The sequence below is a fragment of the Cervus elaphus genome, chromosome 27 (genome assembly GCF_910594005.1).
Source record: "Cervus elaphus chromosome 27, mCerEla1.1, whole genome shotgun sequence".
In the NCBI taxonomy this organism is placed as follows: Eukaryota; Metazoa; Chordata; class Mammalia; order Artiodactyla; family Cervidae; genus Cervus; species Cervus elaphus.
This window is the reverse complement of record NC_057841.1, coordinates 58987667-59130017: the sequence shown is the minus strand read 5'-3', so window position 1 is coordinate 59130017 and position 142351 is coordinate 58987667. Positions and strand designations below refer to the sequence as shown.

At 44.9% G+C, this 142351-nt stretch overlaps 3 protein-coding genes and 3 non-coding genes across 11 annotated transcripts in view; 4 read left to right on the top strand and 2 right to left on the bottom strand.

Annotated features, from left to right (window-relative positions):
• The window catches only part of ATP8B1 (ATPase phospholipid transporting 8B1), a 148438-nt gene extending 101890 nt beyond the window's left edge, over positions 1-46548 (top strand). For all 4 annotated transcript variants that reach the window (XM_043888797.1, XM_043888798.1, XM_043888796.1 and 1 more), the window contains 26 exons: positions 73-170; positions 2059-2172; positions 3569-3667; positions 3783-3844; positions 5116-5188; positions 5301-5371; positions 7176-7258; positions 7605-7763; positions 7927-8015; positions 10424-10614; positions 13805-14013; positions 15484-15527; positions 16619-16775; positions 24257-24445; positions 26821-26933; positions 28478-28642; positions 29386-29497; positions 30630-30705; positions 32835-32967; positions 33454-33742; positions 37761-37984; positions 39143-39226; positions 40234-40479; positions 40793-40931; positions 43109-43239; positions 44833-46548. In XM_043888797.1, the coding sequence (XP_043744732.1) occupies positions 73-170; positions 2059-2172; positions 3569-3667; positions 3783-3844; positions 5116-5188; positions 5301-5371; positions 7176-7258; positions 7605-7763; positions 7927-8015; positions 10424-10614; positions 13805-14013; positions 15484-15527; positions 16619-16775; positions 24257-24445; positions 26821-26933; positions 28478-28642; positions 29386-29497; positions 30630-30705; positions 32835-32967; positions 33454-33742; positions 37761-37984; positions 39143-39226; positions 40234-40479; positions 40793-40931; positions 43109-43239; positions 44833-45057 (3575 nt within the window). In that variant the 3' untranslated portion in view covers positions 45058-46548. The remainder of the gene's footprint in view (positions 1-72; positions 171-2058; positions 2173-3568; positions 3668-3782; positions 3845-5115; positions 5189-5300; positions 5372-7175; positions 7259-7604; positions 7764-7926; positions 8016-10423; positions 10615-13804; positions 14014-15483; positions 15528-16618; positions 16776-24256; positions 24446-26820; positions 26934-28477; positions 28643-29385; positions 29498-30629; positions 30706-32834; positions 32968-33453; positions 33743-37760; positions 37985-39142; positions 39227-40233; positions 40480-40792; positions 40932-43108; positions 43240-44832) is intronic.
• TRNAG-UCC lies at positions 9989-10061 on the bottom strand. The gene has a single exon. It is a non-coding gene; the product is annotated as a tRNA-Gly (tRNA).
• An 8714-nt stretch (positions 46549-55262) lies between the features above and the next one.
• On the bottom strand, positions 55263-55334 carry TRNAS-GCU. Its single transcript has one exon. It is a non-coding gene; the product is annotated as a tRNA-Ser (tRNA).
• A 6645-nt stretch (positions 55335-61979) lies between these two features.
• On the top strand, positions 61980-62084 carry LOC122685075. Its single transcript, XR_006338248.1, has one exon. It is a non-coding gene; the product is annotated as a U6 spliceosomal RNA (small nuclear RNA).
• A 1500-nt stretch (positions 62085-63584) lies between these two features.
• Positions 63585-78642, top strand: NARS1 (asparaginyl-tRNA synthetase 1). 2 transcript variants are annotated; one of them, XM_043889228.1, is made up of 15 exons: positions 63585-63791; positions 64912-64991; positions 67128-67193; positions 67293-67385; positions 67467-67556; positions 68433-68511; positions 69363-69433; positions 70791-70877; positions 71256-71477; positions 71591-71790; positions 72214-72349; positions 73975-74088; positions 76117-76248; positions 76586-76717; positions 77467-78642. In XM_043889228.1, exons 1-15 carry the CDS (start codon positions 63749-63751, stop codon positions 77596-77598), a joined length of 1677 nt encoding a protein of 558 aa, XP_043745163.1. In that variant the 5' UTR covers positions 63585-63748; the 3' UTR covers positions 77599-78642. The 2 variants fall into 2 exon arrangements, with proteins under 2 accessions (XP_043745163.1, XP_043745162.1); XM_043889227.1 differs by having other exon boundaries at positions 63586-63791; positions 64909-64991.
• Positions 78643-89922: 11280 nt separating this feature from the next.
• FECH (ferrochelatase) lies at positions 89923-125546 on the top strand. 2 transcript variants are annotated; one of them, XM_043889249.1, is made up of 11 exons: positions 89924-90082; positions 95785-95911; positions 102024-102143; positions 103794-103942; positions 110276-110410; positions 113167-113273; positions 116583-116681; positions 120763-120870; positions 121314-121478; positions 123529-123588; positions 124075-125546. In XM_043889249.1, the coding sequence occupies exons 1-11, from the start codon at positions 90037-90039 to the stop codon at positions 124207-124209; spliced, it is 1251 nt and encodes a 416-aa protein (XP_043745184.1). In that variant the 5' UTR covers positions 89924-90036; the 3' UTR covers positions 124210-125546. The 2 variants fall into 2 exon arrangements, with proteins under 2 accessions (XP_043745185.1, XP_043745184.1); XM_043889250.1 differs by lacking the exon at positions 95785-95911 and having other exon boundaries at positions 89923-90082.
• The last annotated feature ends 16805 nt before the right edge of the window (positions 125547-142351 follow it).

Here is a 142351-nt window from a genome sequence, read left to right as displayed (position 1 = left end):
TTTGATGTGTGAATCTAGGAAAGACATAATTCAACCCATAGCACAGGCTAATTTTCTCTTTCTTTTTTAAAGACTGTACATGGCAAGTCAAAGCCAATGATCGACGCTTCCATGAACAACCTCAGTTTATGAACACAGTATTCTTTTGCATTAAGGAGAGCAAATATGCGGTAAGTTGATTTTAATCAGTTAGCTTTATTAAAAGCCAGTTTTTTCCCCCCCAATAGCCATGCTGCTTACTTGCTTTGTGTGACATCTGCCTTTCAGGTAACCCCTGGCCGGGGGCCACTGACAGTCATTGTTACTTCTCTAGAATGTCATTTTTTAAATTGAAGTATAGTTGATTTACAATGTTGTATCAGGGTCTGCTGTACAACAAAGTCATTCAGTTTATACACATATATATATATATATATATATTCGTTAAAAAATTCTTTTCCATCTGGTTTATCCCAGGACATTGAATAAGACTTCGTTGTTTATCCATCCTATATATAATAGTTTCCATCTGCTAGCTCCACACTCCGAGTCCATTCTCCTTGGCAGTCACAAATCTGTTCTGTATGTCTGTGAGTCTGTTTCTATTTCACAGATAAGGTCATTTGTGTCTTATTTCAGATTTCCTAGAATGTCCTTTTTTCTCATCACAGTAAGATGAACTACCTTAAGGGTGTATGGGGCAATGTGAAACAAAACAAAGTTGATTGAAATTTTCCTTCTGAATATACAAAGCTCTTTTTAAAAAATTTTATAAAAGCACATACAGTAATATCACAGATGCCTTGCTTTTTGACAGTAATAAGAATTTGAAAGGAATCTTGGTAACTTATCTCTCCATCCTTGGCCTGTGATGGATTCAGAGACTTTGAAGATATTTTCGCCCCAAAAATGCTTATTACCATTGAAATATAAAGAACAGGAGCCAAGTCTGGGCTGAAATGTGGTCTGTTAGATTCCTGGGACTATTCCACAGAATACCGCCAACTGGGCGGTGTAAAACAACAGAAGTTTATTCTCTTACAAATTGAAAAGGCCCGAAGTCTAAAATCAAGGTGTCGGTGGGCTGATTCCTTCTGGGGGATCCGCGGGAGAGACTGCTGCAGACTTCTCCTTGGTTTCTGGCTGACAGCCCCAGATGCTCCTTGGCTTCACACCACTCCAGTCTCCGTCTCCCTGTATATTTCTCTGTGCCCAGTTTTCCTCTACGAAGGCCAGCAGGCCTAATCATTGGATTAGGCCTTATCCACCTTAATCCAGCGTGACCTCACTGTAATTGATCACCTCGGCAAAGACCGTCTTTCCTAATATTTGGTCGGCCAAAAAGTTTGTTTGGATTTTTCCGTCCCACCTGATGGGAAAACCCGAACTACCTTTTTGGCCAACCCAGTAAGATGACCGTTGCGGGTCACAGGGTCAGAACTTGAGTGTATCTTTGCGGGGCACACAATTCAACCCACACCTGTGTCTTTTACTCTTACACACCCTCCGTTGCTTTTATAAGAATGTTCCTTTTCCACCCATGTTGACACCTCTCATTTACTGCTCATCTTTGCCCTGTTTTCTAAGAGGCCCTACGAGATCAAGGAACCAACAGCAGGATCTGTTTGCTCACAGTGGGAGTTGCCAAAGAGGCCTCTGAGGTGAAATGTCTGTGCCTTGTGACTTTCTCTGACATAAGCCTCCAAGACGCCATTTCGAGGCCCAGTTAGAAGTAAAAACTTAAAGAAAATCTCAGTATCTTTCAAACAAATTATATCCTTGTGTGCCTGTAGGCCACAGGGCTGATTTTTGTGTCTGGGCTTCCCTGGTAGCTCAGCTGGTAAGGAATCCGCCTGCAATGCAGGAGACCCCGGTTCCATCTCTGGGTTGGGAAGATCCCCTGGAGAAGGGATAGGCTACCCTCTCCAGTATTCTGGCCTGGAGAATTCCATGGACTGTATAGTCCATAGGGTCACAAAGAGTCAGACACAACCGAGTGACTTTCACTTTCACTTCATACATTGTGTATTGTGGTAAGTGTGGGACCGTTTAGAATGATTTTCTCATTTTTTTCAACAGAATAACGCAATTAAAACATACAAGTACAATGCGTTGACCTTTCTACCAATGAATTTGTTTGAGCAGTTTAAGAGAGCGGCCAATTTCTATTTCCTGGTCCTTCTCATCTTACAGGTAATAATACCCTTTGATATCTTAGATCTGTTTTGAATTACGATGACTCAGTAACGTTCAGGTTGTTAGTGTTTAAATATTATATAAAATCTTGAAAGTTTTCTATGTGGTCATCTGGGTTCTGAATGTAAGAGACTAATACCCAGAATCACTTCATGAACAGTGTTACATGAACACTGAACCTGAGCACATGCGAATGTTATTTTACTTCTGTATTTTAAAAAGTTCAGTTTCATACTGATGTCAGAGTTAAAACATACTGATGTCATTGTTAAAACTGGTTTTCCCGAAGTGAGTCAAGTTCAAATGTTCACTTTGTGAAACAGTTGTACCTTAAAATTAAATCTATTTTTTATGCTTGGCTTTTATTTTTTATTTAGTTGCCAAAAGGTCATTGACTTTTATTAGGATTTTGGTCATAATTCTCATAATTATTTTTCTGACCTGGTTTTACACCAGAAAGGCCTATTTTTTTTTCTTCTTTTCCTACTTGGGCAAGAAGTCCACTTAATCTGGAGAGCATTACTTTTATCTGTCTCGGAACTGTTTTATGATCAAAGAAACTATACACCCTCTAGTTGCCACTCGGAGTTTCCACCTTTAGCCTTGATGTGCCGGTTTCAAAGGATGGCATCTCCACTTGGTTTCATCAGATTCTTTATGTCAAGCGTTTGATTTGGAAAATAGTCTCACCTGCTGGGATTCGCCCAGTGTAGTTTAGTGGAACTGTAACCTGTGTGTCTGAGTGGAGATGGCGGATGCACAGGTGGAGGGAAGACACAGGAGGGAGAACTAGACCCTCAGCAGGTTTAGTGGAACCTGAGACCTGCTGGCGTGATCATAAGGTGGTCCTGTCGAGCGGGACCTTAGGGACAGGCTCGTGTAGAGAGAAACACTGCCAAGCTTACAGTCCTGCTGCATGATGAGTGGGCCACTTTCCCTTCCTTCCTTCTAGAAGGAAAAGGGGCGTTCTACCTTATTACAGTCACAGTAACGTGGGACATGAGCTTCCTCCCCCCATCTCCCCACACCTTGGTTATCCTTCCTGAAGGCACAGAGATCCAGGTGAGGGTGCTGGCAACAGCCTTAGCCCTTTGCTCACACTCTTTCTTCACGTAATTCTTATAGTCTGCAGGATTAAGAATTGGGTTGGCCGAAAAGTTCCTGTGGGTTTTTCTGTAACGTCTGTCTCTGCCTCTAGGCTCTGATCCAGGAAGCCAGAAGCTAGAGAGAGAGGCAGGCGAAGGGCTAGCTGGATGCTTCGGCACCGCTCCATGCCTGCGGTGCAGGACGCCAGCTGGATGACGGTGGAGATTAGGCTTAGCGTCAGTGGTCGCCTGTAGCTCTGCTGTGTCTTCCTGGGCACACACGCCTGCCCTTTTTTAATCTCTTTCAGGCAATCCCTCAAATCTCGACCCTGGCATGGTACACCACACTGGTGCCCTTGCTTGTGGTACTGGGCATCACGGCCATCAAAGACCTCGTGGATGACGTGGTAAGGATTCCTCATGCAACCGCCTCCTCACCACAGCAAGCGTGTTTTCTAGTGGCATTCATAACTTGCTGTTTTGAGATGATTAAAATAACCTTTCCCCATCCCTTCTGTCAAGGCGCGCCATAAAATGGACAAGGAAATCAACAATAGGACGTGTGAAGTCATTAAGGATGGCAGGTATGTGCCTTTCTGAATGTGTGACTTTTCACCAAGGAGGTAACGTACAAATGCATCTAGAAGCAACCTTAGAGATAACTAGTTGAACTTGGAAATCTAATGGCACATTAACCTCTTCCTTGTAAAGGCCTCTCGCCACTTCCGAAGACGAGGCTATCCCCAGGTTGCAGTCCAGGCAGTTGCCTGCTGGAGGTCTGTGTCCTCAGCCTGCCTGGGTTTCCTTCAGCCAGGAGTGTGCGACCCCATCTCCGCTCTCCCCCAGCGATTTGCCCGAATGTCCTGAAACCCTTCCTGAATCCCCAGCCGCAGTGGTCTCTCCCTTTGCTGGGCTTTCAGAGCTTTTTGTTTTCATCTTTCTTGTTATGATCTGAGTTTTATTAGAATTAGTTGTATAGGAATCTAAAAAAAAAAAAAAAAAAGAATTGTTGTATAGGAATCTCATCATCTATAGTATCTCTGAGGTCTGCCCATGCTATATTTTAAATTTTTTTAAATGTTCATTTGTTAGACAGTCAAACGGGTATTTCCAGGAGAATTTAATATCAAAGGAAGCAATCTTTTTATTTTATCAATATTCTTATGAGATTTATTAGAAAAGTGATACACTCATTAGAAAGATAAGTTTAAACAATAGAGAGGAGACAAGAACTAGAGTTGGGGACTTCCCTGGCGGTCCCGTGGCTAAGACTCCAGGCTCCCAATGCAGGGGACCCAGGTTCGATCCCTGGTTGGGAAACTGGATCCCACATGCTGCAACTAAGAGTTTGCATCCCACAGCTAAAGATCCTGCATGCTGCAACAAAGATCAAAGATCCCAAGTGCTGCAACTAAGACCCAATGCAGCCAAATGTGTATAAAAACTAAAGCATCATGAGCATTCCAGATGGCTATGTAGGATCCATAATGCTTCCCTCTCCTGGGATCAGCAGGCGATGGATAGCTGAGTGGAAGGAAGCAGAATGACTGGGAACGCAGGACATGAGCAGAAACACAGGGGTGGCGTGGATCTCCTTCCTGCACATTTAAGGAGCCCCCACTGACCCCCGATTATACAATGTAGAATGGAAAGGAACCCACCAAAGTTAGCGCCGCCTTTGTTTCTTCCTCCAGAGGAGAAGATGAGCCTCATGACCCCTTAATCATCAGCTGGCTGACCTTCCCCTGGGATGTGCATGTTTTCCCAGAATTTTTGGCTCCCAGACAGCATCATCCAAATCCCCTGCCAGTAACTTGAAGAGTGCCACTGAACTGTCATTCTTTTCTACATTCAGGTTCAAAGTTGCCAAGTGGAAAGACATTCAAGTCGGAGATGTCATTCGCCTGAAAAAAAATGACTTCATCCCAGTAAGTGGGCTCAAGCTCTGCTGTCTCATTGCCTACCCGTCCCTCTGACCTGGCGTTCGGTTCTGCCGTGGGCGTGGGGGTCTGTGTTACTGGTGTGTTTCGTTTCAAACAGGCTGACATCCTGCTGCTGTCGAGCTCCGAACCCAACAGCCTCTGCTATGTGGAGACGGCCGAGCTGGATGGGTGAGTGGGCCTTAGGCGGGCGGGTTGGGAAGCTTACCTGTGGAAGGCTGACCGTTGTTATATGAAACTTGTGCACTTGGACGGGAAGCCCTGAGGTCTGGCCTTACTTCCACCCCTGGATACCCAGCAGCCTCTCCTTGTAGGAGACCAGCCTCTCTGTCTTTGCCTTTTTCCCTAGTGAGTACCTGGTAGGACAAGCAGGAAGATGGCAGTGGTCTGACTCCCTAGTAGGCCAACTTCTCTGCCTTATTCTGTATTTTCGAGCCTGTCTTTCAGGGAAAGTAAAGCTCTGATGACAGAATGTGCGCCTGAGCCCTTTACCAGCTGCTGAGCAGTGTCAGACACTGACAAATGGCTGCTAGTAAATATTTTGGGGGGAAAAAAATAGATTTTTAACGTCTTTGCCAGTAGACAGTTTTTTCCGTTTGTTGGTTTTTGTTACTATGCTACCACTTGAAAGGATTTTTTTGACCATTTTGACCAGTTTTCAGTACATTTATGGAATACCTACTAGGTTGCAATAGTTTTACATGGTAGGTCATTTAATCCTTTTTTTTTTTAGTTAAGAAAAGCATTATCATTTGGCTGTACTGGGTCTTAGTTACAGCATGAGGGATCTTTAGTTGCAGCACGTAAGATTTAGTTGCCCAACCAGGGACCGAACCCAGGCCCGCTGCATTAAAGACTTGGAGTCTCAGCCACTGGACCACCAGGGAAGTTCCTCATTTAATCTTTTCAGCAACCCAGTGAGATGTGTGTTATCACCTTGATGTAACCCGTGAGGAAACTGAGGCCCTGGAGGTGAGGTCGCCGCCCAAGATCACACAGCGGGTGGCAGAGTTGGGGCGCTGCTCCCCTCTGCTCACTCCCGAGGCCGCTGCCTGTGTTCCTCTCTTGGCGTCAGCCCCTTTCTCACACCCACGATGAGCATAAGCTTCTATGGAGAGCTGAGAGCATCCGAGTAACAGCGAGGTCTGTCTTTGGTCTATAAATCAGTCGATTGATCGTTCAACCTAAACTGTAAAACAGCTCTTATTCCCACAAGTGAGAGATCCTGAAGTTTTGCAAAGGTATAAACTCCTAGCGTGCCTGTCGGAGCAAACAGAATGGAAAGTTGAGAACTGCGGGTCTAGTTCTTAGTAGATGAGAATCCCCAGTCGGTCTTCGTGGGGCTTGAAAACTGACTCACCGCAGGAAGTGTGGCGTGTTCCCCAGAGTGCATGTGCCCAGCCTGGCCCTGGGGGTCCTCTTGCCTGTGTTTTGCCTTCCACTGTGTGCGGGGGGCACATGCTCAGTCCTGGGGGTAAGGTGACCACCTCCTTCCTTAGAGAGAATTCATCTTTCACAGGCATAGGATCCAGTTATGCACTCTGGGAAATATTAAGTTGATAGAGTCTTGACCCTTTCTGTAACAAATATGTATCCTAGAATTATCTTAGTGTGATTAAATGTTAGAAAGAAAGTTTTAAATAGCAGTTTGGTAGTCCGGGCTGGTGGTAAGAATTAAGTTAGGAAGGAGAGAGACAGGAAGCTTCTGGGCGCCTCGGGCCTACCCAGATTGCCTCATAGTAACAAACAGTAAAAGGGGGCCAACGTTTCCTGGGTCAGGAGTTTTTCTCTTGTTCAGGGGATAACTTCATCCAAACCTGAAGTTCCAAGGAGAATAGAGAGTTTGAAAACAGAAAAGGCTGATTATTTAGCTTTCACTTCCTGGTATACCTAATATTACTTCGTACAGTGTTCTTCATATTCCTTTTCCAACTCTGAAATTTGCTCATTTAATTCTTTTTTCCTTTCCCTTTAGAGAAACCAACTTAAAGTTCAAAATGGCACTTGAAGTCACACACCAATATCTCCAAGAAGAAAATTCATTGGCAGCATTTGATGGTTTGTGCAAATATGTCTTTTTGTTGTTGTTTAGTCACTAAGCTGTGTCCGACCCTTTGCAGCCCCACGGACTGTAGCCCGGCAGGCTCCTCTGTCCATGAGATTTCCCAGGCGACAATACTGGAGTGGGTTGCCATTTCCTTCTCCAGGGCATCTTCCCGACCCAGGGATCAAGCCTGCGTCTCCTGCATTGGCAGGGGGATTCTCCACCACTGAGTCCCCAGGAAAACCCTAACTTGTCTTACTTTGTATTAAATTTTCATTGCTTGGTTCAGTCTGTATATTAATTAAAACCAGAAAATCTTTCATATGTGAGTACTTATGTGAATCATATCTCTTTTAAAAGGTTTTATTGAATGTGAGGAACCGAATAACCGACTAGATAAGTTTACAGGAACGCTATTTTGGAAAAACACAAGTTTTCCTTTGGACGCTGATAAAATTTTGTTACGTGGTTGTGTCATCAGGAACACCGATTTCTGCCATGGATTGGTCATTTTTGCAGGTACTTTTGAAGTCTCTTGGGAAATTGATCTGTAGGCTCATTAAAGATGTAAATGAGGAAATTGATTGTCCTTTCTCTATTGAAACCCAAGAGAATTGTTTTATTGACATGCTAGTGGATTGATTTTCCCAATCGTTGATCAGATTGAATTATCCATTTCTAGGTGCTGACTCTAAAATAATGAAGAACAGTGGGAAAACCAGATTTAAAAGAACTAAAATTGATTACTTGATGAACTACATGGTTTATACGGTATTTATTTTCTGTTTCGGTAGATTGCTATCTTTTGCTCTAGTTTTCTTGTATGTTTTTCTAATGCAAAGAAATTTTACCTCTGTGGACCAAGTAGAAAAATTCACAAGGTGGGGGAGAAGAGATTCCCTCACCTTTTTTCAGAAATGCCACATTTCTAACAGGAGAATCTCTCTGGAAATGTGAATCCCAGTTGTAGGGTACCCTGAGTTGATACCTGAGTTCCTCACCCTAGAGAGTCATCAGTTGGGAAACTAGGGAGTCTTAGATAAGTTTGTAGGACTACGCCCCTGAAGTCAATGTAGGATTGATTTTACTGCTGTTAATTTCCCATAGGGATAGTTCTCTTAAAAGCAAACCTTTATCCCCCCAAATATACTGTGTAAGTCCAACTATAAGGCAAGTTTAGGTGTAAGGTGAGTCAAGGGTCTGTCTCCAAGACCACTCCCAGTATTGATGATTCATGAGGAGGACTTGAATTCAGTCTATAATTGTTCTCATAATTAGGACTTACTATGATAAGTATCGCCTATTACAAAGCAAGATAGCAAAGGAAGAAGGTTCATGGGGCAAAGTACAGAGAAAACCAGGGGTGAGCTCCCAAGAGTCCTCTCCCAGTGGAGTCACTCACAACAGACTCACTGAATCCTCCCAGCGACAATCCACATCAGCAAGTATGAAATGCTGGCTCTCCAGGAAAGTTCATTAGAGACTCATTGCCTGGGTTTTATTGGGGTCTGGCCATGTAGGCACTGTCTGCCTGGCGTGTACCAAAATTCCAGACTCCCTAAAGGAATCTGGGTAGTCAGTATAAACCATATTGTTTTACACAAACAGTTGGGCATAATGAGTCATTCTTATCAGAGAATAAGAAATAAGGAACCAGGAAGCCCTTCCAAAATCTGTTTCCTGTTGCCAGCCAATGGCCCACTGTGTAAACAGGCCTCTAAGGATGGCAGTCTTAAACCTGCTGTGTCCGCTCTTCTGCACATAGAGTGGCCCTAAATATTAGACAGTCCTCCAACTCGCCAGTAAGGGTTTTTTTCAAGTGTTTAGTTTTGATGTGTTCACGAGAGGAAGTGATGTCCCTGTCTGTCTACTCCAGCATCTTAACCAATCTGATCCAGTTTAATTTGAACACAAAACATTTTAGGGACTTATAATACTTCCAGTACTTTTATATGGTCAAAAGCATGTAATAGCAATGTGTTAATTTAAGAAAAATTTCTTTTTTCCCTGCTCTCACATTTCATGAAATCTTCATTGGAGCTTTTCTGGTGCATCTTCCATGTCACTGTCTTGGTTATGGCTGGGCCCTCACAGGGAGTTTGTCATCTCTCCTCTGTGCCAAGTTCTTTTGAAATACAGCGCTTTTGTAATCTGTGCCCAGAAATTTAAATTTGCCTTGGAAATTTTCTTCCTCCTCACAGATACCCAGTGTTTGCAGTTACCTTAAATACCCAAATAGCCCTCGGGCTGTTGACTTTTTTTATTCATTCCTTAGGTATATACTCAGTTTCCACAACAGAATACTTATTGTATTGCTTCTTAAAGGATCTTAAATGTTAAGTGATCGTTAAACCTTCAGGAATAATTACCCAAATTTGTGTAAAATTTCCTTGCCTTCTTTTTTTTTTTTTTTTTTAAATCATTTCCATCAAACATTTTCTGTAAGTGTCCCAATTTAGCCTTCTTTGAAATTGTGCATGCTAAAGTAAGGTTATCTTCCCCAAACATTATGTTATTGCTCAAAGGAAAAGTTGTTGAGATAATGTTCCATATTATGAGAATGTTTAAGGATTTGAATATAAAATACCACCTTCTCTTCTGAAAGATAATTTTAGGAATAAAACCTTACCTTGTATATGGTAGGTAGGATAAATTAATCAACCACAGAAATAAATAGGCTTTCAAAGCATTCTTTCTATTTATCTACCTTTTGGCCTTGCCACATGGGGCATAAGGGAGCTTAGTTCCCTGAGCAGGGGTCGAACCTGCGCCCCCTGCAGTGGAAGCACAGAGTCTTAACCACTGGACCATCAGAAAAGTCCCCTCAAGGTGTTGTTATGGCAGTGTTTCTATTTTAAGCGTGTTTGTTGTTGTTGTTCAGTCACTAAGTTGTGTCCAGCTCTTTGTGACCCCATGGACTCTGTCCTCCCCTGTCTCCCAGAGTTTGCTCATGTTCATGTCCATTGAGTCAGTGGTACTATCTAACCATCTCATTCTCTGCCATCCCTGTCTCCTCTTGCTTTCAGTTTTCCAGCATCAGCATCTTTCGTGTTGCTTTTACAGAGTACTAAATGATCATACACATATAAAGTATAGAGTAAAGTAAATCAGCGTCTATACAATGCGTGGGATTGGGAATGTGTCCTTAGAGTTAAACCTAACCATTGTGTGTCTTTCAGATCTTTGTTGTTCTCATCTTGCTTTCTGCGGGTCTTGCCATCGGCCATGCTTACTGGGAAGCTCAAGTTGGCAATTTTTCCTGGTACCTCTATGATGGAGAAGACTCTGCGCCCTCCTACCGTGGATTCCTAAATTTCTGGGGCTACATCATTGTTCTCAACACCCTGGTGCCCATCTCTCTCTATGTCAGGTAAGACTGTCTTCTCTTTGGCCTTCTGCTTTAAGAGAACTTGGTACACCTTGCCAATTCAGCACCTTCAATTTTAGCAATACTTGTTTTAAAGGTCATAAGGAACAAATAAGAAAAGAGCTTTCACTTCAGAATTGAGGGTGATCCGGGCAAAGGGAATTGATACTGCATGTCTGCCCTGTGCTAGGCACAGCATCTTGTATCTTGACCTCTTGGCAGATAAAGCTACTGGAGTTCAGAGGTCAGACTCTCCTCCTGCAGTCACTTTCTTGGCAGGACTCCTTCTGACTGGCTTCCAAAGCACGAGCTCAAGCATCAGAAAGAGCTGGATGAAGATTTAGAATGTCATGGGATAACTTAGTTGTTTTCCATTTCAGGGGCCGTCCTAACCTCTTTTCTGAGTCTTCTGTATTACCACCTGGTGTACCTCCAGCTTGTAAAACTCACTGGGCTTCCTGAATGCTGCCTTCCCTATTTAAGCCTCTCAAAGTGTTCTCTTTCTCATCTCATCCCCAACTGTGATAAAAGAGTAATAAAAGAGGGTCATATATCTGACAGATGGTCATCACCTTGTTTTCTGATACTTCTTCCTTTTTTTACTTTTTAAATATCAAGTTTCACTGTCTCTGGTCAGTTGAACTTTAGACCACTGGGAGAGAAATTGTGCCTTAAAATATACCCAGCAGCCAGAGTCAGCTCTTGGTTCCAATAAGTAATAGCCCAGAGGCATATAGGACTACATGCAAACCTGTAATTAGAAGCATTTGTTTTATTTCAATTTTATTACATGTGCATTTGTTTTATTTTTAATTTTATTAGCTGTAGTTACTATTGCTCTTTTCACACGAAGTAAAGCCCTGGGGAGCCATGTGTTTGCAGTTACTCTGGAAAAAAAAAACAAAACTGAGATGACTTACCTTTGTTAGGGGAACTATTACACAGACTGTTTTGTCTGTATCTGTACATATGTATTAGGGTTTCTCTGGTGGCTCAGATGGTGAAGAATCTGCCTGCAGTACTGGAGACCCGGGTTCAATCCCTGAGTCGAGAAGATCCCCTGAAGAAGGAAATGGCAACCCACTGTATTGTTCTTGAATGTAGAAGTGTTAGCTGCTCAGTCCTGTATGCCTCTGTGACCCGTGGACTGTATCCCACCAGCTCCTCCGTCCATGACATTCTCCAGACAAGAACACTGGAGCGGGTTGCCATTCCCTTCTCCAGGGGATCTTCCCGATCCAGGGATTGAACGTGAGTCTCCTGCATTGCAGGCGGATTCTTTACCGTCTGAGCCACCAGGGAAGCCCCCAGTGTTCTTGCCTGGAGAAGTCCATGGGCAGAGGAGCCTGGCGGGCTACAGTCCATGGGGCCACAAACAGTTGGACATGGCTGAGCGACTGACACTTTCACACATGTATATTATCCATAAACCATATATGGAGTTTTAGGTTTTAAAAAGTCATGTCATGTGCTTAATATGATTTTTGTTGTTGGTTTGTTTCCCTTGGAAGCGAAGGTCCTTTTGAAGCTTAAGTCAGTCAGGTCATTTCAGATAGTATCTCTGTTCTGCTTTTAGCCCCACAGTAGCTTTCTGTCTCACTCAGAATAGACCCACCAAGGTCACACTGTGCTCACAAGGCCCATGGGACCCACCGCACCGCCCTGCATGCCCCGTCTTGACCTCCTGCGCCTCCACCCACTCCCCAGGCTCCCCCGCCTTGAGCCTCCTTGAATGTCTCGGCGGTATCAGCACCTGCCCCAGGGCCTTTGCACTTGCTCTGACCTCTGCCTGGAATATCTTTTCCCCTCCGTATCTACATGGTTGCTCTTTCATTTCCTTGAGATCTCTGCTCAAAGCTCACCTTATACCACTGGCTATTCCTGGCCCTCTCTGCCCTAAATATCACTTCCTCTGCCTGTCGGTCTCTGCCTGTCTTCACGGTGCTTTGATTTTCTGCAGACGATTGTCACCATCTAATATAGTATATGTTTACTTGAGGGCAGGGATTTTCGTCTCTTTTGTTTATTGATGTATCCCCCTAGGATGATGTCTGGTAATACTAGGCACTCACGAAGCATATAAGGGAGCAGAGAAGAAGGGAGTTATTTTTCCATCTGTTTAGTTCCATCCTTTGCCCACTGAACAGTGGCTGGATGTGTAAGCACCTTCCTTAAAACTGAGATAGATTTAATCAGTTGTAGTTTTCAAGTAGGAATGATCCTTTTAGAGTACTGTATCTTGGACATTCTATAATCTTATAAGAATTTAAGACTGTATACAAAATAGACTTCTCTGGTGGTTCAGATGGTAAAGAATCTGCCTGCAGTTCAGGAGATGGAGGTTTGAGCCCTGGGTTGGGGAGGGAAGGAAATGGCAACCCACTCCAGTATTCTGGCCTGGAGAATTAGAGGACCTGGTGGGCTTCAGTCCGTGGGGTCCCACAGGGTCGGACACGACTAAGCGACTAACACTTTGACTCACAAAATGGATAAATGACAAGGACCAACTGTTTAGCACAGGAAAATATATTCCATATCTTGTAATAACCTCTAATGGAAAAGAATCTGAAAAATAAATATATATATATATGTACACGTTCTTCAAAAAATGTGTATTGCTGAATCACTTTGCTATATACTGGGAACTAACACAACACTGTAAATTAACTGTACTTCAATTAAAAAATGTTTAAAAAAAGAATTTATTTTTTAACGGTGTGAAATGACAACTTATGGGTTATTTGCCAAAAGTCCTTTGTGCTACTGGAGAGCACACAGGGGTGCATAATCTAGTGACTGTCACTCCTTTTGCCTCCAATTGAGGGCAGAGTTGAACACACCTTTCCATCGTCCCTGGGTGCGATGGGGACTGAGAGAAGAGGGTAGAAATAATGTCCAATGGCGGGGTACCCCCTGCAGGGTTAGCTACCTTGTCACCCGCATGGGTTGTATGTTCTGAGCAGAGGCTTCCGTGGCTGGATGTGCTCAGGAGTTTGTAGGAAATCACCTCAAGAGGACACTTTGACCTTGAAGCAGGAGAAAGATGTGTTTGGTCAGGAGAACCTGGAGGCTGGGCACAGGGATCCCTGCAGGGCTGGTCTCCCTGTAGATAAGTAGCTTGCTCCTATCACAAATCTACTGCCTGCTGCTCATATCTGAGAGCTCCATCGAAAGTAATCTTTTATCTTGCTAGTGTGGAGGTGATTCGTCTTGGCCAGAGTTACTTCATCAACTGGGACCTGCAGATGTACTATCCTGAGAAGGACACGCCCGCAAAGGCGAGAACCACCACGCTGAATGAGCAGCTCGGGCAGATCCATTACATCTTCTCGGACAAGACGGGGACCCTCACGCAGAACGTCATGACCTTTAAGAAGTGCTGCATCAACGGGCAAATTTACGGTGAGAAGAATCTACTACTCTGTCTCTGGACGTGTGTGACCAGAGGCTGCCTCCCTGGAGTGGTCCTCTGCCAGCGCAAAGCTCTGGTGGTTATTCTTGATGTTTCTCAAGCAGCATCACCGGTGCCCTGAGGCCACACATGTGAGGAGGTCAGGAGTCAGAATTAGGTATATTTTCCTCAGAAAGTTAGCTTGCCATGTGACCCAGGAAGTTTGCTCCTGGTTACACACCCAAAAGAACCAAAAGCAGGGACTCGAACAGGTGTAGGTACATCCATGTCCGTAGTAGCATTATTCAAAATAGGGAAGGTGTAGTAGTAACTTGGAGTGTCCATCAGTGGATGAATGGTTAAGGGAAATGTGATGTATACACACAATGGAATGTTATACAGTCTTGAAAAGGAAGGAGAATGTGACACATTATGACATGGATGAACTTTGAGGATATTATGCTATGTGAAATAAGCCAGACACAAAAGGAAACATTTGGATGATTCCATTTCTTTGAAGTATCTGGAGAAGTCAAATTCAGAGAGCTAGAGAGTAGAACGGTAATTGCCAGGGTTTAAGGGAAGAAGGGAATGAGGAATTAGTGTTTAGTGAAAATAGCATTTCGTTTTCGCGGATGAAGGAACCCTCCAGATGGATGGTGATGAAGGCTGCATAGCAGTGTGATTGCATTTGGTGTCACTGAAGTGTTCATTTAAAAACAGTTGGGATCAAATTCCCTGGTGGTCCAGTGATTAGGACTCCGTACTTCCACTGCTGGGGGCCTGGATTCCATCCCTTATCGGGGAACTAAGATCCCACAAGCCTCGAGGCACGGCCAGAAAACAAACAACGAAATAGTTGAGATGGTAAACTTTGTTTTTCATCACAATTATATTTAAAAAATTGATTCCCATTCTAACATTTTGAAATGTGCTATATACTTGTCAAAATAACAAGGCTAGTGCTGCATTCAAAGTGGATGCCCCTAACATTTAAATATTTAAAAACAGTATAATTATTTTAAAAGCTATGAGAACATCATGAACTTCCCTCTTGGAGGAAATGTTTTGCTGTGAGCTGCACGTTCACAGAATGTCAGTGAGGAAGGCGGGATGCTGAGGGCTTGAGGAAGGGGCTCTGCCGTACGTGGTGGTTTCTTCTGAGCTGGGGGAGGACGGGGGTAAAGCCCTTCACAGGACGTGGTCCTGGCCCCAGAGGAGATCACAACGCAGGGGGACATGCACGTCAGTATGTGAACCTCTAGACCAGCGGCCAGAAAACTTTGTTGGTTAAGGGCCAGATAGGAAATATTTAAGCCTTTTCAGGCCACATATGGTCTGTATCAAATAGTCTCCTTTGTTATGCTTTGTTTGTTTGTTGACAACTCTTGAAAAATGTGAGAACCATTCTTAACTCAAGGGCTGCCCAGACGGGCTATGAGACCCGTTGATTCAATTTGTTTTGTCCTGTTTGTTCCCAGGAGACCATCGAGATGCTTCTCAGAACAGTCACAGCAAAATAGAGGTGAGTCCTTTCACTGACGAAGTCGTTTGGGGGTGTGTATGACTTTCCTGGGCTGTGACAAGCTCCCATAGAATAGGTGTCTTACAGTAATAGGAATGTGTTCCACACAGCTCTGGAGCCCGGAAGTTTGAATGGAGGAGTCAGCAGGCCCACCCTCCCTCTGGAATCTCTGGGGCAGAATCCGTCCTCACCTCTTCCTAGGCTCTGGTGCTTGCCTGCAGTCCTGGGCCCTTGGCTGGCACACACATTACTCAGAAGCCTGCCTCTGTCATCACATGGCCTTCCTTCTCCCTGTGTGTTTGTGTCCAGATCCCCTTCCTTTCATAAAGATACACTCAGTGGACTGTGTGTGTGTGTGTGCTGTGTGTGTGCTCAGGCATGTCTGACTCTTGCGACCCCATGGACTGTAGCCCACCAGGCTCCTCTGTCCATGGGATTCTCCAGGCAAGAAGACTGGACTGGGTTGCCATGCCCTCTCCCAGGAGATCTTCCTGACCCAGAGATCAAACCCACATTTCTTGCATTTCCTGCATTGCAGGTGGACTCTTTACCATTGAGCCACTGGACCAGCCCCTAGTCACTAGATTAGGGTCTCTCTAATCCATTTAACCTCATTTTTTTTTTTACTTTGGGGTATAGTTGATTAATAATGTTGTGTTAGTTTCAGGTGTACTAGAGTCATTCAGTTTTATATATATATATATATATTCATGTATCTATTCTTTTTCAAAATCTTTTCCCATTTAGGTTATTACAGAGTATTTAGTATAGTTCCTTGTGCTCAGTATAAACTTCCTCTTGATTACATCTACCAAGGCCTTATTTCCAAAGAAGGTCCTATTCCCAGGTACCAGGGGTTAGGACTGCAACATATCTTTTTTGGGGGGGACACAATTTGACTCACATCAGGCTATGTTAAAACAGATATGAAAAAAAAAGAAATGGATATGAGCCTCTTGACACCTCAGAACATATTAAAATCCTCAAGTGATGTTTGCATGAAGACACAGCTTCCGAGAACAGGTCCTATCACTTGTGAAGCCCGAGTCGTCTGTTTTAAATGACCGTTTTTCCTTCTCGGTTTCCTTCAGCCCGTGGATTTTAGCTGGAATACGTTCGCCGATGGGAAGCTTGCATTTTACGACCATTATCTCATTGAGCAAATCCAGTCGGGGAAGGAGCCCGAGGTGCAGCAGTTCTTCTTCCTGCTGGCAGTCTGTCACACGGTCATGGCGGACAGGCTCGATGGTGAGTGTGGCCGTCGCGGCTCGGACACCGGAGACCGGTTTTTCTTTTTTTAGTTGACAGGGAACTGGTGCTTGGGACTCGAATGCACATGAAGAGTTGTGTGAGCTAGAGGTGTTTGAGTTAGGTTTCAATTCCTGACACGTCTTCATCTTATACCCCAGAGAAGTACCTGGCTTACGTGGCCTCCTCCAGGGAGACTTGCCTTCTAGATCCTGGATTCTATTTCCTACAGGCAGGTCTTTGCCGTAGATATCCTGCAAAAGGCTTTTCGGATGTAAGGCTTCTTCTTCCTAGCAAATGTCATTGGTCTGTTTACCCAGAAGGCTAGTGGACAAAACAATTAGACCAGGTCACCGACTCCTTTCTCCCTGCACCTGGAGAAAAGGATTGAATGGATAGCAGTCCAACTGTCGTGAAGTCCTTCACAGAACCCAAACACCCCCAAATTAAATGACTTCTGAAAATTCCCGTCTCAACCTGGTGAGATTTAAACTTTAGAATCGTAGGGTCATGTGAATTATGAGGTGCATCAAGTAAGATTTCAAATGATTGCAGTCTGAATCCACATATCATATTGCATGATCGCTAAATCAATTCAAAAATACAAATATAATAAGGCATGTGTATATTTCCTGTAACAATAACAATTACTGTCCAAAGGAAGAATAAAAATAGAGTTGTGTGCATGACAAGTTTGTCAAATCTCCACCCAAGTGATGACTCTCTGTGGGCCCCTTGCTCTGTGTGGTATAGGAGACAGCAGACCATGAAACAGGCTCCTGGCCTTTGGAAATATTCGTCTCCTTCGTAATTCTAGCTCCAGATGTGTGTATCATTTTGGAAATTTTTATCAGCAAAAATTTGTTTTTTTTTTTTTTACTGTGACTGATTCTTGCATTATAACAGAAGAATCAAAATCTTTTCACTATCTGAGGACTTCATATTTATGGAGAGTGAAGAGTCAAACCTTATCTGGATCGTAAGTGGACTTTAAACTTGGACAGTCTTTTACTACAAAATAATTTTAGAGAGAATTGTTTTCTAGATTCAGATATGTTTGGCATTTGAAATAATAGCCACCAAACCTAGGCCTCCTGAAGGTACCTTTTTGATCTGAAGGCGTGTAATTCATATGCTTTTGCATGGGAAGTTGACTTGTAGGTTCCTCTGCAGAATTCTTTTTTTTGTTGTTGTTAACTTTTAAAGAAAATTAAAGTATAGTTGGTTGATAATGTTGTGTTAATTTCTGCTGTATAGCAAAGTGATACACGTGTATATACATTTTTATGTTTCATAGTGTTTTCCATTAAGGTTTATCATAGGCTATTGAATACAGTTCCTGGTGCTATGCAGTCAGACCTGGTTGTTTATCCATCCCATAGAGCGGTTTGTACCTGCGGACCCCACTCCCAATGCATTCCGCCCCCACACTCCCTCCGCCTCAGCAACCACAGCCCGTTCTCTCGGTGGGTCTGTTCCTGCCTCCTGGATACGTTCGTGTTGTGTTTTAGATTCCACATGTACGTGATACCACATTTGTTTGTCCTTCTTCCGACTGACTTCACTTGGTATGATAACCTCTGGGTCCATCCATGTTCCTGCAAATGGCATGATTTCATTCTTTTTTGTGGCTGAGTAGTATTCTGGCGTGTGTGTGTGTGTACACGCCACATCTTCTTTATCCATTCATCTGTCAACGGGCATTTATGTTGTTTCCATGTCTGCAGAATTCTTAAGTGCAGCTTGTGCCAGCTTTGTCACAGCAAGATGGTCCAGTATCAATGAAAGCTAGGTATCTTATCACCTATTCACACAATGGTACATTACACAGATACATATGTGTCTTCTGGAAAGAGCCAAAAGTGCCCCTTTGTTATGTGCATTCTCCACTTTTGGGCTTCCCTGGTGGCTCAGATGGTAAAAAGCTGCCTGCAATGAAGGAGACCAGGATTGGACCCTTGAGTCAGGAAGATCCCATGGTGAAGAGAATGGCAACCCCCTCCAGTATTCTTCCCTGGAGAATCCCATGGACAGAGGAGCCTGGTGGGCTACAGTCCATGAGGTCACAAAGAGTGGGACCTGTCTGAGTGACTGTCACTTACTTATTCTCCACTTTAATCAGCCCAGCGTATGAACAAATGTCCTTTCCTGTTTTCTGATTCTGAGGTTTCATATGTAGAGGATGAAATCTTCAGAGGAGAAATAGACATAAAAAACTGAATGTATAGAAGCTATGTGTATATCTTGCAGCAAATTTCAAAGACACTCATTCTCCAAGGATGAATTTAATTGTGCAATAAAGCTGAGATAACAGCAGAATTCTGGTTGGGGTAGATACATGGAAGGGGCTATTAACAGGCCAAACCAGGGAGATAGAAAAGGATAAGATCAGGTCACAAATAACTGAAGCAGAGGTCAAAATCTGTTTGACTAGCTAAGCACATTTTACTCGTATGATAAAAATCAAGTATGATATTTTTAAGCAACTGGGTTCTCTTAGTTTTTGGCTCGTTTGTAAATTTATTCTACTTTTTTTTTTTTTGGAGTGTGTGGTGGTATTATTTTGAAAGCTAACCTGCCAACTTAAGCAAATGTGTATACATCTACGGTCTCCATTTCCTTCTCTCTCCACTGGGATCTCATGGGAAGAGTCCTGAGTTCTATGCTGGAGGTAGGCCGTCCCCATCTGGGTTCTTGCCATAACACACAGGACAGACCAGCATTTTCTGCTGGGCAGCGGCTTCCTGCGTATCACGGGAGGAGGGCTGGAGTTCAAAGTCCTTTCCAGCCTGATATGGTGCAGCTCTTTGTCCCACTGTCCTCCTCGGCAGAATTGTACACCTTGAGGCATCCTCCCCAACGCAGCACATCACAGGCAAATGGCTGTGGACGCTGAAAGCGGAGGCGAGTTGGATTTTGAAGCACAGGAAGGAGAGGCTGATTTTGGCTCTAACTGATAAAAGCACCTTGGAAGGGTCCATGGGAAGGGACCTTGGGGATAACTCCTCCCCATGTTACAGCTGAGGAAATTCAGCTCCAGAAAGCACCCAATACCTCCCTGAGCTTGGACGACGGGTTAAAACTCATTTTAGCCGAGTCCTCTTGCTCTGTCAGGCTGGCGCGCCTTTGCTTTTCCACTCTCATTTTCCCGCTTTTATAACAGTGGAGATTGGCTCTTCGGTCATTATGCATGATGTGAGCAACGAGGGGACAGAATTCTTTCAGGCACGCTCAGGAGACAGTGGGCGTGGCCCACGTGTTGAGTATGTGTAGGAGGGCACGTGGAGGCTGAGTGTGGAGCAGCTGTGTTGGTTTTCTATGGTTCTACGCTAGATCCCCACAACGCAGTGGCTTGAATCATCCATTCCTTCGCTCACAGCTCTTTAGATGGGATGTCTGCACAGGGCATGACAGGGTTCTCTGTCAAGGACCTCCCTAAAATCAGGTCCAGCCACTCTGTCATCCAGAGATCAGCAACCTCTTCCAAGCTGAGAGCAGGATCCAGTGCTCTGGGGCCACAGGACTGAGGTCTCCGTTTCCTTGCTGGCTGTCAGCTGGGGCTGCTCTCTGCTCCCACAGGCCTCTCTCTCTTTCCTTGCCTCGTGGTTCCCCCTGTCATCAAAACCAGCAACTGAGAATCTCCCTCCCATCAACCCCTTTCATGCTTCAATCTCTCTGTCCCTGGGAAGAAGCCAGTCCCTTTTAAGGACTAAGGCTTCCCTGGTGGCTCAGCTGGTAAAGAATCTGCCTGCAGTGTGGGAGACCTGGGTTCGATCCCTGGGTTGGGAAGATGCCCTGGAGAAGGGAAAGGCTACCCACTCTAGTATTCTGGCCTAGAGAATGGGGTCTCCATGGACCATGGTTCATGGGGTCTCAAAGAGTCGGACATGACTGAGCGACTTTCACTTCACTTTAAAATAAAAAAACACTTGGCTCCTTGAAAGAAAAGCTATGACCAACCTAGACAACATATGAAAAAGCAGATACGTTACTTTGCCAACAAAGATCCATCTAGTCAAAGCTATGGTTTTTCCTGTAGTCCTGTATGGATGTGAGAGTTGGACTATAAAGAAAGCTGAGCACAGAAGAATTGATGCTTTTTGACTGTGGTGTTGGAGAAGACTCTTGAGAGTCCCTTGGACTGCAAGGAGATCCAATCAGTCCATCCTAAAGGAAATCAGTCCTGAATATTCATTGGAAGGACTGATGTTGAAGCTGAAACTTCAATACTTTGGCCATGTGATGTGAAGAGTTGACTCATTGGAAAAGACCCTGATGCTGGGAAAGATAGAAGACAGGAGGAAAAGGGGATGGACAGAGGAGGAGATGGTTGGATGGCATCACCCACTCAATGGACATGAGTGTGAGCAAGCTCTGGGAGTTGGTGATGGACAGGGAAGCCCAGAGTGCTGCAGTCCATGGGGTCGCAAAGAGTCGGACACGACTGACTGACTGAATGGAACTGAACTGACTGAACTTGAGACTAACCCAATTAGTTTAGGAACACTCAGATAATCTCCTTATCTTACAGTCAACAGGTTTGAACCTTAATTATATCTGTAAAATCCCTTCCCAGCAGTACCGTGATTAGAGTTTGCTTGAATAACTGGGAGAAAGTGTGTGTGTACACAGGGGCAGGGTGCAGGCCATCATAGACTCCTGACCTTGCAGAGGCTGAGAACAGAGTTTGAAAAGAAAGAACAAAGAAAGAAAGTGATGTCGCTCAGTAGTGTCTGACTCTTTGTGACCCCATGGACTATAGCCTGCCAGGCTCCTCCGCCCATGGGATCTTCCAGGCAAGAATACTGGAGTGAGTTGCCATCTCCAGCGTTTGAAAGGCTTGGAGATACTGTCTTCTCCTGAAGACCTGAAGTATGGATGCACCATGAGGGCTGAGTTTTAGAAGTTTGGAGCCAGGACACATCAAATCAGTAAGGAAACTTAGGACCTGGATTAGTAGGAGTCTTTAGGAAGGACGAGCAAGTTACAAATGAGGGAGATATTCAGTCTGAGAGTTAATTTGCTTTAAGACTGGTGACTAGAATTATCAGCCAGAGAAAACTATGCAATCAGGATAATAAGTGGTGGGGTTTGTTTGAGCATCTTTTTTATTTGAATCAGTTCCGTGATCCACAAATTAGCTTGTACAAGAAAAGAAAGTCTTTTTGGTTGTGTCTCGGTGTGGGATAAATAGTGAGTTTTCTTACAGGAAAGGTTTCAGGGGGTTAATTTTTAGTCTGGATTTCCTCCTGCAAACATCAAGTTGGAGTTTGGACCAGATCTCTGAAGTTCCTCCCATCTCTGTCAGTCAGCAATTCTGTGAGTCCATTACTAGAGCAAAAATGGAAGGGTTTTCTTTTCATGATAAAAATATCAGTGTTTGCTCCAGATAGGATTGTCTTTACTCATGGGAACTTTACCACCTTTTATCATTTTGTTCCTTTTTTTCTGTTGGCGTAAGTTTGCCTTCAGTCTGATGTAATATATCCCCGCCGGTGAAACCTGCCGAAGGGAGGGGACTGTGTTCTCACTGCTGCTTGGTCAGCTCTGGTTAAACATTTTACCCTCTGGCATGTATGTGTGTTTGTAGAACGACTGGATTTAGCAAGTACATTTGTAACTTCTGGTGTGTGTCTTTCTGGGTGAACAAGCAGATACCAGCCTCGTCTTTAATTAGTATTTGGGAGTGATGAATATTGGCTTAGAGCGAACCATCTGAGTATGTCTGTCCAGGGAGGAGAGTGTAGGGATGGGGCATTTAGCCAGCTTCCTTGGTGGCTCAGATGGTAAAGAATCTGCCTGCAATGAAGAAGACCTGGGTTCGATCCCTGGGCTGGGAAGAGCCTCTGGAGAAGGGAATGGCAGCCCACTCCAGTGGAGAATGCCTGGAGAATCCCCATGGGGATCCCAGGGCAGAGGAGCCTGGCGGGCTACAGTCCACGGGGTCGCCAAGAGTCAGACATGACTGAGTGATTAAGCACACAGCCCTTCACCCTGGAGCATCTGCCCTCCCCTGTGGACAGATGGTGTAAAGATCTGCCGGTCTGTGGGCTGCAGCCTGGTCAAACCGTGGTGGAAAATGAAATGCCTTTTCCTGTGAAAATTCGTCTGACCATAGACATATTTTTCATTCTACTTGGAGGTGGAAGAATGAAGAGTCGAAAAACACAAACTCTTGGATAGGCAGAGCTTTTTTAAAAAAATGTGTGTGTGTTTGTTTTTTTTTTAACTGACGTACAAAGATAAGCATATAGCTCAGTAGATTTTCACCAGCTGAATACTCCCTTATCATGAACGCCTGGATTTTTACAAATGCAACATCATACATCCCCTAGATGCCCTTTCCTGTTCCCTCTCTGTCATTGCCCCTCCAGAAGTGACTGCTGCCCTGACTTGGAATAGTGTGGGTTAGCTTTGTCTGCTCGGGTGTTCGTATAAATGGAATTACGTGGCTATGTACTTGTCGTGTCTGGCTTCTTCCCTCAGCATTGAGAGGTTTGCTTCTGTTGTGAAGCAAGTTGTGACATCAATGTGGTTTCCCATTATTTAACTTTCAAAATCAAGATATTGAACAGATTGATACATTTTGAGATTTTTTTTTTTAAATTAGGAGAATATAACTACAGTGAAGAAGGTTCTAGAGGAAAGATAACCTGATATAACCCTTGTAGAAAACAAGTGTGTAATACATGTGACAGCGGGCTTAAAAATTATCAGTGTTGTTAACCTCAGTGCTTTCATTACTAGGAAGCTATCCTTAGAAAATAGGAAAACCTTTATACACGTATAGAATACTTATTACAGTGTTATTTTGGGGAGTAAAAATATTATGGAAAGGCACTTGGGGCCTGTAATAGGAAAGCAGTCACACATTACATTCACAGATTACATTTCTTTAAAATAATGCATAGAAAGAATTTTTAAAGCTGTGATAACATGCTCAAAATACAGTGTTAAAATAATCAGGATATAAATGTATATTTAGCATGCTAGAAACTATTAGAGAAACAGGCATTTCCAAAGGACAGAAGGAAATTATAAAAAGCTATGAATAGTGTTGTTCTTCCTCTGGATGGTGGGGTTATGAGGGTTTTTTTTGTTTTTTCCCTATTCTTGGCCAGTTTTTTTTTTTCCACTTCTAGTTTATATTGTTTATAATTAGAAATAAAAGTTTAAAAACTCTGAACGTTGGCACACTCCTTAAGAATCAGTGATGTGTTTTCTTGGGGATGTTTTGGGCTTTGCAACAGAGTTGGCCCTCTGTGTCCATGATACAGGGTGCCAACTGTATCTACTATAGTCTGCCACATCCTAGAAGGGACCAGAGCATCCATGGCATTTGTTATCTGCGGACATTCCTGGAACCAATCCCCCATAGATCTCAAGGGATAACTGGACATCCTCACCCCCCATGTGAACCACCCTGGTGAACACTTGCTGGCCAGCTCAGCTCTGGTTTTCTCTTTTGCCTCTTCTTTTAGGTCAACTCAACTACCAGGCGGCCTCTCCTGATGAGGGTGCTCTTGTAAGCGCCGCCAGGAACTTCGGCTTTGTCTTCCTCGCCAGGACCCAGAACACGATCACCATCAGTGAGCTGGGCACAGAGAGGACCTACCATGTTCTCGCCCTTTTAGACTTCAACAGTGACCGGAAGCGGATGTCTATAATTGGTAGGTCTCCCTCAGAGTATGTCTGGCAATCTTTCACTGAGATGCTGCCTCTTGCACATTTTATTTAGCAACACCAGGATAAAACAGGCAATGAATGAGCCCCTTGGCTCGTAGAGGACTTCCGCAGACTTGTTGAAACTAGTATTTCCTTGCTTCATTCTACACGATGTCCATCACTCAAAGGGACAAACCGCAGTAGATCTGAACCTTGCATCACGTCTTGAACGATGTGGGCTGTCAGCTGTGAAATCTGCGTGGCAGCTCCGTGGCTGGTAGACCCACAGCATGAGCTTTTCTACCATAAGCTGCTCCACGCATTTCTGCTGGGGCCTTGCGGGATGTCAGGGAAGGGAAAAGAGTAGCAGGAGAGGAGCTCTGAGAACAGCCAGGCCGTGCTTATGAATGAAACTCCTCCCTCCAGCTCAGGCACAACGTAACAGGAACCCAAGTAGAAACAATGGTCACTTCCTGATATTGAAATGTTTTAAATTCATAGTTTGAAATCATTGCAAACTTACAGAAAACTTGCAAGAATGCTTTAAGGAATCCTGTAGTTTCTTCCATGTCCAGTTGTCAGCACTGGTCACAAGTTCTTTGTCATTGTCATTTATGGGTTCTTGTTTTCTGAATCATTTGAGAGTTGATTAAGGGCATTGAGGTCTAATGTCCCTTTCCCCCAAATCCTTAAGTAGGTGTTTCTTAAGATCAAGAAACTTCACTTACTGTTATGTCCAGAATGTTGATCAGAATCAGAAAACTCAGCATTACAGTGTTATTATCTAATCTACAGAGTGCTTTCAAATTTCACCAGGGATTTTCTTTCTGATTCAGGACTCCGCCCAGGATGCCACATTTCATTCAGTGATCATTACTGTGGTCTCCTTTATTCTGTGAGAGTTCCACAACCTGTTTTTGATCTTTTGCACGTTGACATTTTTGAAAAGCACAGGGCTATTACCTTGCGGAGAGTCCCTCAGTTTGGGCCTGTCTGATGTTCCCTCATGACTAGGTGCAGATGGTGCCCTGCCGGCAGAAACGATCCCTAGATTGGTGCCGTGACCTTCCCAGAACAGCATATCAGAAGGGACGTGATTGCAGGTCACATCAGCTTGGATCACTTGGTGAAGTGACATCTATAAGATTTTCCACCATGAGACTGACTTTTTAAATTTTATTTTTTAATTGGCGTATAAGCGGTTTACAACGTGGCGTTAGCTTCTGCTGTACAACCGTGTGATTCAGCTACACGCATACACACGTCCCCTCCCTCTCGGCCTCCCTCCCACCCTGCCGTCCCCGCGCCGAGGTCAGCGCAGAGCTGAGGCCCCCGTGCTGTGCAGCAGGTTCCCGCGGGCTGTTCATTGTACCCGTGGTAGGGCGTGCATGTCAGCGCTGCTCCCAGTCCATCCCACCCTCTCCTCCCCTCCTCCACCACGTCCACAGGCCCGTTCCATCTGCAGGGCAGGAATTGAGATTGACTTTTTAACCAGTGTATAGGTTTAACTGCTTCCTGATTTAGTCATTTTTTTACTGATACTATTACTGAGTTAAATGATTAGTCTCATTTTACTGAGTGCTTCCTGTGGGCCTAACACTGATCTGGGCTGATGATCATGCCTGGCGACTACCTTAGAGAACTTAAAATCTAGTTAGTGGTGAGACACGTGATGCAATTAAAGTACTTCGGAGATCAAAAAAGCCAAGAAAATGGTCATAAGGAGTCGTGTTAATGACCTGAGAATTAAAGGCAGTGAGTGTTGTGGATTTATAGATAAGAAGGATTTCTGTTGGCTGGCAGGGACAAAGTAGTCTATATGGAGAAAACCAACATGCAGTACTGCTGCTGCTGCTAAGTCGCTTCAGTCGCGTCCGACTCTGTGTGACCCCATGGACGGCAGCCCACCAGGCTCCCCCGTCCCTGGGATTCTCCAGGCAAGAACACTGGAGTGGGTTGCCATTTCCTTCTCCAGTGCATGAAAGTGAAAAGTGAAAGTGAAGTTGCTCAGTCGTGTCCGACTCTCCGCGACCCCATGGACTGCAGCCTACCGGGCTCTTCCGTCCATGGGATTCTCCAGACAAGAGTACTGGAGTGGGTGCCGTTGCCTTCTCCAACACACAGTAGGGAGCCAACAAATATTTGCTGAAAGAATAAGCAAGCGTATGGAAAACTGAGCTGACTAAAGGAATCTTTTCATATTTCACTACTACATTCTATGTAGGCTTACCAGTGTTGAGGGCAACATTTTTCTAGGTCCGTTGCTTATTTTAAACTAATTAGGAATGATTAGCACTGTAACCCTTCAGAAGATTAACTGTATAGTTTTAAGAAATCAAACATTAACTTGATTATTGGCTTTTCCTTCTCCTGCTACTAGTAAGAACCCCGGAAGGCAATATCAGGCTTTACTGTAAGGGTGCCGACATTGTGATTTATGAACGGTTACATCGAACGAATCCTACGAAACAGGAAACGCAGGATGCCCTGGATGTAAGTCTCACTTCCACTCTTTTTTATGCCATGGATTCCAGACTTATTTTCTGGTACTATCTCTGAAGCTGGAGTGAAAGCTCTGTGCTACCTGTCGACCCTTCTGTTGTCTAGGTGTGGTTGAGTGGAAAGAGCACCCAAGTAGGAATACGGCAGGTTGGTTCTGATCCTGCCACAGAGGCTGACTTCCTAGGAAGCGAGCTCGGTGCATCTAGGTCGGCAGGACCTGCAGGACTGACCCAGGAGAAAGGCTGGTCTTTCTTCCAGGGACCTTCAGCGAGTGACATAACCATCCTGTGTTCTAGTCTCAGCATCTGTGTGGCCTCCAAGAATTCCAGTGTCCTACGTACAGTGAAGTCAAGAGAACATTCCTATAGGATGGGGCATGAGAAAGCAGTGCACAGGATAATCGATGTCTTTGTTAGAGAATCAGTTTGGTCTTCGTTACTTCAGACTTGCTATTTTAGGGGATGATGTGGTCGCAAGAGTCAGACGGGGTGAGCAACTAAGCATGCACACATGTGCTAGGTTCAGTGATATTGTGGTTTTTCAGAATGCTTCTGGAAATCTGAGAAGTGTATACCCACCCTCATATTGTTTTGTTTTTATATCATGGTGGCAGTGAAGCCTGGAGGATGAATCTTTAATTGCCTGCATGAACTATCCCCGAATGGGGATAGTTGCACAGTGCCCAGCACTTAGTCGGCGCTCAATAAAGAGGTCTTTTTTCCCTCCACTTGAAGCATCTGAGTTTGCAGGCCAAAGCTCCTTCAGAAAAAGTCTGATGAATATGTTGTTTACTAAGTGGGGTCACATTTTAAGGTTATATATGTGTTGCTGAAGCAGTTACAGTGGATAACTCCGCATTAGAATTTGAACAAGGGCAGTCTAATCAAATACATGCAGAACTTGCCAAAGAGTCTTTGAAAGCAAACCCTCACTTGGGTGAACCAGTTCTGCTATTTTGACTAGACAAGATGTGATTGTGAAGTAATGAAACATTTTTACTGGTTCACATTTAAGCTATTTAAAATGGCTTTAAATCTATTCGCCATGATTAAAATTTACAGACTGTTTTTCATGAAAATGTTTTATCTCAGCTTTAATAGTGGCTCGTGTCTTTCAGAATTGGTTTGAGGGAATAATGCTTGGTTGAGAGTTCATAGTCTTTGAACGTTTATGGGAACAAATTGTAAAGTTGTCAGGTCTGGTTTACAAAACCTTTATACCACAAGGCACCATCCTTGGTCTCTTATTTTCTTAGTTGTTAAGGGTATTTTGTTCATTCTCATGATTTGATTTAGAAGAAAGTTATACTTTTGCCCTTAATTAGGGAACTACAAATAAACAGTCCTAAGATTTTGAGAATACTTAGGAAAACAAAGTATTAATATTTGTTTACTCTCCTCTATGGAATGTATGTGTACAGAATCATTTCACAGTCTCTTTTTAAATTATCTTATTGTATTACTGCAAAATGAGATTTCAAACTTACATAAAAATAACTGTTCTTTGGGTGGTTGGATTGTCTTTTAAATTAACAGATCTTTGCAAGTGAGACGCTTAGAACACTGTGCCTTTGCTATAAGGAAATTGAAGAAAAAGAATTTGAAGAATGGAATAAAAAGTTTATGGCTGCCAGTGTAGCCTCAACCAACCGGGACGAAGCTCTGGATAAAGTATATGAGGAGATTGAAAAAGATTTAATTGTGAGTTTTAACCTTTGTAAATTTTCCCTTGATATTCTGAACAGAATTGGAAATCTTACTAAGTTTTATTACATTTTTGATCTCACTCTTGAAATACAATTCAAACTGTAGTATTTGAAACTGGTACAGTGGAACTCTGTCATTTGAATTTTTTTCAGCAAGCAAAATAGCAGTGGCCATTATGAGAAACCAAAAGACAGAAAACACTATGAGATTCTGATTCTATTATTTTTACATCACTTATTACAATTCATTTTATACAATAATAAGCCAGCATATACTTATTATACTCTGAGAATTACTGAGATGATTTTTTTGTGCAAAATCTTGAAATAAGAAAAATACACCACTCATAGAGACTTTCCAAAGTTTAATACTTATTGTTTGTAGAGTTTTGATGGAAAGGAAATGTTCAACAGATAGTGAGCGTTGACTTTTAGCAAAAGAAACTGGTTTGTATCCATGTAAAGTAGTATACACACAACAAAATTATATATTTTTAATGTCCTTGATTGGTACTTCCATTTTTGCCTTGGTGAATTACTGTATGGAAAAAGACTTTGGCCGCTTGGTTTTGGTGCATGTGGGACACGGCAGCCTTCCCAGTTAACGCTGGCCGCTGGCCCCTGTGGTGCAGCGGCTGGGGTTTACTTAGCCCATCTGCTTTTTACAGCTTGGCAGACTGCAAATACAGAACATTTTTGGCTGATTTGCTAATTCCTTTCTGTGAATGTACATTCCAGCTATTAGGAGCAACAGCTATTGAAGACAAGCTACAAGATGGAGTCCCAGAGACCATTTCAAAACTTTCAAAAGCTGACATTAAGATCTGGGTGCTCACTGGAGACAAAAAGGGTAAGTCAGTTTACAGGGAAGCGTTATCTGTTAATTCACAAATAGCCACAGCTCCTGTCTCCCCTGCCCAAGGTGACCTTCTCAGACTTCCCATCCTGCACAGGCACTGTCTATTTCTCTGGGGCAGAGATGCTTTCCCTGAGAAATCCTGTGTTACTCCAGCCCACCCTGACTGCCTCCTTCCCGAAACTCCCTTGGTGGCAGAATTTACTCCTTGTAACTGAGCTCCTATTTATGTCCTACTGGCTGTGTTCAGTCTTATCTCTCTGTCCAACGTGGGCTCCTGTCCTAAAGGGCCAGCCCTCTGGTCCCTTCTGTCTTCCCCAGCACTTTACCATCTGTTGGGCAGAGAGCAGACGAGCATAACATACTGAATAGCAGCTTTGGTTTTCTTACCTCTTTTATTGCTTGAAAATTGTCATTTTATCCCCACGGGAAGATTCTAATGTTTAAATTCAGAGCTCAACAAGGAGTTGAATGTTGTGTTATGTTTCTGTTGCTTTTTTACTCCAGAAGCCTTCCATGGGAAACTAGATCATTTGTTTTACCCTGACATTGTTGATGGATTACACACTCAGATAAGCTAAGGAATTAAGTCCCGACCTCAAACAAGTGGTGGGGGTGGTGAAAAAGGGGAGAAAATGTCCAGGAGCCACGTGTGAGGGTTTGTGGAAATGGTTATCCTTCCCACCTTGTGTGTGTATCACTCACTCAGTCATGTTCGACTCTGCGACCCCATGGACTGTAGCCCACCAGACTCCTCTTTCCATGGAATTCCCCAGGCGAGAATACTGGAGTGGGTTGCCATTCCTTTCTCGACCCAGATTAAACATGAATTAGATGTGTTCAGTATTTCAATGAACATTGATTTTATTAAATAACCAGCTTACACATTTGATATTATAGCATATTTCATTATTAAAAACTATGACCAGACTATGACTTATTAGACCTATTACAGAGAAAAGGATTTTTTTCCTTTAGTGATGTCTAGACATTGCTACCAAAAAAATCAAAAAGTGTATTTGATTGAATCTGGTTGTCCTATTAATTGAAAAAATCGTTATTAGATGAAGGCCATTATTAAATTCATCAGTAGGAATGACATTTGACTTTTTTTTTTCTATTGTAGAAACTGCTGAAAATATAGGATTTGCCTGTGAACTTCTTACTGAAGATACCACTATCTGCTACGGGGAAGATATCAGGTGAGTAAAGGGCCTGCAGTGTGAGAATATGCAACATCTCATTTTTATAAAAACAAGACTGGACAGTAGACACAGACAGAGAGATGGAGCTAGAACGTGTCACCTGCGACAGTCTCCTCAAGTCTAAGTGAAACAGGAGACAGCAGGCAGCTCCAAGTCACCACACTTCAACCTGTTGTAGAGAAACTTGAGGCCTGCCTTGCCCCTTCAGGGGCTGTTTTTCTGTATCCCTTGGAAGCCCTCAGAGCTTGCCTGCTGAAAAAGGAAGTGGGCTTGAGACATCACTGACTAATTATGAATTAGATTTCATATTTTGTCTCTCCCAGCCTTTAGTGATTTGTCTTGATTACTCCTTATTTTCAACTTGAAAATGAGAAGTTAATGTGGAAAAAGAACAATAGCTACCGCATCTCCGCGTGCAGTGGTTCTCAAGCAGGGTGGGGGAGGCGGGGCCTCTGCCTTCTGGGGAACATCTGGCAATGTCTGAAGACGTCTTTGGTTGTCGAAGTGGGGAAGTTGGGGTGCTCCTGGCTTCTAGTGGGTAGTGGCCAGGGGTGCTGCAAAACAGCCTACAGTACCTATAACTGCCACATATAACAAAGAATCAGTACCGCCAAGGTTGAGAAACCCATCCTTGAAGGTGAAGACTAAAGGCTCTATGTGTGTAAGATGGAAAATCCTGGCTGAGAGTTAGGAGACCTGAGTCCTCATTGCGTTTTCCCCATCAGCTTGTTGCAGGCAAATCACATTATCTGTCTCGGACTTAATTTCCTTGTTTGTTAACATGAAGAGATTGGGTATTTACGGTCCTTTTTACTGCAGAATTCCATGACTCATTTTTATATCACATGAGTGAGCTGTACGTGGTCTTCTCAATAATTTGTTAATATAAAGCATGCAGAATAACTCAAGGGCAGACATAACTTTATGTGGAAATAAGTTGGTTTTTTTTTTCTGCCCAACAGTGGTCACTAATGTTTATAGCACACTAGGGTTCACCCCAATATACTATAATTCTGATTAAGGTTGCCTTCCTTCTGTTGCTTGTGAACACATTTTCAACTGTATCTTATTTTAGCCACCTTTGGCAAATAATAAAGTACCCAGAACATGGTGCCTCCATGGTAGAGGACATCAAGGCTTAGTAACATGTCACTTGATTTAAAAAATGGGCAAAAGACTTGAATAGATATTTCTCCAAAGAGACATATAAGTGGCCAATAAGCATATGAAATAATGCTCAACATCACTAATCACTAAAGAAATGCAAATTAAAACCACAGTTTCACCTAATATTGATTTAGGATGACTACTATTTTAAAAACACAGAAAATAGTGTTTGTACAAGTATATGGAAAATTGGAACCTTTGTGCACTGCTGGTGAATATAAAATGGTGCAGTCACTATGGAAAGCAGTATGATTCCTCAAACATTGTAAAATAGAATTATCATGATCCAGCAGTCCCACTTCTATATATATACCCCAATGGATGAAAAGCAGGAACTTGAACAGATAGCTGCACACCCATGTTCACAGTGTCATTAATCACAATAGCCAAGAGGTAGAAGCAACTCAAGGGTTCACTGACAGATGAATGGACAAACAAATGTGGTATATCCATACAGTGAATATTGGGGATTCCTTCGTGGCTCAGACAGTAAAGGATCTGCCTACAATGCAGGATATTGTTCAGCTTTAAAAAGGAAGCAAGTTTTGACATATGCTACAACATGAATGAACCTTGAGAACAGTGAAATGAGCCACTATTAAGTGAAATAAGCCAATTACGAAAAGGCATGTACTGTATGATTCCATTATGTGAGTTATCTGGGGCAGTCACATTCATAGAAACAGAAAGTGAAGTGGTGGTTACCAGGAGCTGGGGGAAGGGGAAATGGGGAGTTGTTATTTAATGAGTATGGAGTTTCATTTTGAAAAATGAAAAAGTTCTGGAGATTAGCAATGTGAATATACATAATACTATTGAACTGTATACTCATATAGTTAAAGATGAAAACTTTTATGCTACTGTGTTTTTTATTGTTATTTTAAAAAGATTATATGTCAAAATTATCTCCCAGTCAAGGGTGTGTTCATGGTCTTATACACACTTAAATTTTCCCCCAGCGCTCTTCTTCATACAAGGATGGAAAACCAGAGGAATAGAGGGGGAGTCTATGCAAAATTCGTACCCCAAGTGTATGAACCTTTCTTTCCATCTGGTGGAAATCGTGCCTTAATAATCACTGGTTCTTGGTTGGTACGTATCATTAGCTTCTCTCCCTTTGGCTCGAACTAAAGCAGGTCATTCTGAACCAATTTTAGACAGTTTCATATTAATTACCAATGTTAAAATCTGTTAGCCTACAAATGAGAGGACGATTTCCTAAGCCTGAGAGTTAATATTATATGATACATAAAGTAAGTGATACATATAATAATATATGATATACATAATATTGTGATATGTATATGCTACATATAATATGATCATAATATATGTAATATTATATGATATAAACTGGTAGCAGTGGTTACTACTAGTTTGTCAACAGAAAATTTTAATCTTCTTCACTGTACATTTAAAAGCTTTCTATAATTTTATAGTAAATATTTTATAATCAGAACAATATCATCAGTGACACAGCCCCCAAATTATCCCTCAGATGGTTAAAATCTTGGGACTGGCACTCTTGATATGAAACCTCAAACAGACTGTAATCCTTTCCCCTCCTTAATTTCACAGAATGAAATCCTTCTCGAGAAGAAGTCCAAGAGAAGCAAGATTCTGAAGCTGAAGTTCCCCCGGACGGAGGAGGAGAGGCGCCTACGGACTCAGAGCATGCGGAGGCTGGAGGTGAAGAAGGAGCAGCAGCAGCAGAACTTCGTGGACCTGGCCTGCGAGTGCAGCGCGGTCATCTGCTGCCGCGTCACCCCCAAGCAGAAGGCCATGGTGGTGGACCTGGTGAAGCGCTACAAGAAGGCCATCACGCTGGCCATCGGGGACGGCGCCAACGACGTCAACATGATCAAAAGTGAGTCTCGCCCACAGGCCAGGGCCGCCAGCTGCCAGAGGGGAAACGGCGGGACCCTTTTGGGGGTAGTCCTTCACTGCTTGGGCTCTCATGAAGCAGACCTTGGGCAAAGGCACTTGCCTGTGATGACGACACCCGTGACCCTGCCCTCAGGAAGCTTCCAGTCCTTCTAGGAGGAGGGTGCAGCAGGCATGACTATGCCACGCATGGTGCCAAGTTTCAGGTTGGCCAAACGGGCCAAAAATCTTGATCAGATTTTTCCATAACGTCTAATGGAAAAACCCACACAAACTTTTTAGCTGACCCAGTAGGAGATGAGTCTCATGTGGATGACCTTATCCTTGTTTCCTTCTATTGCACATGTTTGGATTTGGCTTTTTATTTTCTCTTGCTGCTTCTCCTCCTGTATTTCTTTAGGGTTTATTGAAAACCCTACCATATAATAAGTTTTGCAAAAATCTATGCTGAGCTTGGCATAAACTGTTGAATTGTTATTTGTTTGGGGAATATTACTCTCCCACACCTAAGCATTGTTTTCTGGGGCTTTCTTCCTGCTGTTGGTAAATTGTTGCACTTCACCATTGGGTGACCTCGTGTGAGCTCAGAGTAGCACACTTGGCATTGAAGCAAAGTTCCAATGTGGCCACAACATTCTCCTGACCTCCCAAGGTCTTTTTGCTTGTTGGAGGACCCTAGGTACCCACAAATGAAAGGATTGGGTCCTATCTTGTAGAAATACAGTTTTGCTGGTATTAAAGCATTCGGAACCAAATCTGTATCAGTATGTCTGAATCCTGGTCCTTTTGTTTCCCTGTAGAACTTGTAAAGGGTATCTTGTAATGAAAATGCCTGAACTAATGAGATCTGAACACTTGCCTTCATCCTAATACCAACATGCTGTGTCACCCTGGGCTCATGCTCAGGCGTCAGCCTTCTCATTTGAGAACAAGAAAATTGTCTCTGATGTCATCTCTGGCTTTGTGATATTATTCTTAAGATGAACAATCCATGGCACGTATGCACATGTCCTGTAGGTGCTGGGTAGCTTAGACGGATTATGTATATAACTAGACTTTGAATTCAACCTATTTTCTAACTCATGTGTCTCTTTCTTTCCTTAGAGTTTCTTCCTCCTCCTCCTTGATATATACTAAGAATATTCCAACTTTATCTTCCTCAACAGGACTCGGCTCTGTAATGTACGTCTTCTTGCTTCTTTACCCCGTGTATGTCTGTGGCCTCTACCGGTTTAATTTCTCCGCAGTTTTGCACACGCTCATCCTGCCATGCGAATGGCATTTCTTGCTCTGAATCAGATGTTTCTTTCCTCTGCAGCCAGTTCTAGTTTATTTTCCATTATGTACCTTAACATAAATGCCTCTGCCAAAAAAGCAAGTAACTCAAACATGATTTTTCTTCAGTTATAACGAAGACTTCTAGATACTGGAGAAAGGGGGGTTCCCTTACAGACTTACCATCTGACTATGTGAAAGACTTGAAGACTCTTATTGCTCTGGGCTCACTAGTTGATAGCAAAAGGGATCACAGAGTCAGCATACATGAATCTCCTAGAGACTGTTTTTTCTTAAGTGGTTTTAAGCATTTTATTAAGCTGTGTTATATGGTAGATGCTTTTATATATAATGTAGGAGGCATCCTTTTGGGATGAAAATCAGAGAATCTCAGGTCTCCTTGGAAGCACGTAGCTTAATCCAAGTATTGTTAAGCACCTTTTGAACTTTGTGAAAACTGTTGTTTTACCTGCATCAGGAACAATACACAGAAATCGTTGTTTGTGAAGTACAGTGGGATCTGTGTCTAAAAAATCTGACCATTTCCTAACTTGTTTCATGGTTAGTGGTGTAGTCAGTAGAAGTGGAAGGAATTGCAGTCCACCAGTTTGCCCCTAGTAAGGACCCAGCGACCCTGAGAGGCTGCCCTCGTCCTCCTTTGTGCCTGAAGATGGCTGGTAGGTGGAGTTTTACTTGGCTGAAACCCTGAGAATGAACAAGAGGCATTAAAGTGGCAGGAAGAAACTATCAGTTTGTTAGGGAATTATGAAGCAGTCTACTTGGAAGGCATTTAAAACCACATCTGAAACTTCAGGAAAATCTACGTGTCTATATTTAGGTTTCAGGAAAACACAAGCAGTGTGGTCTTATAAAGTCCATCTGTTTAGTTGCCTTGAGTCACCCTGTGAACTGGGGCAATGTTCACTTCACATACTGTCCTTGGTCTGCACCGCAGAGGCTGGCCTGGATGTCATGGCCTAGCACAGGGGCTCAGGGGCTCCTCGACCTTGGCTCTGAAAGAATCGCAACATTTCCGTTACTTGCTCAGGAAAGAAGGCCACTGTTTGGTAGGAAAGAGCAGTCTGGCAACCATGACTGGTCATTAAGAACTATTTATGTGTTTAGAAAGAGGTCATAAATATTGATTGAGATGCAGTTTATTCTATTTTTTTTTTTTTTAGAGTTGCAGAGTGTTATTTAAAAACAGGTTTCCGACAAGTCACTGTGTTAACGTCTTGAATTTGTCAGACCTTATATTCTGCAACTGGGGCAGGGGTTTTGGAGTTTTTAGTTGGAAACTCTGCTGAACTGGCAGACACTTCTCAGGGTCTGAGCAACCGTAGACTGTGTTCTCCGACACATGTTCTCAAAATGATCTCACTATTGGTCTTCCATGACTTTTAAGACCTAGATTAAACTCATAATTCTCTAAGTGGAACATATAATTTAATGACTATTGGAAAGATGGATAAAATTGGAACTATTATTTTTATCCATTCTGGAAACCTTCCTCCCCTTAAAACAACTGCCCCCCCCCTCAGGTCTCAGTGGGCCAAGAATAAGCCTTTGAAAGTTTAATCGTATCTAAGTTAAAACACTTTTGATCGCAAGTCTTGGAGAACAATTAAAGTTAGCATACAAGAAAAAGAAACCTAATTTAAAAAGCTACAAATATGTGCTGCTCAAGGAGCCAGGCCTCTGGATAATGCTAGAACCAAGAAGCAGTACCAAGAACCCAGAGTCTGTCTCTCTCATCCTTTCTCTAGATTACTCTATTTCTCAGTGCCTCAGAAAGAAGTATATCCATCCCACAACTCAAGAATTTACATGCCAACATTCCAGACCAACACACCCAAATCCTAATTCCAAAACACCAAGAGAGAGACTGAAGGAAACAAATCCCTATGGGTACTCTAAGTGGGAAGTGATTAATACAGGGGGTCAGGTGCTCATAGAAATCCTGGATGGACCGAGGAAGGTTGGTTCTGGGTGGTTTCTCCAAGTCCGGGTCACTTGCCAGAGGAGTTTTTAGAGTTGAGGCTCCTCTGAAGAGCTGTCCAGTCGAAAAGCCCTTGCAGTTGTTTATCAGCATCCAGGCAGCTGGAGAATGGATATACAGAGTCTGCTGCAGGAATGCCAAACAGGAAAGGGATGCTGGGCTCCCATCTACTTCTGCTTCCAAGTCACAAGTGAGTCCAAACAAGTGGAACCTAATTCACGAAGAGGACCTAGCTGCAAGAGAGTCTGAGCAATGTAGGGGTTTTATTTGCTTTCCCACCTCTCTAATTAGAGTAAAATTTTAGAATGAAGGATGAGAGCCAATTCATAGTAACTACCACAGATTACATATCTGCCCACAGCTGACTCAGCTGTGGCCAGGGAGGCAGGGAGATATGGTATATAAATGGGTGCTTAGGGCTTGCCCTGTGGCTGGGAAGGATGGCTTATGAGCTGGGCAGATAATCCAAATGGAGTTCATCACCCATTGAGATCCTTACACAAATATTTATGGAGGCCCAACCGTGTGCTCCGTATAGCAACCTGTACCTGTGACTTTGAGTTCAGAAGCTGGGGTAGAGGATTGTGAGCAATAGCTTTCACATTTATTGGTTCATAAATGTCAGGTTTTTTTTTTTTTTGTATTGCCATAGAAACATTTTTATCATCTCAATGTTTTGGTTTAAAATAAGCGTACGATTCACAGTGTCTGCTTCCTCACCCCATAGCTGCCCACATCGGTGTTGGGATAAGTGGACAAGAAGGCATGCAAGCTGTCATGTCCAGTGACTACTCCTTTGCACAGTTCAGACACCTGCAGAGACTGCTCCTGGTGCATGGCCGGTGGTCTTACATAAGGATGTGCAAGTTCCTGCGATACTTCTTTTATAAAAACTTTGCATTTACTTTGGTTCATTTCTGGTACTCCTTCTTCAATGGGTACTCTGCACAGGTAATATACCACCACCGTCATTATTAGTAAATGAGTAATGCTCTTCTCTTACATGAATAAAACTACTTCTGAAAAAAAAAATTTCTATTTTTCCCTTCCGTGTTCACAGTTTTGATGCTGTGTCTCTTAGTAACTGAGACATAGATCAATTAAGTTTATGAATTTTCTAAAATGTTTCTGGTGCTTTGAACTTACTTTGCCTTTAAAAAAGGCGGGATTTGTTCCTGGCCTGTTGACTTCGTGTGTCTTTGCCTTCACCTTAGGTTTTTTTTTTTCCCAAGTCATCTTACCTTTAAGAAATTGTTCAGCTTTTGAACAAACTCTTCAGATTTAAGTATAAAATTATATTGTGACTAAAGGGATTATATAAATTTCAGGTGATCATAGACCCATTATGTCTCCATTGCTGTTGGTTTTTAAATTTTTATCTTTTGCTGAAATAGGAGTAGGAACATATCTAACATGTCAAATTGGCGATATGGCAGAAAAATGCCATTAGTAAAATATGAACCTAAGCCAATGCCCGTGCTTGTCCAAACCTCTTTGATGCTATGCCACAGACAACTGGCACAAGAGGAGGGCCGATGTAGAAACTGGGCCAGGAGGTCTTGAGCAAGACTGGATCCTTCTTCCTGCTTCTGTGCAGGACTGTGCATCAATGCTGGTGCCAAGTCAGCCCGTTTCCTCAACCCATCCTGATCCTCCCCCCACCCCCCGAGGACTCGTGTGTGCACAGTCTTGCTTATCCCTTTCAGAAGCCTCTTTCTTATATTCAAAATGTTTTAGATAATGTTTAACTGGAAATGCTGGACCAGCAAGATAAAAGCAAATCTGAATGGTACATATGTACTTTTGAGCCAGCTGGATGTAATCTCATTCATTAATAAAAGAGGATGAACATGGATATGTTTTCCAGCATTTTTCAAATAGACCAGATTCTCTTCCCCGCTTATTTGAGGAGGGAGAGGACTGTGAGAAGCCCTTTGATTCTGCCCACTCTATAAAAACAAACTCATGCCTACTGCGGGCATAGCTGATGGGGGAGGCGGGCGTCCTCTCCCTGGGGATGTCCTTGCTTTGAGAGGGCAGGTGCATGTGTGTTGACTAGCCTGGCAATGTTTCTTGGTTGGTGACACAGACCCTGTCATCTCCTCACAGACCGCGTACGAGGACTGGTTCATCACCCTCTACAACGTGCTCTACTCCAGCCTGCCCGTGCTCCTCATGGGGCTGCTCGACCAGGTAGGACCCCGGTGTGGACAGGGGTGCTCTGCACAGGCTGAGCACCTGTATCAAAGCACATATTTCAGTGTCTTCTCTTGGTTTTCACTTGTTTCTGAGTGAGCCCTATTAAATTTCTGCTGTCAGGCAACAACTGTTGTGCTTCTGGTTTTATAGTAAGAAAAGAAGATTTCTGTGCCTGGGTTGAATCCATCAATAAGAGAGTTTGTTATCCTCATTTTGGATGCTGAGGTTTTCTTGTTAGATACCTAACAATATAGTATGTCTCTATGATAATGACTTATACATTTTTAAAGTTACATTACTTGTAACTTTACATGTAATGCAAGTTACATTACATTTTTAGTTACATTAAATTATTTTAATACCTCCCCAAACTTCTTGGTTTAATTAAATCTACATTCTATCTAGTTGCAATTTTTATAGAAGCTGCTTTAAAGAATAAAAAGAATAATCTGGAATTAGCTCATCATGAATGTGAAAATGCTTTCTCAAAGAATGAGAAACAATAATCTCTCAGGAGGTAAAAATAGGCTTCCTATACTTTTTTTAAACATTACTAATTTGCTTTCTGTAAGTAGAAAATAGTAGTTTACCTAGTCTCTCAAAATTAAATATCAAGTAGTGGTGGGCTACTTCCCTAGTGGCTCAGATGGTAAAGAATCTGCCTGCAACGTGGGAGACCTGGAATCAATTCCTGGGTCGGGAAGATCCCCTGGAGAAGGGAAAGGCTACCCACGCCAGTATTCTTGCCTGGAAAACTCCATAGACAGAGGAGCCTGGCGGGCTACAGTCCATGGGGTCGCCGAGTTGGACACAACTGAATCAACTTAGCACAGTATTGAAGCTGCTGTCTGCACAATGAAATTATTCAGGATTTCTCTTTGGTTTCTGCCTTCCTGAAAACTTAAGTCGCAATTCTTTGTGAGGTACAAGTTGTAACGAATGTATCCGAGTTCTTGGATCCTGGCGGGCAGTACACTCAACTCCAGTGTTTTCCCCTCAAGGACGTGAGTGACAAGCTGAGCCTCCGCTTCCCCGGCTTATACGTGGTGGGACAGAGAGACCTGCTCTTCAACTACAGGAGATTCTTTGTCAGCTTGCTGCACGGGGCTTTAACGTCACTGGTCCTCTTCTTCATACCTTACGGAGCCTACACGCAGACCATGGGGCAGGACGGAGAGGCGCCCTCGGACTATCAGTCTTTCGCGGTTACGATCGCCTCTGCTCTCATAATAACAGTCAACTTCCAGGTATGTGGCTTTAGCTGACCATGTCCAGTGCCCGCTGCATCCATTTCTGTGCGCAGACCAGCAGGCACATCTGCCTGGCTCCCACTCTCCCTCCAGCCGAGCCTCTGCCGCTCTGCAAGTATGAATGGATGCTATTTTCATCTCTTGCAACAAACGTATTTCCCATTTCTTGCCTGAGCCAAGAGCAGCTTCTGATTGTTCAGAAGCCAAATCATGCCTAAATTGCTGAATTCTATTTTCAGAATCCTTAGATCCTTTATTTCTTGCTAACTCCCCAAAATGAATGCTCTGTTTTTCTCTGGTTTCCCAACAGATTGGCTTGGATACTTCTTATTGGACTTTTGTGAATGCTTTTTCAATTTTTGGAAGCATTGCACTTTATTTTGGCATCATGTTTGACTTTCATAGTGCTGGGATACATGTTCTTTTTCCATCTTCATTTCAATTTACAGGTTGGTATTTTCTAAATTCCAAAAATAAATGAATAGAAAAATGTCATTAATTTAGATTCTGACATAACTTCAGGGTAAGTAAAAACACAAAGTGTGAATTACTGTGAGTGAAAATTAATGTCCTGAGTAGAGACTGAATGGTGGTTAGTGGGTTGGAAGCAGGGTAACATGATGGGGGGAAAGCAAATTAAATAACTTTAAGCTATAACTGTGCTTTTTATTTCTTCCATAAAATCTAATATTGGAAGGTTACTGGGAAACTAGGGATACATGTTTCCCAATATAGTACGATAGTTTAATCTTTCTAAAACACTACCTAGAAATACATAATAAAATTTGGGGTACATTTTGATTTAGTTATTTCCACATGAGGAATATACCCTAAGATGAAACACACCAAATTTTGGAAAGGTAATCTGTAAAAAGATTGTATCACTACAATACTTCTGTCTTTTAAAAACTGGAAATAACCCAAAGACATAAGAGTATCAAATTAGCAAAAGAAATTATAATGGAATTCTAGAACTTAAAAGTGGATTGTTAGAGAGGGAGGTGGGAGCGGGGTTCAGGATGGGGAACACATGTAAGTCCATGGCTGATTCATGTCAATGTATGGCAAAAACCACTACAATATTGTAAAGTAATTAGCCTCCAACTAATAAAAATAAATGGGGGAAAAAAAGTGGATTGTATCATCAGAAATATGCACACAGAGCAGTAAGTAAACTTATAAAAAACAGTAGTTTACAGATGTATATAATATGACAAACGGACAAATGTTAGAATGAACTAATATCATAAAATTTATAGCATAAATTAGAATTTATGAACTTACTATGGATGTGTAGCTTGGATTCAAAATGGAAAAAAAAATGCCCCATAAACTTGTTTCCCTGTAAAAGAATTTTTTTTTAATGACCAGTTGTTTGGTTATAAAAGGCAGTAGCTGTGGTAAGAATCTACCTGCAATGCAGGAGATGCAGGAAATGTGGGTTCAGTCCTTGGGTCTGCAAGTTCCCCTGGAGGAGGGCATGGCAATTCACTCTAGTATTTTTGCCTGGAATATTCCAGGGACAGAGCAGCCTGGCAGGCTACAGTACATGGGGTCACAAAGAGTTGGACACAACTGAGCACATATGTGGTAATAACCCTTTTCTAATTGGAATTGAGCTCATTTTTTTTTTTTTTTGTCTGTGTTCTTCCTTACTGTGACTGTGTTTTAAAATTTTAGTACTCAGTTACTTAGGGTATTCCCATAGGGAGTGTTTTTTAAACCCATACACATTTATCAGTGTTAAAACTACATTTAAAAAATAAACACTATTATTTTTATAAACTCACAGTATTAAGTACAGAAAATATTGTAACAAATTTGGCTCAGTTTTAAAATTAAGTAGTATATATGATTACCTGGTTGTATTAAGAGAATTGAATTGTTACTTCCTCTGACATAAAAAACTAGAAGCTGAGTTCAGTAGAAAAAGCCAAGCTCTAGCTGGATGGATATGGATTTTAATTCAGGAGTTGCATAGCTAGTTCTGTTACCTTGGACCAATTTTTTATTAATACTGCTCCACTACTTGGTTTCTTCATGTAGTAAAGACGGCAATACTCACCTCTCAGAATTGAGTAAACTGCATGATTCGTATAAAACACCTAGCATAAGGCTTACCCACAAATAGTACTGCCTGCTGTTAATATGTGGAGTTTCAAACCAAAGGTATAAATTGGAAAGTGCTTTTTTGAAAAATTTATTTTTAAATGAAGGATAATTGCTTTACAGTATTGTGTTGATTTCTGCCATATATCAACATGAATCAGCCATAGGTATATATAGGAAAGTGCTTTTTTAGGTTCCTGAAAAAAAAAATCCAAGTATAAATTGCCTATCTTTGCATTTCTAATTATTTCAGTGCCAACAAATGTACCTTTTTTCCTTATTTAGTCACTTACATACATTTGCCTTGTTCCAAAGAATTTATGTTCCTTATTCTGCTTTGCTTAGTCTGGTTTTAAAATGTTTATTCCTTGAATGGTGATGGGATGTTCTGGGGAGGGCAATCTGGTTGTAAAAGTTTACCGGAGAGAATCCATTTGTGGACTGTGGAATATTAGCCATGCCCTCCCCTCCTTGGGATGAAAGGACCATTGTGAGTCATTCTCTGTGCTTCCTCCAGGCACAGCTTCAAATGCTCTGAGACAGCCGTATATTTGGTTGACCATCATCTTGACCGTTGCTGTGTGCCTGCTGCCCATTATTGCCATTCGCTTCTTGTCAATGACCATCTGGCCATCAGAAGGCGATAAGGTATAGAAAACAACGGACTTCTCCTAACTCTGAGTGCCTCTCACAGAAATCAGAGCCTTTCTCCAAAGCAGCTTTCCTGCAAAATTCTCAGCTCTTAGGAAGTTTGGTCTGTTTTTAGGACTACTCTTTATTTATTTATTTATTTTTTTAAAATATTTATTTTTATTTATTTGGCTGCACTGGGTCTTAGGTGCATCATGTGGAATCTTGAGTTGTAGCCTGCGAACTCAGTTTCACCATGTGGGATCTAGTTCCCTGACCAGGGAACGAACCTGGGTTCCCTGCATTGGGATCACAGAGTCTTAGCCACTAGACCACCAGGGAAGTCCCCAGGACTACTCTTTAACTCCACCTTGCAAATAAGTCCCCTGGGATTGGAATTTTTGTTTGCTTGTTTTTTATTATAAAAAAGGAAGAACAGTATATACATCTACCCTCTCAATTTAGCAATTATATATTCAGCAATTATACTATTAGTATTTTGCCCTGCATACAGGTTAGGATTTTGTTTTTTCCATTTAAAGAAAAATGTCACCTCTTATAGCAGGATCCTTTGGCTCAGATGGTAAAGCATCTGCCTGCAATGTGGGAGACCCCGGTTCGATCCCTGGGTCGGGAAGATCCCCTGGAGAAGGAAATGGCAACCCACTCCAATACTCTTGCCTGGAAAATCCTGTGGATGGAGGAGCCTGGTAGTCTGCACTCCACGGGGTCGCCAAGAGTCGGACACGACTGAGCGACTTCACTTTTTTTTTTTTTTTGAGCTGCAAGTATCAGGAAGATACGGCTCAAAAGGGCTCAGTGATCACATACCACCTCCACTCACAGAACGGGCTTCAGGCTCAGGTGATGAGCAGTGGCCTGGGTTTCTTTCTCGCTCTCCCCTCTGCTGTCTTTCTGAAAGATGGCTACAGCAGTTCCTGACACTGCACCCTGCCAAGTCTCTATCCAGGGGAAGATTCAAGACTGAGTCTCCTGGAGCTTTCCCTTAGGAGCCTGGGGACTTTGGCGGAAGGCTCAGCACACTTCCTTCGTGTCTCCTGAGCCAGAATTAGGGCACATGCCCATTCCCAGACTAGTCCAGAACAAGGGAAATCAATCGGTCCCACCCTGCGGGTGCAGTCCACATCCCGGGAGGAGTGTAGCTGTGAGGAGGAGGAGGAGGGCACCTGGATAAGCTCCATCTCCATCAGAAAGGAGAGGCGCTGCCAGGCAGGCAAGGAACCTTCATGTCCTCTGTATCTCCCTCCCCACTGACCAGTGTGTGCATTACAACACCCAGAGGCACTAAGGGTCTTTGCTACACCTGGGCCAGTCTGCCCTGTGGGCTGCAAAGAGCGCCGGTTGAGGAGTGGGAGTCCCGGCGGCCCCGTTCCTAGCTCTGAGAGCTTGCAGGCCTCATGGAACCTCTGCCCCTGCTTCCTCCTCTCTAAAGCCAAGATGGAGATGCCAACCCCTCAGGGAGGCGGGTGTGGGGAAGCCTGGTCCAGGGCCCCGGTCAGTCCGAGGGGCTCCCTCTGCGGGCGCAGACCCGCGTTTCCCTTCGGCCTCCCGGCTCTCCCTCACCTGGTCCTGCCTCTCCCGCTTCTGCAGATTCAGAAGCACCGCAAGCAGCTAAAAGCCGAAACGCAGTGGCAGCGGCGCCAGCACGTGTTCCGACGGGACGTGTCCACGCGGCGCTCGGCCTACGCCTTCTCGCACCAGCGCGGCTACGCCGACCTCATCTCCTCGGGCCGCAGCATCCGCAAGAAGCGCTCGCCCCTGGACGGGGTCATCGCCGACGGGTCGGCGGAGTACCGGCGCACCGCCGAGAGCTGAGGCCCCGGCTCCCGGGGGACCTGCAGAAAAACAGTCACACGGAGGAAACGCCTTTGTCTTTTTTTTTTTTTTAAAAATGAGAGACTGGGAACTTTCTGTAGAAAACTGAACCTGTCACGAGGATGCTGAAGACAAGAACCTTTTCAGCAAACAACTTGCTTTTGCTGTGGCAGTCGTCCAACCCAAGAAGACCTTTTGAAAAGTCAGATTATTCAGATGCTGATGCTTTGTTATGATTCAAAGTGAACATTTTTAACCCCGTCTCAATCTAGGACAAGAAAATTTGAAAACGTCTTCTATTTCAGTTCAAATGGTATCGTTTTATAAAATTAGGAAGCTCTTCCTGTCTGGGATCTTTGTCAGGAATTTCCCAGAGGCTCTTTTTTTCCCCCTGGAGTCTATCTTACTATAACAAAGACCTTATAATAGTAATGACAGAAGACTCATGAATGTTCATCTCCTAAAAGCTAAGTGGTCTGCCTTTTTCAGAGTTGATAATGGGACCGCATGATTTCATGTTCTCATGTGGATTTAATTCAGCTCAATCAACAAAAGTGACTTCACATTTCATAAACACAAGGTCTGGGTCTGTTTCCGTCTACTACCAGGTGAAAAAAGGACATTACCTACGTTTACTCTTACTATTGTGTATTATTTCAGCCACTTCCTGTAGAACCAAGTGAGCTTATTGTCTGTTGTCTAAAAAAAGATGCATTTAAATATTTATGGGTTGTTTTTTTTTTTAAAGCTTTTAAAAACTGAGGGTATCAGTGATAAATTGCAGAATGTTCTGCAAAGCTTTCTTTTGAAAAGCAAACTTTTGTGCCTGCCTATGTGTTAAGTGTTTTATAAGGGACATAAAACAGAGACCTCATTCTTTTCTACTTAAGACATCTTAACGGCTGTTCGTAGCCATATTCCTAAGGCTAATAGTGTATCCTTTTAAAATTGAAGATGACGTTGGCAGTTATGGAAACTGGCCTCAAAGAGATAAGAGTTATTTATCCAGGGGCTTTTCTCATTCTTTGTGTTTCACACTCATTTTCGTATTCCAGTGAAGACACAGAAGTGTCTTCAGTAATTCTGTTCTTTACCATTAGGTTGTGAATGTTCACAATATTCATTCGAGTTCCTTATGAGGAAATCGCAGTGTGTAAATAGTTCATTGTGCAGATATAAGCAAAGAATGTTTAGCTCTTTATTCTGTGGAAGTAAATTTCTGGAAGTTTACAATTTTTATCTTGTAAATAAAAAAAAAATTGTAAGGTTTTTTTGTAAAGAAAAGTTAGCTTGTGTAATTCTGTCAGTTTCAGATTTCTCTTCCGTTTTGCGAATTGTGGGAAAGGTCGACAATGTAAATGTGTCAAAGACTTCTATGGTTGGGTGCAATATTAATTTTAAAATGCAAATTGTTTTGGATAAATTATTTCTATATTCTGTAAATCTGAGATTATATTTTTGTTTAAAAAATAAACACTTTGGTAAAATTTTGGGGAAGTACAATCTGTTAAAGTATTTTTTAAGTTCTTTATTTTAGAGTGGGGCAGATGATAGGGAATCTAGGCCTGCGTGGTTTCTAAAGGAACACAGGGATCCTTTGTGGTGAGAAGTAAGTTGCAGATGGGGTACTAAGTGTAGGGGCAAAGTGGCTGAGACAAGAGGCTCTGACTACAGAGTCAGAGTATGGATTAACAGTTGGTAAGAACAACTATATCCAGGGAGAGTGCATCTTAGGATACGAGAAGGGGCACAATTCATCCAAGGGACCTCAGCTCTCTGGAGGTGGAATAAAAGCAATGGTAACCCCTGACCAAAAAAGCAGGGGCTGGGAAGTAGGTAGACAGTCCAGAAATACAGGGGGAAGGGCTGGCAGAAAAATAAGCAAAGGGAAATTATCCGGGTGTTGAAGGGCAGGAGAGCAGGTAGGGACCAGGAGAGCCAAGTCTGACGCACAGCTGCAGGACAGGTGGTCAGCTCCTGGACAGGAAGGCAGGCTGGGACCCCATTAGGGAAATGACCCCTCTACCTTACAGAGGAGGAGGTTCTTTGAAGGAAGACAGAAGTGGAGGACTTTTGGGGGAGGTATCAGTAGTAGTAGCAGGTGATGAGAGAGTTCTCATTCTAGGGGTGTTTTGTAAGGCAGGAAATTAGGATCCAGCTCTCTGCTATCCTACACCGGATAGCCTACTTCCGGAGCAGAATTTCATGTCTGCATCAAGGCAACCCACTGGAAATGGGGCGCGGGGAGGAGATAGGACAGATTATTAGCCTCTGTAATAGAAATGGCATGAGAAAATCTCAGCAGACCTGGGAGATGGTCCCCTTTAAAAAAAAAAATGGCCACTTTTCCTTAGGATATACTACTGTATTTAAATTGGTGAGGAATAAATGTTTTTAACAAAAGAGCACCACCTAAAGGTTCTTGCTGATGCTCACGACTGGAAACTGTTGAGTAAAGACAACTGGTGGAGATAAAATGGTTCTTAAGAGACTCCAACGTGATAGCAAAATGTACCCTAATGGAATCTAAATATGTTTTAACAGTTGCTGCCTTCATATGATGTGAATGAAGCTTAGGAAAACTTTAAGACAGCTTCTAAAAGTCTTGTCAGAATCTGCTAGTAAGTTAGAGTTGCAATAAAACTTGTGGTGCATTTATAAATACAGAAAGGCCTGACCAAACACTGAGAGGAAAACAGCACTTCCAGGAAGAAGCAGAGGTTGGGCTGGGCCCTTAAACACTGTAAAAATAATGTTCTTGACCTGAATAGTCATTCTTCTAAAGATTATACATGTCTTACAAGCATATGAAAACATCCTCAACATCATTATTCAATAGGGAAGTACAAATTGAAACCATAATGAGATACCACTTCACACCCACTAGAATGACTATTAAAACAAAATAACATGTGTTGACAAAAATATGGAGAAATTGTAACCCCCATCCATTGCAGATGGGAATGTCAAACACTGAACCCACTATGGAAGACAGTTTGGCGGCGCCTCACAAGTTAAACAGAATTACCACATACCCCAGCAATTCTCCTAGGTGTGTGTAGTGTGTATATACGTATATCCCAAAATGCTGAAAACAAGTACTCAAATACTTAAACACCTGAATGTCCACAGAAGCACTATTTACAATAGCCAAAAAGGTAGAAACAGGGACTTCTCTGGGGGCCCGGTGGTTAAGCATCTGCCTGCCAATGCAGAGGACACGGGTTCCAACCCTGCTCCGGGATGACTCCGCATGCCACGGGGCAGTGAGGCCCGAGTGTGCCACGGCTGGGCCCCCATGCCCTGGAGTCCATGCTCTGCCACAGCACGAGCCGCCCCAGCGAGAAGCTCCATCACCCCAGCTGGAGAAAGCCAGCACACGGCAGCGAAGACCCAGCGCAACCAAAAATTAAAAAAAAAAAAAGAAAAAGATATTACTTAAAGATAGAAACAACCTGAGACTTCCCTGATGGCTCAGTGGTAAAGAATCCGCCTGCCAACGCAGGAGGCGCTGGTTCGAGCCCTGGGTTGGGAAGATCCCCTGGAAAAGGAAATGGCAACCCACTCCCGTATTCCTGTCTGGGAAATCCCATGGACAGAGGAACCTGGTGGGCTACAATCCGTGGGGCTGCAAAAGCGTCGGACACGACTGAGTGACTAAACAGCAGCAAGAACAACCTAAATATCCACCAACAGGTAAACAAATGGGGTATATCCATATAATGGAATACTACTTTGCCATAAAATGAGGCCAGTTTAAGATAGTGACATAGGAAGACCCTGAATTCACTTCCGCCTGCAAACACACCAAATCTGTAGTTATATATGGAACAATTTCCTCTGAAATAAATCAAAACAGCTTGCTAAGGGACTCAAGGAAAAGCACAAAATGCAACCGGTGGGAAAAGCTGAGACATAATTTTACTGAAAAGCCCACCGCTGGTACCCTAAACTCAGAGCTGCTCCACGAGGAACACAAGGTTATAACTCACATCAGGCATCCCAACATTTAAGACCTGCATCTGAGACAAGGCCCGGACACATCCAGCTTTGAAAGCCAACGGGACTCACATCTATGAGACCCAAAGGTCACAGCAAACAAATTGCTATTAAAGAGCTTACACCTTCAGACTCACCCGCACCAGGGCCCAGCGGAGAAGGAGCCGACAGAGATGCACCCGGACTCTATGTAAGAGGCTCACTGCTTATGTTCACGTGTCGGCCCGAGGGGCAGGCGTCTGGTTTAACGCCGGTCTAGGGGCCTGCTGGGGCACCCTCCCACGCAGAGGCTGGCCGACACCATCTTTTTTATTTTTAATCGAGGTTTCCTTTTCTCCCCGCAGTTAGCACCATCTTTACATCCTCCCTGTGCCGCAGTCTAGAGCACCAGTGTGTCCCAGGAGGGAGCTTCCACATGTATCTGGTATCCTGCTTTGCATCAGGTACCCTGGTTTTCGTGACTACAGCTTAGGGGGCGCCCTCGATTATCTGGCTGTGGTGCCAAGTGGGGCTTGTGCTCAGTAGGTCCCACAGGACTGTAACCAACAGAGAAAGCTTTTCACCGGCTCCCACCTCCAGGGCACAGCAAGAGACACCAGTCCGTGAAGGCAGACGACGAGAGTCCCACTGCCCTAGCTCGCTCTCTCTTAGTAGGCGACTTCAATACCGCAGTTTCATGAATGGATAGATCACCCAGACAGGGAACCAATAAGGAGACATTTGTTTTAAACAATGTGTTAAAGGAAACAGACCTAACAGACACACACAGACCACTTCACCCAAAAGTAACAGAATACATGTTTTTCCTAAGTGCACAGGAAACTTTCTAAAGGGTAGATCATTTGTTAAGCCACAAAACAAGTCTTCTTAATTTAAGGTGACAAATCATACCAAGCATCTTTTCTGTCCATGGTGGTATGAAACTAGAAACCAATCACAAGAAGAAAACTGGAAAAAAATCACAAATATGTGAACATTAAATAAAATGCTACTCAACAACCAATGAGTTGATGCCAATGGTGTGATATACATACAGAAAACTTCAAAGACTCCACCCAAAAAACTGTAAAAACTAATAAACAAAAAATAGTAAAGTTGCAGAATACAGTATCAATACAGGTGACTCTTGAACAACAAAGGTTTGCACTGAATGAATCCACTTATACGTGACGTTTTTTTCAATAAATACACTATAGCACCGTATGGTCTTGACAGTTGAACCTGTAGATGCAGAGGGCCAGCTGAAAGTTATACAGATTTTTGACTGTGTGTGTGGGGTGGGGACAGTGTTGTTCCTTGCCAACATTTGTTATCTGTTCGACAATGGCCATTCCAACAAGTGTGAGGTGGTATCTCATTGAGGCTGTGATTTACATTTTCCTGACAATCAGTGATGTGGAGTATCTTTTCATGTACCTGTTGGCTATATGTGTCTCTTTTGGGAAAAATGGCTATTTTTTTAATTGTTTTTTGGGTGATTTTTTTTTTCCCCTGTTGAAGTGTATGCATTCTTTAAATATTCTGTATACTAACCCATGTAGAGAATGATTGGCGAATATTCTCTCCCGTTCAGTGATGCCTTCTGCTGCTCAGGAGCTTTTTAATTTGACACAGTCCCACTTGTTTGCATTTGCTTTTATTGCCTTTGTTTTTGGTGTCAAATCAAAAAACAAAAAATTATCACAAGACTGAGATCAAAGAACTTACCACTTCCGTGTTCTTTGAGGAGTTTTATGGTTTCAGGTCTTATATTCAAATAATTTGGTCCACTTTGAGTTAATTTCTGTGTATGATGTTAGATAGTGGCCCCAGCAGCCTACCCAAATTGACACATAAAATTAACCATCACACTGGGAATGAACAGTGAGTTACCCAATCAGCAGTGTCCATCAGAGGCATCATTACTTCTTCATATTTATATGCAGAGAAGACATTTAAACTGATTCCAAAATAAGCACTTATAACCTTGAAAGTTATGGTAGTTTTACCATTGTTTTTGTTTTGTATAAAAAGAAAATAAAAAAAAAAAAAGAAAATCAATTTTTCTAGTATTTTTTCAGTTGATGTGAAATTCGTGTAACTTAAAAGTAACCATTTTAAAGTGTGCAACTCAGGCATTTAGTACATTAGTTCACAGCGCTGTGTAGCCACCACATAGATCAAGTTCCAAAACATTTTCATTACAACAGAAGAAAACCTCATACCCATTGTGATGGTTAATTTTATGCATCAACTTGGGTTGACAGACGGCAGAGGGAAGATTAGATTACTGACATAGCTGAACTGCTAACTGACTACTGACCTCCAGACTACTTCCGTATGAGAACAATAAATCCTTTGTTTAAGCTGTGTTAGGGTTTCTGCTACTTGTGGCTGAAAGCAATTCTAAATAACACAATGCAAAAAATAACAGCAAATCCACAAAAAGGAAGAAGTTTAAAGGGGGAAAACAGTCTGAATACAATTAGATAAAAAATAAATAAGTTAGATGCATAATAATTGTGGGAAAGGAAATAAATCTGTAATTGTTGAAGGTGATAACGGTTGTATTTTTGGAAAACACAGGAAGGTCAACTAAAGAAACTATGACAAAAAAAAGAAAGAAACTATGACAGTAAGAATTCAACAAGATAGTGGGAACAGAACAAACGTAAGGATAACCTTCATTTATCAGCAACAACAGACAGAAGATATAACGGGAAAAGACAATACTGCTGACCCTTGAACAAGGCAGGGCTTAGACAGGCCAGCCCCTGCACAGCTGGAAATGCCCATAAAACCTGACAGGTGGGTCTCCATATCTGTAGTTCAATATCCATGGGTTCAACCAACCACGGACCGTGCAGTACTGACTGCAGTATTAACCGAAAGAAAATCTATCTATAAGTGGGCCTGTGCCGTTCAGATCTGTGCTGTTCCAGGGCGAATGTTTGCTGTTCCTGTTGTTGAGTCGCTCAGCCGTGTCCACCTCTTTGCAGCCCCATGGACTGTGGCCCACCAGGCTTCTCTGCCCATGGGACTCTCCAAGGCAAGAAAACTAGAGGGAGTCATCATTTCCTTCTCCCCAACTATGTTTACAACTTCAAAAGAAAAAAAGGATAAAATACTGAGGAATAAAGTTTACAATTAAGACCTATATGAACAAAGCTTTAAAATAGTAGTGAATTCAGAAGAATAGTTAAGCAACTGAATAGTTAAGCATGCTTTAACTATTACTATGCAATACTTAAGCATGCTGTGTTCTTGGATAAGTTATAACACCATAAAGAGCAGAGTCTTCCTAGTATATAAAAGGCATATGAACTCTATAAAAATGCCAGTAATTTTCTTTAATAGACAGACTCAAGTTCACATGAAAAATTATTACAATAAAAGCCAGGAAACTAAAAGAGAAAGCAATGTGGAAAGACTACCCCTACCATATATTAAATCATAATTTAAAAAGCAATTTAAACAATGTGATTCTGATGCATGATTATACATTCTATGGAACAGTTTAGAAGATCCAGAAATAGCTCCAAACATGTGTGGAAATTTACTACACATAAAGGTGATATCAAAGGTCACTGGGAGACAGACAGGCTTTTTAATTAACCGTACTGGCACAACAGAAAAACAAATTGAATACCTTACACTATAGTAGAATACATTTCAAGTAAATAAAAGATTTAAATGTAAAAATACTCATAAAACCACTAGAAGAAAAACATGAGAAAATTCCAATATAGAGTGAGTAGAGAAAGGCTTTCTAATTAAGACTAGGGAATTCCCTGGTGGTCTAGTGGGTAGGACTTTGCACATTCACTGAGGACCCAGCTTCAATCCCAGGTAGGGGAACTAAGATCCCACAAGCCCGGTGGCACATCCAAAACAAAAAAGACTAAAAGCCTTCCTTATTTAAAAAAAAAGTACAAGAAGATAAATGGTAAAGTGGATAAAAATATATTTGCAACTCACATCAAAAAGCTAATTATCCTAATAAAGACTTCCTTGGATCTGAAAGACTCCAATAATCCAACAGGAAAAAAGAAAATATGGGCAAAGCACACAAAGAAATCACAGCAAAAGATGTACAAATGGCTCTCATACACACAAAAAGATGTTTAATCGTATCTGTAATAGAGAAATCCAAATCAAAATGATTTTAGTAGACCACTTCCACCTATCAACTTGGCAAAAAAGAAAAAGGCTGGCAATGCAATATTGATACTATGGCAAACAAACCCCCTATTTTATTACTGGTAGGAATATAAATTGATAAAACTCTTAGCAACTTAGTCATATCTATTAAAATTTCAAATATATATATATATTGTGACCTAGCATTCACATTTCTCAAATTTATCCTGCAGCTAAATTTTTCCCACAGGGGAAATGACATGTACAACCATGTACTGCAGCACTATTTGTAAAACACTGGCAGTGGACTAGAAATCCGTCACAGGGGACTGGTTAAATGAAGTCAAGTACGTGCTGACGACAGAACGCCATGAAACTACAGCAGAGATACCAGAGAATAAGATCTCCATGGTTCATCGTGACGTGAGAGGAGCAGGTACAGAACTCTGTGTGTGGTGGCCACCCTTTTATATACAAAACAGCAGAGGGGAAGGAGATAAAACTGATCTATAGATTCACACTCCTGATCAAAATTTCATAGGGTTTTTTTATGCTAAGAACTGACAAACCGATTCTAAAATTCAAACGGAAATGCCAAGGACCTAAGATAGCCAAAAGGAGAAAGAAAAATAAAGTCAGAGATGCTAGTATCACTTGATTTCAAGAATTGTTATAAAGCTATATTCATGCAAAGATGGGCACGATAAAGGGCATAAATGGCAAGGACCTAATAGAAGCAGAAGAGACTAAAAAGAAGTGGCAAGAATACACAGAAGAACTACACAAAACAAGTTTCAATGACCCAGATAACCGCAATGGTTAGGTTATCACCCACCTAGGGCCAGACATCCTGGAGTGAGAAGTGGGCCTCAGGAAGCATTACAACGGACAAAGCTAGTGCGTGTGTGGCGGGGGGCGGGGGGCATGGAATTCCACCTGAGCCATTTAAAGTCCTAAAAGATGCTGTTACAGCGCCGCACTCAAAGTCTTAGTCCTCAGTCACGTCTGACTCCTTGTGACCCCACGGACCTAGCCCACCAGGCTTCTCTGTCCACGGGGTTCTCCAGGCCAGAATACTGGAGTGGGTTGCATTTCCTTCTACAGGGGATCTTCTCAACAGAGGGATCAAAACCAGGTTTCCTGCACTGCAGGTGGATTCTTTACCATCTGAGCCAACAGGGAAGCCCCAGCAAATCTGTAAACTCAGCAGTGACCACAGGACTTTGCTGACAAAGGTCTGTCTAGTCAAAGCTATGGCTGTTCCAGTAGTCATGTATGGATGTGAGAGTTGGACCATAAAGAAGGCTCAGCACCAAAGAATTGATGCTTTCAAATTGTGATGCTGAAGAAGACTCATGAGAGTCTCTTGGCCAGCAAGGAGATCAAACCAGTCAATCTAAAGGAAATCAACCCTGAATATTCATTGGAAGGACTGATACTGAAGCTCCAATACTTTGGCCACCTGACTCAAACAGGCGACTCATTGGAAAAGACCCTGATGCTGGGAAAGATTTAAGGCAGGAGCAGAAGGGGATGACAGAGAATGAGATGGTTCGATGGCACAATCAACTCTATGAACATGAGTTTGAGCAAGCTCTGGGAGATAGTGAAGGACAGGGAAGCCTGGCATGCTGCAGTCCATGGGGTCGCAAACAGTCAGACATGACTATAACAACAACAAAAAAAGAAATTATATTTAAACCAAAAAAGGATAGTTGAGTTGATATGTTTTCCTACTTAAGTCACAAATCCTCTCAAAAGATTTCCCTAGCCCACATATTCCTCCCTAGACGAGCAACCCTCTGAGGTTTACTTTGCCCTCTTCCGTGACTGGGAATCCAAAGACATGGTGGTTTCCCATTCATGGTTACAGAGAGCAGTGTTCTATTAGGCCATTTATACACACATGTTTTCTCTGACCTCAGAAGAGTCTAACATCTTAAGAAAAAGGAAAGTGAACGTGAAATCGCTCAGTCATGTCCAACTCTCTGCGACCCCATGGACTGTAGCCCACCAGGCTCCTCCATCCATGGAATTTTCCAGGCAAGAATACTGGAGTGGGTTGCCTTTTCCTTCTCCAGGGGATCTTCCCTACCCAGGGATCGAACCCAGGTCTCCTGCATAGCAGGCAGACACTTTACCATCTAAGCCACCAGGGAAGCCCCCAAGGTCATGTCAAATAAATGGTACCATCAATAAAAGTTGAGAGAATGTTCCATATTTAAAGACCAGTACAGATTTACCATCCAATTATCGGCTAAGATAAGGTCATTAGTAGGATGCATAGGGAGAAATAACTCTCGAAATTTTTAAATTATCAGAAATTTGACTTTGGGAATTCCCTGGCAGTCCAGAGGTTAGAACTCTTCACTCTCATTGCTGAAGGCCTGGGTTCAATCCCTGGTTGGGGAACTAACATTCTACAAGCTGAATAGTGGGGGTAAAAAAAGGAGAAAGAAAAAAAATGGCCTCAAAACTTTTTGGGGGGGTCATATGGCTTGCAGGATCTTAACTCCCCAACCAGAGATCAAACTTGTGTCCCTTGAAATGGAAGCACAGAGTTCTAATTACTGGACTGCCAGGGAATTCCCCAGCCTCAAAAGTTGAATCAAATTATAATGAAAGTGTTTACAATAAATATGAGGAATGAAATTCTAACATGGAAAGAAATCTAAACCTCCCAACCAAGTATGGTGGTGAAAAGGCCAGGGTGCTCTTGCCAAATTCAGGATATAGGTCACTCACTCCAGAATAACCTATGATCTCCACTTGGAGATCAGTGTTCTTCATTCTCAAGGTGCTGTCACAAGCCCTGGAACGCTTCAGTTTCTTCCCACCAGGGATTAAAGATACTAGAATCTGGATTGTGAAGCCAAGGAAGGAGGGCTCCACAGTCTAGCATTTTGCATCAGGAATCAATTCTCCCAAGTGATAAGAATCAACCTTTAGGCTAGAGGTAAATGTGCCAAATGGGAGTCATCTTGCAGGTTCATTACAAAACGGGTGCTGAGCCAAGCTGTGTAACCAGTCAGTCAGTCATGGAAATCCTATAGGAGGCTTCTGGTAGTCATTTGCTTTCAAATTCTCACCCACCCTCTGCTTATTTTGTGTGACCAACATAAAGAGCAGGCTTCTTGAAGAGTTTAATAGAGGTATAACACTAAGGACTATTTCTAAAAATAGAGCTATGGTTCACATTTTTTGAATACTTGCATCAGGATTTCATCACTATAAACATCTTGAGTAAATATTGGGGGCTTCCTCCAAGGCTCAGCAAGAAAAGAACCAGCCTGCAACACAGGAGACTCGGGCTCCATCCCTGGATTGGGACGATCCCCTAGAAGACGGCATGGCAACCCGCTCCAGCATTCTTGCCAGGAAAAGCCCATGGACAGAGGAGCCTGCCAGGCTGCAGTCCAGGGGGCGCAGAGTCGGACATGACTGAAGCGGCTGAGGACACCCTGAGTAAACATGGACCCAGAGAGCTCTTTTTAGTTTACTGGGTTTGTCCAAGACTGGGGTACTTCTTACGATTTTCTGACTTGGGGTGAAAATACCTTCACCTGGATCTGCTCCAACAGCAAACAACAATCCTCACCAACCAAAAAATTATCAGCTGGGCCTCTGGGACTCCCAGAGAACCCCTAGGAGCCTAAGCTCCTGCTAAACTGGTACCATGACTGCTCTTCAAAATCACCTGGAGGAGATCCACCTCACTGCTTTCAGAGACACAATTCACTGCCTTAAAAGCTTATCCAGCTCTTCTTCCATCTGACTCTGTCTTCACCTTTCTTCAAGGCTACCCCAAATCCCATGTTATACCCAGGACAATTCAAAGAAACTGGGGTTGGGGGGCGGGTCACAGCACTAATCACCACTCAGCAGAAAATCCAAATATAACCATAATCAACCATCTGCAAATTCAACCACCCCGACTGTAGTACTGTCATATGCTATTGCTGTTTGTTGTAGCCACGCGTTCCGGGAAACAAACTCACTCAGCAGGACAATGCAGATAGTGGAGTGTAGTTTATTATACCGGCGGGCCCAAGGCAGAGTCTCCTCTTAGCCAAGGACCCCAACCAGTTTTTGTGAAAACATTATATACCCTAAGTGTACTTGCTCAAACCCACCTTCCCAAATTCCTTGAAACTAGTCTGGACAAGGTAAAAGAGAGATTCGATCAAAGTTAACCCATGATTCATGTGTCACAAGACTAGATAAACAGTGGATATTTATCAATAGGCCTGTGGTCATATCCCAATAAACAGAATGGAACCTACCACTTTGTCCTGTTACAGAGATAATGAGCATACTCTTTCAGGCGATGGAGAGTCCAAGTATAAGTCCTGAGGCTCTTTTATCCGGGGGTCTGGTTTCCCATTGGTATGCCATTTCTATAGACACCAGGCACAGAGTTCAGAGTCCATCGGGAGGGTGACCACGCGTGTAGCCTGATGTGCGCAGCCTGGCCTGAGACAGAGCCCAGATCTGTCTGTTTCCTCCTTCACGTTATCTTCTGCAACTCCATGGACTGTAGCCCATCAGGCTCCCTTGTCCATGGGACTTCCCTGGCAAGAATACTTGAGTGGGCTGCCATTTCCTTCTCCAGGGGATCTTCCTGACCCAGGGATTGAACTTGTACCTATTGTGTCTCCTGTATTGGCAGGTGGGTTCTTTACCACTGTGCCACCAGGGAAGCCAGCATTTTTTTTGGTGGGCGGGTACGACGACTCATATTGGTTCAAACTCAAGTTCAAGGGTCAACTGCTGTACTTCTTACATTGAACTATAAGGTAAGGAAAGGTGTTGAAGCTGAAAAGTTGGGAGTTTTGAGACTCAGAAAGCTCCTATTTAATGGCCTGAAGTGAGAGAGAGGGCATTTTCTGAGAGTTGGGGCAGTGGAAAAGATCTGCAAAGTCTGAGATACTTGGAATACTGGCCTGAATTCACTGGGGGTGAAGGAGGGTGGAACAGGAGATGGGGAGGGCCTACCAGCAGCCCTCAGTAGTTTGAAGGCTTGAAAGTTTGGTTTTGTAGGGTCGTGGAACAAAAGAACAATGATTAACTATCAATACCATTTATGTTCTAATTCAGAAGGCTCTCTAGATGCCAAGCACACACTAGGCATTTCTGTGTAACCTGACCTCATATTGACCTCACAAAGGGAACCTTTCCAGGGGATGATTAGCATTTTTCTGACGAAAACCCTGAGGCTCGGAGAGGTCAACGAATGCAACCTGGGTCACCCAGGCACAAAGTAAGAGCCCCACGCGTCCTGGGGTATCTGGCTTTAGAGCCCCATTATTCACCCTCCTTAAAGGACAGCAGGACTTCAAAATAGTTTCATTCACTTTTAGGGAGACATGATAAGATAAAGGTAGCAGTTGACAACCATGAAGGAGTTCTGGGAATCACAGAAATAACGAACAAACTGAAGTGCTTCAATTTAACTTTACAAGAACCAGGAAAGTTATGTTTCAGTTCCTTAAATCAATAGCGTCACCGTAATCATAAACCTACTTTTTTGTCTGCAATTTCAAATTGCAGTTTTAAATATTAAGCTTCTCTTTTTTGGACTGCTTGGCCGATTCGTTAAGCAAACAATTAACCTCCCCTCCTCGACCCCCCTCCAACCCTGTTCCCGGCCCAGGGACGGGGAAACGTGCCCAACAGACGCTCACAGGGATTTTCGCCTCTTCTTTATCCGAAACTTTCGAAGAGCAAATAAAGAGACGGCGCGCCTAGAGCGTCGCCACGATCACAGCGTGAGGCTCCGCCTTCCCGCCGCACCTGGGAAGTGCGCGCGCACACGGGAAGGCGCGCCCAGGGGCCGGAACGCGGAAGTGCCCGGAGACAACATGGCGGCTCCGTAGTCACGAGCCCGGAGCGCAAGCCGGCGGCCGGCTACGGTGGCCCGCGGGGGCCTTTATAGTGTTAGAACGCTGACTCCCCTCTGGCTCCTGGTGGAGCGAAGGGGATTTCCACACAGGCATCAGAAGAAACCTGAGCGGGCGCGGGGACGGAACAGCCAGGACCACCAGAAAAGGGCACCCCCAGCTGGCCAGAGTCGGAGGAAGAGAGAAGAGCAAGGCCATTCATTGAATTCCTTCATTCCCTCGTGAGCACCGACAAATTTCGGTTTGTTCTTGTGACTCCTTTCCGCGATGCTGTAAAGGGAAGTTCTGCTTCCGGAGAAACTGGACTAAACCAGTCCATCCAACAGCTAAGTTATCAAGCGCTTACGGAGTGTAAGGCTCTGTGCTAAGTGCCCGCAGGAGGTATGAGCCCCTTGTCACTCTTCGTTGAGTGTGTTCCCTGGTTAGAGAAGGTGCTATGTACTGTGGAGATGGACAGGGCATTCCCTAAGTCCACAGATGCTGGCGCTGTAGACAGGGAGGGTACATCCTGTCTGGACGGTGACGCTATAGTTGATGGGCATGTTGCTGCCTCTTTCTGGGGGTTAAAGGGCTTCCCTGGTGGCTCAGTTGGTAAAGTGCCTGCCTGCAATGCGGAGACCTGGGTTTGATCCCTGGGTCGGGAAGATCCTCTGGAGATGGAAATGGCAACCCACTCCAGTATTCTTGCCTGGAAAATTCCATGGAATTCTATGGAAAATTTCCAGGAGGCGCCTGGTAGGCTACAGTCCATGTGGTCACAGAGAGTCGGACACGACTGAGCAACTTCACTCACCCGGGGGTTAAATGCAATTCACCAGCCACCAGCTGGACACAGGGTCACCTCAAAGATTAGTGTCCCATCAAGTCCTCAAATGATGCTTTTGAACTGTGGTGTTGGAGAAGACTCTTGAGAGTCCCTTGGACTGCAAGGAGATCCAACCAGTCCATCCTAAAGGAGATCAGTCCTGAATATTCATTGGAAGGACTGATGATAAAGCTGAAGCTCCAATACTCTGGCCACCTGATGCGAAGAACTGACTCATTGGAAAAGACCCTGATGCTGGGAAAGACTGAAGGTGGGAGGAGAAGGGACCAACAGAGGATGAGATGGTTGGATGGCATCACCGACTTGATGTACATGAGTTTGAGTAGGCTCCAGGAGTTGGTGATGGACAGGGAAGCCTGGCATGCTGCAGTCCATGGGGTCGCAGAGTCATACACGACTGAGTGACTGAACTGGTCTTCAAAGTCAGTTTCTGTTGTTGTCAGCTGGGCCCTCGGTAGTGGTAATCAGCTAGCCAGTTCAGCCTTAAAGACAGCCCATGTAGCTGAACCCACTCATAGCCTCCAGCCTGTTACTGTAGCCACTTTGTGTATGGTTTCTTTGAACAAGCACTGGGGGACTTGGAGGGTGGGGGAGGGAAGGCCAACATCCACAGTTTACAAAGACCTCCTCTCTACTGAATGCCTTCTAAGGGGTGTTTACATGGAGCAAGATATCTTCACATTATGTGCCCATTCAGAAAAATTCATCCACATACTTCCCCACCAGACCACCATACCTAACCTCTAATCTTGTTCCTTCTAAGCCCCTGATTAACTGGTCAACCCTTTAGCCCGTGTCCATCAGTCCCTTGTGCCATCTCTACTCACCTAAGTGGTAAGCCAGTCATCCACTGAGAGTTCTAGCATCTAAGCCGATTCCCCTTTGAAACTGTCTTTTTTAAAACTATATCTTTATTTTTTATTTTTAGTTTATCTATTTATTGGCTGCACTGCACAGCATGTGGCATGTCCCTGACCAGGAATCAAATTTGTGCCCTGTGCATTGGAAGCACAGAGTCTTAACCATCAGATGGCCAGGGACATCCCACTACTTTTTCAGAGCCACACCCGGGCAAGGCTGTAACACTGGCTTGTGCTAGCCTATTACACAGGTGTCAGAGACTGGACGTGGGGAAATCTCCTGCGTCTGTGGGTGTGGCTCGGGGACGAGGCAACAGTGCCATCAAAGCAGGTGCTCTGGGAATCTTCAGGCCCATTCCTGTAGACACACTTGCTTTCCTCTTTACAGTGGGATGTCTCTGTGTGCATCCAATTTTATGGATCAGATGACACTCAACTCATGAAGGACAGTTCAGATGACTGTGGCCTTTGAGTGAAGGTGCAGCCAGCCTGCCATGAGGGAGCTGGAGCAAGAAGTACCCGAGCTCACCCCATCCCTGCCGGTGCTCCCCACTGGCTGCATCCGCCCAAGAGACAGAGAGCCCATTGCTGCGTCTACATGAGCCAGCCTCTGGGGTCTCCGTGCAGGATGAAGAGGAGAAATTCACTGGTTGGGCTGTGGTAGTGGCCTCTAAGATGGCCCCCACTGACCTCTGCCCCCTGGAATTCACCCCCTGTGTAGTCCTCTCCCGTGTTGGCTGGTCTGTGCGACCAGTTAAAATACAGCAGAAATGATGAAGTGTCATTCGTTGGGTGGGTTATGAAAAGGCACTACAGTTTGGGTTTTAATCGCTGTGGCATGTAGTAGCTTCCTAAGATGGCCCTGGGATCCCTGCCACCTCCTGGGATTCATGCCCTGGTGTACAACCCTTTCCTGGAGCGTAGGCTGGACCAAGTGACTCGAATCTACGGAACAGAAAACGGCAAAAGGGATGGGAAACCAAGGACAGCGGCTTCCATCTTGCTTCACACTCTCTTGCCTTCTTGCTCACTTGCTCTGACGAAGGACACTGCCTGCTGGAAAAGCCCTCATGGCAAGGAGCTGAGGGAGACCTCCGGCCAAGAGCCAGCAAAGAACTGAGGCCCTGAGTCCAACAGCCTGAGGAACTGAGTCCTCCTGACACCCACAGGGGTGTGTGGGAAGAGCATCACCCAGGTGAGACCTAAGAATCTTAGACTCTGCTCACTTCGGCAGCACGTCTCCTAAAACTGGAATGGTAACAGAGATTACCATGGCCCCCGTACGAAGATGGCACACAAATCTGCAAAGGGTTCTGTGTTTTTGTGTTCTCTCACAACAGCTTTCATCACAAACTGCTAAAAAACAATCTTACATGAGCTCCAGGTGGCACCGTGATGGCAGCCTTTTTAGAAACCCAGTGCCTGAGACCCAAGCTAGGCCTTGCCAGACTCCTGGTCCACAGGCAGTGTGAGAAAATGACTGTTGGTGCAGTTTGGAGGTCATTTATTATACAGTATAGAGTATCGGTAACCAATACAGTCTCGCTGCCTCTCCCCCTCCCTCCACTTACTTCTGGGGAGTCAGCTGTCCTGTCCTTGGGGAGCCCACGTGACATGAGACCTCCTGTCAAGAGCCAGATCCTCACCTACTCAAGCCTCCAGGTAACTGCAGCCCCTGCCCCGCAGCTTGATTCAGAAGAGACCTTGTGTCAGAATACCACCCACCCCCCCATCCACTCCCCAGTGCTTCACCCTCAGAAGCTACCCGAGATAATACCATTTGCCTTTCAGCTGTAGGTAACTGATGCATGGGCAAAAAAGGCATTCAACGAAGAGGGAAAGGGGAGTCCATGAAACTGGGTGAAATATCCTTAAATAAAAGTATCTATTTGGTTTACATATTTGATAGACTGAGCCTACCAGTGGACTTATTTTCATAACTAAAGTATGTTTTCCTTTCACTCAGAGACAAACTCTGGTATTCCAGTAAGTTGAGAATGATGACCTTAGCCACCCTTTATTTACTATCTGTGACTGCTGGGCCCTGAACTTAACCATCCTTCACAAACAGGGAAACTGAAGCTCAGGTTAAGCGCATTCAGCTGTAGTCACACAGCAAAAGGCAGAATCAGAACTCCAGATCTGAAGCCTCAGTTCTTTACACAGTGTTATTATGACCTTCCTAATGCTGATCTTTGTAAGTTAAAAATGGAAATAACACCCTATAGAGGGAGGGGATATGTATACTCACTGCTGATTCAGACTGATGTAAGGCAGAAACCAACACAACGTTGTAAAGCAATCATCCTCCAATTTAAGATAATTTTTAAAAAAAATACACACTATAATCCAAGTAACACAGAATTACATTCCTAAATTCACTGAAGTTAGAAAGTTAAAGCGTCTTCATATTCAAGGTAGGCAATGAATGGGAGATAGGACTACCCCTAGCTCTGCCCCTCACCCCCACCACCGCCCCAGCTCGCGGCTGATGACGACATGAATCGTCGTTGATTTGATAACGACATAAATTCCACAAGCATCCCAGGATCTGGGATGAACCCCTGGGTCTGGTTTCCAGGAGGGCCTGACCGCGCCCACAGCCGGGGTGGGGCGGAACTGGGAGACCCAGCAGGGAAGTTGGGGAGATGGAGGCCGGAGGGATTGGGACTACAACGCTGCCCGGGGTGTCTCGTGGCCAAGGAGACCCCAGGCAAGACTGTGCCCCCTCGAGTCCCCAGAGCAGCCGGAAGGGAGGGGGTAGCCCGAAGGCGGCGCCGGAACCGGAAGTTGCCTCTGCCTGAACCGAAGATGGCGGCTGCGGCGCCGCTCGCCCTAGCTCCGTAACCTCCCGTAACCAATGGAGCCGCGACGCTGGGGTGACTTACGGCGACGGCTTCTGCGCGACGTTCGATGATGCAACCTTCGAGTTGAGGAGGCCGCCGGCGCACGCCGAGGGGAGACCAGGCGGCTGCGTGTTGGCGGCGATGTCCTTGGAGGTGGCCAGGGCGCCCGCAGGGATGGTGCTCGGTAAGTGAGGCCGGGGTCCGGGGGGATGTGAGTGGAGCCCCTGCCGCGGGCAGCCCCCGCGTTCCGGCCTAGTACAGCTCTCAGCGCCGCGCGCGCGGATGGAGGCAGGCGGGGAGGGCGGGCCGGGCCGGGCTTCTCCCGGGCGCGGCAGGCTCCCCGCGCGGTCCCGGTGAGGGAAAGCCCGTGATTCCGCTGAGAGAGGCCCGGACAGACCTCAGGGCCGCCCCCGAGTGTCTGCGTCTTCCGAGTGACCGTCAGGAGGGGGTATTCGAGAATGCCCCTCTCGCTCACCTGGGAGGCCATCTGGTGCAGTAGGAAAAGGAGAGGATGTAGGAGATCCGAAATGATGTCTCTGCCCGCTCACAGTTGTGAGGCTCTTGTGCAATTCGTTTACCTTCGGAGCTTTTGGTTTCCTTTAAAGGCCAGAGGAAACTGATGTTTATTTTGATTTTCTGTGCTCTGGCACCAGGATATCCGATTTATATATTTCATCCTCAGTAAGTACTTAAAGATATGCGTATCGTTTCCCTCATTTTACAGGCTCAGAAACAAGCCCAGAAAGGTTAAGTGAATTTTCCAGGGTCCCTGGCTGTTAAAGTGCAACGTCCCAGTTGGCCAGTCTGGCTAACTACAAAGCCCTTGCTTTGTTGTTGGGATTCAAGTAGATATTAATAGGAGAAGTATCGCAAAGGAAAATGATCAAAGTTCATTTTGAAAAGCTAAATTTGATCAGTCTCTTCTTACGGGATGGATGTCCTTGGATAGGGGAGTGGGAAAATAAACTGATATAATTTCTTTTGGACTTTGATACATTTTTAAAATTAAAATTTAAGAATCTTTTGGCTGCACCGCATGGCATGTGGGATCTCAGGGATCCCAGGATGGAACCCACACCCCCTGCATTTCCAGTCCTGGATTCCCAGCACTGGATTTCCAGTCCCTAATGGAGCATGCAGTTGTAACTACTGGGCCAGCAGGGAAGTCCCTGGAATTTGATAATTTTCACTGATCAGATACATGTTCTGTTTACAAAGATAAAGAATGGATAAAGTAGCTGCAGTATGAGGTGACTTAATTACTGACCAAACGAGTAACTTATTGTCTTTTTGTAAAACAGCAGAGCTGTATGTCTCCGACCGAGAGGGAAATGATGCTACCGGTGATGGAACCAAGGAGAAACCTTTTAAAACAGGCCTTAAGGTAGTGCCTCTTCCTCACTAGGAAAACGACTTTGTATTTATTAATGATTCCTGCCAGTTACTATATGACTTGTCAGGAGTTTTATCTCAAGCACTAGATTTGAAGAGAACTTTCGGGAAAGGGCAAGTAAGGGGTGTATACAGGTATGTAGCTTTAAGGATATTAGATACTGTATACCTAAAGTTATTTGAACTTTCTTTTGGTGGGGAGGGGAACACATGCCTTGAGGCTTGTGGGATCTTTAGTTCTCCGGCCAGTGATTGAACCGAGGCCCTTGGCAGTGAAAGCACTGGATTTCCAGTCCCTAACCACTGGGAATTCCCCTTAAACATTTTAAATAGGTGCCTTCTTTTCTTCCTTACCATCAGCATTGCATCATGGAATTTTTCTCTCCAATGAATCAAATGACCAGTTTTTTAGTTCTTGTAGAGATAAAAATTATCTTCCCATAGTCATTCTGAGTTTATTCCAATCATTTCTTCCAAACTGACTCCTCAGAGTTCTCTTGGTGAATTTACCACTTGAATCCAGGTGTGATCTTGAACCTTGAGATTGAGGAACCTGATTTATATCAGTACCAAGAAAGGGACCCATTCCTCAGAACAGACTCTCAGGATTTCATGAGTCTGGAGCCTAAAGCCAGGATGCTAATTTAACAGTAAATTATTATTTCTCAGGGTAGTAGAATCCATTAGTAAGTTTAGCATGTTCTCTAAGCCAACTTACATGAAAGGCCAAATACAGTTCAGATGAGTTCTTCAAGAGCTTGGACTCAGGACGTGGGTATCTGATTGTATCAGGTTACGGTGTAGGGCTAGGAAGCCTTCCCTCTGAAGGTATCTGTGGCCTTGCCTGTTGGCTGGAATGGCTACAGCTGCCACAGAAGGAAGCTGGATCGTGCCCTGTCCCAGGGCGGCACCAGGAAGAGCACTGCCCTGACTTTGCTGTGTATCCGTGGCCGGCCAGTCCCCTTCTTGGGAGCTGTGTTACAGTATTTGTTTAGGTCATTAGCAAGTGTTCCTGTCCAGGACCACTGGCTCCTCTTTTAGCTCATGCTCTGATTATGTTTTGGTGTGTCAAACACGGATCTTACTTTTTAAACCTTAGCGGAAAGACTCTTATTTCAGATTGTTGGGGTGATTCCCCAAAACTGACAGTAGTGTTTAGATGAATGTATGCTGTTAGCAAAAAGTGTGCCAATCTGATTTGGAGAATTACACTTAGGTTCTTTCAATGTGTAATAGCAAAGAAGGAGTCAGTACAGACTGTCAGGTAGTAAATCAATTCTTAGTGATTTACAAACTTCTTACAAAGTCTGATTGTTAAAAGGAGAAGCTGAACTCTGTTGGATGTTTCCAAAAGATCCAGGTTCCCTCCTCCTCTCTAGCAGTAATTGAGTTGAGACTGGTGTTCAATCAAGATGAAAAGTATTTTTCAGGTTTGGAAACGAGATCTTTAGAAAAGGTTCCTTTTCATAAGCTTCAGATGTTAAACTAGAGACAACAACTCATTATGTTTCTTGATTGATGATAACTTAGGAGCAGATTTGAAGGAATATTTGAAGCAATTAATAAAATACTTATTTTTTATATACTTCCAACCATCTATTTTTTTAGAAAAGAATATAAACTGTAAGATATCAAATGATAGGGTGGCATCAGATATGTTCCAGTATTGGTGAAAAGGGGGTACATATTCTACACACGGGAATTTTTCCAGTTAAACGAGACAGACTTCTGTGTAGCTGACCACTGTGTTGAGAGTTTCTGAAATGACTTGCCTGGATCCTTGGTGAGGATTAGCCACCCAGAGGCGCTCTGCAGTTGGCCTTCGCTGTTAGCTGTGCCTTCTGTTGTCAGCATGCTTCCTGCTGGTCCCTGTGGCCTCTTAAAATCTGCTGCTTCTTGTTCACTAGTATGGGAAACTATATGGATGGTCTCCTTTAAGTACAGTCTTCTTAGTACGTTCAGCCGTGCCTTCTATCAGCATTGACCTTTGGCTGGTGGGGTCTTTATGTTTTCTTCTGGGCTCTTGATAATGTTCTAGGTGATTGAAGTTACCTCGTGAGTCAGGAGTTATCTTAATTTTAAACATTGCATGATGTTAAAGGAATGTCCTTTTTCTCCCTTCCCCAAGGCTTTGATGACAGTTGGAAAAGAACCCTTTCCTACCATTTATGTAGATTCACAAAAAGAAAATGAGGTAAGGTGAACCCGAAACGTTACAGAATCTGATTTTGTGAAGAAATTTCCACTAGAATACAGTGGTCTTGAAAGCGCTGACTGCCTGTTTGCCCTCCAGAGGTGGGATGTTATCTCTAAGTCCCAGATGAAGAACATCAGGAAGCTGTGGCACAGGGAGCAGATGAAGAGTGAGTCCCGGGAGAAGAAGGAGGTGAGCAGCGCGTGCTGTGGGCGCCTTTCGGTTTAGGACCCCAGATGCCGTGCTAACGGATTGCCCGCTCACTCAAACTAGGCAGAAGACAACTTGCGAAGAGAGAAGAACCTGGAAGAAGCAAAGAAGATCACCATTAAAAACGACCCAAGTCTTCCAGAGCCGAAATGTGTGAGTGTGACGCATGTTGTTTCACGTGTGGTGGGCCCACGGGTCCCCCTGTGTCTGAGGAGCGTCTGCCTGCTCTGGCCTTTGCAGTGTTCGTCTTTTCTTTCAGAAGGGGGAGAGAGCGGTAGTGCTGGAGAGTTGTGAGTCTGGCCCTTGGGCTCACTTTTTAATAAAATTGAGTAATCGCCATGTTGAACACATTCTGTCCCCACTGAAAGCTGCCAACTGTGGCATCCAGGCCCGGTGGGCTGTGGTTACCCTCCCTGGGGCAGTTTACTCACCGTAAAAGGAGGAGGTTGAAATCCATTATTCTCATGACCTCTTAAGAGAAAAAGGTTTTTGTGTTTGTTTTTTTTTTAATTGGATTATATCTATGTTCTTTCTGGAAGAGAATAGTTATTATTGCTACTGAGCTGTTGTGTTTTTCTTGCTTCCTTAGTGAGGGAGCTGTGTGCTCGGCCACACCCGCCAGCCCCTTCCTCCCCGCGCCCCGTCCCCCAGATGAAAGCCAGCCTTGGTAGCTTCCACCTCCCAGGGTGCCAGGAGGGTCCGTGAGGTCAGGGAAGGGGCTCTGTGTGGGCTAGGGTTGTTGCTGCCATGAATTTCATTGATTCACTGACGAGCAATATCTGAAGTTCTGGGTGTTTCTCTCGGCCAGTTTTGCACTAAGACAAAGAAGACCTGGATTTTTTTTTTTTTTAACTCCTCTGGCATGGTGAGATTTTTTGACCGTAACATGCAGTCAAGTGGGTATCTGCAGTTTTACATCATTTTTGGTTTTTTTTAAACACTTTACTGCCATCCATCCGATATTCATGACAAAGTTGGTATGTGATGAATGACATGCTGGGTCAAACATTATTTACTTTAACTTGACAGGTGAAGATTCGGGAACTAGAAGGATATAGAGGCCAAAGGGTAAAGGTATTTGGCTGGGTCCACAGGCTGCGTCGGCAAGGTAACTGGCATGGTTGTACTTTTCTCTCTTTAATTTTCAATATGCCTATAGTCTTAAATGAAGAACATGAGGAAAAGCATTTATTGGAGGGTATTTTTGTTTGGGAATGCTAGCTCTTCAAAGGAAACAGTGACTGATATCCTAAGTTCATTCTTTTAATACAACTATTGAAAGTTTAAAAATTATTTAAATGTTGCTTAACTGTAATGGATACAATCAGTTGTATCCTTTGATCCTGGAAACAATGATCAGGAGGTATCCAGGAAATATTTGTTGAACTGAATTGAATTATGTAATGAAAAGCAGGGGGTACATTACAGCAAGTGCAGAGCCAAACCTGAAACTTGGCTGGTGTCAGTGATGTTGATTTTTATGACTAGCATATTTGTACTTGGTCCTGATGTTTTGCTTTCTCTTTTTATTATTATTTTTTTGCATGTTTTTTATTGTAAGTGGTTATCAAATGCTTCATAAAAAAAGAAACGGGGCATAAAAAGCCACGCGTGCTTCTGTGTGGCCGTGTATCACCCTCCACGGAACGCACTGTGCTGGGCGTTGCAGGGGACGCGGGCGTGAAGGAGGCTCGGCCCCTCGACTCAGATGTTTATGTCTTGCCTTCCCATGATGCTGTGGGTCAGGAGGCTTGCGTGGGGTTTGAAAATCAGTAAAGAAGGTAAAATACTTTGCAGATACCGAGTAGTGACACTGCTTCAAAGGAACGAGGCCCCGTAGGAGGTTTGGATTTTCCACATTTAGACTTGGCAGTTCCTTCATAGAAGATTAAATTATGAGAAAGTGCTTCCAGGTGCCTCAAGAACAGTCCGGCTGAACTTCCTCTTTCTTGTTTTTAGGAAAGAATTTAATGTTTCTAGTGTTGCGGGACGGTACGGGTTTTCTCCAGTGTGTCTTGTCAGATGATTTGGTAAACATTTTCTCATATTTACGATGGCTGAATATTTGATTTTTTCAGTAGTTTCCTTTATTGTTAGTTTAGGGAATTTGGGCATCTGGATACTTACTTTAAACTGTTACTGTGGGAAATGTCAAACATCTCAAAAATGGAACAGCAGGAGGAAACCGCCCAGGCTCCTCTCTCAGCCTCAGTAATGTCTCAGTTAGGCTGTGACCGAGTGCCGTGAACTGGGGGGCATGGGAACAACGGAAGTTTATGTCTCACGGTTCTAGTGGTTGAAAGTCCAGATCAGGCTGCCGGCACGGTCAGGTTCTGGTGAGGGCCGTCTTCCAGGTTGCAGACTGCCCACTTCCTGTTATATCCTCATCCTTGCAGAGAAGGGAAGGCATTAGTCCCGTTCATGAGGGCTGCACCCTCATGCCCTGATGTAATCCTCACTACCTCTCAAAGGCCCCACCTGACAGCAGGAAAGGGTTTAATCGTAGGGATTTGGGAGGGATACACATTAAGTCTTCAGCAACTAATAACTAATATATTCCCAATTCTGTTTACTCCTCCCCCCTTTTATCTCCCAGACATCATATTTCATGTAAACATACTTGCATATGCTGCCCCAGGAAGAAATATTTTTCATATAACCACATAATCATTATCACACCCCCTCCCCGAAAAAATATCCAGTCAGATTCTCCCAGTTGATGCATAATGTCTTTTTACACTTGGTTAGTTAGAATGAGGATCTGAACAAGAACTATATGTTGCCTACAGTTGATAATGTCTCTGAAATCTCTCTCAATCTATAGCAGTTCTCCCCTTTCATTCTCTTCTATCACATTCCCCCATGCCATTTATTGGAAAAAATTGGGTCATTTGTCCTGTGGGACTTGCCACATTCTGGATTTGGTCGATTGCATCATAAGGTGTAAATGTTCCTCTATCCTTTGTGTTTCTTACAAGCTGGAGGTTAGGTCTGATCAGATTCAGGTCTTTTTAATATAACTACTGCATGGACATAGCTGTCTTCTTTCAATTACATCACATGATGAATCACATAATTCCAGTCATCCTTATAATTAATGGACTCAGGTGTTGATGGCCTGATCCCTCCCTTATAAAGTTCTCCTTCACTTTTTTAAAGAGATGTGGACTAGTGCTATTCATGCATGTGTGTGTGTGTGTGTGTGTGTGTATAAAGGATGTATGCACATATGTGTGTGTCTGTATAAACATTTGATTGAATGGTGTCTTTTATTTTGCTAGTTTTGGACTAGATAACTTGTTTATAAATAATCCCCTTTGCTTTCTATTTGGTAGAATATGTTACTATAAATGTGAGCAACTGAATTTGAACTTGATCTTTCTGTAGTGTCAGTGTTACAACGGTGTTGTCTTGTCCACTGAGAGCAGCGTTGCAGTGTATGGAATGCTGAATCTTACCCCGAAGGGCAAGCAGGTGAGTGTGTTGAGTTTCTCAGAGAAGAGTGGTATGCTTGTTGCTTTTAGTGTCTTTGTTTTTTTTGGAATTTAGCATTATAAATATAAAGATGTGATGCACTTGCTAACTTTAGAGTGCCTTTGCCTTTTCCAGTGAAATACATGTGCCATACAGCTTGTATGATGTAACAATCTCAGTGATTTCCAGCCTGAAGAATTACTGAATAATCTTCAAGGGCGAGAATAACTTGCTGTTTATATGTGAATAATTTTTTAGACCCAGTAATTAAATATGAGCTTACTGAAACTGTTGACACAAGTGAGAATCCCTCACCCTGTACATTCTCTGTTTCCTTCTCCCTCCCTTTCTTCCTCCCCACCCCGTTTAAAACGGTAGGCTCCGGGGGGCCACGAGCTGAGCTGTGACTTCTGGGAACTGATTGGGTTGGCCCCCGCCGGAGGCGCTGACAACTTGATCAACGAGGAGTCTGACGTCGACGTCCAGCTCAACAACAGACACATGATGATCCGGGGGGAGAACATGTCGAAGATCCTGAAGGCGCGCTCCGTGGTCACCAGGTGCTTCAGAGACCACTTCTTCGACAGGGGGTACCACGAAGTGAGTGTGCGTGGGTCACCCTCTGCAGACGATGCCTTTTGGCATGGTTGAACTTGAGCCCCGGTGCTCACGGAAGGCCTCTGTTTACCCCTTTCCTGTTTGTTTGCACACAGATTACTCCTCCAACGTTAGTGCAAACACAGGTGGAAGGCGGTGCCACACTCTTCAAGCTGGACTACTTTGGGGAAGAGGCATATCTGACCCAGTCCTCTCAGCTCTACCTGGAGACCTGCATTCCTGCTCTGGGGGATGTCTTTTGTATCGCACAGTCATACAGGGCGGAACAGTCCAGAACACGAAGGCACCTGGCTGAGTATGTGGTTGTCTTTTTGCTTTTGTTTTAAATTTTGTTTTCTGAGAAAACCTGTTCAGAGAAGCAGTCTTCATGGAGGTACATGACAGTCTGTGTAAAACCTCTGAAGTATTAAGAGGTTTTATAAAGGGCACTTGAATGAGTTCATGGAAACTGTCCAAGAAGTTCTGCCTCTTAGGTCATAGCTCACGAAGGTCTGTTGATTTGCTGTCTCTTGATCCTTTATGTGTTGGGGAATAAGCAAGAAATCATTAAGAAGGGGGGAAAAGAAGTCAGGTGGGCTAAAATGAATTTGCAGAGTTGGGAGTTGATTAGCAAGGTGGGAGTTTTACTTTTATGGACAGCTTCCTAGCATTAAGATCCTTGGTTGAGAGAAACTTAGTGGGAAGAAGGGCAGCTCTGAGCTAGTGTCGTGTTCCTCAGATACACTCATGTGGAAGCTGAGTGTCCTTTCCTGACCTTCGAGGAGCTCCTGAGCCGACTGGAGGACTTGGTGTGTGACGTGGTCGATAGAGTCTTGAAGTCACCTGCAGGAAGCATAGTGCGTGACCTCAACCCGGTAGGTCTGCCGTCGTATGGTAACACGAAATGAGGATTCTGTTTTAGAAGGCAGCAAAGTCCACATTCTTGATTTTTATAGATTTAATAGTTTGGTGAGCTTTGAAATAAATGACTGTTTTTGAATTGCAGTTGGTGTATAACATATCACATTTAGGCGTACACCGTAATGCTTCGAGACACATACATTAGCAAATGGGGCTTCCCTGTTGGCCCAGTGGTTGAGGGCCCACCTGCCCCTGCAGGGGACATGGGTTCGATCTCCAGTCTGGGAGGATTCCGTATGCCTCGGGGCTGTGGGGCCTGCGCACCACAACTGCTGAAGCCCACATGCGCCAGAGCGTGTGCCCCAATAACGCAGACCCAGCGCAGCCAGAAACATAAAATTTAAAAACAGAAAATGACCCCCATGCCACACCTAGTTACAGCTTTTTTCTTGTGATGCAACCTTTCAAGATCCTTTCTTACCAGCTTTCAAAGGTATAGTACAGTATTACTGATTATAGTCACCATGTCATACGTTACATCCTATTGGGACTTAACTTCTTTTGTATCTGGAAGTTTGTACTTTTTGATCCCCTTCACCCATTACCAGACTGATATTTTGAAGACTAAAATTGGATACTAGTTATTGCCAATAATTTCATAGTATTTTAACTTACATAGAAAGTTGGTATGTCTTTTCCACTTTTAGGGATGTCCAGTGTTTGGGGGGTTTTTTTGACTGCACTGCATGGCTTGTGGGATCTTAGTTCCAGCTGGACCCTTGGCAGTGGAAATGCAGAGTCCTAACTACTGGACTGTCAGAGAATTCCCCGAATTGCTTTTAAGTCTGAAAGAACTTTTTTTAAGGTTTAAAAGTAGTATTTATTTCTGAAAAGTTAACATGTGCATAATAGGAAGCCTAAAAAACACAAGATGCAAAAAGCAAAGTCATTCATAATCACAAGCAGTTTTCCATTTGATGAGTCCTTCTAGCTCTTAGGTGTGTATTTTCACAACTAAGCATCCGTTTTTATATAATTAAGATCATAGTTATGTATCACACTGTTTCACACATCATGAATATTTACCGTTTCAAAATCCCAAAGCTATGAATATTTTGATAAACAAGAATGCACTATACCAGCTCAATCTGGAAGGTAAAAGAATGTAATCCAGCCTTTCTTGGCGACAAAAATGGCAATAGGCCTTTAGACAAAGATATTGGCAGAGTTAGGATTAAAATTCCCTTAATGGCCAATTAAAAATGAGACCTAAATCAACAGAGTACACAAAGTATAATGCTTCTAAGAGGATTCATTATCTGATCCAAACTATTGAAAGTATTGACAAGGAGGTATGTTTCCATTAAATTAATTACTTAATAGTGCATTCCTATAGTACCAAGAAATGTGCACACATCAGTGGTTATCATCAAAACACAAACGTAAACACGTCCACACGCACCCCTCCCTTTATGCTTCTGCCCCTCTCCCTTTATGCTTCTGCCCCTCTGTTGCCAGCGTGAATGAGCAAGTCTTGCCGTTCGTCAAGTCATATCCAATGATAATGGTAAATAGCGTCTCTTGAAATGTTCGTGTGAATGTTTCTTTATGTACACCGTGTTTTTCCTTTCTACTGTAGAATTTTAAGCCCCCTAAACGGCCTTTCAAACGGATGAACTATTCAGATGCTATTGTGTGGCTGAAAGAACACAACATAAAGAAAGAAGATGGAAGCTTCTATGAATTTGGAGAGGTATGAAATCCTCTGTAGTCACTGTGTCAAAGGGAGCCTTGTGCTTAAGTGGATTGCTCCTTCTGGTCACCAGTAATGTAGGAGGCATCTGCTTGTTGTTAAATGATAACCACAGACCCTCCTTCTTGGGCTAGTGTGCGGATCCATGGCTCAGGTATAGAGTGGACGTTAGGGCAGTGCCTTTCTGTGGTCTTCAGTACACATTAGCCAGTTTGTGGCCTTCACACCCCATCCTTTGTCTCATTCCTCTTCCATAAGTCCATGTTCTTACTAGCTCTAGTTGTAATCCTCTAGACTGGCAGGACGCTTCAGATCATTCTGAACTTTGACATCACATGCAAAGTGTTGCCATGTGTGTATGTTTGTTTTGGTTTTCTGGAGAAAGTAACTGACTTTCAAAAAAGGATGAAAAGTGAAAGTGTTAGTTACTCAGTCATGTCTGGCTCTGTGCTTCCTCATGGATTATAGCCCACAGGCTCCTCTGTCCATGGGATTTCCCAGGCAAGAATATTTCCTTCCCCCCAAACAGTGAATTAAAACTCCTTCGAATGGAGGAGGTTCAAAGAAGAAAATAGCCAGTGGTTAAAATGTAAAACCAGGAGAGAAGGCTTTGATGGGGAAGGTGGCCCAGCGCCGCAGATACACTGAGCATGTCTGTCTTGCCCAGGACCACCTTCCCAGCACTGTTTGTGGGAATAGGTTATTAACACTATTCCAAACCCTCTTCCTTGTGCATTTAACCACTCCTTACATAGTATTTACAAATCTCTTTTACAAATGAAATGTGTGATTTTTGTTTCATTTTTAGAAAGAAATTACAGAGAGAGGACAGGGTACTAGGCTTATATAAATTACTTTGTTTCATGAATTCGGTTGACCTTGTGTAAAACCAGATTCTGTGCTGAAAACCTGAGTGCTATCACCACCTAGTACAGCAAGGTGGTGGGGTTGAGTGGAAAGAACGTGAGCCCCCCAGGCTTCAATCCTACCCCTGTCCTTGCTGCTGAGCAAGAGGCTAGCGACCCCGCTGTCTGATCCCGTCTCTGCCTTGGAGGTGACGTCCGCTTGCAAAGTCAGAGGACCTACTGAACTCAGTGCCCGGCAGGCAGCCCTCCAAGCCTGTCAGCATTTCCTCTCCATGTCAGCTAGGATAGAGCAGAGGTCTTCAGACCCTGAGACGTGCAGGGAGACCCTTTTCCTGTAGTTAAGTTGTACTCGTGACTAGTACCTAAAGAGCTCACCTCCTTTTTCCTACCTGGACTGTAGAGGGCGCAGGGCTCCAGGGAGAGCTTGCAAACCACTGTGCCCGGCGATGGGGGAGCTCCCTCAGTTCTTAACCTTAAATCAATCAGTCTTGCCCCATTCTCTCCAATCAGTTTTTACTGGGACAAGTTTTTTTCAGTTTGAACTTGAATTTATGTGTGGTTTACTGAAGGATACGTGAGCAGAAAACAGATTAACTTGATTCATCATCATCTAACCTCTCTTGGCTAACTGCTCCAGGTGTGGTTACACTTATAAATTCGACACTGGTTATTTGTCTTACAGCCGTGTCTTAGGACTGTTGAAGGCATGCAGATTTATTGTAACAGGAAAGGAGCGGAGATAACAGGGGAAGTTAAAGATGGGTGTTATTAATAACATGGTGTGTGTGTGTAGATCAATGATGTTGTGAAGCATCTGCTGATTATCCTACACCTTATGGGACTGGGTGGACTGTGTTTGCTTCAGACCCAGATAAAACTGGCCACTGGAAAGGGATAATGGAGCAGTATATCACCCCCCCACCGTGTGTGTCTTGGTGTGTTTTCATTCCTCGTGTGACGTGGCCCAGGTGTAATGTAGGAAGAGGCAGATCTGCTTACAGAGATGGTCCCTTACATCCGTGTGGTCACGGGTTATGGGTGGACGTGTGTTCTGGGCTCTATTGGGTGAGTAAGATGATGGACTGCCGCTGGATCAGAGAGCTGCTTCTGCCAAGGCGCCTTTGGAGGCGTCGATGTTCATGAAGCCCCTGTCTAACCTCAGGACATCCCGGAAGCTCCGGAGAGGCTGATGACGGACACCATCAACGAGCCCATCCTGCTGTGTCGCTTTCCCGTGGAGATCAAGTCCTTCTACATGCAGCGCTGTCCTGAGGACCCCCGCCTCACCGAATCTGTCAGTCCAGGGCTCAGATAGTGATTTTACCTTTGGAGGGTAGAGGGATGGTGAGGGGGTGGTGGGGTGGGGGCTGAGGGGGGCCACTGCAGTAACATACAGCTCACAGCAAGTATTTTATTATAAATCTTCCAACATTTCAAGAAGTGTTTTCTGCCCTCTTACTGTGTTTAACCCGCCTCATTGAATTATAGCATTTGAGTCATATTTGAGTTTGGCACGATCATCAGACGCTTTTAGTGATTTCCATTGAAACTCTAGAGCAGCACCGTGACTGACAGCATGGTCTCAGTCAAAACACAGCAAGTAAGACTGTTTTATTTGCTCATTCTGAAAGGTCGACGTGTTGATGCCCAACGTTGGTGAGATTGTGGGCGGCTCCATGCGTATCTGGGATAATGAAGAGATCCTGGCAGGTTACAAAAGAGAAGGGATTGACCCCACTCCCTATTACTGGTACACGGACCAGGTAAAAACTATTTTATTAAATAAGCCCTTCAGTGCTTTTTCAGTATAATAGTTCTGTGTGTATTGAGATCATCAGAAGGGGAGAATTCAGGTTGGTACGTTAGCATGTGAATGAGCTGTGTTCAGTCTCGTGGTTTTAACAGTGTGGCATGTGAGTATTGCGCGTTTTGTCTTTGGCCACTAGCATGTTAACTTAATTTGAAAACCTGTTAACTGCTGGCCTCGCTTGTTGCTATTGAGTTTTTAAAAATGTGTCATTAGATCCTACTAATATCTAGTCGTTCCTTTTCTTCTGATACACAGATATTAGCTTAATTTGAAGTGTGAAATCCCTTCTTTCTAGGGTGTTAAATCCCTGGTTTATTTTTCATATCAAAATATTTTTTCCCATGTGGTCCATGAAGGAGTGTAGCTTAAGGGTTGAATTCCTTGTTTATTTTTGGCTGCGCTGGGTCTTTGTTGTGGAGCACAGGCTTCTCATTGCGGTGGCATCTCTTGTCACGGAGCGCGGGCTTCAGTAGCTGCAGTGCCCGGGCTTAGCTGCTCCTGAGCGCGTGGGATCTTCTCGGGCCAGGATCAAACCCGTGTCCCCAGCATTGGCAGGCAGGTTCTTAACCACTGGATCCGCAGGGAAGTCCAGGGGTTATCCCTTAACCACCATAAGCTGACTCATTTTACAGCAGAAAACTTTCACTATTTTAGACAAAATTGTAAAGTAAGTCTTTATTCCTCTGTCTCTCTTTCTAACAGAGAAAGTATGGCACGTGTCCACATGGTGGCTATGGCCTGGGCTTGGAACGATTCTTGACCTGGATTCTGGACAGATACCACATCCGAGATGTGTGCTTGTACCCTCGGTTTGTCCAGCGCTGCAAGCCGTGACCGGTTCCCCCCTCCGCCCCTCGACCCCCAGAGCTTTAAGGAAAGAGCATGGTTCATGGAAGGAACAGACTGCCTCTTAAAAACAAAAAAACAAAATCTTCCCCCCGCCTTTTTTTTATTTCACTGGGGTATGTCCGTTTCTGTTTTCTTTTTTATTCCTGCTACCACAGAAAGCAATTCAGAACATTTTGAATATCAAGTAACATCGATGTTACCATTTTAAGAAAAAAATACCCGTTAAAAAGTTTGGGAGAAACTCTGGCATGTAACTCTGCAGTTAGGAGTATGTCTCAGCGCTTTATCCACCTTTAGGTTGTAATCTTTATGTCGTATGTACCACATATATCATTAAATAATTTTAAATTATGATCTGAGACATTCCAGTAATTTAATCTCTGTCCTTTTAAGTGTAACTGGAATTCTTTTAATTTATATCACTTTATTGTATCAATGAGTTCAACACCTTGGGGAAAAATTGACAATATGCTGTAAAAATCTGCTAGTATTAGAACAGAGCATAAATCAGCAGATATGGGAATGATATGACTACAGTCTTTTGCATCAGTTGTGAATCTTTTCTAAATCTCATAGCTGCGTATAACTCTAAAGCATACAAACTGGTGTGGAAGAATTTGTAAAAATGGAATTGCCTTGAACAGTTCGAAGTGACAGCAAATTTTTTGTTTTCTGGCACATCAGTGAGCAGCTTTCTTTGTTGCATTAGTTTAAACTAAAGAGGCAGGGTGATCTTCTGTCTATCCTGATAGTTCCAGAGTAGTTCAGAACAGAAGTTCCCAAAGTGTTTGCAGCTGCCATCTTAAGGACAACCCTCCGTGGTTGTTGGAGTCACCCCACACACTGTGTCTTTAGATCTAATCTCTCTTACCTTATTAACTCTCAGGCTTATTGAATGGTTTCCTTTCAGGTTTGGTTAATTTCTCCCCTCAAATGCATGTCAATGTATTCTCAGTAAGCTGTATTCCCAGCAATCAATAAATGGCCACACATAAAAACTCTTTGCCGACTTACTGTTTTAAAGCTGAATGTCTCTGTTTCACATTAATTCGTGCCTTCTATATTGTTAAAATATTTTTCATGATTTGTATATGTGAAATTAGATATTACTGAATTTAGTAGGTATTACTAAATACATGGTAAGAAAAAGGAAGGTGTTTTTAAAATTAGATGTGGGTCCTAGTTACATCACTTTTATAATCTTTTTGTGTTTCTGGACACATTAGAGTGTATCTTATTTTGCAGTTAAGTGAATGACAGATGGAAATGGGGGCGTTTGTAGTATATTTGGCTTCTATCTTTAAGTAAAAAACACTGGTTAGAATGTGAATGAGCTCTAATTGGATTCAACTTGGCAATTCACTTGATCAGAATTTAGGTGAGGAGATTAGACTCATACATTTTAATTGTATAAATTGGTCAAGCATCTTAAATACTGAAGGAAAGCAGCGGGGCTAGGGGGAGATAAGGGAGTCAAGGTGACATCAAACCAGGGATCCAGGCAGCAGACCTTGGGCACGTGGGCTTACGTTCCCTTCGCTCTGGTTGTCACTGTGAGCCGAGCGTCACACCCCAGCACGTCCCCGCCAAGCGTCCACCTCACAGACACCCGGGTTCTGAGTTCCTGCTCTGGTGGGACTCAGCTTGCCTGCCCATAACCTTCCTGTTGTGTGATTCTCACACCAGCAACGCCTTGCACCTTGGGTACTTGTGTAGCTGACCTGTTGAAAGTTTTGGAGACGGGTTAATCACAGCGATTCAAATAACTTCAGTATTGGGTTTGCCAAAGTTTGTTCCGGTTTTTCTGCACCATCTCATGGAAAAACCGGAACAAACTTTTCAGCCAACCACATGCTAACAACTCTGCGTTTTTGTCAATGTCCTGCAGCCATTTCTGGCCACCTGACTCCTCCCATCTGGCTGCCTCGAGCATTTTCTAAAAATTTCCTGTTTATTTATGTGGCTGCCCCAGGTGTTGGTTGTGACCTGTGGAATCACGGACCTTTGTTGTGGCGTGTGGGATCTAGTTCCCTGGCCAGGGGTCGAGCCTGGGCCCCCTGCGTTGGGAGCAGGCAGTCTTAGCCACTGGACTGCCAGGGAAGTCCCCCAAATTTCTTGTTAAGGGTAGAGTAATACAACTATCAGAAGCAACCTTCCTACACGTGGAGGTCACTTGGGACTGTAACCATACTGGTGCTCAGGCCTCATCCCAGACCAGTAGAATTTGAATTTGAGGGATGGATCCAGGAATTTTTTTTTTTTTTTAATATTTATTTTTTTAAATTTATTTGGCTGTGCTGAGTCTTAGTTGCAGCATGTGGGATCTAGTTCCCCAACCAGGAATTGAACCCGGCCCCCCTGCCTTAGGAGCATGGAGTCTTAGCCACTGGACCACCAAGACAGTCCCAGCCTGCTTCTGAAAGCTCACGCACGTGAGGCTGTGGCAGAGTTACCACACCAAGTAGCTACCTCCCACTTCTAAAGCCAACCTGAAGCCTCTCATCATCACTGTAGGTCCTCATCATTTCACATTCATCTCTTGAGAGTGTTCCCAGCCTCAGGGTTGCAATGGGAACACTGGGGTAAGGCTGACACTGTTCAATATTGACCAATAGCCACAAAAACACTCTACCTGTGTACTCACTAGCTTTCAGGTCATACTGGGAAATTCTCAAAATAATGGAGTACTGCTTTGTGTCAGCCATGAACTGTCACATGCCTTAACCCCCACAATAGCCTGTGATAATTCATATAAATTATTGATTTATACAGTATATGAATGTTATAGCCCTCTAATAAACAACAGCACTTATTCCTGAGATAGTGGCTGAGAAAGGTTAAAAATCATTCCTGAAGATGCATGGTTAAAAGTGACAGAAGTTTAAACTCCAAAGTTTGAATGACTATAAACTTAGGATCATATTATTTCATTCAGTCCTTCTAAGGAAAAAAGATGTTACTCGGTACAAATGCTGTGATTCATAGTATTTGGTATGCTCTGCTCTGACTGCTGCATCTTGTCCAACTCTTTGCGACCTCATGGACTGTAGCCCGCCAAGCTCTCCTGTCCATGGGCTTCTCCAGGCTGGAGAATGCTGGAGTGGGTTACTATTTCATTCTCCAGTCGTAGTTGGTAATTGCCAGTCAATTAAATGATTCAGTTTCTTATGCTGAAAAGTTTCCTTCTACCTCCTGGATTGTTACTAATGATTATGTGAAGAGTATCATCTTTGAAAAAACATTGGTATACTCTGCAGTTCAAAGATTATGGTTTCTGGCATCAAAGTTGAGTTTGTATTTAATCCAATTTAGTACTCCAGCTCACAGAAATGGAGATGTTCAAAAGCTTTAGCAGCTTCAGGCATTTACCTCTATGTTACTAAAAAGAACAGGTCTATATTTTTCAGGTTTAGACGTTCTCTCCTGCTCCTCCAGGAAGATTTCGCTTCTTCCTTTCCCTGTCCCACCGTTCATGTGCCCCTGTCTCAACTCTTGGCCCTTCCAGCTTAGCGAAATCATTACTTTGGTTGACCATGTTGTATATTACTAATGCTTTCCTGGCCAACTTTTCCCCCATAATGAACAGTCCGGCTTTCCTGGTGGCTCAGATGGTAAGGAGTCTGCCTGCAGTGCAGGAGACCAGGTTTGATCCCTGGGTTGGGAAGATCCCCTGGAGAATGAAATGGCAACCCACTCCAGCATTCTTGCCTGAAAAATCCCATGGATGGAGGAGCCTGGCGGGCTATACAGTCCATGGGATCACAAAGAGCGACTGAGCGACTAACATATAATGAATCGTCATCTTATTTTTCATCATGAATTCAATCCCCAAAGGTACCTAGAGACATCAGATGCTCATCAGAAGCTTCTCTTAGAGTTTGTCTGCTATAGTCTGAACCAGCCTCATGCGACTCTTGAAACGTAGCTCATCCTGGGATCTTTCACTGCCACCCAGAGAACCCCCTTCTCTGTTGGACATCCTGTTTCCTATGTTTCCCTGTTTCTTGGATTACTTCCTCATATTGATGAAGCACATCCTCCAGTAATTTCCTGAGAAAGGGTGCATGAAAGGTCAGTTCACTGAGAACTTGTCTATCTCAAAAATGTTTTTAACTTATCTTCACACTTAAACCATGCATGCATGCTATCGGCTTCCCAGGTGGCGCTAGTGGTAAAGAATCCGCCTGCCAATGCAGGAGGCAGACTCCATGAGTCTGGAATAGTCTCCGTATAAAATCGTGGATTAGAAAGCATTTTTCCCTCAGGATTTTGCAACCTGGCTTTCAGTTTTACCACTCTAGTTTCCAGTGTTGCTGTGGAGAAATTCCCAATCATTCTTATCTTTGGTCTTTTACATAAGACCTGTCTGTTCCAGAAGTTTGTCCCCATGTTCTGAAATATCATGATGACATTTCTTGGGTCTGTTCTCCCATGGGCAGTTGATAGGCTTTTTAAATTCGGAAAGTCACGGCTTTCCGTTGTGAACAAGTTTCAATTGTTTTTTAGAAAATGTTCCCTCTTGTTTTTTTTTCCTATAACTGCCATTATTCACGTAATAGACCTCATTTAAATTCTTTTATCTTGTATTTTTTTCCTTTTTGCTTGCTATTTTCTGAAAGTTTTCTTCAGCTTTTCCCCAACCCTTCTTGTCTCTGTTAGCATAGTAAAATATTAAAAAAAAATTTTTTTTTTTACTCTGGTCTCAGCAAGTTCCATCTTTATGGTCTTTTATCCAGGTTTTCTTATTCCTGTATCATCCCCGCTTCCTCCATGTTTTCTTCTGTGTGTTCGGGTCTCTGTCTCTCCTCTTAGAGCAGGGGTCCCCAGCCCCTGGGCCGTGGACTGGTACCAGTCGTGGCCTGATAGGAGCCAGGCCACACAGCAGGAGGTGGGTGGCTGGGGAGTGAGTGATGCCTCATCTGTATTTACCGCCGCTCCCCATCACTGCTCTTGAGTCATCCCCAAACCATCCGCCACCCCCCACCCCAGGTCCGTGGAAAAATTGTTTTCCGCAAAACCAGTCCCTGCTGACAAAGATGTTGTTGTCCTGGAGGCTTTTCTCAGAAGTCAAGTGATGCTTGTTTTTCTACTGAGAGTTCCAAATAGGAGGTAAAATGCTTTTAAAGTCTGTCGGAAAAGATGTGAGCCCTCTCGTTGGGTGAGCTGCCTCAGCTGTTGGGTGTGAGTCCTGAAGTCAACATCCCTGGATCTCTCCTCTTGTGCTGTGATTGCAGACTCTTCCCATCGCGTATGGAGGGAAAGGGGTGGAGGGGGAAGAGTCTAGTTCCCTGAATATATCTCAGTCTAGCATCTCTCTCTCTCATCCCCACTTCAGGGGTACCTGCTGCTGCCAACCTGGAACCTCCTAGGGACTCCATCACGTAAATCTGGATGGTTCTTGTCTTAGGTTGGCCATCTTTAGATTCAATTTTTTTCAGTTTGCTAAACCATTTATCCACCTGCCTTCCAGCTCCCAAAAGTTATTGCCATGGTTCCTTTTTCTTTTCTCCCCAGCCTTTTAGGTTTATGCTTGGAAGCAAACAAAACACACCATCACCACCACCACCAACAGCAAAACCTCTCGACATCTCAGTGAGGTTTTAGGGAAGGAGTGAAATTATATCCGTATGTTCCAGCCCCCATCTTTATACCCAGAGGGTTTCACTCTAAAGTTGAAGACAAATCAAAAGGGCATAGGCGAAAGTGAAGAAACTCAATTATCAGCTATTAGGAGATCAGCAAGGAGAGGGATGGATTCACTGTAAATTGCTCTGTAAGAAAAACGAGTGAATGGTCAGTTTCAATCCCTTTTTCTATGTAGATGACCACTGCAACTTTCTGTTGGATGGCTGTACCTGTTAGTCCTTCCTGCAATGTGAACCATACTCAGGCACAAACAGACAGTATGAAAACAACCACAATAAAACAGTGCACTCATCTTTGCCCCAAACTAGCTCTCCTGCTGACCAAAGTGCTTCTCCTTTTTGGCCTCACTACTGCTGATGCCCTTGAACGACCTGACTCTGCCCTCCCTCTGGTCTCCAGTGCGCCATCGAGAGCTGTCCTTCACTTCTGCCGGCCACACCACTCAGCACAGCTCTTGGAAACCATAGCCGCTGGCTCCTGTTGGCTCTCCCTGCTTCTCCTCTCTTCTCGCCCGGACCCTGCTTGCTCAATCCTCTTCCTCACAGCAACGCACTGGACAGGCTCCTCGTCCCTGTGACTGTCGTGTCCACCCGTGATCCCATTCACCTACCAACAGAGGTCCGAGTTCTCAGCACGTTCGGCCTCAGTCCTCAGCCGTCTCGCCCCACCCTTATCTCTGAGCCCTTCCCAGACCCTGTGCAGTGGCCGAGTGAATGCCTTGCCCTAGTTATCATGTGCCCTTCTGCCTCCAGGGTGTCTGCCCACATTCAGTATATAACCAGCGTACACTTCTTGTGGGCTTCCCTGGTGGCTCAGCTGGTAAAGAATCCACCTGCAATGCGGCAGACCTGGGTGCGATCCCTGGGTTGGGAAGATCCCCTGGAGAAGGGAAAGGCTACCCACTCCAGTATTCTGGCCTGGAGAATTCCACGGACTCTATAGTCCATGAGGTCGCAACGAGCCGGGCAGGACTGAGCGACTTTCTCTTCACTAAAATATACAAGAAAGGGGCACACATATAAGTGTGCAACACTGTGAATTTTCACAATGTGAACACATCGTATATGCAGCTTCTAGAATGCCCACACCACACCCAGACAGGATGGTGGAGGAAGGGCTAGACCCATCCCTGCTTGAAGGGGGCCCTTGGAAGGCTGGCCTTTCTGTGAAATCTAGAGAACTAGCCCCGGAGAGCACAGATAGACAAGGAAGACTGCTGCCTGCCCAGGGCTCTGACAGGGAATGACAGCTTGCTGGAAAAAGTCAGCTTCCTTGGTTTGAATGTACCTGTAAGGAGCAGGACTGCCAAGCCAAGAAATAAACACAAGCCGCATCTAAGACTTGTGGGACCCTGGGATCCTGGCAGAGGCAGGCTAGAAGGGGTGGAGGGATCCTCCCACCGCCCCAGGGACGGTGATCTCTCAGAGAAAAACACTCTTGCCCAATATGATCTCAAATAAATAAAAATTAGAACCCCACGGAGGAAATGAACTTAGTCATCTGATACATGCCTTAAAACTGGCATAAGAGCCCTACTTTTCTCTCTACACTGCAGGCAAAGTGAATGTTTTGCACTCAAAGCATGGATCACTGTTAGAGGGAGATATGTTCAAAAGATGAAGTCTTTCATCTCCTAATCAGCCAAAATTCCTTGCCCTCCACCCCACAAACTCTGCTCAAGACATGTAGTTTCTGTTACTGTCCCTCAAGGCCTTCTTACTGGGTGAACTGTGTCCCCCACCTCCCAAAAATTACCCCCTTCCCGTGTATATTAAAATCCTCCCCTCTGGTACTAGGAAATGTGACTTTATTTAAAAAGAGTTTCTTTGCAAGTGTAGCCAAATTCAAATGAGGTCAACCGGGTGGGCTCTTTGTCCAATATGGTGGTGGTGTGGTTTAACTGCTGAGTCATGATTGACTCTTTGCGACCCTGTGGACTGCAGCCCGCCAGGTTCCTCTGTCCATGGGATTTTCCAGCAAGAATACTGGACTGCGTTGTATGAGTGGTGTCCTTCTAGAGGAAAGATGGTCACGGGAAAGAGATACACTGACAAGAGACCGTGTGATGACAGAGGCAGAGATCAGAGCGAGGCAGCCGCAAGGCCAAGAGAGTCAAGGGCTGCCAGGAGCTAGGAAGAGGCAGCAAAGGATTCTCCCCTGCAGACTCCAGAGGAAGCATGGCCCTGTTGACCTGGACTTGAACATCTAGCCCCAGACTAGAATTTCTGCAGTAACTTTCTGTGGTCTTAAGCCCCCTGCTCTGTGGTATTCTGTTCCAGCAGCCCCATGGAACTAACACAAGCCTCAATATACCCCAGCACTTTCTGATTCTCTGCTCGCAAAGCCCCTCCACAGAGAGCGTCCCTCACTCCCCACAGGCCCCCGCTCAACCGCCACCTTTGCAGACAGGCCATGTCCCACAGCACCCCCCAAAAGAACAGTTCCTGCCTCTCTCCATTTCTTCACCCCCTTTATTATTTTTCCTCACGGTTCCTAGTCATAGCAGACATTGTGGCATGTATCTTTTGTTTATTGTCTACCTTGCCTTCTAGAATGTAAGTTGCATGAAAGTAGAGATAATCCAATTCATTGCTGTGTCCAACATGTGCCTGACATAGGTAGTAGGCCCTCTATACATGTTTCTTTCATAAATGAATAAGCTACTTGGGAGTACACTTTACTTTTTTAAATTTATTTTAAAAATTGGAGTATAATTGGTTTACAGTGGTGTGTTACCTTCTACTGTATAACAGTGTGAATCAGCTATATGTAATACACATATCTGGGTTTCCCAGGTGGCGCTAGTGGTAAAGAGCCCATCTGCCGGTGCAGGAGACATAAGAGACCTGGGTTCGATCTCTGGGTCAGGAAGATCCCCTGAAGGAGGGCATGGCAACCCACTCCAGTGTTCTTGTCTGGAGAACCCCATGGACAGAGGAGCATGACGGGCTACAGTCCATGGGGTCGCAAAGAGTGGGACACGACTGAAGCGACTTAGCGCTCACACACACGTGTATATATACACATGCATCCTCTCACTTGAGCCTCCCTCCCACCCTGCCCCAGTTCCAGCCCTCCAGGTCATCAGAGAGCGCCGAGCTGAGTGCCCCATGCTACGGAGCAGCCCCCGCCAGCTGCCCACCCCACCCGTGGTCGTGTATGTGTCAGCGCTGAGGGTGCAGTTTACGTTCTGTCCTTCACAGTATCTGCTACAGTTCTTGGCTCACAGTAGACGCTCCACCAAAATGTGCAGATGAACTAATAAACCCATCACCACTAGTGGGCTTAATACTGAGGCTCTTGTGGTTAAGGGGGCAGTCAGAACGCACATTCCATTGGCCTAGACTTGGGTGGCCTCTTTGCTGGAAAACAGTCGTGGGGACCATTGATCAGACTTCCCTGAGCAATTATTAGAGCTCACCATTTGTCTGCCTCATGAAGGCACTCTTTCTCCCTACACTCAACAGCATCCCTCCCTCGTGCTGTTGTTTTTCTGATTAAGGAGACAGAATTGAGTAGTCTAAATTTAGTCTGTGCAGCCTGGAGGTGCCAATCATGGCAAATGAATTAGAGGATCTCCTTCTGCCTCCTTCTGCGTTGAAGCGCTGAGCTGAAACCAACAAATGCATTTTATTTAGGACCACAGGCTGAACTCTGAGTGTTGGCTGTGACAAGAGAATTCTTTCTTCACTAATTAAGTCACCCGAGCTCAGACAAACCCTCTCTCCCATGTGATGGGGGTGCCGCTTATCTGAGCTGGCCCAGAGACTGCGCCTCCTGTTTGTTAAGGAAAGTGGTTATTATTTTGCTACAGATATTTAAACCAGAAAAATGCATTTATATATACATACATATGTGTAAATATACGTATAAATATATACATGCCTAATATATAAAAATATCATATAGTTTTATAAGTTCATTTAGCCTTTCAAAGATCTTCTGGCTTTCTCAGTAAACCCATATTTAGAATTCACAGTTTCTGATGTAAGGGCTGTATTTTCCAATCAGCTGTGGAAAGGACACATACAAAGCTTATTTTATCTGCTTTCATTCAAAAGATCATAAAAATTTACTCACTGAAAAGCTGTTATATTTGATGTTTGTAAGAAACAAGCTACAGATTAGAAATAACAAATGTCATGAAGCTCTCTTTGGGGAAAAATAATAAAGTTCTGTTTCCATTTGTAACCTATGAGTCTTAATATGTGTATCGGGGCATTTTATACATGAACATAATTTTGAATGAGTTGTTTTATAAAAGTCAGTAAAAATGAAAATACAGGATGTGAGGAAAATATATGAAATGGTGCTAATTCATTTTTTTTAATGTTATTATGTTGATACACTCAATAAAGCATGTTTTGGTAACTCCTTTCTTGTTTCTGGCCAGATACAAATTTAACTCAGCCCAGTGTTGATTATGTGAGATTTGGCACCTTTATGCCTTGTCACTAATCAGCGGCATTTCCCTGGGAGGGGCCAGAAGACCCTCCTTATCTTCACTGAGCAGGTGGGGCCCAGCACCAGGAATGGAGAGGTGTCTTATCCAGAGCCTCCCAGAAGTGGCCGAGAAGAGCCCACACCTCTCAGCTGTTAGAAACCCTTGAACTTTTCTAGCGCTCTGACCTTGCCCATACTTTCTCCAGCACAGCATTTCAAAATGTAGAGACTTTTTGTGTAGTTGATTTAAAAGCAATAGGTTTAGACTTTAGGTAGAAGAGTATACTATCTACAAAGACTACCTTTCAATTTTTAAAAAAATGTTTGAAAACATTTACTTATTTATTAATACTTGTTTGTGCTGAGTCTTAGTTGCAGAATGCAAGATCTTCAGTCTTCATTGGAGCATGCAGGATCTTTAGTTGAAGCGTGTGGGATCTAATTCCTTGACCAGGGATCAAACCCAGGCCCCCTGCATTGGGAAAGTGGAGTCTTAGCCACTGGACCACCAAGGAAGTCCAAGATCACCTCTTTAAAGGGCAAACTAAAGTATGTTAGTTGCTCAGTCATGTCCAACTCTGTGATCCCACGGACTGTAGCCCGCCAGACTCCTCTGTCCATGAAATTCTTCAGGCAAGAATACTGGAGTGAGTTGTCATTTCCTTCTCCAAAAGGGCAAACTAAACTCATAATTTTTGTCCTAAGAATGGAAAGTTAGCAAATCATATAGGAAAGCAGTGTCCACTTCTTAGTAAACATCTGCTGCTTGATTCAAAGATTATGTACATAGTATGAAAGGCAATCCATTTGACATTTTACACTGAGCTTCTAACCATAAACAGGACTATCATTAATAATAAACTAATTAATCAAAAGCATATATTTTAGCTATGGAAAACTGGTTTTCCACTCAATCTAGACTCCATCTTCTTGGAATGCTCCACATGGCTTGCCTCCTTACTTCTTCAGGTCTCTGCCTAAGTGTCAGTGAGGACTTCTCTGACCATCTGTTTCAATTGCACTAGACTCCCCTCCCCATCTCGGTTCATTCTTTCTAACCCTCATCGTTACCTCAAACACTACATACTGTGATGGTTTTCTGTCTTTCCCCGACATCCCCATGTGAGACCCTTGTCTGCTCTGTTCACAGCTGTTTCCCCAGTGCACACAGCAGGTGCTCAATACTTGTTCAGTGAATGAAAGAACGGTGTCTGACACCTTTCTGTTCCAAAGGTTGATCTTGTACTTGGAGATGTACTTACTTGGAAGGCAAGAACTGGAAGGGCAGGCAGAGGTGTGGGAATGTAGGAAGGGCGAGAAATGAAAGGGACACCTCTTTCGTGGGTAGGTTTGGGGCCTGGCGGTCACCTTGCAAAGGTGAGCAGACATGATACTGACGAACCTCACTATCCCAGCCCTCCAAAAAAATGCATTTGCCGGACTGGCCTTCACTTTTCCTAAAGCCCTTATGTTAGCAACATAAGGTTTGCTTTCTGGTCCCAGCTGTCAAACTCTGCTGCATAGAGATACTACAGAGGGACTTAATATTTATGTCATGAGGGTCTGACATAAAATAATTTCTTTTCTCAAAGCAAAATAAAACAGGGGCTGCACAGTTGTGCTTCAACTAGGCAACAAAACTGGAGCATTGAGGCAAAAGCATTGTCCTATGTAACTAACAGTAATGGAAATGTCAAGAAAGTTCTTTGCTGCAGTTCCTGCCTTGGTTAGATGGGCGCTTGCAACCAGGGCCACTCTTTCAGGGCAACCGGAACAGCTTTTTGGTGGTTGTTGACCAATAGCACAGTCCTGGGCCTTTTCTTGGGGCTTTCCCGGGTGGCACCAGTGGTAAAAACAAAACAAAAAAACCCGCCTGCAACGCAGGGGGAGGTAAGAGGAATGGGTTCGATCCTTGGGTCAGGAAGATTTCCTGGAGGAGGACATAGCAACCCACTCCAGTATTCTTGCCTGGAGAATCCCATGGACTGAGGAGCCTGGTAGGCTACGGTCCATGGGGTCAGCAAAGGTCGGACACGACTAAAGCGACTTAGCAGGCAGGGGCCTTGCTTTGGGAACCGCCGGGCAGAGGGGCGGGCTGCCAGCGAGGGGCGTGTCTCCGCCTGGTCCCGCCCTCCGACCACGCCCCACCAGCCAGCCAATGAGAGGGCGCGCAGCCGGGAGCGGGGCGTGGCCGCACGGTGGGGCGGTGTGTCTGGTTGGCGCTGGGCTCCCAGGCTAGGCGGTTGGCGGGGCGGGTTCTTGGTTGTGCTGCCGCCGGAGGAACCCGGGTCCCGGGCCAAACCCGCCCCGGGAGCGCTTTCAGTCGGCGCAAACATGGCTGCGGCCCTGCGATCTGCGGGCGTCCTGCTCCGCGATCGGCGTAAGTGGGGCCGTGGCGGCCGCCGCCGAGGCGGGGACAGCGGGCCGCGGACGCCGGGGCCCAGGAGCCTGGGGAACGTCCCGGACCGGCGGCGGGGGGCGCAGAGGGGCGGAGAAGGGATCCGGAAAGGGGGCCTCCCCTGGGAGGAGCGAGAGGGGGGCAACGTGGGTCACCCGGGGACCCTGAGCGGCCGCGGGGAGGGCTTCCGGAGCCCTGTGGGTCAGGTGGGTGGCCGTGAGCAGGGGCTGAGATTTCTCAGTCTTGGATCTCATCTGTAAAATACGACTAATGAGAGCCTCAGGATGGCTGTGATCACGGGGGCAGAGTGCGTTAAGGGCCAGCCGCAGAGACAGTGGCGTTGGCATCGTTGTCAGGAGCATCAGCAGAGGTCTCCTCCCTGGGCTTCCCTCCCTGGTGGCGGAGATCTTACTTTTCCCACTGCTGCCCTGCCCTGGCCGCTGGCAGCACACCCGGTGCTCACTCGTCCGTGGCAGCAGGACCTACTCCAGGGCTAGAAAATACTAGCCCAGGATTAGATATTTGGAGAATAGTTTTCTAGCCCAAATTAGATATTTGGAGAATAAATAAGACCCCCTGAGAACACCACGGGTTTCTGATACAGAGGTGAACGTAGGATGGGGTCCAAAAGATAGGCCGATGGGACCCTGGTCAGACACACCTGGCTGGGACGCTAGCTAGCCTCTGCAGCATTCCTGCGATTTCTGCCCACCCCCCACCCCCAATCCTGGAGTGAGGCATTCACTTTGCCAGACACAGAGAAAGTAATACCTCATAGGCTTACCATGAAGATTAGCTGGTTACAGGTAAAGCCTGTAGCCCAGGGCCTGGCACACAGTAAATACATAGATACCCTCAAAATGTTACTGTTACATAAAAGGCTGCCACCTGCTAAGATGCTTGATTAGTGCATTTGAATGGTGATTGGACCCAGACCTGATTTATTAATTTTTTTTTTTAAAGTTCCCTAATTTGTCAATCTGGCACCTACTGAGAAGGAGTGGAGAGAGTCCATTCTGAGCTCCATATGTTATTCCAGGTGCCTTTGTTAGGACCCAGTGTCCAAAGACAGTCAGGTCAGTAAGGGCAGTGGGAGATGAAAGACATTATCTTTTAAGAAAAGGGAGCCCAGTGCCGGTAACAGGGCTGAAAGAAGTGTCAAATTAGTCTTTTCTTTCACTGACCTTTTCAGTGGCAAAGAAAGTCTGACAGGCTCTAGATTTGAGGTCATAGAACAATTTGAGGATCTTTAAATGCTTTGTTGTCCAGGTTATAAGTAACTAACTGGAAGATTCAGAAGCCACAGCAGAAATAGGTTTGAAGTTCAGTTGAATTACAGACTGATTTTCCCTGGTGGCTCAGATGGTAAAGAATCTCCTGCAATACAGGACACTTGGGTTTAATCCCTAGGTCCGGAAAATGCCCTGGAGAAGGGAATGGCAACCCACTCCAGTATTTTTGTCTGGAGAGTCCCATGGACAGAGGAACCTGGTGGGCTATATAGTCCATGGGGTCTCAAGAGAGTCTGAGACTACTGAGTAACATTTTCACTTTCACTTTCATACTACTTTATCTTGTTTTATATGAAAGGATTAACATCTGGGATAGGAAAAATTGAATAATATTTTTCAAAATGAATTCTCAAAGTAGAAAAGCAAAGTGTTATATTGTGTTTTTAGCATATCACAGAATTAATAAGAAGCTCCCTGGTATATATGTATATAGTATATGTATATTTTAGAAAGTTGATAGAATAATTATTGTTTCTCTGTGCCTTTTCCTTTCCAGATTTTCTATGTTAGGCATATATGTCTTTTGTAATTAGAAAAAAAAAAATCTAGAATAATAAAAAAAATATATATATATATCAGTGTTTAATACATTAGAACATTTTGGCTCCCATATCAGATAGATAAAGGAGGCTTTAAGAAAAGAACTGTTAAGTGCTTATTAGTAGTTATAAAATAGAACCTTATTTCTGTTAATTTTTAAAATGATACACTTATTTATAAGGACCTTTTAAAAGAATCCTCATCTCCTATGTGGTAGAAAAGAGCGGTGTTAGGTACTTGTGTACCTCGTTTTCTACCCTCCTGTATACCACCACCAGGCATCCAAAATATTAAATAATGTGGTTTGGGGGGACCAGTTAATACTCATGAACTTCTTAAGTCACAGGTGTACTTTTGAATGATTCATGTATTTGGCGTGTCCAGGAATTGATGAAGTTTTGTTTTCTTATGTCATCTTCTCTTCTGCGTGTCCCTTGGTTTTATAGCTTTTATTGTCTGTAGGCTTTCCAAAGGTAGACCAGTTGTCCATGGCAAGAGTAGGGTTAAAATCACCTGGTCTTAGTTTATGAGTGGGCCAGTCCTTACTACTGAGTGTTCTTACTTCTTGCTTAATTACTTGCATTGTGCCTGGCACTGTTTTTCAGGCTGGATATAGATTTCTAAAAATTTTCCTAATCGTTACAACTGCCCTGAAAGTTTGGCCTCATCGCTATTTTACAGATGTAGAAAAGTGAGGCTTGGAGTAGCTCAGTGAGTTGCCCAAGTACTGTCACATAACTTTGTTTGGTCCTGTCTGGAATTTCTACTTGGATCTCTCTAGCTCAGAACACACTCTCTACACCAGATGATGCTTCCTGTGCCTTTGAGTTTCTCTTAAGCAGTTAGCTGAGTATATTCAGAAGTCTCATTTTGTTCTTTGAATAATTAAACTCCTTTAGATAGATGCATACTAATCATTAAGCAGGAGACACACTGCTTTTCTAGAGTCTTCAGATCATTGGGGAGAGGATTGTTTTATTTGTTTTTAAGTTATTGATGGTTGATATTTGGCTGTGCTGTAGGCGTTCTCTGGTTGTGGTTAGCGGGGGCTCCTCTCTAGCTGTGGAGCACAGGCTTACTTGCCCCGAGACCTGTGGGATCTTCCCGAACCAGGGATGGAACCCGTGTCCCCTGGGTTGCCAGGGGAATTCTTTACTACTGGACCACTAGGGAACTCTGATAGGAGTGTTTTAGAGAAGTCCTTGAGAGGTGGGTGTGTTAACCCTACGTCCTGAGCAGAAAGGATCCATTTTTTTTTTTTTTTTTTTAGTAGCATCACCCTTCTTTGAGAATGTGTTTCACCTCAGAGAGGAGAATTTTGTAAGTAGAGGGCATGGCAATAGTGTAGCAGCTCAAAAAGCTCCCAGCTCCCAAATTGTTCTAAGAAATACTAATGTACTAGATAGAGACTCTCACCCTTTTTGCCCACCCCTACCCCATCCCCTTTTAAAGTTTGCAGGAGGAAATCTTATAATAATACCAAAAGTCAAATTGTGTAATGCCAAATTTCCATTCTGATACCCCATAGAATCTGATATAACCTCATTCATATAAGGAACTGGGGACATGGTGGCTTGACTGAGAGCCTGCTTAGGCCTCATCATGCGGTTCAGAATCGGGCTTATCTAAAACAAGGAGATGGGAGTTGGTTTGAGACCTCGTTTGAGTGGGGTTGCACTTCTTCATTTCAGTCTTTGCACTTCTGCTTAGAGTTAAGGATTTGGCTCAAGCTCACGTTATTAGCTCTGCTGAGCGTGTGCATAATCTGGACAGCTGGAAATCTAACTGGCCGGGAAATATCATTCTCCTATGTTTTATAGACATGCCAGGTGATTAAAATTTAAAAAAAAAATTGGAGCAGGTGCAGCCCCAATGCTCTAGACACGAAAGAAAATGATACCGGCTCTAATTACATGTATGTATGCATGCTCAGTCGTGTCTGACTCTTTGCGACTCCCTGGGCTGTAGCCCACCAGGCTCCTCTGTCCGTGAGGTTTTTCAGGCAAGAATCCTGGAGTGGGGTGACATTTCCTTCTCCCGGAGATCTTCCCAACCCAGGGATCAAACCCAGGTGTCTTCAAGGCTCCTGCATGGGCAGGCGGATTCTTTACCGCTAGCACCACCTGCAGGCGGTTGTGCAAAATACTCCACTGGTCTGTAATGTTTTACCAGCTGTAATGTTTACCAGGAGGCTATGGATAGCAGGGTGTCATCATTTTTTGGTATAGGAAAGTAAGGGTCAGAAAGATTACAAGCCAGCCCCAGTTCTGTTACGAGTCAGTGGCAGAATTGTCACGAGTCCCACCTGCTGGTCCACAGCCCGAGTCCCTCACCAGAACGCCTTTGACTCATAAGTGGGAGGCGGCTAGAAGGAGATTGCTCTCACGTTGGTTTGAGAACTGCTGGTTTGAGAACTGCTGGTTTGAGAGTGGGGTGGGGAAGTCATGTGTATGCTGTGGGGCACGGTAGTAACCACTGTCCCACACTGCCAGCTTCAGCACCTTCTGCGTGGCTTCCCTTTCACTTCTCTCCGTGTTGTTTAAGGATGAACACGTTCCATGCCGTAACGGGGTATGGCCCGTGCCCTCCTCCACTCAGATGGGCTTTCCAGGCCCACGACTAAGTCTTGTGGTGCTCAGGACAAGACCTGTATACAGCCAGTGAGCGGACTGTTTTATGTTCTGTTCTGCTATGCTGACAAATAGAACAGACCTTGCTAATGGCTGGAAGGGTGAACTCTTGAGCTCTTCACAGTTGCCGTGTAAATGCCAGGGCCTTGAGCAAGTTGCCTCTGCTGGGCAGACCTCCCTTCTTCTCTCTCCATGCCCGGCCTGCTGGCATGCTGAAGAGTCTTGTGCCTACTCCAGTGTTCATGTTCAAGTTCCACTCTTGACCCCGTGAGCAGCCACCCGCTGGCTACCCTTCAGGTCAAGAATGACTTATACTGATGGTGCAGTCCACCCTCAGGAGGATGGATGCTGAAAAGAGGCCTGCAGACCCTGGAAGTGGGGCTTTGGAGTCAGGGAATTTGGGGTCCTGGGCACTGGGCGTCTGGTCAGAAATGGTGGGGGGGCTCTGGGAGTCCATGAATCCTTGACGGTACAGATGGCATACCCCGTGGAGTGGAGTGGAGGAGGAGGAGGGCCAGAATCAGCCTTTGAAAACAGGGATTCCCCCAGCTTGTCAGAGTGCAGGCTCAAGCCTGGGGTTCTCAGTCCCAGTGCTGTATTGGAGAAGGCTCGTAGGTGCATATGAGATCTATGTCATTGTGGAAAACTGGCCTAGCTTCCCAGATGGCGCTAATGGCAAAGAACCCGCCTGCCAGTGCAGGAGACATGAGAGACGCGAGTTCGACCCCTGGGTCGGGAAGATCCCCCGGAAGAGGGCACAGCAACCCACTCTGGTGTTTTTACCTGGAGATTCCCATGGACAGAGGAGCCTGGTGGGCTGCAGTCCATGGGGTCGCAAAGAGCTGGACACGGCTGAAGCGACTTAGCACGCATGCACGCCACTCCTTTAATCAGTGGTCTGAGCCTTACCTTCATGAGGAGCATGCTGCCATCATAACATGCAGTGATTCTCTTGAGGGATCACATGAAAACCGGCAGCCAAAGCCGGGAGAGGAGGCGTCCGCGAAGGTTCCGTGCAGGCGGCTGTGAACGCCATCCCAGGGGCCACCTCCCCGTCCCCTCAGACGGGGCTGGAGAGCCTTCACCCGCCTGCAGAGAAATGCTGGGGAAATCGCCTCTGCTGTAGCATCCCTTTAAACTGTAAACCCGGGAATTATGCTCTGAGGGCCTCTTCAAAAGAAATTACTTTCCAGCGAGATTTCATGCTCTAATTTTCTCACAGTGCTGTTCGGCGGCTCAAGGGCCTGTCAGCCGCGGAGGTGCCAGCCGGGTGCGGCCACAGCGGCGGCCGCCGCGGACACCGCGCAGCGTGCCGGAAGCCCCCAGCCTCGCGCTCAGCCGGGGAACAGGTATGAGTCCGACTTTACATACTCATAAGGATTTCCTTTTTTCCTGACCTAAATACCAGTGGATGCTAGCTACCTAGGAGGAGAGGTGTTAGGGTTTGGTGTAACCTGAGGAACTGATTGGATGTGGAACCCTGGGAGAAAAAGTATTTTTTTACTCTGTTATCCTAGTGGCCAAAGTCAACAACATAAATAGCCTTAAGATTAAATGATTAAAATTGAATTAAAAAAATCTAAAAAAACTCCCAAATTCTAGTAACTTTATATCATATTTATAGAAAAGAAATCAGTTCATTTTGGAAAATACAGACAGAAAAATAAAAAACCCTGATAATCTCACCACCCAGTATTTTGTCTCTATACTTGTATCTATTAATATTTACTCAGTATATATTTATCAAAATGTGATAATGCTGCATACATTTTTATAACTTCCTGTTTTTGTTTAATAATATGACTGTTTAATAATATATTATAATATAATAATATAACTATTAAAAGTTTACATTATTTTAATAGCCTAAGAGTATTTCCTGGTAGCTCAGCTGGTAAAGAAACTGCCTGCAATGCAGGACACCTTGGTTTGATTCTTGGGTTGGGAAAATCTGCTGGAGAAGGGATGGGCTACCCACTCCAGTATTCTTGGGCTTCCTTGGTGGCTCAGACAGTAAAGAATCAGCCTGCAATTGGGAGACCTGGGTTTGATCCCTGGGTTGGGAAGATCCCTTGGAAAAGGCAATGGCTGCCCACTCCAGTATTCTGGCCTGGAGAATTCCGTGGACAGAGGAACCTGGTTGGCTACAATCCATGGGGTCGCAAAGAGTCGGACATGACTGAGCGACTTTTGCTCACTCAAGAGTATTTCATTAAATCATGATTTATCCATGTTATAGAGCATTGGTTATTTCTGGTATTTGAATACAAGAGATGATGGGGCTCCTCTGGTGCTCCGGTAGTTGAGAACCCTCCTGGTGATGCAGGGGACACGGGTTCAGTCCCTGGTCCGGGGAGATCTCACATGCTGAGCCGCAGCTAAGCCCGTGTGCCACAGCCACTGAGCCCACACACCACAGCTGGTGAAACCCGTGCGCCTGGAGCCCTGCTCCGCAGCGAGAGGGGCCGCCAGTGACAAGCCTGTGCACCCCAGCTGAAGAGGAGCCCCCCACCTCAGCAGCTGGAGAAAGACTGCGCTCAGCAACAAAGGCCCAGCACAGCCAAAAATAAATTAGTTTTTTAAAAGTCACCATTTAAAAAAAAAGAAATAATGAAGTGAGTGCTGCCATGAAATTAAAAGACACTTGCTCTTTAGAAGGAAAGCTGTGACCAACCTAGACAGCATATTAAGAAGCAGAGACATCACTTTGCCGACAAAGGTCTGTATAGTCAAAGCTATGGTTTTTCGAGTAGTCTTGTACGGATGTGAGAGTTGGACCATAAAGAAGGCTGAGTACTGAAGAATTGATGCTTTTGAATTGTGTTGGAGAAGACTCTTGAGAGTCCCTTGGACTTCAAGGAGATCAAACCAGTCAATCCTAAAGGAAATCAACCCTGAATATTCATTGGAAGGACTGATGCTGAAGCTGAAGCTCCAATACTTTGGCCACTTGATGTGAAGAGCTGAATCACTGGAAAAGACCCTGATGCTGGGAAAGATTGAAGGCAGGAGAAAGGGGTGGCAAAGGATGAGATGGTTGGAGGGTATCACTGACTCAATGGATATGAATTTGAGCGAACTCCAGGAGCTTGTGAAGGACAGGGAAGTGTTGGGAGCTGCCGGGACGAGAAAGGAACCTGCAAGGCAGCTCTTCCCCTTGAGGTTGTCCCAGGGGCCTGGTATGTCCCTTTCTTCCTTTTGTCTTACTGTTGTTGGGCTTTCTATTAATTTTTGGAAATGATAATTTATAGTAATAAGGCCTCGCTGGAAAAATCCAAGCCTTTTTGGAAATGCTTAAGATTGCTCTGGCTCAGGACACGACCATAAACATCAAGTCATAAAAGAAAAGGCCACAGGTATAGTTTGGCTGCTTGCGTAAAAGATTATAATGTTCTAGAATAGAAAAGAGTAGAGGTGTTTAGATTTAGAAGTAGATGTACTGCTTTAGTTTACTTGCTCCGTGGTTGAAAGGGTTTTTACTATTGCTATTTCCTTGCTGCTACTTGTTCATTGTTTCCCTTTTTTTAAACAACATGGGATATTATGGGTATTTTTGTAAAATTAGAAAATGGGGTATATAGGATTTTAATAGAAGACTTATATTAACCAGCTTTACTGCCATTATCTTACTATTAATAGAGGTGTTTTGCTGCTTTAGAGGTGTTTTTGCTGTTTAATAGTTAATCGTTGTAAATTGAGATTTTGTGGTTTCAGGTAAAGAAAAATATCAGGTTTTTCTCATGGTACTATTTTCAGAAATGTCAAACATGTTACTGTAACCCTTCCCATGTATTGTTTTATTGTCCAAAGAATTTACACTATATCTGAGATTTATGAAACATTGTGTTTGTTAGAGTGAGAATGTTACACCATTGAAGCAAGAAGATTATGTATGGGATATTTAAGTATAAACTCTGTAATTGGAAACATTCTAGATGAATGCTTAGGGGAAAAACATGGGGAAAAAAATATTGACAGAAGCATAAACCAATACCTGATGTAATATGTGGTGACTTAAGGGGGAGGTAACATTCATTCTATAAAAACTGAGCTATCCTAAAAATAAAAAAAAAAGCTACCTCTTCTATGCAACGTCTGTGTGTGTGTGTCTGTCTGTCTTCTCTCGCCGATGCCGTTCATCCTGAGGGTTCCCCTGGATCCTGCTGGGGCTGGACCCCGGCAGGGAAGCCTGGAGTGCTGTAGTCCATGGTGTCTCAAAGAGTCAGACGTTACTTAGCAACTGAACAACGACAATGAAGTGGTGTCTTTGCGAGTCATTCTGATGCCAGATGTGATGAAGGCCTTGTGCTGCCTAGTGCTCGGACTACACTAGACAACACTACAGTACAAATTTGTCGGCAAAGCCCTGAGCGATTTTTCAGGCTTCACGGGCCACTCGGTCTTATTTACTGCTCTTCACTTTTCCCATTGCAATGTGAGAGCAGCCACTGGTGATATGTAAACAAATGAGTGGAACTCTATTCCAATAAAAAACTTTATTTACAAAAGCAGTCAGGGGGCATGGGGTCAAATTTGGCCAATGGACTGGAGTTTGCCAAACCCTGTTCTAGAGGCAGCATAGATTCTCTGGCCAATTACATCTAGGGGATTTAATGAAGAGCTGGTATTTGTATTTTTTTTATCTTGATGCCGATTATATACAGCAGAGTAGAATTATTTTGTTCCTTTATTAATTGATGAGCTTCAATTTTGGTTTTGTCCAATTAATAGTTCAAAGGAAAAACCTTCTATTTTGAGAAGTCAAGAATAGAAATGGCAGAATGTGGCAAACTTTTCAAATGAGAAACTTTGAATATGTTTGCCATGAACACTTTTCCATTCAAACAAAGGGAACTTGGCCAATCAGACCTTGGTCTCAGATGTGCTGTGTCTGGAGGGGAGAGGAGATGGTGACCCTTGACTAAAGCTTTGCTCTTCACGTTTGGGAATAAAGGGTGTCAGACTAGGGCTTCCTAATGCTCCATTCATCATGCACAGCACAGTTTTGAATTAAGTGCACGCGTATTTAGGTGTTTTCACATCGTGTGTCTCTTTCATGTATAAGATCAACATGGTTTGCAAAAACATGGTTTTGCAGGACAGAGTAACATCCCATTTAAAACCACTCTTGTTCTGAGCTCAGGTGTTATAGATGAAAAACAGTTCTAAATCCCGTTTGCACATTGATACCCTCTGTGGCTTAGGTAAGTCTCTTAACCAGTAATCTGTTAACTGGCAGCAATCCACAGAAAAATGCTCTTAATTTATTGTGAGTCACAGCTTTTTGAGGGTGAAAGACAGAATCCCAGGAGAACTCCAGTGGCCTAAGGAGAAAGATTAAGAGAAAATAAGTTTCACAATATAATGAATCTGGAATTTTCAGGTATCAAGAAAAGAAAACTAAACACAGGTTTGTTAATTCATTGATATGACTTCTGGTCAGAGGGTGTGGAGAAGTTATGGAACAGTAACTTCAAAGTAGTTGTCTGGTTTGGTAAAAGGAGATTAAACCCCCTTTCTCTAACATAGTGGTTCTGAACAGAGAGTGGGGAGTGGGTATTTTTGTCCCCTGGGACATATTTGGCAATGGCTAGAGACGGTTTTGGTTGTCACGGCTGAGGTGCAGTGTGTGCAAATACCGTCTAGTAACTGGAAGCCAAGGTAGCCACTCAACCTCCTCCAATACACAGGTCAGCCCCATAACAAAGGATTACCCAGCTACCAGCGTTAGCAGGGTCGAGGTCAAGAAACCCTGGCCTGACAGTGGTGGGAAAAGTGACCTTGGTTAATCTATGGAGTGGGGTCTAAATGAGAAAATCCTTGACTTTGTTGTAATGCAGCTCTTCCCTTTCCCCAGGAAATGGTTCTTATTTTGAAAATTTAGGTCGAAAATTCAGATATCTACTTCATCCATCTAAAGTGTGTTCGATCAAGAAAACAGTTTCCACTTGTATAAATTTGACCCACTCTATTGCCTAAAATGATTGCCAAATATGATTAACACTTTTTTTTAAAAATTGCTGTTAAACTGTCATCATGATATGATTAGCTTTAGAACCCTTTATGAGCAATCTTCCAAACGAGAGCCATCTCAGCAGGATTGCGCCAGTCACTGCTTTAGCCGGAGGTGGTTTTGGCGAAGGAGACTGAGAAAGTAGACCCCTCAGCGTTTGTAATAACGGCGTTTTAAATAAACGTGAGGCTGCTTATTTCTCAGTCACTTTATCAAGAGTGAGTAGAGAGGATATCCATGTGATGGAATACTATTTAGCCATAAAAAGGAAAGAAGTACTGATTCGTGCTACAGCATGAATGAGCCTTGCAAATTTTATGCTGAGTGAAAAACCAGACACAGAAAACCACATATAACATTATTTAGGCCAATAGGCCAGGAATGATTCTATTCCTACTAACAGGCAAATCCGTAAGTAGATTAGAGCTTGCCAGGGGTGAGGGCCAGGGGGAATGGGGACTAGTGACGGGTATGAGAGTTTTTTGAGGGTGACAAAAATATTTAGGAATTAGAAAGCTGTAACGGTTGCCTAACCTTGTGCACATGTTATATTTTTGTACAGTCCTTTTTAAAAAAATTTCCCAGAAGCTGCTTGACTTTCTTTTTTGTTTCTCTTTGCTCATTCAGTAATAGTTGACTCTCTAGCTCGGAACTTACTTGAGTAATTTAGACTGGTGTTTCATAGGAGTTGCTTAAGTAGTTGGGTTTCAGGTGAAGGGTGGAGAGGTGAGGGGAAAGTGAGAAATTTAGTTCATCACAGCAGGAGGCGCTGAAAAGGAGTCCCAGCAGGCTCTGGAGAAGGAAGCGGAGTAGCAGGAAATAACTTAAGTCAGTAATAATATAATAATTAACCAAAGAGAAGCGTATTTATTTAGAGAGAGAGCTGGCCTAGTAGTTTACTGTGGAGGTTTAAAATGCTAGGGAAGCCCACAGCCCCTCTATGTAGAATGGAACCAACCTACGTGCCGGCTCCTGCTAAGTGACCGTGTGCGTTATCCGCTTAATCCTCCAAGTAACCTCCTGAGGTAACTGGTGAGCCCTCTGTTTTACGGACGAGGAGACTTAAGCCTGGAGAGATCAGGTAACCTGTGTAGTCATGAGGCAGTCTTGTGAACAGGACAATTTTAGGTGTATACCTTGACCCTCAGTCCCCAAAGAGCGGGGTCTTTGTTCAGAGCTGGCAATTTAATAGAGAAACACTGGGCGCCCAGTTACGTCCAGGGGCCGGGGTGGAGCTCGGAGGTGAAGGTCAGAGCCTGAACCGGGACGGGGACTGAGTGGCCCCGGCCCCTTGCGTTCACTGCGATGACCGTGACAAGACCTGCCACCCGCTGTTTTCGTCTTTGCATTGGACAGACGAAGTGAGAATCTGCCGGCTGGACCTCGAGTCTACCCTAGAGGAAAACGAGAAGTACTTCAAACCCACTGTTACCTTTTGTTTTATGCAGGAAGCCGAAGACTGGAATATTGATGCTGAACATGGGAGGCCCCGAAACCGTCGAAGAAGTTCAGGACTTCCTTCAGAGGCTCTTCTTGGATCAAGACCTCATGACACTCCCTATCCAAAAGTAAGATGCGTGTGGATGCCTGTCCTTATCTGTTACCTGTGCGGTGCATTTTGCCCTCCCTGGATCTCATTTCTGTAATTTCCAAAAGAAAAAAAAAATGGTTTTAGTGCATATTGGTTAGGGCTGGAGCAGCATTATTATTTTCTGTTGGCTATGAGAAAGCTGTGATATCAGAATATCTGTAGGGGAGAGAGATAGCCAGTCAGTAGGGATTTTCCCCTGAGCCCTTTCCTCCCCAGAGCTCTGGAAATTGCGGTGGTCTGGACACACTGCAGAAGGACCTTTAAAGATCTTTGAAGACAGATTTGTGCTTGGTACTTGACGACTGGCTGACACTCAGAGAAGCAATGAGTATTATTCGTTTGCATCGTGAAGGTGGATTCTTGCTGTCCTTCTTCCCTTCCTTTCCTTCTTTCTTCCCTTCTTCCTTCTCTCCTTTTTCTTTGTCTTTTAAAAATAACTGTATTTATTTTTGGCTGTGCTGGGTCTCTGTTGCCACACAGGCTTTTCTGTAGTTGCAGCAAGCGTTTCTAGTTGCAGCGCGCAGGCTTCTCATTGCAGTGGCTTTTGTTGCTGAGCATGGGCGCCAGGGTCCTTGGGCTGCAGGAGTTGTGGAATGTGGGCTCAGGAGTTGCGGCTCCTGGGCTCTAGCGCACAGGCTCGGTAGTGGTGGCGCACAGACTTAGCTGCTCTGTGGCATGTGGGATCTTCCTGGCCTGGGGATTAAACCCGTGTTTCCTGCATTGGCAGTGGGATTTACCACTAAACCACCAGGGCAGCCCTTTCCTTTTTCTTTAAAATAGGGTTTTTAAATAAAAAAAATTGTGCATGCATATGATAAAAATGCAAACAGTTAGAAAGTATTTACAGTAAAAAGTGAGTGCCTCTTTCCCCTTGGACTCTAGCCTTCCACTTACCCACCCCAGAGGTAAGTGCTATGAGGTCCAGAAATTGTCCATGGACATCCGAGAATATACACACACACATACACAATCCCCCCCTTTTACACAAATGTGAATGGGTTCATGTTTGTTATTTGTCACTTTGCTATTTTTTTCTGAAACCTAATAATGTATCTTGGAGATTATTCTGTAACAGATGGTATAGATCTTGCTCATTCGGTTTTCACGACTACGTAGAACTGCATGGTATGGTCATACCTTCATTTATTTAACCAGTGCCTCACTGATGGACACTTGGATTGTCTTCAGTGTTAACAATGAACTTGCTTGCCCATACATCTTTGCTCACGTGGGCAAGTATATCATGGGGTTAATATGCATTTTCTTAAATTAAGAGGGCTGTGCGTGCCAAATGTCTTGTTGTGCCAGTTCTTATTAGGTGCAGGATCAAGAGGGGTTAAGTTAGTGGCCGGCACACAGGCTCTGCACGGATGGTGGGGATCCTGCTGCTAGAGCCACTTGTGGGGCAGAGGAGGCTACTCCCTGGAGTCCGTCAGGTTCTCTCTCTCTAATCTGTGTCGAAGGAGCTGGCTGGAGTCAGTGACCTTGAGCTTCTAATCAAGCCTTCTAAAGGCTTGATTTTATTAGGCTCTTTTTAAATTTTGGCTTTTTTTTTCTTAATCAAGTAGAAAATGTTTCTGAGGTTGCTTAAGCTGGAATAAAATGATTTCAATGTTCAATGATTTAGTAAGCTGGGACCATTCATCGCCAAACGCCGAACCCCCAAAATTCAGGAGCAGTACCGCAGGATCGGAGGCGGCTCGCCCATCAAGATGTGGACCTCCAAGCAGGGGGAAGGCATGGTGAAGCTGCTGGACGAGCTGTCCCCGCACACAGGTAGGGCATTTCTCAACTCACGTCCCACTACCTTGTTCTTTCAAGGGGTAGTTATGAAATTCACAGCATTATTGGATGCCAAATGCAGTTCTGGGTGCCAGCAGCTCTCCATTTGAGGGGGTTCCTACATGATGGCCTGGCCGCCGACCTCAGTTCTCTGGCATTATCGTTATCCTCTGTCCTCAGCTGTATAGTCTTTCTGCTGCTTCCTTATGTTACAAGGGAAAACTAAGGTTTTAGAACATTAGCCTCAAAATGAAGTTGGCATTCACACCTCCAACTGTGAAAAAAAAAAAGAGGCACATATCATCGTTCTGGGAAGAAAGAAATCTTTGGGAAATGGGTTGAGGCTGCTGCTTCCCAGATGGTGCTAGTGGTAAAGAACCTGCCTGCCAGTGCAGGAGACATAAGAGATGTGAGTTTGATCCCTGGATCGGGAAGATTCCCCTGGAGGAGGGCATGGCAACCCACTCCAGTATTCTTGCCTGGAGAATCCCATGGACAGAGGAGCCTGGTGGGCTACAGTCCATAGGGTCACAAAGAGTCAGACTCGACTGAGCAACTCAGTGAATTAGTTCTGTGTGGATGGCTAATTAGATCAGCCACTAGAGCAGAATCAGCAGCTGTCACTGCGGCCATGAGCCTCTATGCAACTTTCAGCAACCGCTTTCAGCTCTTGGCAACACCCTCGTTGTGAGTCATTTAAGTGCCTTGTCATGCATGGCATTAAAAAGAGGGTTGCGTATATCTGGTGGCTGTTCTCTGAGAACCTCTAACACAAGTTATAGTGCACACATGAAACATTAACTGCACAAAGGAACTCGAAGTGCTGTATTTAACTGTGTTCAAGACACCATTGGTTGCAGGTTGCACCGTTGTTTTTTCATAATGTGCCCACGTGCATGCTAAGTCACTTCAGTCGTGTCCAGCTCTTTGTGACCCTATGGACTGTAGCCCACCAGGCTCCTCTGTCCATGGATTCACAAAGACATAAGACCTCTGCCAGTTAATTTTAAGACAGCGTCTGCTGTAGACCAATGCAAGATGTTTAAAAATGTGCATCTTAGGATACATGAAATGTGTTCATTGTTGCAGTTTAAGGTTCAGAATCAGGACAGGAGTGAGACATAGTGGGGACCGTCAAGGAGGGAGGCCTGCTAGGCAGGATCGAGAGCATCTCACTGAGTGTCATCTCGAATTACTCTTAGAACCCACGGGTTTGCGTCACATGTGGGACCAAAGGCTCCCATGCTTGGCGGAGCTTCTCACTTGGAAAGTTGCTCGGTTGCGCTTTGACTGTTCGCTTTGCTCGCTCCCTTCGCTTGTGGCTGCAGGGCCCTGACACGGTCAGCCACGTGTGACACAGGGTGTCTTTTAAATTGTCCGGTGAGGGGAACTTGACTGACGTCGCCTCACACACCTACCTAGAGAACACACTCCTAGGCATTAACAGTTTATCGCAGTGAAGGTTCGGGGTGAACCGGGTCTGCAGTTGCTGTGCTGCCCTCAGTGGACAGAGGTGCTGGGAAGACTCCGCTTGCCCTGTTGACATCTTAGTCCAGCGCCCGTCACCGAAGGCCCCAGTGCAGCCGTCAGCCTTGGAGAAGGAACACCCATGCATCGTCCTCATCCCCTCTTTGTGCTGAGGCTGCGGGCTTGTCCAGGCCCAGAGGGTCAGCCGTGGTCTCCACCTCCTGGGGCGGCCTGGAAGGAGCCCCATAGAATGACCTGGATTTACCCCAGTGTCCCATTCCCTGATTATCGGGGTCCTAGACCCTGAGGCGGGGAAAGGTTGAAGGCAAAGAGAGAAGGCGGCAGAGGATGGGATGCTTAGATGGCATCACCGACTCAGTGGACGTGAACTTGAGCAAACTCTGGGAGACGGTGGAGGACAGAGGAGCCTGGCGTGCTGCCATCCGTGGGTTCACCAGGAGTCAGACATGACTTAGAGACTGAACAGCAATGACCTACTCGCTGTCAGACACCTGGTGTTGACCCTCGGGCATGTCACCAGCCCCTGCGGCCCATGCTTGGGACTCTCTGAGGCAGACAAGTTCAATTCTGCCTTTCTCCTGCGTGGTAGATGGCCATCTCGTCATTCCAGCAGGCCTGCCCTGGGGGCAGAGGGGTGTTTAAGGAGGCCCACGACCACCCACACATTCACTCATCAGTGGCCTGGCCAGGGCCCTGCCCTGGTGATGCTGCTACTCAAAGTGGAAACACATGGCTTCTACTCACGAGAAGCTTCTGGTCTCATGCGGCCTTGCCGCTCCAAGGCCAGTCTGCTCCAGGGGCCAAGAGGAAAATCTTCTGAAGCCTTAGTGGAGCGATTCTCTACAAAACCAGCCGATGAGGATGTTGTAAACAGCCTCAAGGTTTGGCAGCTTCTTTGGGGGAACTTTGCACGAAAGGCTAATAAGACGATTACCAGACTTGGCTCCATGGCTCCCTCAGGGCTCGCCCAGGTTACCTGGAAGTTTTTTGTCCCGCTGGCCACACTTCGCCGGGTGGACCCGAAGCTGGCAGTGGGCCCTCCGCCGCCTTGGGGACTAGCAGGGGTTCCCTCCCTGCCTCCCTCCTTCCTGCTTCCCTGTCTCTGCATCTCTTTCCTCCCTTCTTACAGTTTTTATCCTGTAAAATTATAAACTTTATTTCTGAACTGTGTCTATTTGTTCATGTATATTTGGAAAAGCTCTCTTTAGGCGAAAAAATTAAAAAGGTGTGATGATCACAACCAGATAAGAGTGTTTCATATTCCCGTCTGGGGGGCAAACAGTTGTTGCTTGGTAGCCAGGATAGAAAGTTTGAGGCTTGCACAGGCTCTGCACAGACTTGAGTATTGCCTAACACAGCGCGCTCCACGAGGTAATATAAATTGGAATCCGTTTCACAGAGTTAGACTGCACCGCAGTCATTTAAGGAATACAGAAGGAATACAGATGAGAGGTGTAGTCATTTCAGTTCATGAAAAGTTAAAATCTAAAATACATTTTTAGGGCTTCCCTGGTGGTCTAGTGGTTAGAGATCCGCCTGCCAGTGCAGGGGACGCAGGTTCTATTCCTGGTCCCGGAAGGTTCCACCTGCCTCGGAGCAGCCTAAGCCCAGGGCCTACAGCTCCTGAAGCTTCTTTAGCTGTGCACCTAAAGCCTGTGCTCGGCCACAAGAGAAGCCGCTGCGGTGAGAAGCTCACTCACAGCAGCTGGAGGGCAGCCCCTGCTCCCCGCAGGCAGAGAAAGCCCACGTGCCGCGGCAAAGACCAGCGCAGCCAAAATGAATGATCATACATGATCCTGTTTTTAAAAAAGGAATACAGTAAAATATATTTTAAAAGCAATATCTAGTTATATGCACTGTGTCTGCTTTCAGTGAAGCTCTTGAGTAAGTGCTACTCAGTAAAAGACTTTTATTCTTTATTGGATGCAAAATGGGATCATTTCAGGCTCAGCTGGCTTCCCCATTCCTGGTTGTGTGAGATCAGGCAGATGACTCAACTCACTGAGCCCCATCTGGAAAATGGGGATGATAATACACTCCCACTCCTAGGATCACTGTGAACATTAAAATCAGAGAATCCTGAGAGGCATTAGCATGGTTACATGATAGAAGTTCAGAAGACTTGAGCTTTTCTTATTCACCATGATCGGCTACAAATTAAAAAGCATCATAATAGCTTCACGCCCTTCTCTCAAAGAGTCATGTACGAATCAGACGTTTGAACTATTGCCCATTGCTAATGAATGGAGTGGAGGTTAATGAAGTTTTACTGTTTAAAAAAATGGTTTTTCTGGGTTTTTTTTTTTTTTTTAACTTCTCTGTAGTTCTCACCAGAGTGCGCACTGGGTGGCTGCTCTGAGGGTGGATGAGGCGGGGTCAGCAAGTCGTGTTGCGGGCTCGCTCTGGCCGGATGTGGTGCCCACTAGACGGGGTGCTGGTTGACCCCCTGGAGCCGCCTTCCTCTCCCCGAGGCAGCTGGGAGCCTCCGTGAAGGCTTGTTAGTTCCTCAGGATAGGCCCAGTGCCTTGTCACTTTTTCTGAAACATGTTTTTGCAGGCGGACCGTTTGGAAAGCATTATCTGTTCTTTCCAGAGTGTCTTATTCTGTCTCACCTCCAGATATGGTCGCTACCCCACCTTTATCTGTGAGGGAGGCCTCTCCACCTCTCTGAGTCTGTAACATCTGAGAAACTCCCGGGCCCTGGGCTTTTAGGCTGCAGCTTTCAACTCCCGGCAGCCTGTGGAAAGGAAAACGCCAGAAGCCGGGTGACCCACAGCATTCGGGGGAGCTGGCTCTGTCAGTCTGATCATTGTATTGTCTCAAAATAGATCAGAAAGCAAATTCCACTTCAGCCTCAGCGCAGAGCACCGAGAGCTCCTGAAAAGTGGGCCTGATGACCCTGTGATCGTGGACGGTTTTAGCGCGAACCTCGTAATCTTTCAACAAGCCGTCCTTGGGAGTTTGCTTATCGGGTTCTGTCCTCTGGGGGTGTTTAACGGCAGGCCACCATGTTTTATGCAAGAGACCAGAAAATCGGAGGCCTCGAAGGGCCAGGCAGCCGAGCAGGATTTCATTTGTGTCCCCTCCTTCCTCTTTTTGTAGTCGGCACTGGGGAACATTGAGTCAGACCATCCTCCCCACGCACAGACGTGCCGCTACCCCCCGGGTTGACTCTGCCTCTGTTCTTGACCGCACGGTCCACTGATTCGGTCCCCTGGTCAAGTTACTGAGGGATGCACGTATATATAATACATATATAATACACACATACATATATATAATACACACATACACATATATAATACACATTTATTCATATACATAATACACACACACATATATAAAATATACATTATAGTATATACACAGAGACACACACACAATTAATGTATTATCTTTTCCTTCTCTTCAACTGAAATGTTTTCTTGTGGCAATTTAGCATCATATTCTTAGCTGCAGCCCTGGCTGAGGCCTGACAGTAAGATGACCTTGGTTTTACTAGACTTAACGTTTATGTCATGTATTTTCAATTTCATCCCTGAGTATAAACTGGGTATAATCCTATGAAAAGACAAGTAAACAGGATGCATGAGTGTTCAGTTGTGTCTGACTCTTTGCCACCCCATGGACTGCAGCCCACCAGGCTCCTCTGTCCATGAGATTTCCCAGGCAAGAACACTGGAGGGGGTTGCGGTTTCCTTCTTCAGGGGATCTTCCCGATTCGGAAATAGAACTGGAGTCTCCTGCTTGGTGGGTAGATTCTTTACCACTGAGTCACCTGGGAAGCCCTGGGTAACTTTAGGAAGCTTCCCCTTTTATGATTTTATAAATGCCTAAAAAAATTGGTTGAGGAGCTTTTAAAATAATAAAGGAGGAGATAGAATTGGTAAAGTGATGGAACGGGAATACAAAGACACCCCCTGACTTGGGACATTTAGGAGCCAGAAAAATGATTTTATTGTTAATTTTTGTCCACCACACTCAGCATGTGAGGTCTTAGTTCCCTGACCAGGGATCGAACCCATGCTCCCTACATTGGAAGCAGAGTCTTAATCATTGGATTGGCAAAGCAGTCCCAGAAGAATGATTTTAAATCCCACTCAGTGCCTCCAAGTTAAGCATTGTTGTTGAGTTTGGTCTTGTTTTTCATGTAAGTGAGGAGAATCGTTTCAATCATTTGTTATCAATGAACTTTTATTGAGTATCCCAGAGCTTTCATGTAGATGAGGTGGCCTGGGGTCTGAGGGAGCAGGAGAAGGGAACTTGGGTGATGAGAAGGCTGGGGTGAAGTGGTGGGCATGGACGGAGCACAGGCTCTGGGGTGAAGCGACCACAGTAAATCTCATCTGGACCATCTGCTAGGTGTGCCTTTGGGTGGCTCATTAACCTCTGAGAGTCTGTTTCCTTATCTGAAAAACAGGTTTTAGATGAGAAGAAAAAAGTGCAGTGTCTGCTGTGGTGCCTGGTCCATAGAGGAGGTTAATAAATGCTAGTTCTAGACTAAATAGACTAAATAAATGCTAGTTCTCGACTCCTTGCTCTTGAGTCTCTCTTGTCTTGGCCAAGAGCAGAGAATAAGACATGGAAGCTTGAGTTTTAAAAACCACGTGTTCCATGAAAATATATGTGTGATGGGGAAGGTTGATCACAGAAAAAGAGTGGTGAAAAATGCATCTACCAGTGAAAGCCTGGAGAAGATCCAAGGAATATTCTAACCTTGCCCACATTATCAGCCTCACAGGAAATTAGGTTAACTGTCCTTTGTTCTGGGCACTGCATTATGTTCGGAATGTATATCAAGATGAATACTCTCTCCTTTCCACACATGCTTCCTAACAGCCCCGCACAAGTACTATATTGGATTCCGGTACGTCCACCCGTTAACAGAGGAAGCGATTGGAGAGATGGAGCGGGACGGCCTGGAGAGAGCGGTCGCCTTCACGCAGTACCCCCAGTACAGCTGCTCCACCACGGGTAAGCCTGCCTTCCGACGGCGGGGGCGGCCCGGCCCCGCTGAGAACCAGCAGAGCGAGGGCCGGAGGAGAGGGTGAATCACTTTCGATTTGAATGGCAAATCCAGCCTGTCTGTGTTAAACGCGAGAGTTCAGGTCAGTCTATTTGAGATCTCATGGTTCATCTGTCCCTTGAGTTATTAGCCAGTGCCCTGAGAATTACAAATGGTGGGTGAAAGGCAGCGGCCTCCAGGGTCCAGTGCTTTAATGCATGTAGAATGGAGCTGCGATGCACCTTAAGTCACTTTCTGTGTTTGTGTAATAAACCTTTGTTTTTATGGCTATGCCAGTATTCTTATTAATGCAGCAAAGGTGATAGATGTTTCCACTTTGCAAGCAGAGGTGTCCATACAACGTTGGAAATGTGGATATGTATTTTGGTTACGGGTTGGTCCTGGTCAAACCAAAGCCCAGTTTAGGGTTTCCTCAGTGTTCTAGATTTGAGCAAGTATTACTAGGTGGTGTTTCCTAGATATTTAATTGGAGCTGGAGGATAATGTTTTGCCAATCTCTGTAGCATTAGGTATAGGTAAATCATCTAATGTCAGCCACAATTACATTTGTTTGCATTCTTTTTCAAGGCTCTGGGGTCAGCACATTTTTACTTCTAAATTGCTTTTGGACATTAGTGCATATTATTTCTATAACAGGAAGGAGAAGACAAAAGGCTACTGGAAGAAATCTTGGAAGCCTAGTGTGTACCTTAAATATTTATTCAGAGCCCCTATGAAAGTGCCTCAAGAGTTTGAATTGTGATTTCTTTTGGATATGTGCCTTTAAAATGTCTGGTAACATGTATACCATGTTATTGGAGAAAAATTTTATGACCTTTCTAAGCTATACTTTTTGCCTGGCTTTCAAAAATATACCTCAACTCACCATGTACATGTCTGCTCTCAAAATTAAGCAAGAAGATGGTTATTTATGTGACAAAGGGTTGACGACCGGCGCATCTCCCAGCTGGCTCGGCCTGTGTGTGCCCCCTAGGACACAGGGAAGGTGCAGCCTCGCTGCAGAGGTGTGAAGGCATGTTCATTCCTGGAGGCCACTAGAGGGTCATTTATCTGTTGCTTTATTTATACACATGTTGTGGCAGCACCAGTATATTTGATGTATCAATCACTTTTTTTCTTTTTTTTTAATATCTGCACATTTATTGAGTTTATCATGTAAAGTAGAGAGATTTAGGTCTTCCATAACAGGATTCTGACAGTATTTCCAATTCTTTAGTTAAGGTTTCTGTCTCTGAAAACTTCCTACTTTTTATGTAGTCTTGCTTTGATCAATGACCTTTTTTAATCAGGCAATTTTTTTTTTTAGTTATGCTTTCCCCTTAATTACTACTTCAGGCATTTCATCGAATGTTTCTGAGTGATCCAGAAGACCTCCTGTGGCTTCTGGAAGTCCTTTTCTATTGGCTTGACCAAAAAGTTCCTTCAGGCACGATGTTACAGGAAAATCCAAACGAACTTTCTGGCCAACCCAATCCATCTGGAAATGAATGTTCCTCTGTGAAATGTGGCTTGCAACATGCAGGTGGCGGTGACTGCTTCTTGATTTCTGGAGAGACGGGTTTTGAACCTGGGATGGACTCCATTTGGATTTATCTGACTCATTGCCGTCTGCTCAGAAAAATGGAACTGGATTTATTTTTTTGAAAATCGAGTCTTAGCCTGAGAGTACATGTGCTGTCAGTATGGCTTTGTCCTGGCAAGCATTTTTTATTTGGAGACCTGACTGATGAATAGTTCTAGTAGAGAAACTAGTGGTATCAGGAAGCATGGCTGTTTTGGGAGCATTTGCCCCACGTGAAGATTGATGAGGAGGCCCCATGTTAGGGTTGGTTTCATAGGATTAGGGCTTGGCCCCAGTGCCAAATCCTCTAGGCCAGGAAAAAAATTGCCCTGGGTTGGCACCATCTGCTTTCCTTTCTTTAGTCTTTGAATTTTCATGTTAACCATCTCTTGCTTAGAAATACAAGTTTTGATAGATTACCTACAAGGATTTGGTACCCATTTAACTTATTCTAGGGAGTGAGGATAATTGAATAAAGCAGATAAAAATAGAGAATGAGCTTAGAAGCCTTAATAAGCTGCTATTCTTGTCAATGAGCCATTAAAAAGGATGATTATAAAGCTTTTATTATAATGTGGAAAACATTCATTCATAATGCTAAGGAAAAATGCCCTAAATATTCAGGATACAAAAGTGCCCATATACTGAAATGAATTTGTGAAACATCACAGCTATAAAGAAAAATCACTGGAAAGAACTAGTTAGAATAAAACAATGATTGTGGTAGCATGCTGGGGTTATGGCTGGTTTCTTTTTCCTCTCTTTCCTACCCCCTATATTTCCAGTAAATGGGGTTGATTCCCTTCGTAAAGGGGAAAAAAAATGTAACATGTTTTCCGTTGTAAGACTTGGTCCTTGCAAATAACGACCGCTTATATTTCATAAATCCACCGGCACTGTGCTTCTCTAGAGAAGTGGCCTCACTAATCTTTGAAAGGTCGTTGAAATTGATTGCTTTTTAGTGCTCTTCATTTGCAGGGTAGTTAGATCTATATGCATTTTAGAGTATTGAAATGATCGTAATTAGACTGACTCAGTGCAGAAGTTAGCTGCTTTGAACTTATAATTACTGCCTTTACTAGCCGGTTTTTTATTTTCACCATAATCCACATGCATGTCCTAAGTGGCCCCTGTATATTTCAGGCAGCAGCTTAAATGCCATTTACAGATACTATAATGAGGCGGGCAAGGAGCCCACAATGAGGTGGAGCACAATCGACAGGTGGCCGACGCATCCCCTCCTCATCCAGGTAAGCCGGCCACGGCCAGCTGCCGCCCCAGCTTCTGGGCGGGCCAGGCTCTTGTCCCAGCCCGCTTTGTGGCGTCCTTCCGAGCCTACTGTTCCTTAAATCGTGTGCTGGGGAATAAAAAAAAAGGTATTTGAGTCTTGATTTATTATGCCAGGAGAAAAGAAATGTAAAGGTTAAAGGTTTCTTCCCTTTCTTCAGATTAATAGTATTAATTGCAAACTATAGCAGAATTATGTTTTGAATTTTGTATTTCACAGTGACCGAAAGAACGTTAAAGAATATGCAAGGGAAAAGAATTATGCAGGGTGTTTTATCTAATCTCCATTCATAGACTGAATAGCCAACTAATAGATTCTCTATTTTCTAAATCCGTTAAAATATCAAGACCTAAAGATTTTAAAGGGAAATATATCTACATGCTCCGAGACACAGAATAAATTTAACATTTCAACTGAGAAAATGTCATATATTAGAAGAAGTTTCATATTTCCCCTACGCAGTTTATATACATAATAGTTATAGTAACAGATGCTTGGTTTTAGGAGAATCAGTTAAAACTACAGTTCCAACGCTTTGAAATGGTGTTAGGATATACTTTTTCACTCTTTGAATATGGGAGTACTACTGGGGATTGTCCATCATACACACACTGCTTGGTTCTGTTGGCAGAAGTTTTCTACCTTTGAGTTAGTTTAGGTAGAAGAAATAGTAAGTGACGTGGGGCTCATCTAGTTTATGTTTCATCCCTCGGAGGTTCTCAGGCAAAATGCCTGCTTACACACTTTTTTTTGAAGCCTGGAGTCACGTCAGTCTGTAACCACTAGATGGTGGTAGACCTCGCGGAACGCCGGCCGGCTCGCCCCTGAGCGGTCCGAGTGCATAGGTGCTGTCAAGGGTTAACGCGGAGGCCGAAATTCAGTTTTAAGCGAGAAGTGGGCAGAAGGCGCCTCCCCCTCAGGGATGGGTGTCGTTTTGGTCCAGGTGTGGTGTCCCCACCGAGTGTGCTCTTTCCGGGGAGGCGGTGCCCGTCCAGACCGCCCGCAGCCCCAGCCTGGCCTGCCTGCTCCGCTCCGGAGGCCCGGGCTTGGGAATGAGGGGTGTCTCAGGTCAGCGGTGCCATGTGGCAGCAGAGAAGCGGGGATCTGGGCAGCATCTGCCTGCCCTGATCGAGGCGGTAATTAGATTTGCATTAAAATTCAGTCCTTTGAAAAGCGGGGAAGCCGAAAGATGGAAAGGTCTCTTAACTGAGGAAGTCTCCCTTCATAAAATGAAAGGGAATTTTAGAGGCATTTATCCGCCCTCCTCGATGGAGTGATTGAAGGCTCTGAGAGCCGCCCGCCGCTTTCATTCTGCAGAGGGGCTGCGCCTGGAAAATACCGCAGATGGGTTTAGATGATTTCAGGGCACTTCTGCTTGCCCACGCCTCTCCTCGTGCTGCCGACGGCTTAGAGTCTGCTGTAAGCCCTACCAAATTGTGTCTCTACTTGCATGCAAGATGATAAAAGGAGAAATCCTACTAAAATCTTGAGGAGACAGAAATTTAGAGTTTATTAGTATTATGTGGATTACACGAGAAGGAGATTTGATATCTAGTGGAAATGGAAAAAAAAAAAAAAACCACCCCAAACTAAACAAAAAATTAAAGCTGAAACTAAAAATCTTGTGTTTAATCTACATTTCTACTTATAATACATAGTAATTACTGAAAATAGCCATTTTGCTTCTGTTATCTAACTGCTGGAATATTTAGAGTACATGTATGTTGCAGGCTCTCTTTGAACTTTGCACTGGGCCTCCTTATCTGGGCTTGTACAAATATAATCTTTTCTGAGCATCCTTAGTCTACTAACACTGCAGAGACCACCAGAAAATACTGTTTATGTCGGTGTCTCATCCTATCACATTGACTCTGTAGGTAAATTATACATTTTGAAAAGGGAGCAAACTCTCTAAGCACCATTTTGTGCCTCTGAGCGTTAATTTATCAAAATTTGAGGGGTCTGAGAAAACTAATATTCCAATTTTTGTTATGGAGTAATTGCTCATCCTGTCATATTAACCACTGATGTATCAAAATGCCATCAAGTGCAAATGTACATGATTCTGGTAAACTGTCCTTGATAATTTTTTTAATATTATGTTTTAAAACATTTTTATTTGGAAATAATTTCAAGCATGCAGAAAAATTACCAGAATAGTATATATGGAACTCTCATCTCTTTAGATTCCTCTGTTAACATTTATCCTACTTTATCATTTGCATACCCTTTATGTGTGTGTGCATGTGTGTGTCTATGTATACATAATTTTTTCCTGAACCTTTTGAGAATAAGATATATATATGTACACACACACACAGAGACGTGTAAAACCACTCTTTACACCTAAACAGTATATTCTTTTCCATAGCAATGATACAATATTCAACTTCAGCAAACTTCATATTGATACTGAAATCTATCCAGTTTTGTCAGTTGACCCATTCATGTCCTTTGTAGCCATTTGCTTTATAAGTTGAATGACAGCATGATTAAAGAGTGAGATGAAAGGAAGCCTCCTCAGATCTGGTATTTCAGCACCTACTGATGTGGCTCTGGATGTGCCGGCTGAGGAAGGGGATTGGCTGGTCTGGTGGACAGAGATGTGGAGGAGCGGGAGCTGCCTTCTGGCCCAGGTTCCGCAGATGGGACCCGACGGCCCCCCAGTCGGCCGCGTCTCCCCTCTCTGTGAATTGAACGAGAGTTGTGCAACCTTCTCGTCTGCTGTTAGGAACGTCATTATGAAGACTGACTCAGGGAGGCCAAGGCCGTAAAAACGGAACCATATTTTCTTATCCCTCGGTTATTTCTGTCTAATGTATTTTAATGTGATATGCCTGAAAGCCAAACTCAGGGAGATTCAGAAAGCCCCTGTAAGCGGTTTTCCTGCTAGCCGAGCGAGCGAGAGGTCTTAAAACAACTCCTCCTTCCCATCTGCCTTTCCTTTCCATCTGGAAGTGTGCCCCATGCCTCCCACGGGGAAGCAGGTCCAGAGCGTTCATTTTCAGTGAGCCATTAGCGAGCTTTAGAAGTTTCCCATCAAATTCCCCAGGCCCCTGGAACCGTTATGAGCCATTCTGATGATGAACCAAAGCTAGAGAGACTGTACTGTTGGCAGTTTTTTTTTTTTTTTTTAAACAGAGACAGTTCCAGTGTTTGAGGGCTTCGCTGAGATTTGTGGTGTCGCCCTTATTTACAGAATATTTTCTTCTCCTTCCATGTCTTTCTTCCCGCCCCCTCCGTATCCCCCCCTTTCTTGGTGTTCCCACAGTGCTTCGCTGACCACATTCTGAAAGAGCTGGATCACTTTCCTCCTGAGAAGAGACGTGAAGTGGTCATCCTTTTTTCTGCTCACTCACTGCCAATGTCTGTAAGTAAGAACATTTTGTTGGATGACCCAGTGGTTCAGTTCAGTTGTGTCTGACTCTTTGCGACCCCATGGACTGCAGCACGCCAGGCCTCCCTGTCCGTCACCAACTCCCGGAGTCCACCCAAACCTATGTCCATTGAGTCGGTGATGCCATCCAACCATCTCATCCTCTGTCGTCCCCTTCTCCTCCTGCCCCCAATCTTTCCCAGCATCAGGGTCTTTTCAAATGAGTCAGCCCAGTGGTAGAGGGTTCAAAAGGTATAGTGTGGATCTAGTTTCCGTTCAGCCTAAGCCCAGTAAAAGGAGGAACTCTAAAATCTCAAACTGAGCTTGGCGCTAATTTAGCTAGACTCATTTCTTGAGATCTGAAAGTGAAAGTTGCTCAGTCGTGTCCAACTCTTTGCAACCCCATGGACATGTAGTTCATGGAATTCTCCAGGTCAGAGTACTGGAGTGGGTAGCCTTTCCCTTCTCCAGGGGATCCTCCCAACCCAGGGATCGAACCCAGGTCTCCCACATTGCAGGTGGATTCTTAACCAACTGAGCCACCAGGAAAGCTCTTGAAACTTAATAACAATTAATTCAGACTATGATACTGTGAGTAGATATTATCTTGCTAAGTCCCTTTAAAATGATAAGTTGGAGATATATTCCTATGTGAGAATTTTATTAAATGGCACAGTTAAAGAAGGCTGTTTTCGCCTGCCCTGTTCAAGGAACTCAGCTGGTAGGGCTTCATTATTGAGACTGAGCGCTCCCATCCCCATTCTTTTTGTCCTCAAGACTTGACAGAAGTTGTCTGAATTCTAGGAAGTGATTAGTTTTTCATTTGCCAAGGCTCAGGAGCACATTTTGGCCAGTCAATATAAAATGTATCCAGTTATGATCTGGTTGCTCCCTAGTTTCTCATATTACACCGGGGGTTCGTTAAAATACCACCTCTGTGCCGTGACTATCGCGTTTTTGGAGACGCGAGTGGTGGAGCTGGTGTATGTATGATGTACAGAAACGCTTGGGGTGAGCAGCCCATTTCACCAGCTCGCAGCCTTGTGTCCTAAAAACCTCGCTGTCAGAGCCGGAGAGGCGGAGAGTCACCGCCCTAGGCGTCGTGAAGGTTTTAGCTGCGGGGTTCAGGAGTTAACCCAGGGTCCGCTCTGGGGCCCCCTTCTGACCCGCCTGTGCCGCCACCTGGCGGTCGCCAGGGGCGAGCCCTTCGCAGCCTGCGTCTCCCTCGCCCGCAGCCGCGTCACACGCCCTCCTTTGTACCCGCCGGCGTGTGATGAGGCCGCGGGAAGGGCCGGAGGGGAGCCGGGAGCGGAGGCAACACGTGTTCGTGCGTGAACGGTTCCAGGTGCTGTCTTCTCTCCTCTTCTCTCTCCCCTCAGCCCCTTCTCCCCCTCAGGGACTGAGCACGCGGCTTCCAGGGTTTTTGTTTTCTGCCCAGGGTCTTAGGTGGAACTGAGGCACACCGTTAAGTCAGAAGGGTCAGGATGGGGTCGGGAAGGCGGAGGGATTGTCGGGCAGGAGAACTGTTCTTGCAGGCTCCGCTCTTCTCCTGCATTTGCTCCTAATGACTTCTCCCCCTTGCGTGCTAAGCGCTTCGGTTGTGTTCAACCCTGCGACCCCACGGACTGTAGCCCACCAGGCTGCTCTGTCCATGGGATTCTCCAGGTAGGAGTACCGGAGTGGGTTGCCGTTTCCTCCTCCGGGGGATCTTCCCGACCCGGGGATCGAACCCCTGTCTCGTCCGTCTCCTGCACGGGCAGGCGGGTTCTTTACTACCGGCACCACCTGGGAAGCGCCTTTCCTCCTTAATAACTTTAAAAACTATATATATTATGTACGTTGAAGTCATTTTAGACTTAGGGAAAAGTTACAGAAATAGTACAGAGTTCGCTTAGCTTCTCCTAATGCTGACACCTCACGTAACCGGAAGTCCAGCAATCAAACCTGAGACCTGCGCGGAGGTGCAGCGCTGTTACCTGAGGACTTCGCTCACTTTCCACCAGCTCTTCCTCAGGTGTGCCTTCTCTTCCCAGAATCTCACAGGGCGTTTACTTGTGACAGCTCCTTGGGCTCCTCCAGTCTGGGACAGTTCCTCATACTGTCTTTGTCTTTCCTGAACTTGATATTTTTGAAGCAGGATTTTGTAGCAACCCTGGTGGCCCAGACGGTGAGGACTCTGCCTGCCATGCAGGATCGACCCGGGTTCAGTCCCTGGGTCGGGAAGATCCCCTGGAGAAGGACATGGCAACCCACTCCGGTATTCTTGCCTGGAGAATCCCATGGACGGAGGAGCCTGGCGGGCTACAGTCCATGAGGTCGTGAAGAGTTGGACACGAGTGAGTGACTAGCGTGTGTACACACACAATTATTTTGCAGCATGCGTCTCCATTTGGATGTGTTGGGTATTTCCTCATGCTTAGACTTAAGTTATTTATTACCAGGAAGAATAACCCCTCCTACCCCCTGCCGGGCCCTTGTGCTTCTGAACGCATCATGTTGGGAGTGCACGCTGCCAGTTCATCTTACTACTCCTGATGTGATCCGTGGTCATTTGCCTAAGGTGGTGTCTTCTGGATTTGCCCATTAGAAAGTTACTATTGTCTCTTTGTGATTAAAAATATCTTAAGTGAGCTACTTGGAGATTGTGCAAATATCTTGTTGTTTTTCAGACTTTTGCTCACTAATTTTTAGCCTCCGGTGGACATTTATCTGTTGGTCTAATGGTGACTTTGTATTTCTCTCATTCCTTCTGCCTTTATGTTTCGAATGGCAAACTCACTTTTAGCCATATCATCAAATAGCTCATCATTTCATCTCAACAGTGTTTACTGAACATCTACTCTATTCCAGGCACTGTTCTATCCACTATTGCAAAATAGGGGAATGACAAAACAGATGAAAAAAAAAAATCTTTGCCTTCAGGGAATGAGGGGGAGGAGGCAGGTAATAAGCATAATAGATAAGAAAATAGTATGAAACATTAGAAGGTAGTAAGTGTTGTAGGAAGAAAGCAAGCAGGATGGGGGGCTCAGAAAGTTGGTACACAACTACATTGGCTTCCCCAGGTAGCTGAATGGTAAAGAATCCGCCTGCTGGTGCAGGAGACGTGGGTTCGATCCCTGGGTCTGGGAGATCCCCTGGAGAAGGAAATGGCAATCCACTCAAGTGTTCTTGCCTGGGAGATCCCACGGACAGAGGAGCCTGGTGGCCTATGGTCCATGAAGTCGCAAAAGAACTAGACACGACTTAGCAACTAAAGAGCAACCATACAGCTAAATATTAAAGCAGTAAGAAGAAAATTTCTGTTGTACACTTTCAAAGGTGTTCACTTTCAAAGGTGAGGAGCGCTTGCAGACATTGACTGTGCTCAAAGCGTGGCCATGGTCCGCTGCTGTGGGATGAGTGGGGAGAAGGAACTGGAAGGAACTCGAAGGCACAGGCCATGTTCTCAAGGAGCCTGGAATCTGACCACGTGCTGCTGCTCCCTCCCACTCCACTAGCGTTCACCCCTTTTGGTCACCTGGGCCCCACGGACTCAGTAGTTCCTGACACTGTCCGTACAGCACTCTTTCAGCTCCATTTCTAAAATCGGGGCGTTCCTGGGCAGTCCAGTGGTTAAGATCCCGGGCTCTCACTGCCGTGGCCCAGCTTCAGTCCCTGTTCGGGGAACTGAGACCCTGCAAGCTGCACAGCCCTTCAGGTAACTAACCACAAGTGAAGGCCCATCCCGTGTTGCCTCTTCCTTGCCAGCTTTTCTGTGTCATTGTCCCTAATTCAGCTGGGGGATTGGAGAAACCCATCCTCCAGTTGTATATGTGGTCAGTCTCCTATGGATGACGTGGAGGTAGGATCTGATGCATTCCCAGGAACCCGAGAGCTGATTTGGTACCCTGTGCTCCTTTGGCCAATGAAGTCTGTCCAAGTGAGTTGGACCTTGAGCTCAGCTGGCGTGGGCATCAGTGTGGAGGATGAGGGGCAGCCTCCAGTCCAGGGCTCAGGCCGCCTGCCCACCCAGCCCCAGGCTCTCAGAACCCTGCACAGTGTTGGCGACTGAACTCCTGTGTCTCTGCTGCAGGTGGTCAACAGAGGGGACCCCTATCCTCAGGAGGTGGGCGCCACAGTCCAAAGAGTCATGGACAAGCTGGGTTACTCCAACCCCTACCGACTGGTTTGGCAGTCCAAGGTAGGTGACTTCCACACGTTTGCAGGCGGTCCGCGCTTCGGCGGATGTCTATTTTAGGACTTAGTTATAAAACGATCAGACTTGGCTTTTTCATGCAGACAGAATGTTCTGCAATAACCTGACTACTCATATGAGCAGGAGGAATTCTGCAAGCAAATATGATGGAGAGGAAAACAAGTGATGAGCAGAATTCCATTGATTCCATTCAAACAATAGATTATTTTCAGTTGAAATCACAGAAATTCTTTATATTTTGCCAGCTTCTAGAAGGCTTCAACAAGCCTAATAAAGAAATACCAAACGCATAAGTGAGGTGTAAAGCATGGCCCTCACCCTTACAGGGAGGCTCTGTGTATATGTGTGTGTGCACATGTGAGTGTGTCCGGTGCAGTGGGCTGTGGTGAGACACGGTCCCTGTGTGCACTCCTCCTGCTTTCTCATAGGTCGGCCCCATGCCCTGGCTGGGTCCTCAGACAGACGAGGCCATCAAAGGGCTCTGTAAGAGGGGAAGGAAGAACATCCTTTTGGTTCCGATAGCGTTTACCAGCGATCACATTGAAACTCTGTATGAGTTGGACATTGAATACTCTCAAGTTCTAGCCAATGAGGTAAGCGTGGTTATTAATCCCATTTTGATTTGATTTTTTTGAAATGTCATTTGTTTTAAAAGGTAACTCTCTCTGCAGTGGTCTAATTGTGTCATTCAGAAATATTGCTTGATATATGTGTTTGCATGTACTGTGGCATCCTCGTTCCAGATAATACTTCATCCGCGTACTGATCCAAGCACATCACCTTCATTTCCACATTTGCAGGGGGAAAGCACTTACGTGCCTTTGCAAAATGGGTGACCCGGGCATCACTGCAGGCAACATCATTGCGTTTAGTTTGAGTTACTGTACCCATTGAAAGTAATAAAAACCACATTTCCTTGAGAAAAAAAATAAGTGTACTTCTCACCAGCTTGGAAGAAAAGAATTTTATTGTTCTCTATGTAATTCCTTTCTTCACCTAGTAGTGCCCTTTGCTCGGGCTGTGACGCTGCTTCTGTTTGGGTTTCGAGGCACCAGGATCCTCCTCATTTAAGAAAGACCATGGGATGAACTCTGGAGCAGTTATGTATTGTAATTTCCCTGACCTCTTTTATGCACTCACTTAATTAGCTGTTTGCTACTACGCTGTGATCAATCTGATTATCGAAATAACAAATACCAACCATCCTGAGTGTCTTGTAATGAAAGATGGATGTGATTGTCATCCACATGGAGGAAAACCACTGTTGACCCATCTCAAGGCTTCTGAGGGCCGGCCTGAACCTGCGTCCCCTTCCTAGCGTGGTTTCTGTGGGAACCGTGGAACCCTGGGGACCCAAAGAGACCTCCCCGCTCATCCTGCATCCCCCCAGCTCTTGGCCCTGGTCATCCCACATGTGCTGGGCGGGGGCCTGGTCGCGAAGAATACGTCTCCCTCTCTGGAACCAGGTGGCAGGTGCAGGGCTGGGTGGAGAGTGGGTTGGGGGAGCTTCAGCAGCAACCCCACCCCCGCCCTTGGCCCCGTTTTTGTCTGTGCCAGCCGGTTGTGAAGGTAGAGGGCGCCTAAGGTTCTTGTCAGCAGTTCTGATAAGGAATTTATGGGAAAGTTGTAATTGGCTAAAATGAGATTGTAGGGTTATCTATGGACTTCATTTAATGATGCTCTCTAGGGACTTTCCTTGTGGTCCAGTGATTAAAATTCCATGCTTCCACTGCATGAGGTGAGGGTTCGATCCCTGGTCAGGGAACTAAGCATGCTGTGTGCTGTGGCCAAAACAAAAACAATGTTTGAGAACAGTGACCAACAGCAGAATAACCAGCTTACCTCTCTGTGAAGTTTCACAATATGATCGATCTGTTGAGAACTATGTGTTTGCTGAATCTCACCCATTTCCCGTTTCCAGTCTTCTAACTTAAGAGATAAAGCAACGGAAAAGCCATCAGCATTGAGAAAGGGGAAGAGAGGATCCTAGCTACCTGAGTAAATAACAGTTAGATATTTCTCAGTTATTTGCGGGATAATTAGCTGGAATTAACAGGATATTTTTGGAGAGGGGAGTAAGGATGGTTGTGAAATAATCCTTAGTTTTTTAATTTAGACTTTTCTGGGTAAGAATATATTTAAAATCCCAACTCTGCATATTAGATCCAATCTAGTTTCAATACACATTAAATTAATTTACCTCTTTTGGCACTTGGAATCAAAGCATGCATAAAAAGTTAAGTTATTAAACCAATATTCTGCTTAGGTAGAGTCTATAAGTAGACATTAGAAAGGTGGACTAAAAAGAGAATGGTAAGCAGATTTAAATTATTTGAGTATTCTATCCGACAGAACCTCAAAAATGGGTTGGAAACAAAGCACCCATTGGAAGGTCATGGGCTGGGCGGTAGGAATAGGAATTGATGAGCAATTTGATAATAAAGAGGTGAAAATCAATGTCTATGCGTGGTCTCAGGACTGTTTTTCATTTCTGGGTAGTCTGCAAATACTTTGGTACCAAGACTTTAAGTTGTATGTGTATCTGTATGTGTATTTATTTTTTTGTAGCAGTTTCTTTAAAAAAAAAAAAAAAGGAAAAGAAAATGTGTATGTGTTTTTCCTCTCTTTTCTCATTTGATTCAGTGTGGACTTGAAAACATCAGAAGAGCGGAGTCTCTTAATGGAAACCCACTGTTCTCGAAGGTATCGCTAATGTTACAACCATTTTAGTAGAACATGTCGGAGAGCGGTCCTCTGAGAAACTCTTACAGAATATTGGTTTTCTCACATATTAGAACATTTTGAGTTCCAATTAATTAGAAAAATAAAATCGAATTCCTTATACTCTGGCTCTCTCCTCCTTCAGAGAGTCCCTGTTTTCTTATTTCTACCCACCCATCACGACGTCTAATTTAAAATCTGCCTTCCAGAGACAAGGTTCGGCAGTTGGGGTGTGGGGATTTCGTTTTCTAAAACCTGTATTTTCGCCTTTTCTCTAAGCTGAGAATTCTTAGGAAAGGAAGACATTATAGAATTGGGTTCAAAGGATGCAAATCAATAATTCAGGTGAAGAGAAGCCCCACGCCCTAGCGCTCCGCTGGGCAGACGGGGGCGCGGAGGCGGCGTGGGGAGCAGCGGGGTTTGCGCTTCTGACCTTCTGACCGTCTGTCCTTCCCGTCTGTCCTGCAGGCCCTGGCCGACCTGGTCCACGCACACCTCCAGTCCAAGGAGCGCTGCTCCACGCAGCTGACCCTGAGCTGCCCGCTCTGCGTGAACCCCACCTGCAGGGAGACCAAGTCCTTCTTCAGCAGCCAGCAGCTGTGACCCCGGCGGCGCGCCGCTGGGAGGTGCGGGTGCCCGGCCTCCGGACGCCTCGGAGGCGGAGGAGGGCGCATCCGGCCCTTAGGGAGGAAGTGACATCTGTGCGGCATAGCCTCAGGCCACAAACTGTGCTTTCTCCAGGAATGGACTCTGGAGTCCTTCTTGAGGGCTTTCTATTTTTACAGACCAACACACGAAGCATTTATGGTCCCCCCTCCCTGGGTTAAGTTACTGGTTTGGAAGGTCCACTAGGCTATTTTTTGAAATGAGTTTTAAAAATTTATCTTCTGAGATGCACATTCTCAGTACGGATTTTGGTTTTATAGACCCCCACCCCCCAAAGAAAACCCTGCAAGGGTGTGAAGAGCTTGCTTTGTGGGCTGTCAGTGTGCGTGGTGGTGGTGATGGTTTAGTCGCTCAGTCGTGTCTGACTCTGCGACCCACAGACTGGAGCCCCCCAGGCTCCTCCTTCCGTGGGATTCTCCAGGCAAGAACGCTGGAGTGGACGGCCATTTCCTTCTCCAGTGTGCGTGAGGTCTGTTTAAAGTCTTGCACTTGTTTTTTGAAGTGAACATTGTTGAGTAAATGAGATATAATTTGAGAAACAAAAGGCGCCTCCTCTTTCCCTCAGCCCGTGGATTATAGAAGCCGGGCCGATGGTGTGGTTCCTACAGTGACTGCTCCCAGAGGTCACTGTTAATCGGTCATTTTGGTCTTCGTGTGTGAACCTCACGTTCCTCACCATCAAACCGAATTAAGTGTAGGTTCCAAAAGTGCTTTGAGTTTCCCCAGGCACACAGGGTTGATAAGCGTGCAGCAGTTGCACCTTTGTCCTCCCCACCCTGGTGGGAATCCTGGTGGCACAGGAGAGGGTTCCTGCTGATTGCCATCTCCAGGGGCAATGCCGCTGGAAGTGAAGGGAAGGGCTGCCGCTCACAGCTCCTCCCCCAGACCTCTCCACCCAGCATCTTCATCTTGGTTGAATGTCCCCTTTCCTGCCTTATTTGTTTGAAGATTTTTGAAAAGTCAACTATGTTTTGTAACCTCAAATTCTTTCTTAATTTACAATTTTTATTATAAAAATTATGTAACCGTGCTATAGGAAATTTGGAAAAGAGAAACAAAAGAACCACTCTAATGTGACAACTATTAATCATATTATTATATTTCATGTTAAGTCATTTTCAGTGGATATTTAAGATGCCATTGTACAACTTTGTTCTTCAAAAAAGCATTTATTGGATTTTTTTTTTTAAGCCAGTGAAAGTATTCATGGAGCCATAGATCTTCTATATTCAGGGTTTACTATATTAATAAATACAATATTATTAAGATTTTAACCAGTGTGATTCATTGTCTCTGTTAAAAGTAATTCAGGACTTTGGGGAGTCCAGGGGCTAAGACTCCATGTTCCCAACGCAGGGGGTCGGGGTTTGAGCCCCGATCAGGACACTCAGGCCCCACATGCCGCAACTAAAAATCCTGTGTGCCACACTAACACCGGCACACCAAATAAATAAAAATATGTTGTTTTAAAAGCAATCCAAATTTGTTATTAATCAAAATTATTAAGAGGAATTTACTTAGTAATGCGAGAAACATGCCATTCACTTTCATTAATAGTTTTCCCCCACTGATAACACAGCTCTGAAATTTGAGTAGCATCTACATTGTTTTTTTTCCAAATTGGCTCTCCTATTAGTAAATTGTGTTTCCAGAAGAGGGTACAAGGCATAGACAGTAGTTTAGTTTTCCTCATCTGTTTCTGCCCACTTTGGGGGAACTGGGTTCAAGGTAGACTTTGAAGGACTGTCCCGCAGTGAAGTGAGTTCTGTGGGTTGGCGCTGGAAGGCTGGTCCTGCCTGCAACCCTTCTCCCTTCTCCAGGAAATTCGCCTGCTCACCTCCACTGCTGTAGAGCTGAATGTATGTTATTTTAGAGATGCTGTGGGGGAAACTCCAACCAACAGCTCTTGCTAGGGTGTCTGAAGACCCTTATTGCTAAGGAAACCTCCAAATCAACAGTGCCTCGGCTGTCAGGAAAAGCATCCTTGACTCTGAGTTGGGCCAGACTGGCCTTCGTAGTGAGAGGCAAAGTGAAAGTGTTAGTGGCTCAGTTGTGTCTGACTCTGCAACCCCATGGGCTATATTATACAACCCGCCAGGCTCCTCTGCCCATGGAATTCTCCAGGAATGGATACTGGAGTGGGTAGCCATTCCCTATGCTGGGGGATCTTCCTGACCCAGGGATTGAACCTGGGTCTTCTGCATTGCAGGCAGATTCTTTACTATCTGGGCCACCAGGGAAGCAAAGAGGGCAAAGGGGGATTTAATTATGAGGATCAATGCCCATCGCATTTGTTGTTCTAAGAAGTGTTACCTTCAACTGTTACTAACTAAAGATGGGTAGGGGCCCATACCTGAAGGTAGAGCGTTTGGTAGGATGAAACCAACAGTCACTCTTTTTAGAAGTAATGGTCTTTGGGAATTGTTACCCTATTTGTCATCTTTGAAATACAAATGTTTGCCCTGGTAATTAGCAGTGTACTGCTGGCACTTACTTTAAGCTGCGCTTGTGTCTAGACCTGGCTTTAAGTGATGAATCACCTTATACGGCAAACTTACAGAAGCTGTGATGATGAGGCAGTTTAGCTTGCCAGGGTTATTATAAGGCTCAGATCCCTGTCTATTTAGCACAAGAGGAAGGAACTCTTCTATAGAATATGCATTCTGGAACAACTGACCTTTTTAAGATTAAAAGAAAATTTTGTACGCAAAGAAAATTTGTTTTGTATTAGGAGAAATGGAACTCATTATTAAAATCCCTTTAAATGTACATTCGTGGCTAGTTTATGCTGACTGGTAAAAACCCATGACTTTCCCTGGTAGTATCTCAGAGCACACATCCCTGGCTCAAGTAATCCCCTAAGCAGAAGGTGACATTTCTCCAGGGTTCTGTCACATTTTTCCTTTTATGGCTGAAATTATTTAGACAATGATGATTATGTAGCTATATGAGGAGTCAGTGGATTTTCTGTTCCAAATTGTCCTAACTGGCCTATCAGAAGGTACATTAACAATACTAAATTTATGTTAGGACATTTACATGGTAATAGATATTTCATTTTCTTCTTCATTTCTTTTGGGGGAAGATACACTGGGTTGTTCGGATGAGTCTCCTAGTAAAGTCACTGCATTTTTTTTTTTCCTTGGCTAATCTGTTCTCATAAATTGGGTATTTAATTCAAGCAACCCTAAGGTATGCAAGAAGAGAAGTCGTTTTCTCAACCTCACGCCACTGTGTTTATCCAAAATACGTACTGCACCGTGAGGGTGGGTCCACACCACTGAGCAGGCCCAGCAGTAGGACAGGCCCCCCGTCCCAGAATGTAGTACTCGTGGGTCTGTGATCCTAGGAACTCTGCTGTGTTCTCTCCTCCACTTCAGGGTTGGGGCCTGTGGGAGGGGAGGCAGGAGGGGATTACGGGGTAAGGAGCCCACTTCTGTTAGCCAGAGGGCAGAGTTTAAAGCTGGCAGCCGTAAGAAGGAACTAACACCTATGTGCCTGTAGGCGTGCGCCGGTGTGTAAGCCCAGAGCCCTTGCCTACATCCTCGGTATTGCATCTCTAAGCTCTTAAATCGGCCCGCGAAACCCCTGCTGTCAGGATCCTGAAGATGGTCCACAAACATGCTTCCCAACATTGGGTGGAAATGGGAAACTCACCGAGATGTCACGAGCTGGAAAAAGAAAATTCTGAGTTCACCCTAAAACTAGTGTCCTAAATTAGGATCCTGCAGTTTCTGTCTTAATAAGGGAATCCTCAGAGGAAGACAAAAGCTAGCCATTTCTTTCATTATTTCTAAAAACTATACAATTAAAGTCCTTTCATCAAGGTTGTGCCCTGGACTTTGTAGATATCATTTCTAGGAATTTTGTTCTAATCGCCTAACAATTGAGATTCCATTGTAAAAATCACCATTAGTAACTTCTCCCAGCTCAGGTGGCTTTCTGTGACACTCAAATTTCTTTTTATATTAGTAGAAGTTAGCATCATAAGGTTTCAAGGATACATACATCAAATGAATTAAATCTGAACATTGGATGGCTCAAGAAACCTGAATTCTGCTTCACTCATTGCCAGCTGAAATATTTAATTATGTCACAATGGACATGAGTTTGAGCAAATTCTGAGAGACAGGGAAGGACAGGGAAGCCTGGCATGCGGCAGTCCATGGGGTCGCTGCATCGGACACAACTTAATGACTGAACAACAACAGTGATATTGAAGTTGTGTGTGCTTACTTTCTAACATTCCTGGTTAATTCAAACCGTGGCACCTGAAAACTTGATTTTTTTTTTGCTAGATTTGTCCCGGTTGGACAGTTGGACAGTTGTGTGTTATGATTAATATCGGATCTTTGCCTTGAAAGCATGCTTCTTTTTACAATGTCTGTATTTAGGAAAGTATAAAGTGTGCCAAGCTGTAAGGCGATGAGCCGAGTGGTGGGTACTGGTGGGTACTGGCGGGCCCTCAAAGAGGAGGAAGTTGATGCTCTCCGTGTTCACTCAAAGGCAGTCATGACAAGCAACAGCAGTGGGCACTCTTCTTTGGAACCGCGGCTTCCAGTGTGAGACGAGCCTTAGAAGGGCTCCGGGGAGTTGCTGCCTCCAGAGACCACATTCACAGTCTAGGCTCTCAGGAGAGGAGGGAGTGCGTTTGCATTTGCTGTGGGAATCTTATTAAGCCTTTCTAGAGGGAAGTGGAAAACAAAGGCACCCATGATAATGTTTCTTACAATATACTCTGTTGGTACCAGCTTAGTTACTTTTTGCTGAAATCATTAGCTTCCATTTTTAGCATAACAACTCCTGGCTAAATTAGTCAACAGTAAGCCATTAGGAGGGATGTTGGAATTAAAATCATTTCTGGAAAAAAGCCCGGCTTGAACCTTGGTGATAAGCTCTCCGGCAGGAGTGGCCAGCTCCAGTTTCAGGTGGTTTGACAGCTCTCGTTCTGATGTTCCGGGCACCCTCTCAGTAGCCTGCTTCCAAAAGGAAAGCATCTAAGCCGGCGTTCCCCCTTCCACTCTCCCCGATGGGCCGAAGTTTTATCTTCCTGGTATTTTAAGAAATAATCATTTTACCCTGAGAATACAGGCGGTATCCCATGCTTTTACCTTTTTCCTTGTTAAAAAAATTACATATATACAGGCTTCCCAGGTGGTTCTAATGGTAAAGAACCCACCTGCAACGCAGGAGACAGATAAGGGTTCCACCCCTGGGTCGGGAGGATCCCCTGGAGGAGGCATGGCAACCCACTCCAGGATTCTTGTCTGGAGAATCCCATGGACAGAGGAGCCTGGTGGGCTACAGTCCCTGGGGTCACACAGAGTCAGACACGCCTGAAGTGATTTAGCACCACACAGCATGTGTATATATAACTTATGGGATGAGATTAACCGCACAGAGAAACAAGCAGGGGTTTGCTGGCCAACTGTTAAAACTTCAGGTTGTTATATCTTGGAATTTCCTGGTGGCTCAGTGGTGAAGAATCAGGCTGCCAATGCAAGACAGACAGATTGGATCCCTGATCCGGGAAGATCCCACGGGCTGAGGAGCAAGTAAGCCCATGCAGCACAAGTACTGAGCCTGTGCTCTGCAGCCCAGGAGCCCCAACCTCTGAGGCCCGCGCCCGAGAGCCTGTCCCCCCAGCAAGAGAAGCCTCCGGAATGAGAAGCCTGCTCACCGCAACTGGAGAAAAGCCAGCACAGCCAAGAATAACATAAGGTTATTTATAAACATGTTATATCTTGCAGTAAAATTGTATTTTAAAAAATAACAAACCCTCAATAATCATTTCCCAATGACTTTATTATATTTTATCATCATTTTTCTAGAGGTTATTTGTGTTTATGACACCTATGTGGTGAAACTACTGTAAAATGATGAGCTACTGTACCACTCTCTGCAGCTTTGTTCAGTGACATCCTGTGGGTAGCTTGACATTGACTCCAGGAGGGCTGTTTACACTGGAAATCAGCAGATAAACAACTTAGGGCTTGCCTGTTTTGTCGCTTACCTAGACTTAGAGTGATGGAAAAAATGTTCGTGTGTTTTAAAAGGGGTCATGTCTGTAGCCATTGTGGTGGTGGTGGTGTAGTCGCTAAGTCGCGCCCGACTCTTGCGACCCCATGGACTGTAGCCTGCCAGACTCCTCTGTCCACGGGATTTCCCAGGCAAGAATACTGGAGTGGGTTGCCATTCCCTTCTGCAGGGGATCTTCCCCACCCAGAGATGGAACCCGTGTCTCCAGCTTTGGAAGGCAGATTCTTTACCACTGACCCACCAGGGAAGCACGTATGCAAGAGCTTGATAAAAATCAACAAAAGCATTCTTTGAGAATTTGTTGACTATATGGAATTTATAGGAAAGAGTAGTATGTATTTTGTTATTAGCTGTAAGTTGTGCATCCTATGTCTTTTATACTGGTGAAAGTTATTAATATAATAAATATCCACACATAAACATAGATCTTTTTTTTCAGATACCTGGTTGGTGACCATTTACTAAAACACTATTGCCTAAAAGGGAACTTTTCAGGATAATGGAGATGGTCTACGTGGATCTTAAGGTTGCATTGTTCCCAGATTCATTATATAGATCACTGTCTCTTTACAGTGGATGCTACCCCGTGGTGACTAGAGATTTTAATGTTTTTAGTAAAACCCCAATTATGTCCAACAAATTCTCACGGACCTGTTGGTACTAAGAGAGGCCCTGAAGAGTGAAGGTTTCTCTCTCCCGATCAGCTGTGGCTGGAGGGGCCGGATGGAGGCCTGCTTTCCAGCATCAGAGGCCTGGAAAGTGGGGCTTCCTTCAACTTTCCAGGTCACTCCTCCTGAGGACCACAGGCTGCAGTGAGCAAGCGGGTGTCTGTTCAGGGAACATGTGTTGCACTTCCCAAGGTCGCCGGTGGCTCCGAGTGCCTTTCTGTGGTCCGCTCCCCTGATGGGCCAGACCATGGACCCGATGAGACGAGCGCCCAGTCCAGGCCACCCGATGGTTGCCCTGAGTCCCTCCATCCTATCGCAGCCCTTCCATCACACCCTGGCGTCTCTGGTTTCCCGTCTCCTATTTTTCCTGAAGCAAAGCCATCTCTTCTGAGGGTTGGGCTCTGCAGATGAGGAGTGTCCTTCCTTTGTGTCTTTTTTTATGTCGAGTCTGTGACACGACAAAAAAAAAAAAAAACCACCTGGGTCAAATGGTGGAGTCCAGCCTCTTCTATGCCTCCAAACTTGACCGAAATGGAAACTGCCACTCCGGGCAGCCTCCCTTCACCCTCCCGCGCATCTGCGATGCTTTCAGCACCCCCGTTATCCTTTGCCGCAATCCCTTGATCCCTGGGAGCTGAGGATGTCTTCAGGGCTTTATGCCTGATCCGCTCCACATCCCCCGAAGGCCAAGTGCCCAGCTGAGCTGTCACAGTGCTGCCGGGCAGAAGTCAGTCTAGTCCCACCTTCATCCTGAGCGCGGACGGTCCCTTCTGGCGCAGATATGTGTGGGCAGCTAGGTAACGCAAGGTAACCTTTGGGGGTAGGGGCATCCCTGTACAGACACTCCTCAAAGAAATGTAAATGGATTCCCCCAGACCAGCAATGTGCCCTGCTGAATGCTTCTGCCCGTTATCTCTGTCTGCAACAGCACCATCTGGACCAAATTATTTCCTGATCAAGTTTCACTCCCCGCTGAGTTGTCCGCAAGTACAGAAAAGAGCCGGGCTGGTTCAGGAAGCGCCCATGGAGGTGGCCCCAGGACTGGGAGCCAGAGCAGGGACCACCGAGCCCCCTCGCCACCCCCCACGAGGACACTTGGAGGAGGGGTATCTCGGGTCAAGGCGGTGGAGTTGTCCTGGACGGAGCACCTAAGTGGCTCTTCTTGTTTCAGACATGACTTGAGTCCATCAAGTTTGGAGATTAAAAAAATGCCTTAAATGGCCTTTGACTGTTTCCTCTTGCTTGGATCCTCTTCAAATTAAGTGGCCGCAAGGAGGGTGGAGAGGAGGCAAATTGGCAGGTTTGTAAATATGGAAGCAGTTTTCTGGATTGTGACATCATTTCAAAACAACACTCACATCCTGCATTGGTCTCTGCAGGCATACTCCTGTTTACAGCAAGAGTCTGGATAGTCGAACTTCATTTCCGTTAAATGGATTTCTAGTTCTAAGACCACTCAGCCCTGTGCTGGAAACTTAACAACTGGCTTTCTGGGAGGGAATAGGCCCTGCGATGTTCAGGGTTTGCTGGTTTCCATGGTGTAAATATGTCTGCCTCGGCCGATTTCTGAGTTGCCTTTGTGATGTCACCGATGGCAGAGTTGGGAAGAGATGCTAATAATTGGCTTTGATGAGCATAGGCCAGCTCCATCACACTGCTGGCTCCATTCCTTGTGGGAGGCTTTGCTGACCATATATCCTGCAATGGTCCCCTACCACACACTCCCTTCCTGTCCAGAGCAGAGCAGAATTCTGGAAACCCAAGCCCCCACGGGGGGAAAAGTCAAAATAGGAATGAGAAAGGTTACTTTGAAAGCCAAGGACGCAGCAGCTGGAGCTTCGGCGCCCTCAGGGGACGGGAGGGCTTGGAGCACCAGGCCAGTAGACCACAGCCTGGGCAACCCTCCTCCAGTGAGGCCTGGGTGCTGCCCGCTGAGGGGCACAGGGAGGCTCTGGGCTGTTTGTATCATTCTCTTTCATTTCTTTATATGTTTGGAAATCTCCAGGATTTGAAAACAACTGCCCTGTCCGCCCAGCAAGACTGCTCTGAAGGTCCGCTGAGACAATGTGTGCAAAACCACGCAGTAGACTAGCAGGGCTTTCTCTGTGAACTGGGCTAAGTTAACGAGCATCTGTGAACAACTGGGCATAGTGTGTGCTTAGATGTCAGTTGTGTGTGAACTTTTTGCAGCCCCATGGACTGTAGCCTGCTGGGCTCCTCTGTCCATGGGATTCTCCAGGCAAGAATAGTAGAGTGGGTTGCCATGCCCTCCTTCCAAGGGATTGGACATGGTACTTGAGTCATTTTTAGTTTTAAATTTTATTTAACATTGTTATTCTTTGGTCATGCTGCGTGACTTATGGAGTCTTAGTTCCCTGACCAGGGATTGAACCCAGGCCTTTGGCAGTGAAAGCGCCTAACCACTGGATTGCCAAGGGATTCCCTTGAGTCATCATTTTTAAAAGATATTTCCTATTATAAAACTTTAAGAAATTAGAAGGAGAGATAAAATGAAGGGAAAGAATCACCCATATTCCTATGGCACTTGATGAATCTCATCCCATGAATTTTATGCATATTTATGTTGCATACTTTAAACTTCTAAAAATACTCATTGTGTTCCTACTCTTCTATACTCATTACTTATTGATTACTATCTCATGGACAAATTTTATCTGTCATTACCTATTCTTTTACAGTATAGTTTTAAATGGCTATACAGTATTATACTGTATGAATTTGTATTGTAATTTGTTTACCACCCGTTTATTATTGGAAATTATTATTTTCATTTTTTGCTTATATTTGATAAATAGCCTTATAGACAAAAATATCTTTGGGCATATCCTCAATCATTTCCATAGGAAAAATCCCTAGAAGTGGGTTTTCTGGATCAAAGGATATTCTTGCAAATTTTTAAAAGTGGTTTAAAGAAGATCACATGCATAATGTATTTAGTAAGGTGCAGTCCTTGGCGTATGTGTTAAGACTCAGTACGTGGTAGCTATTATTGACTCGGGATACTCATTTGGTTAGCAGATGATTGCTGTCTTGTACTAAGTGTGACTTTATTCTAGGAGGAATTGCGCTGTGTTTTTTTTTCATGAAGATGTGCTGTCAGAACGAATGTTATCCTTGAAGTTCAGAGCCCTCGCAGAACCTTTTCTAGGAATCAGGGATCAGTTCTCTAGTCCTGCCTTTCACGTTCCTTGTTGCTTCTACTTTTGGTCACTTGCCCTGAGAGTGTCATGGGTAGAGGGAGAAGAGACAGACAATAAAGTTATTAGTCCTCCTTCGTCAATAACTTTGCAAAGAGTTTGAATGTTGGGAGAAAACTGAGTTTCGGGTTGGAACAACTCGGGGGATCACGTGTGCATGTCACTTACCCTTCATGGTTCTGCAGGGACCTGAGCGGTGCCGGCGTGTGTCCTGCATGCCCACCTGTCCCTGCGTGGCTCTGAGCCAGCTCTCAGAGGGCAGCGCCATCCATCAGAGCTGGGTTGGGCCTCCAACTCAGGTAACCACAACATTACACAATTGTCCCTTTAAGAAAGGTCAGCAGGGAGCGTGTTCCTTCCTGTGTCTATGCTTCCGAAGGTTTTCATGTCCGTGCTAACCCACTGTGGACCTGGGCCAAAGCCAAGTCGCCCATCAACATTGTAGAGTAGCCGTGTTATAAAACGTACGGAAGATGCACAAAGGGCAGTTCCCTGAAGTGACCAGCCCGCTGAGAGGGGTTGTTGGCTAAAAGGAGGTTTCCCACTTGGAAACAGTGTGACGTCAAGTGCCCAGCTGGGGAGACCCTTTATCTGCATGGGCTCAGAGCTTGGTGGGGGGAAGGAAATCTGACCTGGCTTCAAATCCCACCTACAACTGTTAATTTATTTGGTTATCTATTAGCAGTCTCCTGGCAGCTTACTTTTATGTTTAAAATTAAGTGCTTGATTGATTATTTTCTAGAACAGTGATGGGCTGTTGTTTTATACTTAAGCCAACCCATTAGTGGCCTCTTTCATTACTGATCTCTTTCCTTCCTTTCTTGGTTCATCGAGTGTGTGTGTGTGCGCGCGTGCACACATGTACCTGAAGGTTGGGAGAGTTGGAGGAAAGGTGTCTTTGTTCTGAAAGTGGAAGAAACCTGGACTTCTATATATTCCCCAAACTATACATCCACAAGGATTTTCCAACCTCCAAGGATTAATTCTTGGCATGATTCACAGGGAGAGTCCCAGAGAATTTGCTATTATGCTGATTTCATTTTGTCAAAAATCTTAATAAAAGCTTTTATTAAAAAAAAAACCAACTCTCTCCTTTTATCTGCTTTGGAGGCATCTTCAAATATTTGTCTTTTCAAGGTTTGTGTCTGATGATTGGGACTATTCTTTTTTTAATTGAGTTTATTAAATATTAAATAGGTACTAAAAATACTTGTGAGGCAGAACTTCCTGACTCTTGTGCTCAGGCAGGCAGGCTTCTCAGTGGTCTGGCTGCCTACTGGCCCTGCAGCCCTCGGGATGGACTGAGGTGACCTACACTGGCCTGACCTCCCAGGACGTTCGTCTCTGGCCATCAGAACAGCACAGTTCCAGGATTCTTTAAACGGCCTACATTTGGGGCGGATGCTCCTTCCGATATATAGATGAGAAGAGTAGGTGCAGGGAAGGATGATTCAATCCATCAGCCCTACCTTCTGTTTGCCTGTCCCAGATCCGTCTTAGAAAGGCATCCAGTTCCTTTCATCTCATAACCCACAGTTTCCGTGTGAATAGACCCCCAATCTGTGCCATGGATCATAATTTACATAGGAAGTGAGTTCCTAAATATCTCTATGGAGGCGGGTTTTGTAAATCTAATTACATTTAACATGTATTTGGAAGGCGAAAGAATTCCCAATCCCTGGGTTGGGAAGATCCCCTGGAATAGGAGATGGCAACCCACTCCAGTATCCTTGCCTGAAAAATCCTGTGGACAGAGGAACCTGGTGGGCTACAGTCCATGGCGTCGCAAAGAGTCAGACCGAACTGAGCAACTGAGCACGCTCACGCTGGTGGTCCGGCGACTGAGACACCTCTATCCCAATGCAGGGGGCCCACGTTCAACCCCTGGTTAGGGAACTAGACTCCACATGCTGCAACCAAGACCTGGAGCAGCCAAATAAATAATTTAAAAAAAATTGCTTTTGGGTCCAATTGTTCAGAACACATTTTTATTCAATACAGTTGTGCTCCTGTTCAGATATAATTAAAAACATAGTCACGCCTCCCAGGGTGTTGATTGTTGGATGCAAAGTTGAAAGAAGAGGAGGAGGCTGGATGAGATACAGTGGAGAGGAAATTTCTTCCAAATGGAGGGTGTGCAATGAGGCCCTAGATGATCATATATAATGTTTCTGTGTCACTACAGAGGAGGTCATGTGTTTTATTTGCAAACTGAATCTTTTCTTTTTTGTTTTCATTTGTTTTTATTAGTTGGAGGCTAATTACTTTACAATGTTGTAGTGGTTTTTGCCATACATTGACATGAATCAGCCATGGATTTACATGTGTTCCCCATCCTGATCCCCCCTCCCACCTCCCTCCCCATCCCATCCCTCTGGGTCTTCCCAGTGCACCAGCCCTGAGCACTTGTCTCATGCATCCAACCTGGGCTGGCGATCTGTTTCACACTTGATAATACACATGTTTCAATTTGAATCAGTTCTAATGAGATGGATGAAACTGGAGCCCATTATACAGAGTGAAGTAAGCCAGAAAGATAAACACCAATACAGTATACTAAAGCATATATATGGAATTTTAAAAGATGGTAATGATAACCCTATATGCAGGACGAATCTTCATTTAAAAGGATAAGGCACATCTATTGTCCCCGCCCCATGGTCTGGTCTCCCAACAGAACTTTTATTGGGCAACGTTCTCAAGATCTGTTTTGCAGCACCAGTGTCTGCTCTGGCTGTGCTAGATACACATACTCAGATGCTTATTTTTTAAAGAAATTAAGCTGCTTTCATAATGAATAATGGGAGCACCTCCTCTTCAGCTCCTGAACTATTCGAATCGTATTTCTCATCGGTTCAGAAATTAGTCTCACCTTTGCCCGGGCGTGTGTGTACCAGGTATTAGGGCTGATGAGGGACAGCTTGTGTGGTGTGGGAGGTGACATCTGTTCGGCAGAACACAACCTGCTTTGCGGGGCCGGCCTCTCACCTATCTGACAAGTCCTCGTCGTCCTGGGCTGTCTGCTCCTCTGCCTCTCAGCCCATTTCTGAGGATGGTCCTGGTGGCCGAGCAGAAGACCCTTGGCCTCCGATGGGCCTCACACATCTGTCCGCAGTGGGCTTTGCCACTGGGCAAACCTTCAGAAAGGGAAATGCTTGATTTTCAAGTGGTGGCCGAGTTCTGACCAGCGTGTGTGTGTGTGTGTGTGTGTGTGTGTGTGTGTGTGTGTGTGTGTGTGTTAGGGTTAGGGTTAGAGGTAGCCAATTTCTAAATGACATCTTGCAAATCCGTGCATTCTGGGCCAGTCGTAAACTCCTATCTTTGCTCTTCTCCAGCTTTGATTTATGTGTTCAGATCAGGGGATTTGTGTCCCTTCTTGTGATTCTAAGTTTGGATTTAGCAAGACGCCCCCGTGCAAATGTCCGGTGATTTGCACGCTCTGGGCTGATTGAGTTGCATTCTTCAGATGACCGTTTTTAGATGGATTGTCTCTGTGGGCCTGTGTCCTTTTGTTTTCTGGGGTTCAGAGGTTACATCAAAAGCCTCCCTGCCTGCTGCCTGATGTGACCTTTGAACTGCAAAGGGCACAGGATCACGAGCCATAAAATCAGGCACGAACACTAAAGGTGCCATTCCAACTGTCCTGCGAGAACGTGGAGTTTCGAGCCAGACCCCAGGATTCCGGGGGGAGGCGGTATTGAGACCGTGAAAATGCAGGGAGCACCACACATCTGAATCAGTCCAAAGCCAGGAAGGATGAGAGCGCCCTGGGGGACAGACATCATGCAAATTGCTGAAAATGTCAGCTGCATCTTTCTCAGCCATTTCTGGAAGGACAGCCCCAAGAACACGCCCCGTGCTCCGTCTGCAGCCTGCTGGGTGTGAGATGTTATTTTTTTAACTGTGTCACCTTAGTCAGGGTTCACTTTTCTGTGAGACTGCCCTGGCCAGCAGGAAGCGGGCAGGAAGCTTTCAGGAGAGGGTCTCTGCCAGCACTCAGCGTTCACACTCTTAGGAAGGACGGCAAAGTGAGGCTGAAATCTGAGAACTGCAGCCTGCCAGGCGTGGAAGGAAAAAGTCTATATTAGCTGTTGGTTTTTTGTTGTTTGGTCTTTTTTTTTTTTTTTAAAGGGGAAGAAGCATTGGCTCAGTGTCCAACCTTCCCGGGAATCTGTCATTACGAAGGGGAAAAAATCTATTTGGAATAATGATAAAGGTCTCCATGTGGCTGGCTAGCATTTCAGGGCAAACCAAAACAAACATGCAAGGGAGACGCAGAGGAGACCTTCGGGGGCCCAGGTGGGGAGGGAGGGCTCAGGCTCCCTGACATCAAATAAATTATCCAGAACATTCTAAAACCGTAAATGGGCTGCTGCTACTGATTTCTGCTGAGGTTTCCAAGGTCTTTCAAAAACGCAGGTGAGGAGCGTTTCCACCCTGGGGTGGTGTAGGAAGTGGAGCAGGGCAGAAGGAAGGACCTGAACCCAGCCTGGCTTAAAGCCGGGAGCTGCAGATAAGCTGCTGCTGCAGCAGGGAGGCCCGGGAACAGGGTCAGAAGGTGGGGGTGTCTTTAGAGAGAGGTCACAGTCCACTCTGGGTTGTGCAGACGGGAACCCTGAGACATCAGGTCCCAGATGTTTCCAGAGGTTGCGCTCACACCCACACCCAGTAGAAGAAAAGGATTGTTTTTTAAACTTTTTATTTTGCAGGGGTGTAGCCGATTAACAGTGTTGTGATAGTTTTGGGTGGACAGCAAGGGGACTCCGCTGGACACATGCGTGCCTCCATTGTCCCCCAGACTCCCCTCCCGTCCAGGCCGCCACGTAACTCTGAGCAGAGTTCCACGCACTGTAGAACAGGCGCCTGTTGGTCACCCACGTTAAACATAGCCTTGTGTACCTGTCCATCCCCAACTCCCTAACTACCCACGTTAAACATAGCCGTGTGTATCTGTCCATCCCCAACTCCCTAACCACCTCAGGAAAAGGACATTTTTAAAGGCGCAGAATGGACATGCGTTTGAGCAAACTCCAGGAGACGGTGAAGGATGGGGAAGCCTGGCGTGCTGCGGTCCATGGAGTCGCAAAGAGTCGGACACGAGTGAGCGACGAAAGAGCACAAAGGAGCAGAAATGAGAGGGAATCTGAGGTCCCCCCATCGCAGAGGCACAGAAACAGACCCTCCTGCCTGAAACTCTGCCTGGGGGCTGTGGGCTTGAAGGCCGCAGAGGGCCGGGCAGATAGTTGAGAATTTTAGGCTAAATCCTCACGAGTCAGCTGCAGCTGAGGGAGGAGAGGAGGGAGTCGAGGAGGAGGATGGGGGCCTGGGGGCGGCCAGGGGCACCGGAGGGACTCAGAGGGAAGACGGCTGTCACTAGGGCAGCGGGTTCTTCTCAAGCTGGGGAGACACTTGCTGTGGGTGCAGAATTCAGGAAGGACGTTCTCTCTGGAGCGACAAGGTGTGATACTTACTGCAGGGCCTGGGCGTTTAGGGATTAGCTCCTGGGGAAAGCCCAGCCACTGGACCAAAAACTCTCGTCTCTCTGTCCCTTAGAGCAGCTGTTCTGAGTTGGCTGCGTTTGGGGTATTTGATGCCCCAAGGCTTTCCCAGTGGCTCAGTGGTAAAGAGTTCACCTGCCAATGCAGGAGATGCAGGTTCGATCTCCGGGTCGGAAAGATTCCCCCGGAGAAGGAAATGGCAACCCACTCCAGTATTCTGGCCTGGGAAATCCCAAGGACAGAGGAGCCTGGTGGGCCACAGCCCAAGGGGTCGCAAAAGAGTTGGACACAACTTAGCGACTAACCAATAGCCACCAACGATGCCCAGATGTCTTTGAAGGGTGGTGTCCGCCATGGGATGAGACCAGATCTCCTGATGCCGGCTCTGTGGGAGGTTCCCTGTGCTTTCTTGGATTTAGACCAGGGGCAGTTTAAATGGTTGAGTGTCCCTGGTTTGCCTGAGAGAGAAAGCAGTCACCCTGGCGGGGAGGGGGATAAACCCTGAGGCTGTCGGAGGGGAATGAAGGAAGGACGATTACTGCCAAGGAGAGCTACGGGAGGCGGGTGGGGAGACGGGGAGATGGGGAGACGGGGAGTCGGGGAGACGCAGAGAACAGCCTCCTCTTCCACTGCGCGGCATGGGAGGTGCTCCTTCAAGTTCCTGCACGGCTGGTCACCGTGGTCTGGGAGCTTTGCCGTATGTGGCCTGCCTCCTCCACTGTTTGAAGCTCACCTTTCCTCAAAAGACCCGGTTAAGCCTCCCCACCTCCCTGAAGTCTTCCTGGACCAGCCAGCCCATCGTGATCTTTCACTTCTGATCACGTGGAGCACCATTCATTTAATGTGTATGATGCTTGGTTTCCTACCATCAGTTAAATAGACCGCACGTGGGCGTAGGTATATCTATGTGTGTTTATCTACACTGACATTTAAACTCCTTCTGCAACCTAATTAAAGGCTCCTCCAGAGCAGGACATTCATCTTTCCTCTCATTCACCCCCCGCCCTAAAAATACTTCTTGGTTAATTGACGTGTTGACATCTTAGGTGTGCCACACATCTTCCTTGGATGGACACTCATTTTATTAGAAGCGTGGCCAGAGAACTCTGACTGCAAGCCCTCTCTAGCTTCCCCATGGCAGTGCTCCGCGAGCGGGGGATGTGTGCCGCAGCCACTTGAAAGACAACGGTACAGTCCCTCGACGCTTCCACGCAGTGGAGCTCTCGGAGGGTCCGTAAGAGAGTTTCCATGGGTGCAAGGGGTGAATGAGGCTGTAAGCGGGGGCTCTGACGCCTGGCCCCACTCTCACAGATTCTGATGTAAGTGATCTGAGTTGGGACTGACCTTGGTATATTTCTTACAAGTTCCCCAAATGAGTCTAATGTGTAGTCAGGGTTGGGTATTGCCGCTTTGTATGGGGAAGTAAGACTGTCTCCTCACTCCTGTGTTTGTTTACCTGTTATTACTTGTACCCACGCAGGTCTGCCGTCTCTGAGTCTCAATTTCAAGTTAGTGGGAAAGGACATTGGACTGGCTCAGCTTGGCGATTGGGGTCCACTTTGGTCCAATTAGCCATGGTGAGGGTGGCAGTGGTGAGTTACCAGCCAGGCTACTGCTGCTCCTTTAAATTCAGTCTATTTCCCAAGAGTTTGAGGTTGTGAGCTGGGCAGACATCCCCAGAAATGACTGGTACACCCTGTGCCATTGTGGAATTGAGCTCCCCCTGCAGTTGTTTTGAAGTCTGAGGACTCTTTAAGGGTAGAGCCTGTCATTTTGGGAAACCCAGTGTACTGATCATCTTTTTTCTTTTCCATATAGTATGATGATTTGATATCTTGGGACCTTGCAGACCGGGGAGGGGAAGGGAAACGGCCCCTCCCAGTGTTAATACCTAGAGCTAGCAAACACTAGTCTGCAAGCCTGCCTTTGATATGCAAACCCACCAATCCCAAATCCATACACCCCACCCACTTGCTTTCATCAGGTTCTGCTGGAAGTCCGGGACATTATCCTCCCATCCTAAATCACCCCAAGGCTGGGTACACCAGAGAACAGGGAACTGCCTCTGTAGCCCAGAGCCTAGGGAAGTTCTTCAGACTGTCCAGTGGCGGGCTTCCTCAACCTCACCCATCCCTCTCCATGAAAACCATCATAAAGGCGCTGGTCCTTGCTTTCCCCTCACTTCTGCCTCCTGACTGACCTTGCTGCTTCTCCGTGGGGCCTGTATACTGTAGCATGGTGTGCACCCTCCTCCTGGGAATTGTAAGTATCAAACTATCTTTTCTTTTTCATGTTTGCATTCAGCCATGTAACACCCATGCAGAGGATCTTACAGAGCATGTTTAGCATCCAGAAATTTCCTGTGTCCATTGTGTGCCTTTCAAAGTCACCACCCCCCCACCCCTATTCTGACTTCTGTACGTTTTAGATGTTCTTGAACCTCATGTAAATGGACCTCTTTTTGCATCTGGCATTTTAAAAACTTTTATTTAATTGTAGGATAATTGCAATATTGTGTTGGTTTCTGCCATACATCTTGAATGAGCCATAGGCATACATATGTCCCCTCTCTCCTGAGCCTGCCCCTCCCACTTCCTGCCCCATCCCTCCCCTCTATGTTGTCGTGGAGCCCCCATTTGAGTTCCCTGAGTCATGC

Bases quoted from the DNA above. Each gene is read 5' to 3' on its own strand.
- NARS1 (XM_043889227.1), top strand. From the start codon at position 63,749: ATGTCCTTGGAGGTGGCCAGGGCGCCCGCAGGGATGGTGCTCG. The intron at 67,386-67,466 runs GTGAGCAGCGCG...CACTCAAACTAG, and splicing joins AGTCCCGGGAGAAGAAGGAG to GCAGAAGACAACTTGCGAAG. The intron at 69,434-70,790 runs GTAAACATTTTC...ATCTTTCTGTAG, and splicing joins GTGTCTTGTCAGATGATTTG to TGTCAGTGTTACAACGGTGT.
- FECH (XM_043889249.1), top strand. From the start codon at position 90,037: ATGGCTGCGGCCCTGCGATCTGCGGGCGTCCTGCTCCGCGATCGGC. The intron at 103,943-110,275 runs GTAGGGCATTTC...GCTTCCTAACAG, and splicing joins CGAGCTGTCCCCGCACACAG to CCCCGCACAAGTACTATATT. The intron at 110,411-113,166 runs GTAAGCCTGCCT...TGTATATTTCAG, and splicing joins GTACAGCTGCTCCACCACGG to GCAGCAGCTTAAATGCCATT.